Source organism: Agaricus bisporus (assembly GCF_000300575.1).
Source record: "Agaricus bisporus var. bisporus H97 unplaced genomic scaffold AGABI2scaffold_13, whole genome shotgun sequence".
NCBI lineage: Eukaryota > Fungi > Basidiomycota > Agaricomycetes > Agaricales > Agaricaceae > Agaricus > Agaricus bisporus.
Window position 1 is genome coordinate 82435 of NW_006267348.1, and position 107868 is coordinate 190302.

A 107868-nucleotide genomic window follows, 5' to 3' on the forward strand; every position below is an offset into this window, starting at 1 on the left:
AGGCACAAGGTAGAGGAGTATACTGATAAGCAAAGAATAAATAAAATCTGGCTTTCGCTTCTTCCGAGGAATGGGAAGCCAATCCCTCATCAGCTCAGGAAGACACATCGGCGTACATGGAAAAACATGAAGCTCATCATACATCAAACGAACTTCTTTGTGCTCGATTGTGCGCCTGTTGAAACTCATTGTTGATCCTGAGGTCACTCACGGCTCCATCAATCGTAGAGGGATTAAGCTGCATATGTGTAGCGGATAACCATGAAGCATCTCCTCCAGAACGCAATGCTGGAAGGAATCTATAGAGCCAAAACCCACGTTTCGGGGTCTCCTCGCTAGAATTGAGGAATCGAGTATGGCGTTGACGAGCCGCTTTGCGCAAGTTGAGGGTTATTCGAGACATCATTGCAACGGTGATTCTGGGGATTTAAAATTTTTATGAGCGGTCAACATGGTATGATTTATTGATCATGACGTTCACTAGTCCACTTACAATTGTTCTGTCCTGTAAAAGGCAGTGCGAAGAAGTTCAGGTGAGTGTCGGTCATGTAGGAGGTTGATGTCACTCACTGAGCCGCAATCTGCCTTATCCCTTCCGGAGATTTGATTAACATTGTCGTTAACACTAGGGTCACTGCGAGGATGACACTCGAGGAACCATCGATACGATAGAAAATTCATAGATAATCCAAGTACTAACGTGTAGTATAGCAAGCCATCTTCAAAGAGACGCCGGATGATAGTTGAAGTGTTGGTAGCGTTACGCAGTGGGGGTATTGTCCTGTACAAAGTGAGGGCGAATACGACGGTGTCATACATGAGAGGAATCCAAGCCGATGCTGGCCCAAGTACTGCAATCCCAGGCTTCTCGTTATCAAATACATTACTGCACGCTGTATGACCAGTTCAGGTAATGGCAAGCCAGAATCAAAACGCAGAACTCACAAGTCACTCCAGATTTCGGATTGTGGATCACCTCTATGATACGATGCGATGCATAAGGGGTAGCTCGAATTGGACAATGACTTACGATGCGCAAAAATTATGAGCCATAAATTGACGATAGTCTCAATGATGAGAATGAGGGACAAGATGATTGTTATATAGGTCTTAGTACGACCAGAGTAAATCGCACGTATGCGAAGCAACATCATGAGGCCGACGACTTCAACGGCCAGTGCCACGGTAACGGCCTCATACCTTATGAAGCGGCCACACCTAGTTGGTATAAGCGAAGTAAGTCAATACTGATATAAAGGAATAATTTCTCCTTACACCTAGATGAGTAGAAAAAGAAACAGTTAGGGATTCAGACTGGCTTCCAAGGCTGGATGTAGATGTCAAACGCACTTCAGCTGTCCACACGGGGGATATGAAGGCTATCAAGTGAGGTATCAGGCGTCGATTCTCTGGGATCAGGTTGGATTCTAAATACTCTGCGTACCATGGAGATTGATGATGAAGTTCAGAGGAGTGAAATATCGATTCTATCCGGAGTGTTAGAGGAAAGCCTGTTATCATTGAAACCACCGCACGAATAAGAAGAGGTAGATGACTGGTGGACGATTTCAGTAGTCCCCACACACAGGCTGGCATTCTATACTTACATATACCCTTTTTTCCCTTCCAGATGTACTCCACTTCTTCTACGAAGGTATCTATATGATCCCAAACGAGGGCTGTGAAACTCGCAACGCCGATATACTAGAGCGCTTGTGAACCGAAGTCCCCAAAGAAATAAAGTACACCGATAACGCACGTTAGTCAGTAATCTGAGCAACAGCGGGTTAGTGAGTGCAAGTTGGAAGAAACAAGATGCGCTTACGCTCCACTTGCATCATCGACGACTGAGGGGTACTGTGGCATATTTCAGAGCGAAAGTTAAACACGGAATGAAAGTATAATGTTTGGCCAATGACAAGCTCAGCAGATATCTTACATATATATATACTTCTTGGCTGGTGGAGAATCTGCCAAAGAAACGTTCCGATCATGATGCTATACCTTGAACAACCGCCGGCCGTAATGTCAACTCTTTCGTTGACGTCCTTTGAAGAGTCCAGTAATCTTAGCGATTTGAGTTTGATAACAAACCCAGACCGCTGTTGACTCGCATCGACATGACCACAAGTGGAATTTCATCGGCACCTCATTGCTAGCGTCTATTCTTCGTTCACATAACCATCGAGTTAGTGGGGCGTGACTGGATACATTGTTGATCTAAATGGAGCGTCGTAAATTTATCCAGCGCTGTAGGTGTTTAAGGGTCTCATTAGTGCTTCCCTACTCCCGTCGCCGATGTCGCCTCGGCATCCGTGATGTCTATTATAAGTACCAGCGGCGAACAGGTTTTAATATAGATGGTCTTATGCCCACCTCTTTCCGTGTGAGTGAAGTCGTGTCCGCCCTCAATCTCTAAAGCCCTCAAATTCTAATACCTTTTGTACTGGCTGATTATGTACAGCAAGTTGTTAAAAATCTGAAGCGACAGTGAGAGAAGAAATTCGAGAACTGGGAGAGGATATGAAGTTGAAGGGACGTACACACTATGTTTAATCTTCAGCGTTCCCTTTCATATATGGATTTTGGCCGATAGCCGATGATTCATGAAAGACCGAGCAAAAAAGAGCACGGTTCGATTCGGAGTTTTCTGAGTGATGATCGTGTGAAAGCGCAACTTCATCATGATCAGCAACAAACACGTCACAATTCCATTTGCATTCCAAACCACCTCTATCGTGCGATCCTTCTGGTCCGCTAGTCAACATCACACCTCTTTACCCAGCCTAATGGAATCTTGGCTAGCCAACGTACGGGATAGAAGTTTTATTGCCTTCCAACTTCGACTCGGATCGCACCGCTTACAGACGAGTCGGGCCCCTATAACCCTAGGTCCTCAAAAGCCTCAATCCCAACCTTGATTTAAAATCGGATTTTTTCTTATGGGCTGTCAATTGTGATCCTCAATATTCTAACCTCAATGTGGGACGCTCGAAGGTAAAGTGAGGACCTCATGAAAGCTTATCCCTTTGATCTCAGTGTACATGTCCTAGTCAAAATATCGCCGGTGTCTAATCCAATTTCCGTTGAAAAAAACCGGTGACTAGTAAGACGACGTTCGAACGGATCCCGATCATTTTATCGATGCTTTGGTGCTTATCATTACCGTTCTACAACTTTTCTCACTGAAGCTCCACTGCCTGTGAGCGAAATACTTCTCTAATCGGCATTTGTGCATAGTCATCAGCCCGGAGATCTCCTAGAGCGCCCCGAGAGGAGTGATATTCATCGCTGCCACCAGTTCGATTCCTGCACGAAATTAGATCAACATTGCTGTCTGCAATATTTATACAGCGACAAGGCGGCGGTCATCCTGAAGAAACCCGCTAAAGAAAATTGAGGTGTACGGTGGATTTTGCAGTGCTGGTATTTTCTTGAGCTCGCAGGTTTCGCGTGGAATGGGCATACAGTCGCCGCGGACACACTCGCAACGTGCGCTGCTAAACCACATAGTTGGACGAGTCGGAACAGCTGAAGACTCTCCCGAGAGCCGGTCTTATTTCTCCACGTACATGCGGTGAACACTTCGTAGTTCACAAGTTAATATTGTATATATAGTAACATCCGATATACTGGAAAATTCAAGAAACCCCATGGTTCAGTGACATCATCCGATTGGGGATATCGATGCTTAAAATTCATGGGAATGTCTGTACTGTACTCCCGAAATTCCAAGCACACGATGAGATATCAGAATCGCTGACCATTCGCTGACCCAATGTGGCGTTAACCTGAAGTCGTGGGATTGTCGACAAGAAGGTTTTATTACACTAAGAATAAGTAGCTAGTCATTCTATCCATTAGCTTATCATATACTTTGGGAAAAATCGAGATGAGTACCCGATGATTGCTACCCCTCGAATAGGGCAGTTGAAGGGTAGAAGAGAAGTATCCATCTACCATTCAAAGTCATTGCGACCATGATGCCCCCTGCCCTGCTCTAACTCCGGCACCTGTATCCTGATTTCGATCTTGTATTAAAGCGCAGATCCGAAGCTTGTACTGGAAGACCATAAGATCGACATTTCGTTTCAAGTGTGATATCTTGCACCTTATAATACCACCAAGTTCAAAGTGGGAGTAATATAGATTTACGCTTTCGAGGAGCCGGGTGAACACTTTTTTAATAGCCATGTCCTAGTCGCATCATAAGAGTAATCATCAGAATCATTCAATCAATGATCAAAAAAGATTTGGACATACTTGGATATCATGATGAATGTGGCACATCAAAAGAACCCCCTCTTACTCCAACGGCCGTTTGTGACAGAACCGCATTACGGCCAAACCTTATGTCGCTTATATTTCCATCGACTGTGATGGAATTAAGGTGCGCGTGTGTAGTGGACAACCAAGGGTCTTTTGTACGACGCAATCCCGGGAATAATCGATGAAACCAAAACCAAAACCCGTGTTCCGGAGTATCCTCACTAGAATCGGTGAACCGAAGGTGGCCTTTATGGGCGGCTTTGCGTAAGTTGAGAGTTATTCGAGACATCATGGCTACGGTGATCCTGAGGATTTAATGACTGATCAGTATGTCAACATGGAATGTTCACCACTCCACGTACAATTGTTCTGTCCTGAAAAAGATTAGAAGCAGATTAGGTGAGTGTCCGATTATGAAGGAGGTTGATGGCACTTACTGTGCCGCAATTTGCCTTATACCCTGAGGAGATTTGATTAACATTATCGTTAGCACCAGAGTCACTGCGAGGATGACACTTGAAGAATCATCAATACAATAGAAAATTCGCAGATAATCAGGAAGCTTACGAGTAGTACAGCAAGCCATCCCCAAAGAGACGCTCAATGATATTTGATGTGCTGGGATCATTGCGAAGGGGAGGTATTGTCCGGTACAAAGTAAGAGCAAATACGATGGTGTCGTACACGAGGGGAATCCACGCTGATGCCGGTCCCAGTATTTTTACTCCTGGCTTCTCGATATCGAACACAACGCTGCATGCTGTAATCCAAATTGCGTCTAGCTAACTCAAGGCAATAGGCAAGAGAAAAAAGACTCACAAGTCGCACCGGATTGGGGATTGTGGATAACCTCTATAATAACACGCGTGATATGGATAATCGGAAGGGAGGAAACACCGACTTACGATGTGAATATGATATGAGCCAGATATTGATAGCAGTCTCGATGATGAGAATTGTGGACAGCAGAATGGTGATATAGGTCTTAGTCCGACCAGAGTAGATGGCACGTATCCGAAGTAACATCATAACGCCAACGACCTCGACCGCCAGTGCCACTGTGAAACCCTCATACTTGATGAACCGAGCACAACTGAGGAGCGTAAGCGAAATGGGCCACCGCATAAATTGAGTTTCCCTTACACCTAGGCAGGTAATATACAAAGAAAGAAGTTAGAGGAGCCTGGCAAATGTTCTGAGCAAAATATTGAACGCACTTCAGATGACCATATGGGAGAAATAAATGCTATCATCTGAGATTTAGCCAACGATGATCGAGCCAATCTCGATTGAGCGCACCATGGAGGTTCACGATGAAACCGAGAGGAGTGAAATAACGGTTCTGTCACACATGTTAGATTAGGGTAACTCATCATCAGAGCTGAGCGCACGAAAAAGAAGAGGTAAATGACTGAAATAATATTTGAGTAGACGGCACATAGTCTGGTATTCCAGACTCACAAGCACCCTTTCGACCCTTCCAGATATACTCCACTTCGTCGGCGAATGTGTCTATGTGATCCCAGACGAGGGCTGTGAAACTCGCAACACCGATATACTAAGACACTGGTGAACCCGAGTCCGCGAAGCACGGTGGCACGCCCGACGTACGTTGGTAAGTAACCTGAGGCATGAGACCAGTTAGTGAGTGCTGGTTGGTAGGATAAATGGGCATACGCTTCCCGGGCATCATCAATGGCGGGGGGATACTCTGGCATACCGAGGGACACGTACGAAGGAAGGTGGAAAGAACAACACGGAAGTGAGTGTCATATTATATATAGATAGCGGGCTTGGTGGAGAAGAGGCTGCCAGGGTTTTTGAAGTTATTTTATTGGCAAACTTCTTTTAATGATACCAGGGCATGGACGGGTCGTATCCCCTTCGGCTCGAAATGTCCTATTGTTACGCTCGTGCTCAAAGCCCCTTCAACGGTTTGGGTTAAGCGTCAAACAGAAATGCGGCCGCTGTGGACTCAGTAAGTCAACTTGAACGCGTGTGGTGTCATTTGGGTGTGTAATATCCAGTGGAGTGTGATTGGATACTTCCCAGCTTCTTGTTGAACAAACATCGATGGATGCAGTTACTCACCTGTTTTTAGATCATGATCATTCCGCTCCCATCGTGCATTGACATGTCACATTACCTGATTATCTTGACAGTGACCTATCCGTCCCCATCAAAACTACTTCAGTTTGCCTTTATGAATTGGATGTAGCTTGGGCGTAGCTACCTAAGGATGAATCGATAGAGATCACTTGATTTTCCATGAACAGCAGAAAGCGCTTTAGCCGAATGAATTTGAACCGACGTCATGCCCAGTCAATTCAAGAAAGACGTCGTAAGCAGATTGTTTTGAATCTTGAAAGTGACTGTCTCTCTTACAGGTCAACCTAGAGTTTTGACTAGGCAATGGTTCTACCTTCAAGGTTCATGAAGAAATTTGTTTGACTGTCACCGCTTAAAAAGGCAATGAGATCATTGAGACGAGGGCTGTAGTAGATGGCATTGAGTGGCTGAGACCGCACCTGAAAACGTATTTTAGGGCTTGATCATGATTGTGATGTTGGCCGGACATCACAATATAAATCCTGAGTAGGTTTTCTCGAGTTGTTCAAATGGTTTGATGCAATGTTCATTGTTTACTATCACCGAACTGGTCCGGGAGGGGGCAAGTCTGGGGCAAGTGACGGCACTCCCGGGACGAACCGGCTTTTCCATATTTCCGTCCGGTACTAACAGGGGCTAGGGGCAAATGCCACGCAAATGCCACGGCATTGGCAGTACCACACGTGAAGTGATATAGATCTCATTTATAATAATAACGGGCGTTAATCGATTCTTCTACCCAAAACCATGCGAGCTTATTACTACGACAACCTACCTGGAGACCAACGTCTTCCACATGACTGCGTTCCTTCCAAACCCGTATCCAAAGAGACTCTCGATTCTATCAATGTCAAATACTGGACTATCCCAGTCGAGGGTTACGAAACCAAGATAGACGCTATCGCCAAAGAGCGAAACTACAAGAACAGGGATCAGATCAATGTTTCAAAGGCGGCAATGGGTGACGTGAATCCGTTTTTTTGTCTCGAAGTATACGCTTTACGCTTACCTAAATTGTGATCGACGTAGATTTATGAAGAAAAGCTAAAAGGTTTCTTTGCGGAGTGCGTACTTTCATGGACGATAATGGACCATTGATCGTGAGATAATATATCTGCTTTGCTTAGACACATGCACGAGGATGAAGAAATCAGATACATCCTCGAGGGAAATGGATTCTTCGATGTTCGTGGTGAGTCCCTTTTTGAACGTAGTCCTAGATTCGGTTCTGATTAGATCGTTGACAGAAACTCCTTCGGACGCTTGGATCCGTCTCGCTGTTGAGCCTGGAGATCTTCTAGTCGTCCCTGCTGGTATCTATCACCGATTCACCCTTGGTGAAAACAATTTCATCAGAGCGCTACGTTTGTTCCAGGTGCGCGATGGTTTTTTTCTTCCCCTTGCACATTTTCAACGTCGCTTTCCAGGACGAACCCAAGTGGGTTCCACATAATCGCAGTGAGACGACGGATATCAACCCTTCCCGGGTCAATTATCTCAAAACTATCGGCGTTGGAGCATGATGAACTCAAGTGGCATGGGAGGAAGAGATATCGAGAGAATCGAAACCCCTTCAAGCTATGTTATTATAAATATGACTGACTTGATTGAAACTTCGAGATGTGACTATCCTATGATTAGTGCTGGCATAGGTACATCGCACTCTAAGACGGACTGGTAATTTTTACCAGTGATTTAACAAAATCAACTACCAGCACATGGCATGTCTTTGCTCAGAATCACGCTCTTTGTCAAGTTGAATCGAGATTAATGGTTAGCCGATTAACCGAACCGCTATAAAAAATACGACCATCAGAACAAGTATAGCGATGTGTGGATGAGGTGGGGGGAGTGGGAGTGGTCAAGCATCTTACCGTTGATTTGTCCAAGGCTGGAATCACTCCACTGGCAATTTTAGATGAGAGAAATGGAGAATGATGATCATCGTCAACCTTAGATAGGATAATGGTCTAGGGATGGCGCCTGATGACGCTTCATCTCCAACATATCATTTATAGCAGTGTCCCATCTGGACAAACACTCTCAAGCGTTCACTTGGATATTTATATACGAAAGAGGTGCTGGGAGAAGAGAGTATTTACTAGTATTTCTTACCAACAGTTTGTTTTCCGTGACCGACCTTGTTCCCGAGTCTATTTGTTTCCACTCAAGCCTGGTGCATAAGCACGCTTCCGGCAGAAAATTTGACTCTGATTTTGAAAGATAAAAAGAAACATTTATTGGACAGGCAGGAACCCAGAAACAAGACAACAATGTGACCAAAGTCGCGTCCATGATAGACACTATTGAGCATAAAGTATAGACGACGTGGCAGCGACGCAAATTCGCATGCGCTGATTTTAATCACGGTCGCCCGAGATCCATGGAGCAGACAGAGTTATAACATATATACATGAGAAAAAACGGACCTCACCGATTATAATATTTAGAAACGGGGGTTGAAGGTGAAGTAAACTCACACGAAATTAAAGCATTGGGGTACATAAGTCGCGATGAATATCATTGAGGGAATTCAAAGGGTAAAAAATACGTACAACTTCCATTCCAATGGCAATGAACATCAACTGTCAGATAGGATGGTGATCGTGATTCAATGCAAGATGTGTGGCTGCTCTTATGATAGCGGGCTTATGATCGCAGAGGTAGAAGTTTATAATTAGGATATCGAGGCAAATGTGCGTAACATGTGACAGAATACTGATGAGTCTGCTGCAGTAGTTGTTAGGGAATGACACATGATGGCAATGAAAATGTAATCTTCACTAGCCGAAGTCTGAGTTCGTAGACCGTGGCATTGCTTGATGTAGGATGGGAGGCTGCCCGATGTTGGACCCACCGGAGTTTATAGACCTGGCGAGGTCCAGGTGACGATCGAACAGAATTTCGACCCTAGGATCAACGAAAAATGTCCATTGAATACAAAACAAAACCTAAAACCCGGGAAAACAAAGATATAACAATGGAATTGGGATACAAAAAAACAAACTGGGACTTGAAAAACAACGACAACAATATCGAGTAGAGAGAGGGATTTGATAAGTAGCTAATCTAATAAAAATATCCGTTTTAATCTAAACACAAGCAAGTCAATAATTTCGTGGCGATGATGCAGGCGGCCCATTATGAGATCCACGACCATGCTCATGGAAAAAATGTTCTGATTGCAGAGGCTGCGGATAAAGAGAAGAAGGATAATATGCAGAACCGCCGGCAAAATACGGACTCCGCGGCATGTATTGTTGGGAAATGCTAGATGAGGGCATGTAAATGAAGTCCTGATTGGGTGGGATTTGACCTGGTGAAGGATGTTGACTGGGATACAAAGTCGGGGTTTGCACGTTCATCTCAGAATAGTTCGTAGGACCAACAGAATATTGGTATGATTGCTCCATAGATGAGGGCCAGAACGCTTGAGGTGGGGACCGAGTAGAATAATACCTAGGAACAGTACTAGTTACACGTGAACGAGAAGCGGTAGATGTGCGAGACCGCGATGGAAGCGGGACTGATCGTAAAGGTCGAACTGGAGGAGGACTTTGGACCGAACGCCTTGAAGGAGACTCGGAGGTTGTGAACTCAGCGAATGGCTCTTGGAACGGCGAGGTCAAAAAAGCTTGAGATGGTGACGACCGCGAAGAATAATTGACATGGGCAAACGTATCAGCCTGTTGTGAACGACGCGGGAAGGGAAGCGGTTGAAGTAGACGGATTGAGGACCTTGAGGGTGTTGTCGAAGCTCTCGTGACATCATGCGGCGGTGCTTGTACAAAAGAATCCAAATATGACGATTCCGAGGTGTGGCTGTAGCTGTCGGTTGAGGAAACTAAATCGACAGGTGTACCACGATGCACGAATTGCGAGGAAGGCGGAGGGGGCGGGAGGGGGCGGGAACGAGGTCCCTGTGGTCGTGGTCGCCGGACACCAACATCTCTGCCAGGGTGGCGATTATGATGGGCTGGTGTATGGGACTGTGGAAGTGTGGGCGCTTCAGTGGGCCGGGATATCGTTGCCACATCGGGGTCGACCGGTAAAGATGCCTGAAAAAGATAATTGAATTTGACGAACGTCAGCACCGGGGGTGAAGGACGTACTACACGTGTTTGTAAGTCTGCTGGTGTTGTGAATCCGGGCATGGCACCCAACCTGCTTGTTAGAGGTGACAACATATCATGTCCGTCGCGAGACACGGGGGGTACGGCTGGAGACGAGGAACTTTCATGTTCATCTACAGATGTTGGTGGACTGGATCGGCGACTTTGACGAGAGGATAGGGAAGACGACTCGCTCGATGAAGGAGAGGGAGGACGAGTGCCTGTGTTTGTAGACCTGACGAGTTGATATCATGATGTATGGGCTGAATGTTAGAGACGTACGTGGTCTGGAGCTGCGAGAACTTCGCTTATGTCGATAATAGTCCCTGGTACGAGGATCAGCGCTGCTGCTGATCATAGTAACATGCTGCGCGTGGCCGTAATTTCCACCCGTAATCGAACACTGGTATGCTCCTTTGAAGTTGAGGGTAGCCATGAGAGGGATCGACAGACAAACGATCCACTAGCCATAGCCCGCCTTCGTATATAAACGAGCGCACAGCCAAGCCCAACGTAAAGCGACACCGACTCCCGTATTAATATTCTTGAATTACGTTATACTTCACAGCATTCTCATTGATGTGGGTCGAGAGTCTGTTGCGACTTTCTCCTGCCCTTTGCCCTACTGCAAGTGCTGCGGCCACGGCTAAGTAGAGGTGAGAGAAACAGTCATTTTCTGATTTGCACCGCGGCAGCGCTCATCTGTAAGTAGCTGCGTAACGGTTAAACGTTAAACAACCGCGATGGCTTGACGATTATCCGCAGCGTCTGGAAACATAGAAATAAAATCCAGATGGTAGTCCGGGTCTTTGCCAGAGAAGCCGTTAACTAAATCGGGCTGATACATCAGCGGACCTTCAAATCCGCTTCGTTCCAGATTGAAAGACTGCTACTAAACAAGCGGGGTTTGAATCAAAATAAGATTCAGAAGATAATCTGTAGTAAGTATTCGACAATAATCAACGCTGCGGATAATCGTCCACTAATCAAACTAATCAAAGTCCAGAGGGAGAAAGTTAATATCCGAGTTTAATTGAAACCCGAGCAAGATTCAATGAGATCGGCGAGTGCTAGTCCCGCACCGGAAATTTCTTCCTCCCGTTTCAAATTGAAGGTGCATTGTGTTCTCGGTGGCTTCCCACTGGCACCCTATTGAAACGAATTACTAGCCCACGGGAAAGGGAAGGTAGGCAATGTCTCATCCATTTTCACTGCTCGTTGCCATACACATTGAAAATTGAATACACTCAACAGCTTGTTGCGGTACATACCCGTGTTTATCCTTATTCTTGAATGAATGAAAAAGCTGAGCGCTGTTTGGTAAACTCACGTACATGATAAGAGAGATCTTCAATGGGAATCTGACCACCATATCCCTCCTATTAACGCTGAAACCGCAGCTTGATGACAGAAGATGACTCTACCTCACAAAGAAGGGAAAAAAACTTAGAAGGCCATCCGTAATACACGACCACCCCAAATTTGAAGAAGCGTGTTGTCATACTGCTTCCATTACTAGTAAGTAGAGAAAAAATAACTCGTAGTTGGTGACATAACCTCTGAAGCTATACAAACAAATATTGACGCGGTGCACAAGTACTTCATAGAAATTTTCGCTTTTCTTGTATTGGACAGCTTTTTCTTGACGTCACCTACTCTTATAAGAATGGAATATACACGTGGAGCCTGTCAAAAACACACCTCGTTTGTCGCAATCAGTCAATCGGGAACGATTTTATCAGGCACCGAGTTTGCGTTCTGCTCTCACGACAGGCTGGGAGGTACGAGGCACGTCACTGTTATCGCGGATAATGTTTTCGCTAGTATGTGGCATGGAGCCATGAAAGAAACGAAGAAAGGCCTAAAAGGCTGTGTCACAATGTCAGACTTAATGATGGACTTGACGATAAATCCACCACTGTACAACGAGGCTACCGCGGGTTTCCTTCTTAGTAGTAGATATTGAATAGCACAGCATTGAGGCTGTTGTGTACCATAAAAACGAGTTTGCCTTCTTTTGAGTCACCTTGAATGATTCGTTTGCGGTATCGGGATTGATTGGAAGAGATGTAGCAGTCGAATACTACCCTTAATTCATCTAACTTGGCATACACGTGAATGTAAAAAAAAACTCTTTTTCGAGTGATTTATTTCAGTGATTCCGAATACGAACGAAATCATGGTCCGTAGAATGATATAGAATACATATATGTGCCTAAGTTTTTGTGGTATTTGATAAAGAGACGAAGAATGCAACGAGAGCGAAAGCACGACAAGCGACAAAGCAATGCGAGGGTTACGTAGAAATAAGGAAAAAAGTGGTGCTGATGAGGAGGGGCTATGGATGGTATAGATAAAATAGAAATAGATGTATGGACTGCCTCATGACATTTAACCCATCAGAGGCATGGGGAAATTAGGTGCATTTCCATAGTTGTATGCCGAAGGATATGCTGGCTGTTGTTGAGTGTAGTGGGATCTATTCTGGTAGGTAGGGTAATGAGGGGGAGGGAATGGAGGTGGCGCATGCATAGTAGGAGCAAAGGTGGGCCATGACTGATTGTCCTGGTACTGGGGTTGTCGGTGTGGAGGGGCGTGGTATGTGTCAGCGTGAATCGGATATTGCTGCGAGTGTTGTGGGAACGAGAATGAGTTGATAGGAACTTGAGGCTGATGGGCGGGCGGGGAAGGCAGAGGACGGGAGACTCGTTGTTGCGGAACAGATTGGTAGTCATGCACGGGTCTTGTATCATAATCTCCTTCACGCACGTCGTTCGTCCAGTCAGAAATTACATTCGGCGTCCAATGTCTTGAAGATCGCGGCGTAGAAAATTCAGGAACTCGCTCAACATGAGGCAGCTCTGCTTGATGAGGTAAACTCGGCCTGGCAGATAAAGAAGGGGAGGGAGAATACTCCAGAACGTTGGAGTGAGGAAGACGATTAGCATAGCCTTTAGTGTCAGCTCGGAGTCGCTGAAAGATGACGGAGGGATCCTCCAAATCGGTCGGACCCTGAGGCATGACACCTGTCCTTGGACTCATGGGTGCTGATGAATAAAATGACGGGGGTGAGTTGCGGAGATAAGGAGGGATAGATGGACTGTGAATAGTCTGAGTTGCAGCACTGGATCCGGTGGGGCTAATCGACGATGCGCGATGCACAGAGAAATCCGTAGGAGAGGGAGGAAGTGTCGATGGGGGGGACTGATTCATGAGATGAGCGTTTTGGGGAAGCCGTGGGGTGAACGGTGGTGCGGGAGCCTGATGATAAGGTGGAGTCCTTCGTTCGGGTGGTGATGTAGGAAGCGGATTCATAGATTGAGGGGTGCCAGGAAACTGTAGCGGAACGTCAGACACAAGACTAAGATTAGAAGGGAATTCCGTGTACCTCTGCATCGACCTCTTGGGGTGTCTCGTAAGGTGTAAAGCGTCTCAATCCGAGAGCATCCGTAAGAGGCGTCAGCAGGTCCGAATGTTGTTGCGCGGGCGGTGGTCGGTAAGAAGACGCCCCGGGGTGACGATGTTCTCCCATACCGGTAGTAGGTGGAGTCGCTGGAGGCCTCAGCGAAGAAGAATCGCCGTCCGATCCTGAGCTAGTGCTGGCAGGAGATGAAGTACTGGTTGTTGACGATGGCGGCGAGAGATTCGCAGGATTCGTTGCTCCGGGGGTCGAAGGTACGCTGTGAATGCTTGCGCCAGCTCCAAGCCCACTTCCCTGGCTGGGAGGGGCAGGGAGAAGACCAGCAGCTATGGAACCCAGGCCCAAACCGGCAAAAGGGGTCTGAGAATTTGGTGTCATAGTGATGTTGTTTACACCACCATTGACAGTACCAAAGTTGCCGCCATTGATGGTGAAGTCGTGCGCTTTAGTGAAGTTCATGTCCATCGACGGGGGGATTGTGGTTTAGAATTGGCTCCGGTTGGATTTATAGATAAGGCCGACGAAAGGCGGTGTTACTATAACCGGGCACAAGTTAACAGCATGTCAAGAAAAAGCGAAATGACTTCAAAAATTGCATGGCTGTGTCTCTCTGTGTGAATGAAGCGGTGCAAATGCGCATGAGTTTCGCAGTACGGAAAGTCGACAACCTCCAGACACAGCCTCTTTTGGACAAGTACCGAACTGGGACGTCATACCGGAGCTAGGCCAGGGCTGCTATTGCAGAAAGAGGGTACGTTTGTTCTCGAAAGCTGTGTCGAACTAATTCCACGAGTGACATCGGATGTTCTCCTGCCGGATTTTTGACAGCTGGGTATTCAGAGGAGTGTACAGGTTACGAGAGAGGATGCGTGTATCGTGCAGGTGAGAGAAATGCCACAGCTGCAGGCCCGCATGTTGCCCGCATGCGTGTCTAGCTGAAGTCACTTATATCTATCTATTATTAGAACGTTAGAAAAAGGACACTCAATAATGGTTCTATGTTTGCAAAGCATCCAACAACTTATATGAACTAGGATGCTACGGGAATTTGAAAATTTGTCAGAGGTAGAAGATTGTTGAAGGGAAGGAAGTTTGATGCGTGAGAAAACAAAGTGGTGATACAGATCAAAATACTTTGGCGACAAATTCTGTGAGTTTGCCTACTTCATGTCCAATGTCAGTTCCTTGTACTTTATTAGATTACACTGATGGTTATTAAATTGCACTATTGTTTTTTGGGAGGATAAACTGTATGGGTTACGTCGTCAATCAGCTACGATAGGTCACGTGAAAGTCACGTTTGACAACTCACGACGACGACGAGCAAATCCTCGTCCTCATCGTCTCCAACGGCGACGAAACATCATCGCTCATCGTGTATAACAGCTCCAGAGCGCACTTCTCTACTACTGACACCATTACTCGTCTACAACCACACCACCTTTCTCCTTCACGACAGAGCTACGACTGCCACAGCGACCCTTTTTCAGATCTACTCATATACATCGTCGTCCCGCTTTCTCCCCTACGAATTTGGCCGCAACAATAGATGGAAATTACCGCGCATACGAACGGCATGAATGGCGATGCTATCCCTGCAGCACCTGCCGAGCCATCTGCATCGTTCAACCCAGAAATCTTCCGAAAATATCTATTGGCATTGCTACCGCCCGTCATTGGTTCAGATCCGGAAGACCTCCGTACCCTTTTTGATGAAGAATTCAACGATCGCGTGTCGCGGTTCGCCAATGAATCTGGAGGCGTCATATATGTTGTGAAGTCAAAAGAGGAGTCTGAAGGCTTGTCTTTTCTCTGTTTAATTTTCTTCATCTATAGCTTATCGTTCGGGAAAGTATAGATGAATCAATAGCGATGTATTCTTATCACCTTACGCCGCATCTGACGTACAACACTTCAAATGTCACGACTCTCGCACTGATCAAACGTAGTCCTACACTCGACCCGCTCACCCCTCTGGCTACACAGCTCCATTTTCTGAATCTGTTCGCGGGCGATGAGACCCCATACGAGAGTTTACACGCTGTTGTTAGCTGCGGTGTGAAACCATGGTTCGATGCCTTTGTCGGCTCACGCGGAGCGGGTAAAGATGGAGACTCGAAAATGGGTACGCGTAATCTGCTCGGCATTTGGCAGGATTAATGTATCCATCTAGGTATACCTATGACGAAGAAAAAATTTGCGGAACTTGAATTATCACTCTTGCACCTTCAGCAAAATGTGGAAATACCGGAAACGCATCTTATAATTCATCCTGTGATCCAGCGTGCAGTCGAACAGGTATCTCGTCTTTCTACTTTGCTACTGTTCACTCAACGAATCCTACTCTTCAGGCTGAAACGAGTGGTGTCCGCCCTAATATATCTCATATTCCTGCCAAACTCCTTAATGACTCCTCATTCCTCAACACACTTCACGCACACGTAAACTCGTGGATCAAATCCATCCAAGCAGTAACCAAGCTGACGCGAGACGTGTCTTCCGGTACCGCGTCGCAAGAAATTAATTTCTGGCTATCCCTCGAGCGTGCACTGGAAGGAATTGAAGCTCAATTACGCTCGGAAGAAGTCAATGTTGTCATGGATTGCCTTCGCAATGCCAAACGATTTCATGCCACTGTTAGCTTTATGGCTGATACAGGTCTCAAGGATGCCACCGATTTGGTGCACAAGTATAATCAGCTAATGAAAGATTTCCCTCTAAACGAACTCCTCTCTGCTACGGATTTAGAGAAAATCCAGGAGAGTTTACAGCTAATATTTGGACATATTAATCGGAAACTCAAACTGTCACCATATCCTATTCGCCGGGCGCTACCTCTCGTCGAAGCCATCTCTCGTGATTTCAACGATCAACTACTACGGATATTGACTTCTCATCGATTGGCGTATACACCATATGACACTTTTGAAAGGCTTCTCGGACAAACGATGAACATATTTCGGACTTGGGATGACCTCATGAAGGAGTTCACAAACGTTGCAAGAGAAGTAACCCGGAGGAGGGCAGAAAAGTTTATACCAATCAAAATTGCCCCTGCGCATGCAAAATTACAAGAACGATGTCGATATCTGAGGGATTGGAGAAAACAACACGAGCAGTTGGCTGTTATGACTGGCCCTACGAAAGGTTTAGGTGGAAATATCGCAATTGCGGGTGCGGGGGTCGCCATGGAGATGGGTGGTATGGACATGGAAGAGGAGGTGAAGGAGGCTTATGAAGTCGTGAAGAGGGTTGACGTTCTCGATGTGTCCGTTGGTACGCACCTACCTGAGCATTTATAGCTTATCAGTCGTTAACTAATCATTCATAGAGGGGCAAGAGATATGGGTGACAGCTGAGAACGCCTACAACGAGCGTGTTTCGCGCGTGGAGAATCAGATCATTGCGAAATTGAGGGACCGGCTTGGGACGGCGAGGAATGCGAACGAAATGTTTAGGGTGTTCTCAAAGTTTAATGCGCTGTTCGTCCGTCCGAAGGTGTGTTTCTATTCCCCGTCTATAATCAATATTGGTGCTAGCGTGAATTGTAGATTCGTGGTGCAATCCAAGAGTATCAAACGCAACTCATTGATTCCGTTAAAGAAGATATACAACGCCTCCACCATAAGGTTTTTCCTCTCTATGCCTACGGTTTCAACGACTTATCTTGTCCTTTTATAGTTCAAAACCCAATACCGAGCCTCTGAAGCCTACCACATGTCACAAATGCGCGACATGCCGCCAATAGCCGGAGCCATTATCTGGGCACGTCAAATCGACCGACAACTTCACACTTACATGAAACGCGTCGAAGATGTTTTAGGTAAAGGTTGGGAGCTGTATGCAGAAGGACAAAAACTCCAACAAGAGAGTCTCGCATTTCGTAAGAAGCTGGATACGAAATTGGTTTTTGAAGCCTGGATGCAGGATTTGAACCGACGGAATCTGGGTGTTGATGGCAGGTTATTTGAGATTCTGAGGATTAGGAATGCGAATGCTGGACCTGGCGGTAGTGGGAATGGTGGGAGTGGGATTGGCGTTGGGTTTGGTGGAGGTGTTGGAACGGGAGGATGGCAGTTACAATTGGCGGTCAATTTTGATCCTCAGGTCATCACCCTCTTTAAGGAGGTCCGTAACCTCTTGTGGTTAGGATTCTCTGTTCCACATGCGGTGACGAATATGGCCAAGGACGCGAAGAGAGTTTATCCTCATGCCGTTAGTCTGATGGAGACGGTTAGGACGTATGGGCAGACACTAGATTTGGTGGAGAGGAATCGGGGAATTGAATGGTTGGTTGCCGACTATAGGAACGAGGCTCAAAGAATGATAAGTAAAGGTATGATGAGTACGTCTTTATGACCGAGGAACTTTGATTGATGTGTTACATATAGGGATGAATATCCGATGGGATCACTTTGTCAACCAGTATGACACCTCAAGATACGTTGCCAGTGCCGATGCTAGGGATAATAGGCATATTCAATTCGTAAGAGAATTCGCAAGTGTGGTGTCGGTTCTACAGGTACATATTTCTACACTGTTGTACTTGACTGAACGGGTTAATGACAAGTAATCATAGGACAAGACGAATAATGTAATCGACTTGTATAAGGATATCCTGCGGAACGTGGAAGACCTTGGGACGTGTTCGTACACTACTGAAGCATTTTCTGAATTACTCGGAAAGATACAAGCTGCGGTACGACGTTCACTTATTCACTTTCTTGTTGACGTGCTAACGTATTTTCACAGATCGACAAGCTCAACTTAGAGGGCTATGCTAACTTAGAGAATTGGGTTATGGAACTTGATAAAAAGATCGAAGGTATCTTACTTCAACGACTTGTGGCGATCATTCAGGTTTGGTGCTCCGATTTTGATCGGACTGATGATGGAGACGCGAGAAGAGATATTGCTATTCCAGCGAGGGATGCTAGCGGGAAGAGGAGAAGTGGAAAAGGTGCCAAGGAAGAGAAGGTATATTTTTCTTTTGCTTGCAAAACGATTAATATAAATTATTCCTCAGTTCATGGAGGCTCACATGGTTGTGAAACCTATAGTGCACGAGATTAGGATACAAAACCAAGTTATCTTCCTTGACCCTCCTATTGAATATGCCAGAGCAACTTGGGTTAAGCAATTGCATGATTGGCTTGGTAGGGATGCTTTCTGTTTCATAACGATCCAATAAACTGACGTTTCATTCCACGCAGGTATTGTTTGTCGGCTTAGGAGGATACAGAGTTCACGATATGAAATCGGACTGCAGATGCAAAAGGCGTCGGCTGTTGAATTGTCATATGTCTCTCTTGTATGTGTTATGACATTGATCGTTGATTAACGTCCGACTGACCACAATTGATAGCTTACTCGTTTCACCGATGATACTCTCGAGAAACCTTTCCAGCTTATCGAAAATAAGGTTCAGCAACTTAAGGACTATGTTGCCAAGTGGCTTCAATTCCAATCTTTGTGGGATCTCGAAGCTGAATACGTGTTCAACCGACTAGGAGACTCACTCTCTCATTGGCAACAACTGCTTATCGAGATTAAAAAAGCTCGGTCGACGTTTGATACCAGTGAAACTTCAAAGTCGTTTGGAGTGTGTGTGATCGATTATGATCAGGTGCAGAGTCGGGTGAATGCGAAATATGATTCGTGGCAGAGGGATATATTGAGTAGGTTTGGAGTGAAGTTGGGGAATGCGATGAAGGAGATGCATGCGTCGATTTTGAAAGCGAGGAATGAGCTTGAGCATCAGAGTATTGAGGGGTTGGTTGGTGCGCCTAGGAGGTTTTGATACTACCTAATATTTTCATTTTTTCTGGTTCGCTTCTCGCGTTATGGTATATACCCCTTATCGTGGATCCGTCAGTCGTTCTTTGACATTTTATATGCTTAGCTTACACACTCTCTCTTTTATATACAATGATTGTCTCTGTTGTCGTGTTCCTATAAATGACGCAAATGTACTTTTGAAATCTCGGTTCCTTTAAGAGCCAGACTTCCTTCCCACTCTTAAGGTTATTCCTGTTGGTCATTTCTGGATAGATCTAACCGCTCATGCCGAATGTTATACGGACGATTGAATATTGAATATGGATCGTGATCAAGGAGGGTCTTGGCGTTTGATGCGAGAATTCCCCTGATATGCGGCATTGGGATTCGCGTCATGATGCCGCCCATGATATTCGTCTCTTTATAAACTGATACATTCATTAATGTACATGATAGGGGCGATTATTGCAGAGCGGAAGGGGTGAGCGGGGCCGAGTTGGTATTACCTTTAGCTCGACCTCCGTATGCCGGACCTTCTCTTGTTTTTTTTTTGTCGGGCGTTATTTGATGATTTTTTCTTGACTTGTTTGATGATTTTTCAGTTTGTCAATAGTGCCTGGTGTGAGCGACTAGGAGAGCCTATGGCGTTTGTTACGGAAGTGTTAAGATGGAGACCGGCGACTGCTGGATGGTATGTTGAGTTCCATCTCTCGGATTCACGTGAATGTGAACCGACCACACAGGCTTCCCTCATAAATCCACAAAATACATCATATAGGTAAGTTCGTACTCAATCGTTAAGGGTGGATTTTTCCCAACAACACTCGCGGTAGTGTCGGATTAAAAATCTGCGCTTGACTAAAAGGGCTGTCAAATCGTGATCCTCACTATTTCCCCGAGCCTAAAACATTAAACATTTAATCCTTAATAATCCGGCATCCCAGGTACTGAGATCGGAGAGGAGAACGCTGATGATTCAGCCCGAATACGTCCCTGATTCTTCTACCCCGCACTTATTCTTGATTTGGTTGTATCTGCATATGATCAAGGGGAAATGGCAGCTGAAAATGCCATCCTACAACGCGACTCGAACAGACAGCAGCAGAGAGCATGGTCTAACACGCACTGATAATGGTCAAGAATTTGCATTTGACTTAATATTTGTCTATTCATTAATGTTGTATTCAAGCCAATTAATCAACGAAGGCGGGATGTGCATATCGTGATGGCCGGCGGTCCAAGCAATGAGGCTTATGAGACATGCACAATACATAAGGCTGAAACATACCCTATCAGGTCCATCAGGATGGAGCTCGCAGCCGATCAGCAAGGAAAGACAAGTACAGGACAATGTTTGGATTTGCATGCCGAGAGGGATGAATGGACGTGAGAACGAGTGGGGAAAAGCGGAAAAACTCGAGTCCGCTTGGCTGCGTTCAGCTCGACTTCCTTCTGCCGGGCCTTCTTTTGTTGGGCGTTGTGCGCAGCGATAGGTGGGTTAATTTGGCAGCCACATTGACCCAGTAGGCGTGGTGAAAGCTAGTTGACTTTTGCTCCCAGTGGGTGCTCGGTATCATCGGATCTTCGTGTTCCGGATCTTGTGTTGGTTTTGTGTTCCCTTGCTCCATTGTTACGTACCCAAACAGCTTATAAGTGCGAGGTAACCCTTCTCGTTAAGCCACCGCCATGGCCAATTCTGTCGCCGACATCCTTTCTCAGCCCCAGTCCATCGCGATCGTTCTTCTCTCGGCGGCCGTCTTGGGCTTCATTCACAAACGACTAACCCGACTAAATAATCTACCCCTTCCTCCCGGTCCACCAGCAGAGTCGTGGATTCTCGGCAATACCATACCAAAAGTCTAGTATGTTCATTAATCGTTTGTCGCTTTTTCTACTGATCTTTTTGACTGTCTGTTCTAGCTCCTACCGCAAGTTCGAAGAATGGACAAAGGAATATGGACCGGTCTTCAAACTTAGGCAGGGATTCAACACTATATTTGTTGTTGGGCGTATTGAGGCTGCTGTGGATATCATGGAAAAGGAAGGCGCTAATACCATAGACCGTCCTCGGAGTATCGCTATTGGGGAGACGCTTTCGGGGGGTATGAGGCTTCTGCTGACACCAGCGGGGGAAAGATTTAAGAAGATGCGCCGGTAAGCAGCTACCTTCCTCTACTATTGTTGGCTATCGTACTCGCCATCGAGCACGGACCTTCCAAGCTCCGGAAAAACAAGCTTGTTTCACCCTGGGACCAGACTCATGGCTTCCAATACTGGCTTTCATGTCGCTTAAATTCCGCACCCGCCGCCCGGTGTTCTATCAACTTCGGGGCTGCGGCTACTTTTTATCTGGTTTTTCCCACATAATATTATATTGATGCGTCTCGAAATAGAGCTTTACATGCACATCTTCAACCCAAGACTATTCTTGCATACACACCTACACTCATGAAGGCTGCTGGTCAGCACATTATGGACATTCTGGATGATCCGAGTAGGCATCAAGATCATGCCAAGAGGTGACGTATCGCTGTTTTCTCCGTTGTCGAATGATCTCATGATAGCCGTCTCGTCTTCTATTATTGGCCATTTGGCAATTATCCTATCGTCAATCCGATCCAATCAATATCTTCCTATTATTCTATTTACCTGTCTACAGGTATGCAGCCGCTGTGGTGATGACATTAGCGTACGGCAAATATCCGAAGTCATACTATGACCCTATCGTACTCGATGTGAATCGATGCCTTACCCGACTCGGCAACAACATGAGAATTGCGTATTGGAAAGTCGATTCATGGCCGTTCCTTAGGTACGTAGCACTCTCATGTGGGTTCCTCGAGAAAATAGATCTGATTGTTGTTCTAGATATGTTCCAGGATATTTGAAAGAGTTGCAAGACGGACACAAAGAAGAATTAGATCTGTTCAAGGGGCAGTTGATCGAAGTCCGCGAAAAACTGGTTCGTATCCATCTTTATCCTTACCTAGAAGTAGTCTCAAGGGAAACCGGTTGTTCAGAACAGCGGAGAAGAAGTACCTCAATCATTCGGGAAATACCTTATCGAAAGACAAAATGAGCTCGAACTTTCCGACAGTGAAGCTTCGTATCTGGCGGGAAGTCTGTTTGGAGCTGGGTCGGATACGACCGCTTCAGTTATCAGTGTTGCTGTGATGGCGTCTGCATGTTATCCTGAGGCTGCGGAGAAAGTGAAGGAGGAGTTGGATGCGGTTATTGGAAAAGAAAGACGTACGTCGTTTGGTCATTCCCTCTTACTTTTTTTTTCCTGATTTTGTTTTTTTTTTGTTGATAGCGCCTGCGGCGAGTGATCAGGAGAGTTTGCCTCAGACTATGGCGTTTGTTACGGAAGTTTTAAGATGGCGACCGGTTACTGCTGGTGGTATGTTCCCATCTCTCGCATTTATGAGAATGTGAGCTGATTCTTTTGATGTGACTGCATAGGCTTCCCCCATAAATCTACAAAAGATATTATCTGGGTAAGTTCGGAAAAATTAAGCCATACTTCTTGCCAAACTTACTCAATCTTTCAGCGCGGTTATCTCATCCCTGCTGGCTCTACCGTCGTCGGGAACGTCTGGTATACACCTTTTCCTAATATCATCCTTTAAAATGTTGATTAAAATTGGTGTTTCGTTTACAGGGCTGTCAATCGTGATCCTCAATATTTCCCTGAGCCTGAATCATTTAATCCTCAGCGGTGGTTGACATCTGAAGGTAAATTAAGAGATGACATCAAAGCCTATCCTTTCGGTTTCGGAAGACGCATATGTCCTGGTCAACACATCGCCGTAGCGTAAGTCATTTCTATCGAATCAACGCACTGACTACTAGCTAACTGACTTGCACATGTAGTTCAATATTCCTGAACACGGCGTTGATTCAGTGGGCTTTCAATGTTCGAGCAGATCCTGACCATCCGATTGATACATTGGCGTTTACGGAATCTGCGAATGCGCATCCGCAGCCGTTTAATGTTATTTTTGAACCTAGAGCTGCGAAGAATTTTGAGGGGATTAGAGAGTTGATGGAAGATTATGGGGCGTAGTTGGGAGAGTTTAAAAATTTCAAAAGAAAAAAAACTGCTCCTTAATGGGAGTTTTTTTTGATTCTTGACGTTTCGGCGTTTTTTCGTTGTGGCATTTGTTTTTCTTGTTTGACTCTTTTAGAACTTTTTTGTATGTTTACAATGTAAAATCAAGTTTGAGCTAAATTGGAATAGATTAAGTTTGATGTAAGAGAAAGTTTGTTTTTGTGTCGTTTTTGGGTTGGGGTTATAAGGCGTGTGGTACTGCAGTAGCTCTTGCGTTCATTGGAGTGATTGGTTCTTATTTTAGAATCCCCAAGTCTACGAAATTTCTAGATAAACAAGAATGCTGCGAATGTCATTACCTTCACCGTTCTCCTCTCTTCTTGATGAATATGAACAGCGATCCTTCGCGCCAGGGTTCCCTGCATTTTTCCTCCACTCGGTTACTAGGGGCTCGTCCCCGCTGGTAAATACAATGGTATCACTCAATGATGAGCTTTGTCCCAATTGATGCATGTTTAGTACACATTGACTGAGATATAATCTTAGTCGCCATAAATATTCCGGTATTGTATAATACTTTCGATTCCCCGGGCCAACGAAAGTTTTTAAACAAGTAGGAGTTCTCTTCGGATGCCATTCGCATCTTTCCTCTTTTTCAATGGGCGCAAATCCTACTCCACTCCAGGGACCTCTACTACTTCCCTTGACCCAACTCGAACTTGTCAGTGCCACGACTGCAGCTGGGACACTCTATGGCATTGCCTTCTCACTTTACTGTTTATATCTCCATGCCTCGATTCCTCGGCTCCGGGACCATGACCGAAGAAGACAAACTCAGTTCATGATTACAAATTCCACCATCATCATGCTTTGCGGACTTTACTATCTCATATCGAACGCGTGGGTTATTCAAGACGCATATATCAAGCATGCCGACTTCCCAGGGGGTCCACTCGTATACGAGAACTCGACTTTTCTTACCCAGCCAGCGATAGCGGTGGGTCTTGTCTGCGTGGCTGTAGTTGATATATCAACAGGAGCAATTCAGGTACCGTCTTTTTTCAACCGTCTTTATTATTCGAGTTGATTTGAATTACTTTGCACAGATATGGCGCTTATGGGTCGTCTGGAGTGGCACCAGATTTGTCCGAATCATAGTACTACTTCCTGTGCTGTGCTTGTTAGCTTTCACAGGCAAGTCACTCTTGCTGACTCCCAGTGTTCAAACTAAATGTATAATGCAATTCTAGGATTGCGGATCAGAACAACAATTCTTAATCTTACGCTAACAGCAACAGACTATGAGAGTCAGGATTCAATAACAGGAACTGCGGAGTTAGCACTTCAGGCAGCACTCACAATCCTTCCCACCATCTTGATAGCTGGATATCTCGTTTTTGAGAGTCGGCGGCACAGAAAAATGATAGGTACGGAAGCATGTGAGCTTTAAATGTCCTGGCCTTGATTAGGAAATATTCATAGGGGAATCGAAGCTGTCGACTCCGTACATGACTATTGCTGCAATGCTTATCGAGTGTTATGCCGTGGAGTCTACCTGGGCAATTTTCTACATAATATCTGTCAATCTCAACCACCCAATTCAGACATTTTTTGGGAATACTCAAACCTACATTGAAGTAAGCAGTTACATCACCCTACCCGAATTTTCATTGCTAACTGTTATCAAGATCATAGCCAACCTCCTCGTACTGTATCGAGTTGCCAATGGAAGAGCATATGAATCTCAAAGGGCGCGCCAGTCACGAAGCCGAAGCGGGGATATTAGCTCGCTACATTGGAACCATACTACTACACAATCAGGCATCGCTAGTATGACCTCAGATACGAACATCCACCCCTCGGAAAATAAGCCAGAACCAGAGATCTTACTAGTACAGGGTTCACCGGCCTAATCGGTGAATTTGGTATATAAATTCTATCTTGCTTTTTAGTTGATAGACTATTGCGGTGTTTTCTCGTTAGCTAACTGTACTCTGTAATTCATTCTACGCACCTCGCGAGAGCGTTCATAATTTATCTCTCACATCCCACTCGGGACGTCTGATGAGGATCCTCCTAGAGCGATTCAGACGCCTTCCAGTCACTCATTGATCGTGCGTCACACGAGACTAAACAGGGCTAGGAGACCGACTTTCAAACGACATCTCATGAACCATCAACTTGGCGGAGGGAGAGGGGAAACGGGTATCTGGGTGATATTCTCCGCTTCATCCAATCTATCAGCAAGTTCTTTGGGTGGTATTTTCAGTCACTTCTACCAGGCAAACAGTCGACTGGCGGCCCCGTTTTCATGAAAGGTATTGTTTGTGGCCAGACATGGAATATGGATGGATGGAAAGTGCATATGTCAAACTGAGAGATCATTGGGGTTGGGGGTTGGGGGTTGGGAGATCGGAGACTCTAAAAGCCCAGGATCCTAGGTAGTAGGTAGTGATACCGGAGAGGAGAACGCGTGATTGGGGAATGGAAGCTCTAAGAGCCCTCGATCCCAGGCGGTGAGATGGTTCTCTTTGAATCATCTCGGTAAGGGAGGGTGGGACTTGAAAAAAGGTAAAGATTGAGAGTAGCACTGCGACACGCGACTCGAAATGCGCGTAGGTAGAGTAAGGATAAAAATGTCAAAGGGTATAAAGTTGATGGCTAAATTTCGAGTGATCCAAACTGACACACACACGTGGGACCGTCCGAGAACTCACACCGCGCGAGGAACGAACGCGGTGTTCCATTTTGTGTGTGTGTTGCTTTTGAGATTAAAATAGGATATGGACCGTATGGTACCGCGGTATCATTAGAGCGACTGGTTCTTACTTTAGAATCCCCTAGACAACGAGTCCTTACAAGTAAGTCTGCGAATGCCATTACCTTCAAGTTCTCTCCTCTCTTTGGATGAACACTGGTACTGAACCTCCGCTATAGGATGCCTTACTTTTCTTCACGATTTCCTCTGCTCGATTACGAGGGCCCAACTCCGCTGTTAAATACAATGGTATCACTCAATGATGAGGGCTTTGGAAATCTTCCAGGCTGTCACTCATCTCTGGAGTTGATCAACAAGACTCCGGTGGTAGCTCACCATAATTACTGAAAAGTGAAGATGAAGATAAAAATACGCAATATGGACCACAGGATGTCTCTCGCTTGTGTCCGGCTGTCCTAGCTGGAAGGTTGGGTATCCGCAGTGCTATTCTGTAATCTCAAAATGCCAGTGATCGATGATTGATATGATCATATACAGGGCACCTTGACTGAGATATAATCGTAGTTGCCATGAAAAATTTCTCGTAGGATATTTACTCTCGAGTCCCTGCGTCAACGAATGTTTATAAACAAGTAGAAATTTTCTTCGGATGCCATTCGCATCTTTCCTCTTTTTCGATGAGCGCAAATACTCCACTCGAGGGACGTGTACTTCTCTTCACCCAATTTGAACTCGTCAGCGCCATGACTGTAGCTGGGACACTCTACGGCATTGCCTTTTCCCTCTACTGTCTATATCTACATGCGTCGCTTCCCCAACTCCGGGACCATGACCGAAGAAGACAAACTCGATTCATGATCACATATTCCACCATCATCATGTTATGTGCACTGTACTATCTCATATTGAACGCTTGGGTTATTCAAGACGCATATATCAAGCATGCTAATGTCCCCGGGGGTCCACTCGTATATGAGTACTCAACTTTTCTTACCCAGCCTGCAATAGCGGTGATCCTTGTCTGCATGACTGCAGTTGATATATCAATAGGAGCAATGCAGGTACCGTCTTTTTTTCAACCTTCTTATTATTCGAGCTGCTTTGAATCAGTTTGCCCAGATTTGGCGCTTATGGGTCGTCTGGAGTGGCACCAGATTTGTCCGAATCATAGTACTACTTCCTGTGCTGTGTTTATTAGCTTTCACAGGCAAGTCACTCTTGCTGACTCCCAGTGTTCAAACTAAATGTATAATGCAATTCTAGGATTGCGGATCAGAACAACAATTCTTAATCTTACGCTAACAGCAACAGACTATGAGAGTCAGGATTCAATAACAGGAACTGCGGAGTTAGCACTTCAGGCAGCACTTACAATCCTTCCCACCATCTTGATAGCTGGATTTCTCGTTTTTGAGAGTCGGCGGCACAGAAAAATGATAGGTATGGAAGCATTTGAGCTTTAAATGTCCTGGCCTTGATTAGAAAATATTCATAGGGGAATCGAAACTGTCAACTCCGTACATGACTATTGCTGCAATGCTTATCGAGTGTTATGCCGTGGAGTCTACCTGGGCAATTTTCTACATAATATCTGTCAATCTCAACCACCCAATTCAGACATTTTTTGGGAATACTCAAACCTACATTGAGGTAAGCAGTTGCATCACCCTACCCGAATTTTCATTGCTAACTGTTATCAAGATCATAGCCAACCTCCTCGTACTGTATCGAGTAGCTAGCGGAAGAGCATATGGATCTCAAAGAGCGCGCGAGCCAGGAAGCCGAAGCGGTAATATCAGCTCGCTACATTGGAACCATACTACCACACACTCGGATGTCGCCAGTGGGACCGACGTAAACATCCACCACCTTGAACATAAACCAGAACCCGGAATCATATTAGTACAGGGCTCACCGGCCTAATCGGTGAATTTGGTATATACTTTCTATCTTGCTTTTTGATTAATAGACTATTGCGGTGTTTTCTCCTTAGCTAATTGTACTCTGTAATTCATTCTACGCACCTCGCGAGAGCGTTCATAATTTTCCTCTGACATCCCACTCGGGACGTCTGAGCAGTCGATGAAACCAGCTAAGTGACGAAACCATCTCATTTACTCGAAATCTGAGTCTCTTGGGCTTGAGTGATCGTATGAGACACTATCCTTCATACGGAAGACATGCATACACAGCTTGAGGGCGGTGATACAATGAATACTTCAGAAAAAGACATGCTTTTTGTATTAGAGAGACGCTTACAGTAAAGAGGTGTAGGACCACGGCTGATCCCATGGCGTAATCGAAACGTCGTCTCTTTAATCCAAGGCAGAGAATTCCACGCCCAGTGTGTCGGCGGACGATTGTAAACAGACTTCAGCTCAGGGGTACCAGAACCAGCGACAAAAAAAAGGACGTTCTATATTATACCCGGCACGAAGAGCACAATGTGCCAGTGGACTCTTCTAGAGCCGTCTCAGACGCCTTCCCAGCACTCGTTGACCTTGCGTCGCTCGAGACGAAAACAGGGCTAGGAGCCAAATTTCGAACGACATCTCATGAGTCATCGATTTGGCGGAGGGAGAGGGAAGCGGGTATCTGGGTAATATTCTCTGCTTCGTCCAATCTATGGGCAAGTTCATTGAATGGCATTTCCAGTCGCTTTGGCCAGGCAAGGAGTCAATTGGCGGCCCCGTTGTCATGAGAGAGGTATTGTTTGTGGCCAGATCTGCATAAATGAAGCTGAGAGAACGCTGAGGTGGGAGATCGGGGGTTGGACGTTGGAGCCCGGGATGCCAGGTGGTGAGACCAGAGAATAACGCAGTTGGTTCGGCCCGAGTATGTCCCTTGTCCTTCTACCTCATAGTTATCGTTGATCTGCAGGATAGGGGGGACGGCAGTTGAAAAAGATAAATTGGTTTAACAAGGGACTGCAAACAAGGATCAACAATTGGCATCGACTGAGGCCCCGGGAAGATGTTCCTGTCCCTCATGTATCTTTGTGCTCACGCGGCCCACGGTTCAGTCGCCTGTCCAGAAAAAGCATCAAAGGCATTCAGCAAGTGAGGCAAAAGGTACGCGCCGAAGCTTGTATGAGCGGTTCCATTTCGCCGTAGACATATTTACACTCTCACTCACTGGCAGACCGCGTGAATCCCTCCACTAGGTTACTGAGTTTGGTAATTACAATGATGAGCGCTGAGCGCTGAGCAATGATTCGGAAAATTTCCTTGCCACTTGGCACCTCACGTCCGAGTTAGTCACACGACTCAGGTGGCAACTCACCGAAAGTGAAGTTGAAGATAAAATACGTAACATCAATCACAGAATGCCCCTCACTTGGAAGCGACTATCATTTGGAAGTTCGAATATCTATAATGCTACTTTCTATATCTGTAAGTGAATGATTGACCATGTTCAGAACGCTTGACTGAGACATAGTCGTAGTTGCCATGAAAAATCTCTGGTAGGATATGTACTCTCGAGTCCCTGCGTCAACGAATGTTTATAAGCGAGTAGAAATTCTCTTCGGATGCCATTAACATCTTTCCTCTTTTTCGATGAGCGCAAATCCTACTCCACTCCAGGGATCTCTACTTCTCTCGACCCAATTTGAACTTGTCAGCGCCACGACTGCAGCTGGGACACTCTACGGCATTGCCTTTTCACTCTACTGTCTATATCTCCATGCGTCGCTTCCCCAGCTCCGGGGCCTTGACAGGAGAAGACGAACTCAATTCATGATCACATATTCCACCATCATCATGCTCTGCGGACTCTACTATCTCGTATCGAACGCATGGGTCGTTCAAGACGCATATATCAAACATGCCAATTTCCCCGGGGGTCCAGTGCTATATGTGTCCTCAACTTTTCTTACACAGCCAGTGATAGCGGTGGGCCTCGTCTGCGTGTCTGTAGTTGATATATCAACGGCAGCAATCCAGGTGCTTCCCCCTTTCCACCGCCTTGGCTATTTAAGCTGATTTATGTCACTTTCCCAGATATGGCGCTTATGGGTTGTCTGGAGTAGTACTAGACACGTCCGAATTATCGTCATACAAGTTCCCGTGCTGTGTTTGTTAGGTTTCACAGGCAAGTCATTCAACCATATCCATTGCTGACTCTCAGAGTCCAGACTCAATGCTATGCAATTCTAGCATTGCGTATCAGAAGAGTGTATCTTGATCTTACAATACTAAGATACTTAGACAGTGTGTTTCAGGAATTGAAGATAAAAACTGCGGAGTTAGCACTTCAGGCAATAAGCACAATCCTTCCTACCATATTAATAGCTGGATTTCTCATCTTTGAGAGTCGGCACCAAAGGGAACTTATTGGTATGAAAGGATAAGTGCTTTCAAGTACCCAAGTGATATTGATACATATGCATAGGAAAACCACAGCTGTCGACTCCGTATATGACTGTTGTTGCTATGCTCATTGAATCTTATGCTATCGAGTCTACCTGGGTAGTTGTCATGGTAGTATCTTATAATCTCGCTCTCCCGATGAACACATTCTTTGCGGAAACTCAGACTTACATTGAGGTAAGCAGTTACATCACCACACCTAAATTTCTATTGCTAACCGTTATCAAGATCATCGCTTATCTTCTCGTACTCTACCGAGTTGCTAACGGACGAGCGCATGAATCTCAAAGAGCGCGCGAGTCACGAAGCCGAATCGGCAACATTAGCTCGCTACATTGGAACCATACTACTACACAATCGGGCGTCGCCGAAGGGACCGACACAAACATCCACCCCGGTGAAAATAAACCAGAACCAGAGATCTTACTAGTAGAGGGTTCACCGGCCTAGTCGCTGAACTTGGTACAGACTTACTATCTTGCTGCTTTTTATCTGATAATTGGTTGACTTTGTTATGCGGTTTTGTCTGGCCATGAATCTAGTTTTTCCTTCACCTGTAAATACGATCCTTCTCTTGCTGTAACTAATTTATCACCGGTGGCGCTCGCCAGATATGTAACATGTGTATTAGTACCGTGAACATATGCGACGAAGCTTCGAGAACAAGTGGAAATTCAAGCTCGAGTTCAATCTCACCCTTCGTAGCTCGAACGAAACGTAACTTGCTCCAATGAGAAATCGCAACCATCCGGTATAATATCTTCAAACAATCGAGGGAAGAGAAACGAGGGATGCATGCAAAGTCACTTACAGTCTATATCCGACGGGTCGCGATCCTGAGCCTACGAACCGGCCGAGCAGCATAATTGTTCATCTTCGATTGGTCTATCACCTTTGGAACCTAATTCGATCAATACTTCAGTGATAAAGAACGATTCCTGGTGAATCGGAGACGCTCACAGTAAGTACATATGCCACGACTGATTCGTAGTGACCGAAAGTTTCTTCTTCACAAAAGAGCAATTGCCCGCCTCTACATCGGTAGGATTTGGAATCACACTCCAACTCGAGCGTACCAGAACAGCCTAGTGGTTAGGCGGTTCAGATTGACCCTTCATTCAATCGCTGGTCGGGCAATACACGCGGCGGAACTCGTGCAACGAGAACGATCTTTGAATTGTGTAGGACTCGCGCCCCAGCGGAGTCTAAAAACTACTTTTCTTTTCAGGAAGACTTCTTTACTCCGTCGAATTTGTGGGCAAATCGGTTGGACAGTGGTTGGTCAAACTAAGAACAGTCGAATGAGGGCCCTCGTGATCCTGGTGAGGTAAGGATGGATGTAGGCGCAGCCAAGAGACAGAAACGCCAGTAGTATCAACATCTTGTTTGGGGGCAAGCGAACATGTGAGAGAAGAATATGTTTTCGGGTTTAGGAAAGGGGGTTGAGGGCGCTGAAAGCCCGGGATCCCGGGCCTGAGCGGATCAAAGCAGTCGGGTCACCCCGAGTGCATCCTTTCTGCATCCTTTCTCCCCCAACCTCACAGTTGTCCCTTCGATTTCGCCTCTAGGGTTTGCTTTAACTGTGGTATGGTGAGTGAACCTCGTCTGAACGCACGCGCTCCAGTGATAGTGCTGACAGGTATCTGCAGATTAAGCCTAGGCCGTGGGTACTCGAGTACTCATTTTAGTCGAGAGGAAAGAACTTCTTGTTCCTTGATTTTCTGCACCCACGCGGACCGCGGACCAGCCGACTGTTAAGAAAAGTATATTCAGAATGGAACATGTCGAACAAGTGATGTAGATGGTATCTCGTCACCGCAACTCAATGGCAACTCACCAAAACTAAAGATAAAAGTAAGACCCATCGTGTTGCGCCCTCGGTTAAAAGTCGGAATACCGGTGTCGAGTGATGCTATGCTCTTCTCCATCTGCAGTCAAATTTTGATTGATCGTGTTCGCATTCAAAAATGGAGTATCAGTAACGTTAACGTCAATCAGAATTCATTGATTGGTGTTCAGAACATTGCAGTGACTGATGCATGATCGTAGCCATCATGAATTGGCTTATCGCGTGCGGTATTGCTTTCAATTTCCTGACTCGACGGACCTTTATATCAACCCTAGAAAATTTCCGCGGACGCCATTAACGCCTCTCCTTCCCTCTCGATGGAGGCAAATCCTTCACTTCAAGGGTCTCTACTTCTTGTCACACAAATCGAGCTTGTCAGCGGCACGACTGCAGCTGGAACACTCTACGGCATCGCCTTTTCGCTTTACTGTCTCTATCTCCATGCATCGATTCCTCAACTCCGTGATCACAACAGAAAAAGACAAACACGATTCATGATTACCTATTCCACTATCATAATGCTTTGTGGCCTGTACTATCTCTTATCGAACGCCTGGGTTATTCAAGACGCGTATATTATGCACGCTAACTTCCCTGGGGGTCCATATCTATATGAGAACCCGACCCAGCCTGTAATAGCTGCGGGCCTTGTCTTATTGTCCGTAATTGATATATTGACAGCCGCAATTCAGGTGCCTTCTGATTTATGCCTCCTTCGTTATCCAAGCTGATTTAGATTCGCTTTTCTCAGATTTGGCGTTTATGGGTCGTCTGGGGTGGCCGTAACGCTGGATATGCCCGATATGTTGTCATAGTTCCCTTACTATGTTTTCTGACTTTCACAGGCAAGTAGTTGATCAAGGTCACTTCGCCGACTTTCAGACTCAATTCTTTGCTACTCTAGCATTGCGGATCAGAGCTGTCGCTCTTAACATTCGACAAACAGGTCCAGATTCCCCCAGTCCGGGTGTGAAACCAGAAATTGCAGAGTTAGCACTCCAGGCAATAATCACGATCCTTCCTACCACCTTGATCGCTGGATTTCTTATCTTTGAGAGTCAGCGCCAAAGAAAACTAATCGGTATGAAAGGATCAGGGCGTTCAGATGTCCTAGTGATGCTGATGGGTATACATAGGGAAATCGCAGCAGCTGTCGACTCCGTATATGGGTGTTGTTGCGATGCTGATCGAATCCTACGCTGTGGAGTCTATCTGGGCAATTATCTTTGTCATACTTTTCGCTCGTCGTCACCCAATGTTGCAATTCTTTGGGAATACGCAGCCCTACATTGAGGTAGACGGTTAAAATCATCGTATCCCAAAGTTTGATCGCTAATCTTTATCTATCAAGATTATCGCTTATCTCCTTGTGCTGTATCGGGTTGCCAACGGAAGAGCATACGGATCGCAAAGAGCACGGGAGTCACAAAGTCGACGCGATCATATGAGTTCTTTACATTGGCACCATACTGCGGCACGATCGGATGTCACGAGTGGGAGCGACACGGATGTTCATACGTCGGGAATTCAACCAGAAGTAGACATGGTCTCACAAAAACAAGATTCATCAGCACCCGTGTAGCCGAATTTGATATACTCAAACTATGTTGTCGCTTTAAATTTGATGGACTGTTTTCATACGTGGTAATATCTGGACATGTATCAATGTGTGCATTGTAATTATGTTTCGTGTTTTGATATCCACTTTTGTCGACGGCAAACACGAAATATGACAGACGTGAATTGCCATGACCGGACACGACGAATGAAGTGTCCTCGTATCGACATCGGCGTTTGAAGTATGGAGAATGATCTCTAAATCTCAAAGTCAGATTTACGCCAGTAACATCCTCGCGGTAGGCATTGACCATCTCATCATAATCGACGAAAGGGTCACGGGTGGGGAAGGAGTAGAGGGCGCCGGACAGAGTAGCGAATAAAGGACTAAAGGATTTTGATCAGGATCAAGACGAGCGTTTCTAAAATGGTGACACCTACATGAAAATGAAAGCATAAAATACTGATAAGCTACTGGTTCCGAACAAAGTGTGCAGCTGGTCCATTCCGCCTTAGAATACCGATATTGGCTGACGGAAAAACAGTTCAAACCGTGAGTAGCGAGGATAAAGGGAAATGGATGTACCTGGCTTTCGTTCCCATCCCTTCCGGCGTAGTTTCTGACCTTTGAGGCCAAGAGCACGATCGAGGAATTTATTCGCTTTTGTAGAAGGATTAGATGTTGATGGAACGGATTGGAATTTTGAAGGTTGAAACGTTCGAACAGTCCGGGACCTTGATAGTGAATTTAGATGATTAATGGTTCAACGGATGTGTTAAGGGTTAAACAAACGTACCCGACAAGAATATCTTTGGCTTTCGAGGATGAGGAGGCTTTTTTACGCGATTTGTCAGTTTTCGTGACTACTTTTTTGTTGGACTCCGAGCCGTTCTTTGGCTTATTCGGTGGCTGAGAAAAGGCAGCCTGGAAAAGCTCATCTGGAAGGTAGTTATTTGGCTTTGAATTAGAGCGAGCGGGTCGTTCCGTGGAAATAAGATCTGCTTCGTCCGTAGACATTTCTTCGTCGTCATCGCCTGGGCCTTTGAATTCACTTTCGTCTTCATCCATACTGCTATCATCAAAACTTGACCCGTCGTCAAACGCCTCGAATTCTCGCTCGCCTTCACTTTCTTCGTCCTCGGCATCATTCATGGCGCGCAACATCCTAGTCTCTAGATCCTCTTCATCCTCATCCTCAACCCTCTCCTCTCCTCCCTTTCCCTTTCCCTTATCTAAACCGTCCACAAATTCCTTCTCATCGTTTCCTTTCCTAGACGCAGCGCGCTCCTTCAGCTTTCTATCCTTCTCCCGATTCTTCACCCTCGCCTTCTCTCTCACCGTCGCTTCAGCTTTTCGAATATCAGCGGTCTGTTTGCGACTTGATTTCTTGGATTGTGTGAGGGTCACTGTTTCGGGAGCATCGGATTCGGAATCGTCTGAGGGTGTGGGGGGACGTAGAGGAGGCATCTTTTTTTTTTTCGATGTCGAGTTCAGGTTTGAATTTCGATATAGGATTGTCACGTGTCACTAGTCTCTACGGATCAAAGTCTTCAATAGCTTTGTTGTTTTTCCCAACAAGACTGACGCCAGACAACATCCCATTTTGACTTGCAATAGTCCTATCGAACCAAATGCTTTGACGATTGCACGACCGGCGGATAGATGGGAAAGAGCCCGAATCACCCCAGGAAATTATACGCCGCCGTACGTTTTGGTTGGGATATAATAGAAAACGTCTGACCACAAGGGCGAACCTATCCAGGTCACTTGTTCTGGTACTCACACTGAAGCCTGGTTCCTAATCGCATGCCGATGGACAGGCGAGCAAGTCTCTTGCATTGAAGAAGCATCATTTCAATTAATTCGTGCGATCGGTCGGGACATATATCCTTACTGCGAGGGCTGCTTTATTCTTTTCATTTTCTGAAGTATTTATTGGATAGACCCAATCATCTCAAGATAGAGCTTTATATGGGCACCGTCGACCGACGATTCTTGCATATACGCCTACACTCATGAACGTATCTTCAACAGCCTGGACGATCCGCACAAGCACCAAGATGATGCTAAGAGGTAACGTACCGCCGTTTTCTCCGTTGTCGAAAGGTCTCATCATAGCCGTCTCTTCTTCTATTATTGGCCATTCGATGATCATACATTATACTTCCATCGACAATCGAATTCAATCAATGTCTTTCTGTCTTTCTGTTTTCCTATTCATAAGGTACGCGGCAGACATCCGGACCCATCGGTCTCTCTCTGAATCAATGTTTTAACCGACTCGGCGACGACGTGTAAGCTGGGTTTTTGAAAAACTCGATACATGACCGATCCTCAGGTACGCGGATACTTGAAAGGGTACCAGGACGAACGCGCAGAAAAATTCGACATGTTTCAGGGGCAGTCAAGCGTAAGTCTGCGAAAACTTGCTTTGTATCCATCTTCGATAACCTTACCGAAATGTCCAATAAGGAAAATGAGGATTCAACGCACCGAAGGAGGAGTTCCTCGATGATCTTGGATATATCTCATCGAGAGACAACCGACTTTCATCTCTCCGATTACGAAGCTTCGTATCGGGCTGTAAGTCTGCTTGGCGCTGAGTCGGACGTTACTGCTCTTGTGATGGCGGTGGCACGTTATCCTGATGGTGCCGAGAAATTTAGGAAAGAGTAGGAAGGGCTGGGAAAAGAAACAGTACGTCGTTTCGGGATTTCTTCAGTCTTTGGCCTAATTTATATCCTATTGACAGGCGTACAAAAGCTACCTCAGCATCAGAATCAAATTCATCGTTGACAATGACGTGGGGTATGTCATGTACTCATCTATTCACCTGTTTACGCACTAATGTCGATTTAAGATCAAGCTCAATAACTCTTCGCGCGTCTCGCGCATCAGATAACTGACCTATAGCTAGTATTCTCCATAAAGACACCACCATTTCAGTATCGTAATTCACTAGCGGCAACATAATTACTTTGCACCGAGACTAGATGATTACACTAAGGACACTGGCCCTTGTCTACGGTGATCATTTTGCATATTACTGCATGTTTCGTGCATGGCGACGTGGGCCATTGGTAGCAAATTAACAACAAACCAAGAAACGTAACTACGTTCGAAAGAACGCATACATCGCATATGAAAAACAACCAGTCTATCAAATTCAGTAACTAGGCTGATGAGCCCTGTACTAGTAAAATTTCGGGCTCTAATTTATCTTCAGCTGGGTGTATATTCGTGTCGGTCCCGTTGGCAGCACCCGATCGTGTAGTAATACGATTCCAATGTAGCGAGCTAATATTGCCGTTCCCGTTTCGTGACTCGCGCGGTTTGTGTGATCCATATGCTCTTCCACTAGCAACCCGATACTGTACAAGGAGATAAGCAATGATCTTGGTTAACGGTTAGCCAAACATTTGGGTATGGTGATATAACCGTTCACCTCAATGTAGGTTTGAGTGTTCCCAAAGAATTGCTGCACTGGGTGAGCGAAGATATAGAATATCAGAGAGACAATTGTCCAGGCAGACTCGAAAGCATATGACTCGATAAGCATTGCAGCAATATTCATGTACGGAGTTGATAGCTGCGATTCGCCTAAGAATATTCATGAAAATTAGGACATTGAAATCACAAATGCTTTCCTACCAATTAACTTTCTGTGCCGCCGACTCTGAGAGACAAGAAATCCAGCTATCAAGATGGTGGGAAGGATTATGATTATTGCCTGAAGTGCATACTCCGCAGTTGCTGTCTTCAAATCCTCACTCATAGAGTCTGCAGGTCTTAGTGTAAGACTAAGAAATATTGTTCTGATCTGCAATGCTAGAATCACATAGCATTTAGTGCGGACTCCGGGAGTCAGCAAGGGACATTGACGACTTGCCTATGAAACTTAACCAACACAATACTGGAAGTACGACAACGATTCGGACGTGTCTGGTGCCACTCCAGACAACCCATAAGCGCCATATCTGGGTAAAGTGACTTCATTTGGCTGAAATAACAAAGGAATTGGAAAAAGGGAAGCACCTGGATTGCTGTCGTTGAAGCATCAACTACAGCCACGCAGACAAGGCCCAGCGCTATCGCTGGCTGGGTAAGATATGTTGAGCTCTCGTATACAAGTGGTCCCCCGGGAAAGTTGGCATGCTTGATATATGCGTCTTGAATAACCCACGCGTTCGATATGAGGTAGTAAAGTCCACAAGACATGATGATGGTGGAAAATGTCATCATGAATTGAGTTTGTCTTCTTCGGTCATGGTCCCGGAGTTGAGGAAGTGACGCATGGAGATATAAACAGTAAAGGGAAAAAGCAATGCCATAGAGTGTCCCGCCAGCAGTTGTACCGCTGACAAGCTCGAGTTGTGTAGCGAGAAGTAGTGCTCCCTGGAGTGGAGGATTTGCACTCATCGAAGAAGAGGAAAATGGCATCCGAAAAGATTTTCTGTTTGTTTATAAACAATCGTTGGCGAGGGGGAATCAAAAGTGCTATAGGCGTATTACACGTAGTATGACTGCGACCTCTTGTCAATCACTGAAGTGTTCTGACCATGATCTACTTGATCGGTCGGGGTGAGTTTCCGCCTGAGTCGCGTTGACCGGTGACCACTGGTGCGGTGAGAGTGGATTGGATTATTCGGTCGTGGTGAGAGCGTCACTCTACGGGAAAATCAGACCGACATTACAAGACACTTCCTGGATGTGTTCGATACTTTTTCTCCACGGTCCGCGTTTAATGGCACGGAGATCAGTCAGAGTGGTTAGACCACATCTCTATGTCACCTGTTTTCAGCTTCTTGCCGATTCACCCGAACCGAGGAATACTGCGAGGTAGTCAGAATGACAAGGGACGTACAAAGGCCGAATTCTCTCACAACCTGAGATTTCGGGCTTTCGGAGCCCCAATCGCATCATGCATCAATCCCAACCTGAATGATCTCTCAGTTTACGTATGCACTTCTTGTTCCGTATTTGGCTACAACCGATACCTCTATCATGGCTGGGGTCACCGTTGGACTGTTTTCCTGGCCGAAGCGACGAGAAATATCATTCAATGAACTTGCCGATGGACTGGACGACGTAGAGAAGTTGTTCCGAACATAGATTTTGCCCACAGGCACTCGCCCTCTCGCCCTGCCTCCGCCGAGTCGATGGCTCATGAAATGTCGTTCGAAAATCAGTCTCCTAGCCCTATTTTCGTCTCGTGTGCTGTAAGACTGACAAGCGACTTTTACGCTCGTTTTTCGGTGCCATGGATGGGCGCTTCTGGTTTTATCGACTGCTCAGATGTCCCACTGGGTGTCAGTGGTAGACCCCCCGTATGTTCTTTATGGCTCTCTTCTCTCTTTTGATTCTATTTTTCACATCGGATGACTGGAGTACCCCATGTTTCTTTTTGTTCACGATACAAGTGGGGATGACGAACATGGACTCGAAATTTGACAAGCAAATCTCGACATGCATACTTGTGCTAGGTGCGTTACAAGTAGCACATATGATTTCTCCTAACTAAAAAAATTTCATTAGGAAATTAGTCATCAGAGGAGCGATAACCAATGCTTGCATATGGATGTTTTTCACGCTTTAGTTTGAACGCTTCGTTTTCGTCCTCATCAGCAACAAGAGGTATTTTCAGTGGTAAGCAGCTCTACCTACCATTTCTCGTCTAGTAGGGCCTCTGTTCAACCACGTCTTCAGTGTAAATGTTCAGAGCCGCAACGATTGCCAGTGCTAATTAACGGAGAATGAGAACCTTGAACGCACCGGTGACAGAGTCGAAGGGATCGTTCATGATGCATGATGGGTAATGCATTGATGAGTGGAGTACTCGTACCAGGTAAGTGAAGACGACGTTGAGTAATATATGGGGCATGACCGTGAAATGAACCACAGATTTTCCAGTGGTCGCGCATTGCGGCTTACTCTGTCTACCCCCCATATGGCTTTAGGCGAATAACGCTGAAGACTACTAAGGAAGTGTCGATGACTCGAGTTCTATCTTCCTCGACTCTTTCCTGGTCCGCTACTCCTCGCCTGTAGTTTTCATCGGCGCCTAACATCCTTTTCGGCTTTTTCGTTGTACCTGTAAGCAAATCCTCTCTCTCTGCCGTTCCGAGCCATCATATTGACCATATAGCCTGAATCTTCCAAGCTCCAGAAGCACGAGCTTTTTCGACCCCGGGGTCAGAGATCTTGTGATACCGAGCCCTCGCTCTTCTATCATTGGTCGTCTGACAATCCCGCGAATCTGCCCTCGTTTATTGAGAACGATTACATTGGATGACTGCGTACTTTTCCTTCAAGCTCGGAACTCCACTGGCTTCTCGAGTTGCGCGCTTGCACGGTGTACTTCAATGACATGTCCGAGTTTATCTAACGAACAAACGATATTGGCGACAAGCTGTCAGAGACCAAACCCGGTAATAAATTAACAGCAAAACAAGGAGCGTATTTATAGTTGAAGGAAGATCAGATAGGATGGCAGATGAAAAAGCATACAAAATAATGAGCCTATCAAAGCCAGATATTATATATCAGATACAGCGACTAGGCGGGTGAGCCTTGTACTAGTAAGATTTCGGGCTCTGGTTTATCTTCAGGTGGGTGTATATTCGTGTCGGTCCCGTTGGCAGCACCCGATCGTGTAGTAGTATGATTCCAATGTAGCGAACTAATATTGCCGCTTCCGTTTCGTGACTCGCGCGCTTTCTGTGATCCATATGCTCTTCCGCTCGCAACTCGATATTGTACAAGGAGATAAGCGATGATCTTGGTTAACGGTTAGCCAAAAAATTGGGTATGGTGATGTAACTGTTTACCTCAACGTAAGTCTGAGTGTCCGAAAAGAATTGCAGCAATGGGTGACCGAGATTGAAAAATGTCACAAAGAGAATTGTCCAGGCAGACTCGACAGCATATGACTCGATAAGCATTGCAGCAATATTCATGTATGGAGTTGGTAACTGTGATTCTCCTATAAACATTTATCAAGATCTTTAGGACATTGAAATTTCAAATGCTTTCATACCAATCAGTTTTCTGTGCCGCCGACTCTCAAAGATGAGAAATCCAGCTATCAAGATGGTGGGAAGGATTGTGATTATCGCCTGAAGTGCTAACTCCGCAGTTTGTGTTTTCAAATCCTGACTCACAAAGTCTTGATCCCTTACTGAAAGACTAAGAAATATTGTTCTGATCTGCAATGCTAGAAACGCGTAGCATTGAGTGTGGACTCCGGGAGTCAACAAAGGACGTTGACGACTTGCCTGTGAAACTTAACCAACACAATACTGGAAGCATGACAACGATTCGGACGTATCTGGTGCCACTCCAGACGACCCACAAGCGCCATATCTGGGTAAAGCGACTTAGATTGGTTGAAATGACGAAAGCAGTGGAAAAGAGAAGCACCTGGATTGCTGCCGTTGAAGCATCGACTACAGCCACGCAGACAAGGCCCACCGCTATCGCTGGCTGGGTGACAAAAGTTGAGTTCTCATATATGAATGGACCCCCTGGGAAATTGGCATGTTTGATATATGCGTCTTGAATAACCCACGCGTTCAATATGAGATAGCACAGTCCACAGACCATGATGATGGTAGAATTTGTAATCATGAATCGAGTTTGTCTTCGTCTGTCATGGTCCCGGAGTTGTGGAAGCGACGCATGAATATACAGACAGTAGAGTGAAAAGGCAATCCCATAGAGTGTCCCAGCTACAGTCGTGCCGCTGACAAGTTCGAGTTGGGAGAAGAGAAGTAGTGTTCCTTGTAGTGGAGGATTTGCATCCATCGAAGAGGAAAGGTGCTAATGGCGTTTGAAGAGATTTTTCACCTGTTTATAAACATTCGTTAACGCCGGGACTCGAAGGAATTGTAGACGTAATACGCTACCGGGAACATCCCCATCCAACAGCGACTGAGACCATGGGTCAGTCAATGTGTTCTGACCATGACCTACTATCTTAGTTTCGACAAATTGGGGTGAGTTGCCGCCTGAGTCGCATTGACCAACTGGTGAGATAAGAGCTCGGATACTGTCATACTGGGGGATTCCGAACTATTGAGTGATACCATTGTATTTACCAGCGCAGGCGAACCCAGTGGAGGATTCGCGCGGTCGAGGTGAGAGCGTCATCCGATACTACAAGGTGACTCTTCAAGCTTCAACGAATATCCAGTGCCTGACTTGCTGGATATGTTCGATACTTTTTCTCCACGGTCAATGATCATGCACATGACGGAGATCATTTGTTGATCCCTGTTTACACTGTCAGAGCCGGTTAGACCACATCTCTATGTCACCTTTTTTCAACTTCTTACCGAGGCAACCGAACCGAAGAAACCTGCGAGGTAGTCAGAAGGACGAGGGACGTACAATGGCCAAACCAACTGCGTTCTCCTCTCTGGTCTTACTACCTGGGATCCCGGGCTTTTGGAGCTCGATGTTCCGCATTTGGCTACAAACGATACCTCTATCATGATTGACGGGGCCGCTACTGGACTGTTTGCCTGAGTGAAGCGATTGGAAGCACTATTCAATGGACTTGGCGATGGACTAGACGACGCAGAACAGTTGCTCCGAACATTAATTTGCCCACAGGTACACATCCTCTGGCCCTGCCTCCGCCGAGTCGATGGTTTATGAGATGTCGTTCGAGCTAGGAGGCTGACTTTCGTCTCACGTGCTGCAAGACCGACGAGCGACTTTATACGCTCGTTCTACGGTGCCACGGATGGGCGCTTCTGGTATTTTATTGACGACTCGGATGTCCCACCGGGAGTCTAGTAGGGCCCCTGTTCAGGCACGTGTTCAGTGTGAATGTTCAGAGACGAACGATTGCCAGTGCTCATCTAACGGAGAAAGAGAACCTTGAACGCACCGACAAAAAGTTAAAAAATCTAATCTAAAAAATGGTGACCGAGTCGAGGGAATCAATCATGATGCATGATGGGTGATTGGTGATGGGTGGAGTACTCGTATCAGGTAAGTGAAGGCGACGTTGAGGCATGACAAAATGAACCGCAGATTTTCCAGTGGTCGCACATCTTGCGGTGTACTCTATCTACCCTAGCCCCATATGGATTATATCTTCGTCGATTCCTTCCTGGTCCGTTACTCCTTTCTCGTCCATGACCCTTTTGTCAAGTCGTATAGGCTTCGTCAGTGACCTAACATCCTTTTCGGGATACTTTTTTGTTGTACCCCTAAGTAAATCCTCTCCCTCTACCTTTCCGAGCCATCATACTGACCGTGTAGCCTGAATCTTCCAAGCTCCGAAAGATGAGCTTTTGGGACAGGGCAAGGCCATTGGCGTCCCAAGTTGGTTTTATGATGCTCAAATTCTGCACGCGCTATCCTGTGTTCTATCAACAGACCCTGTTCGTAGTCGTGGCTACTGTTTATTTATTTTTTCAGAATATTCAGATAGTACTGATCCTTTTCGAGATACAGATCTATATGCACATCTTCAAGCCAAGATTATTCTTTCATGCATGCCTACGCTCATGAAAACTGCTCCAAGCACGAAGATTATGCCCAGGTAACGTATTGCAGTTTTCACCGTTGTCGATTGATCTTATGATACCAAGCCGTCGCTCAGCTTCTATCATTGGTCATCCGACAATCCCGCGATTCTGCCCTTATTTATCGAAAAAGATTACATACGATGACTGCGTACTTTCCCTTCAAGCTTGGAGTCTCCCTGGCTATTCTCGAGATGCACAATTGCACGGTGTACTCAGGAGAGCTATAAGTGACATGTCCGAGTTCTTCTGACGAACAAATGCTATAGGCGACAAGCTGTCAGAGGATTAGTTATCAAACCCGGTAATATATTAACAGCAAGACAAGGAGCGTATTTACAGTTGAAGGAAGAACAGATAGGATGGCAGACGAAAAGCATACGAAATAAGGAGCCTATCAAAGCCAGATAGTATATATCAGATACAGCGACTAGGCGGGTGAGTCTTGTACTAGTAAGATTTCGGGCTCTGGTTTATTACCAGGGGGGTGAATATTTGTGTCGGTCCCGCTGGCGAGGTCCGATTGAGTAAGAGTATGATTCCAATGTAGCGAGCTAATATTGCCGCTTCGGTTTCGTGACTCGTGCACTTTCTGTGATCCATATGCTCTTCCGCTAGCAACCCGATACTGTACAAGGAGATAAGCAATGATCTTGGTTAACGGTTAGCCAAACATTTGGGTATGGCGATGTAATCGTTTACCTCAATGTATGTTTGAGTGTTCCCAAAGAACTGCTGCAGTGGGTGACCGAGGTTAAAAAGTGTCAGAGAGAGAATTGTCCAGGTAGACTCGACAGCATAAGACTCGATAAGCATTGCAACAATATTCATGTACGGAGTTGATAGCTGCGATTCCCCTACAAATATCGATCACGATCACTAGGTCACTGAAATCTCAAATGCTTTCATACCAACCAATTTTCTGTGCCACCGACTTTGAATAATGAGAAATCCGGCTATCAAGATGGTGGGAAGGATTGTAAGTGCTGCCTGAAGTGCTAACTCCGCAGTCTGTGTTTTGAAATCCTGACTCGCAAGGCCGGGACCTTTCACTACAAGATCAAGAACTGTTGTTCTGATCCGCAATCCTAGAATTGCATTATACATTTAGTCTGAACACTGGGAGTCAGCAAGAGTGACTTGCCTGTAAAAGCTAACAAACACAGCACAGGAAGTAGTACTATGATTCGGACATATCTGGTGCCACTCCAGACGACCCATAAGCGCCAAATCTGGGTAAAGTGAGTTAGATCAGCTCAAATGATAAAGAGGGTTCAAAAAGAGGGTTCAAAAAGAGGGTACCTGGACTGCTCCTGTTGATATATCAACCACAGCCACGCAGACAAGGCCCACCGCTATCGCTGGCTGGGTCATATAAGTTGAGTTCTCGTATATGAGTGGACCCCCTGGGAAGCTGGCATGTTTGATATATGCGTCTTGTATAACCCACGCGTTCGATATGAGGAAGTAGAGTCCGCAGAGCATGAGGATGGTGGAATTCGTAATCATGAATCGAGTTTGTCTTCTTCGGTCATGGTCCCGCAGTTGGGGAAGTGACGCATGAAGATATAGACAGTACAGCGAAAACGTAATGCCATAAAGTGTCCCGCCAGCAGTCGTAGCGCTGACAAGTTCGAGTTGGGTCAAGAGGAGTAGAGGTCCCTGAAGTGGAGTAGTATCTGCGCTCATCGAAAACGAGGAAAGGTACTGGTGGCTTCCGAAGAGATTTTCTACTTGTTTATAAACATTCGTTGACAAGGAGACTCGGCAGCATTATAGACGAAATACACTACCGGAAATTTGTTCATGGTGACTATGATGATATCTCAGTCAAGGTGTTCTTGCAGATATAGATTAAGAAAACAACATTACAGATACTCGAGCTTCCTGATGACAGCCGCACTCTGTGGCCGATATTGCGTATTTTTATCTTCATTTTCACTTTTGAGTGGTAACGGTGAGGTGCCACCTGAGTCGTGTTGATCAACTCGTGAGACAAGTGGCGCAGAGGATTTCCGAAGCACTGAGCGCTCATCATTGAGTGATACCATTGTATTTAACAGCGGAGGTGAGCCTAGTAACCCAGTGAAACTAGGATTCACGCGGTCAAGTGAGAGCGTGGATAAGTATTCTACGGCAAAATGAGACTGATCATACTAGAAGGTGACTCTTCAGCGAATACCATCTGCATCATCCGCTGAATGTGTTGGATGCCTTTTCTTAACAGCGAGTTGAGCCGCCGTCCGCGTGAACACAAAGATACAAGGGAGAGGAAAGTCCCCAGCCTCTCATACGCGAGCCAAACATAAGCAAAGCTTATGTAAATCTAACGATTGAGTCTCTCGAAGAGAGGCTGGCATGAGAAATATGTATCTCAATAGATGTACAAATATTTGAAAAAGTAATTCAATCTCTTTCCACCAAAGCACGTATGAATTTTAATTATCACTGGGTCAATACAATGCGGAGAGTCAAGGCAAATTAGAGCGTTACACCGTGAGACTCATCCGGTGATGGCCGAACGACCAGTGGTGCCAGCCTCTCTTCGAGAGACTCAATCGTTAGATTTACATAAGCTTTGCTTATGTTTGGCTCGCGTATGAGAGGCTGGGTAGGAGCCTGAGGAAAGTCTTCACTCGAACGAAAATTACAAATGCCCAGTTGTTGGTCCCTGTTTGTTTCCGTGTTGTCCCCCTAGACAACCGTCCCCCGCCCCCGCTGAGTAGATGGCTCATGAAATGTCATTCAAAAATTTCTTGCCCTGGTCTCATCTCATGTGACGCACGACCGATGACCGACAGGGAAGGAGTTTAAATTACTCCAGGAATGGTGCCGAGGATGAAGATAGCCAAGACGTTGGTGATAGAGAAGATGGAGGAGGATTTGAAGGACTCGGAAATGGGTCCAGTTTCGGTGATAACAGTAGGATTAAGACGAAATCCCCCCGATGATAGTGACGAAGGAATGTCTGGACGAAGGTGACCTTGTCATTACGGAACAACCTACTCGTTCAAGTCCAAAGCCGACTAGCTATCTACACCGAGGGATGTCCTTGTCGGGCGCGGGTAGGTCGCGTGCACCTTCGCTCATCCGTTCACCTAATACGTTCTCAAGGTCTAGGTCTGTTCGAACACTTCAACCATCAAAATTATAGCCCATTCCAATCATCGTCTAATCCTCTTTCGACAGCGAGCAAATTCCTTGAACATGTTCTTAGCCCCAAAGGCCGAATGTAACTCCGGAAGGGATGGGGACGATAGCCACGTGTGTGCATTTCCGTTTACTTTTACTTCACACGTTCTGCTTCGCTGTTATAGCCAATATCGGCATGTTAAGACAGAATCGCACAGCCGCACACTTCGTTCCGGTTTGATAGCTTGTCTATATTCGTGCGCTTTATTTCTCATGTAGGAGTCACAGCTTCGAAAACCCTCGACTTCGTCCTAATTAAAATCCCTCAATTCGTAAATCTTCTCAGCGTGAGTTTCCGAGAGGTGAAAGAGAGAGCCTAGGGGCAGGATGACGCCCAGCACGGCATACAATGATGAGGATCGTGATCATGGTGTTCATAATCGATGGGAGTTCCAAGATGCGCATCTTAGTCATGACCAATATTGCCTATATCCCATGAATTCGAAATTTTACGTTTTCGTTCCGCTAGCCAGCTCATTGCGCTTGGGGACGAAGACAGGTGTTGATATTTAGCATTCTTTCCAGGTTTTCTGAGGCCGCAGTGTAATAGGAAGAGGATCTGTCGTTCTCAGTTCCTTTTTCATCTCCAGCCTTCCTCGTCTTTCATTTCATCCTCACTCGCTAATCTTTTGTTGATCACCACTAGGATTCGGATCACTGTGAGGATCCTTTTTCGAGGCATCTGTTTACGACGTTTTGTATTCACCGCACGTTGCATATTTGACGTCCACCATTGGTAGTAAATTCAACAGAACAGGGAGCGTATTCACAGGAGAAGGAAGAATAGATACAACGTCAGACAAAAAGGCATACGAGAATCAATTAATCTATCAAAGCCAAAGCAGTAAGATACTAGTATATAACAGATATAGCGACTAGGCGGGTGAACCTTGTACTAGTAGGATTTCGGGCTCTGGTTTATTTCCAGGGGGCTGAATATTCGTGTCAGTCCCGCTGGCGATATCCGACTGCGTGGTTGTATGGTTCCAATGTAGCGAGCTAATATTGCCGTGTTGGCTCTGGGATTCGCGCGCTCTTTGCGATCCATATGCTCTTCCGCTAGCAACTCGATACTGTACAAGGAGATAAGCGATAATCTTGGTTAACGGTTAGCCAAAAAAATGGGTATGGTGATGTAACCGTTTACCTCAACGTAAGTCTGAGTGTCCGAAAAGAATTGCAGCAGTGGGTGACCGAGATTGGAAAATGTCACAAAGAGAATTGTCCAGGTAGATTCGACAGCATATGACTCGATGAGCATTGCAGCAATATTCATGTATGGAGTTGGTAACTGTGATACCCCTATGAATGTTTATCAAGATCACTAGGACATCAAAAGCTCGAATACTTGCGTACCAATCATTTTTCTGTGACGCCGACTCTTAAAAGCGAGAAATCCAACTATCAGGATAGTGGGAAGGATCGTGGTAATCGCCTGAAGTGCTAAGCCTGCAATTCCTGTCTTCGTATCCTGAATCACAAGGTCTTCATTCGCTAGTGTAATATCAAGAAATATTGTTCTGATCCGTAGTGCTAGAGTGGCAGAAATTGAGTATGGAAGTGGGAGTCAGCAAGAGACATTGAGTGACTTGCCTGTGAAAGCCAACAAACACAGCACAGGAAGTACGACAACGATTCGGACATATCTGGTGCCACTCCAGACAACCCATAAGCGCCATATCTAGGCAAAGTAATTCAAAACAGCTCTGATAATGAAGAAGGTTAAAACAAAATGGTACCTGGATTGCTCCTGTTGATATATCAACTACAGATTGGCAGACAAAGCCCACCGCTATCGCTGGCTGGGTAAGAACAGTTGAGCCCTCATATACGAATGGACCCCCTGGGAAGTCGGCATGCTTGACATATGCATCTTGAATTACCCATGCATTCAATACGAGATAGTACAGTCCGCAGAGCATGATGATGGTGGAAATAGTAATCATGAATTGGGTTTGTCTTCTTCGGTCATGGTCCTGGAGCTGGGGAAGCGACGCATGGAGATATAGACAGTAGAGTGAAAAGGCAATGCCGTAGAGTGTCCCAGCTGCAGTCGTGGCGCTGACAAGTTCTAGTTGTGTAATTAGAAGTAGGGGTCCCCGGAGCGGAGGATTGGCGCTCATCGAGAAAGAGGAAAGATGTTAATGCATCCGAAGACAAATTCTACTTGTTTATAACCGTTCGTTGATGCAAGGAATCGAAAGTACTATATAAAGCGTGATACGCTACTGGAAAAATGGTGGTGACTACGAATGTATCTCAGTCAAAGTGTTTTCTGAACAAGATCAATCAATCGTTTGCAGATATCGATTTTCGTCGCGAGCCGGATAGTCACCAGTCAACCAACATTATGAGTTGGGATTGAGGGTCTTAGGCTATAGGGCCCGAGATCCCCAGGCGGTGAGATCGAAGCTGGAACGCAGTCGGGTCACCCCAAAAGCGTGGGCTTCGATCACCTATGTTGGCTGACCGGGCTTCCAGTAATAAGGGTTCGGGTGGGTGGGAAATAAAAATAAAAGATGTAGAGGTGCGGAACGTATAGGACCGCACCGATAGAGTAGTAATAGTAGAAGAGATAAAAAGCGACGTGTCACTCCAATCACAATTGATCATATGGTTCACACACACGGTCTTCGCTCCGAAAATCAGACCGCGCTCGTTCCTCGCGCGTTCTTCCACATATATAGATAGGTAAAGAAAACAGCTTATGGATACCCGAATTTCCAGCTGACAGCCGGACTCGAGTGGGAGACATTCTGTGATCGAATTCCGTATATTTAGCCTTGGGCCCTTGCGCAGGGCCAGGCCTTGGACATAGACAGGCCTGAGCCGGCAGCTCACCAGAAATAAATTATCTTCATCATCAATTTTGCGTGGTCACTGTGAGGTGCCGACTGAGTCGTGTTGATAATCTTGTGAGGTGAATGGCGCGGAGGGATTCCGAAGAGCTAAGTGCTCAGGTGCTCGTGGTCATCAGAGAAGTGATACTACTTAGTAGTAACTTAGTACAAGTCAAATGCCATTTGTTGATCCCAGTTTGCATTGTCAGCGCACGTGTAGTGATGATGCTGAATATCTATTGTCGTCACCCAATCCTGCCAACGCAACTGAATAATTCGTGACTGCATTTCTTCGGTCTCATTCCCTGGCATCCCATGATTCTATAGGCCTCAATCTCCCATTGACTCCCAACCTCCGACAACTCCAGCGTTCTCTCAGCCTTGCGTATACACTTTCAATCCATATCTGGCCACCAACAATACCTCCCTCATATTTACGGGACCGCAGTTGGACTGTTCACCTGGCCGAAGGGTTTGGAAATACCATTCGATGGACTTACCGATGGATTGGACAACGCAGAGAAGTCGTTCGGATCACGGAATTCACCCCCAGATACCTCCGCCGAGTCTATGGCTCGTGAGACGTCACCCGGAAGACTAGTCTCCTTGCCTTGTCTTCGTTTCATGTGCGCACCACTAAAGAGTGACTGGGGAAGAGTCTGGATCTTTCCAGGAGAATCCACATCATACGCTGAGTGAAGATTCCTAGTCACTTATTCTGGCACCCCCGAGCTGAAGTTTGTGTTCAGTCGTCCACGGATGCACTGGTGTTCATTTCTCTGCCTTGGATTGAAGAAGAAACGTCAGCTACGCCGTAGGATCGGTCGTGTCATACATTCATCCATACTGTAAGCGTCTTTTCACAAGGAACACTTCTTTTCTTTCTAAAGTATTCATTTTATCATCGCCTACAGGCTGTTGTCCTCGAATGAATGTAGTGTTTATACATTTCTTCTAGATGTATAATCAACCTAGTGCTGTCACTATGACAACCACCGAACCACTCGTATTTTGGGTGCAAGGGCTGAGCGGTTTAAGCGCTTAGCTGGTTTCATTGAGTGCTCAGACATCCCGAATGGGAGGTCAGCGGTAGACCCTGGGTATATGGCGAATCTCTTCTCTCTTTCGATTCGCATATGACGTCGGATGGCTGATACCCCTTGTTAACAAGAATGTGAATATCCTACCCAGTTCCTTTCTGTTCAAGCTACGAGTCGAGACTTCGGAATCCAACTCAATGTTCCACTAGTTATTTTCGAGATATATGCTTGCGCGAGGTGCGTAGATTGAGTTACTGGTGGTAGATATGGTTGTCTCTAACGAAAAAAGAATTGATAGAGGAGAAGTCATCAGAAACGTGATAATCAACGCTCAAGTATAGATCTGAGGAAGATGACGGCGAATATGTATCACCAGCTGGAAATACTTAAACTCGTGCTTCCCGTCGTCCATGAACTCGAAAAGAGGGTTTTCGATCTATTCACTGAAGTCATTACACATCAGGTAAAGACAGCTTGATTGATTCGTCACCTCCAATGCTGAACTTCAATTCTGTTTCCAGGTCGGCCGTAACCCACAGGTCAATCCAAAATGACGTTTGTTCCATCTTCAACCCAACGTTATTCTTGCATACACACCTACACTCGCGGCTTGTCAGCACATGTTGGACGTCCTCAAAGATCCTAAAAAGCACCAGGGACCGCGTAAGCGAGGATAAGCGTCCATTGCAACAGCCGTTAATCACGATTTGTGACTGATAATCGTGATATCATGATTACTCTTGTACTTATATATTATTATTGTGTTAGAACCACGACTGATAATCGTAGTAATCATGATAATATTAATCATGATTACTATTTTGATCATGAGCAATAAATCTAGCCATAGATCTAATCTACAAATAACTTATGTTTAATAAACATAGCCTTAATTGACCAATGAATGCAGCTTACTTAATCAATTCCATTGGAGATGGCTTCAGCGGGGCTCGAACCAAAGCGTTCGCGACAGAACAATAGCTCTACGAAATTTTACCATTACACCATATGGATCATTTATTGTTTAATAGTTATCAATTTATAAGGGAGTAACACTGCTTTTGTGATGCCGTATATTGCATAAGTGTTTTGTATCTTTGCTTGGACGCCTGGCGTAACGGCACGACGGGTGCATTGTTCTGAGTCCCAGTCCAGAAGGCTTCAGTTCAATTCCCGGTGGTGCCGACCGCCAAATTTCCAGTGTGCACTGACATCTATATTCTATCTTCAATCTAAGTAGTTCAGAGTTAGTAGTGTATTTCCCATGGTAGTTAATTATATACGTAGTAGAAATGATTGTTAGATTATAATCACGATTATGATTATCGCACAGTAGATAAGATTAAAAATATAATCATGATTATAATTGAAGATAAGATTACAAGATTATAATCATGATTAAAAAATCGCGATTATAATCGTGATTAAACATTCTTTTCTACGCCTGACAAAATCACCAGTCCCAGATGTGCGGGTTCCGGATAATAAATATAATCATGATTATATATGTATACTAATTGGGGTTAAAAATTATCATAATGACGATTAGCAGTCGTAAATCGTGATTTACGACTGTTGCCATCGGGGGATAATCCTGGCTTACGCGACCAATGAAAGCACCGAGATCTTGTCAAGAGGTGAAGTACTGCTACTGTTGTTTCTTCTTCCGTTGTCTAATTATCTCATCATCTCGCCCTTTCGATAACCACATGCATAGGGACCCTGTTTAAGTACGTCTTCAGTGTAAAGGACAGAGCCGCAACGATTGCCAGTGCTCACCTAGCGGAGAAGAAGAACCTTAAACGCAAGCGACGTTGAACACTATAATGGGGCATGGCAATTGAACAACAGATTTACCAGTGGTCGAGCATCTTACGATTTATTCTATCCACCCTACCCCCTGACATATGGCTTTCGGCAAAGAACCCTAAAGATTACCAAGGATTTGTCGATTGGTTCTATCGTCCTCGACTCTTTTCTGGTCCGCTACTCCATCCTGTCCGTCAATTCGCATAGTTTTCGTCGGCGCCTTACATCCTTTTCGAAATACTTTTCCGCTGTACCTGTAAGCAAATCCTCTCCCTCCGCCATTTTGAGCCATCATATTCACCTAGCCAAGCTTGGGGTAAGATCATTGGCGTCCCATGTTGGTCTTACCCGTTTTCGGATACCTGGCATCCTTTTCTTTATTGGAAAACACTTTGGTACAGGTGGGCGTTATTTTCATTGGTTTTTTCACGATGTCCCGAGATTGATCTGCCCGCAGATTACAAAAGGTGTTATCCTGGCCACTGCGTGTATCCATTTGCTTCAAGACTCGTTTGGAGCCCTCCAAAAAGGCCCGGCCAAAGAGCATTTTGGTAATATCGGAGACTATACAGGCCTCATCATGTACGTGCGGTATCCTGTCTGCACGCGGCCTATACGACCCTGACGATGTTTTAATTTAGTCTTGTATCTCTCCTCAGCATTTTCCTTATTGAATGTCCGTATCTCAAATCTTTTCGAACTATTATTTGTTGAATCGTTATCTTAGATTTTTGCGATTCTTATGTTGAACATCTACACTCCGAACTGCCCCAACCGCCTTCACCCGAAAAATCTCAAGAATCTTCCATAGAACGTTCACCGCATCCCGCTTTCTCGCCCTCGACAGCAGTAACATAATAACATTGCAGGTTCCTTCCTTGTCCACTTCGAAATCGCAGCGAGGTAGATTGGAGACTAGTGAGAGTACCCCACTTTTACATCATCACCCTCGTATCGCACCACACTCCACTCATCCCCAGCACAACCATGCTCACCACGTCCATTTACCTACTCTCGTGACCCAAGATGGAGCAAGCGTGGTTCCATCAAGAGATTTCTAACTGATCTTATCTCAGCTTCGCTCACGGTTGCTGTGGTGTTTCACCAATTATTCGAAGGCTTATCGCTTGGGATCCATTTGCCGCACTTCCCTCACCGCCTTCTACCAATGTTGAACTCTCCGCTCTTGGAATGAAGTCACAGTGGGGTTTCAGGGATGCAGAGATGGGCGCAAATGACCTGACTGATGGAGAAGACGATGGTGACGATGGTGATAATCATCATCTACGGCAAGTTGGCGGTATTGAGTCTCTTGGCTGGAGTCGGAGGAATGGTTTTGATTGGATTGGGAGAGTAATTTGCTCTTATCCGCCCCACACTCCTTGTCTCGTCGCCTTCGATTTTCACTTTGGAAAAACCCTTACAGCACGTGCTTTCTACATTTATTATAATCTGCTCGTCTCTGTTCTGCTATTGACGACATTTCTTTGTTTTGTTTTTTTTTTGTTTTGGCTTTTTTATGCTACAGGATTGGCTTGTATTTCGTGTTTTCTTATATGCGACTGCTGTCATTAGTGTATAGTATTTATGACTTAAAGATGTTCTTTAAATATGACGATGTAATCCACGACGCGTAGGGGATAAGACAAAGACATCTCTTACGGCTAATTAAGTATCAAGAATAGAGTTCTGAATCAGTTGCTTTGCCTCTTCAGACCGAGGTACAATTCTACACTCAAATGCTTCAGGGTACCTGCTGGACATTAGCAGGCCTCAAAAAGCAACGAACCTTTGCTAACTCACACAATCAAGCCGTCGGTCATCTCCGGTCTGATTTCTTCCTCTTTTCCATTCTCATCCAGGCTAGGTTTAATATCATAAACCATCAAAACGTGGGTTACCGTCAAAAAAAAAGATGCATCAGCGAAAAATCGCCCAGGACAAATTCTTCTACCAAAGCCAAATGATGCGACGCTCGGATCCCGTACCGATGGATCAAGCTCGCCGTTCTTGAGGAAGCGGTCCGGGTTGAAATTGAGAGGCTCTTTGTAAAATTCAGGGTCATGAAGAAGTGACCTGAAGTTCGATCAGAAACATGGCATAAGAGTCTGATGAATGGTTTGCTATTTACCATGCATTCCCCAGTACATAAGTACCCTTCGGGATATAATATCCATCGTATTCATCCGCATTGGAACTCATATGGGCAATTCCTGAAGACGATGAAGTTTGAATGGTCTGACTCTCTGACAACGGAGGAATAATCACGCGTACCAAGGGGACCGATAGGTTGCCACCGTTCAGACTCTTTTAATAATGCACTGATGTATGGAAGACTTGATCTATCGTTGAATTCAGGTAGGCGATTACCAAGAACCCGATCGAGCTCAGCCTGGGCTTTCTTCTGTACATCGGGATAGATTGCCATGGTCATGAAAAATGATGTCACTAACGAGACCGTCTAACAGAGTCGTTTAGAAAACCTCCCAAGGTCAGCTCTTCGTGATTCTCACCGTATCTGCGCCAGCTGTAGATAGCAGTAAGCATTAGCAAAAACTCAAGCCCATGAAACTTACCAACAAACCCACTGGCACATGTACTACGTCTCACCTTTTCTTCCTCTTTGCCTTCCGGGCTATCATCATCAAGTAGGTCTTCCAACATGGCCGTAGCAATACAAGGCTTAGCTGTTCCCGCTTCCTGTGCACACCGTTAATGTTATATATGGTAGTAGAAGGTGGACCATTGGCACCATTTGTTCTTTCACACGGTTCCAGGGGCTGTTGGCGACGATTGAGTTGATGTCGCGCCATACTTTTGCTTTCCTCTTCCATTCAGCTCCTGGAAACCATTCTGGGATTATTTTCATTACAGGAAACATGTCCACCAGGAAGGAGCCCGGATGGCCGGCCTCAGCTAGTCCTGCAAGTGTGGTCTCTGCATGACCGATATACGATTCGTTTTCCCGTACGTCCATGCCGTATAAAGTCTTTAGAATACTGTCCGCAAAGGCACTATTCGAGCACTATGAATTCTTGACTCTCATACAAATGGAAAGACCCACTATCGGATGTGATACCTAAATTTCTCAGGAGATTCCAGTAGATTGCGGACAAACGCACGGGTAGAACCGATTTGTATAGCGTGATACTTATTGACGGCATTAGGATGGAAATGGTCATGAAAGTGGCGGCGATGTCGTCTCCACCATGTTCCGTATGGTTGAAATCCAAAAGCATAATCCCATCCCATCCTGAGAGGATGCAAATCAGTATACGCGCAGTACGTCGTACGACGTAGATTTCACAAACATTTCGTTCAACATCACCAACCGAGGACGGTCAGAATAGTTAGAGGACCGCCGTTCAAAAATGTCGTATACTCGTTCGAGGCTTCCGAGGATGAGAAAACCCTTCCCAAATACTTTGAAGTAGATTATGTCACCTTATCTCGAGTTATTGAACAACAGCAACATAAATCGAGGATGAAAGGCTTCACCATATATCTTGAACCATTTGTCATACTCCAACCAGGCTTTGAATGTGGGAAACGAGAAGAGACTACCGATAATGGGGTAGCCTTTCGGACCTGGTGGAAGTGGAAGGTTGTTTGGGTTCTCTCGACGTTCTTTTATGTATCCGTGAACAAACCAGGTGCCAAGGGCAATACCAGTGACAATGAGTAAGTCTCCATTTGAAAGGAATGGCATGGTTGAATGATCCAATCGAATATGCTGGCAGGCTTTATAGCTGGGGTACCTATGGTTCCCACAGCTGCCTTCTTATTAGAAAGTGCGGAAGCACCAAGTCCTTTAAAATCGCAGGAGTATTGCAGAACGGATCGGTATAGATCTCGTTATAGTTAGAGGTGGTAGGTCTATTCTTATTAATAAGACGACAGGTGTGGGTCAGAGCCAAGTCATTTCCCATGTGGTAAAATGGTACCGAACTTCGAAGGTATCTGCCAGTGAGGGACCTCAGTGAAGCCTTAGGCCTTAATGTTCATATACATGAGAATCCAGCCTGGCGGTACAGATGTTGAATCCGCTACTTCGACGGTAGCCGATGAATTATCAACATCTCGCAGACGCGTCATACCAAATTCTAAACATGGCCATCGGTGCCGTTATACATGCCGGCCGCCACTCAATGACACTGTTAACAAAATTTCAAGGCAACTCTCGGAGCATGCCGCCACCTGAGGCCTGAAGCTTGAAGTTTGAACTGCCCTGAGGGAGACGATTGCGCATTCGGGCTACGAAAATATAAAGTTTGTCTTCGTCTGTCACTGTGCCGGAGTTGGTGAACGGATGCATGGAGGTATAGACAGTAAAGTGAAAGCAATAGATCTTTCACTTCTGGCTCGTCTGAGCGAGTGGCCACCCAGGTTGCGTTGATGAAATGAGCAGTGAGACTCGGCAATTGCAAAATTTGGCTCAGGACTCATCGATTTATAGCCAGTTATACATTGTACTGGTAATAGTGATTGGCACAAAGTCTGTTGAATTTTTATGCAGTCTCTAAGTGAAAAGCCCTTCCCCGAACGAGCAGAACGCGAACATCCGAGAAAAGTTTGTTGATCCCTGTTTGCATTGTTCGGACCGGCACCCGTCTGCGCCCGTGTTCAAACGGCCCGGCCTTTGTGTATCGGGTACAACTACCACCCTCACAGTAACCCTACAGACGGAATTTAAACAAGAACAGTTGCAAGGTAGAATGCTGGCGATCCCAGGCTTTGAGCGCTCCCCAATTTCCTAGTACTTCGAAACCCTCGACGCTATTTGATCACACACTTCCACTGCGTACTAGTATCCCGGCACAGATGAGATGTTGCTTCAGGCGTTCAGTCTCGTTGTCCATTTCTACCTCTGTCCTTGCATTGCCAGGACCTCGGGCCCGCTATTCCACTGTTTTATGAACCCAAACCGCTGTAGAACATTTTCAATGGACTTGCTTATGAATTGGCGGGAGGAGTTTCGGAGGACTCTCTGAGTTTCTCCGAACAGAAAAACCGCTCGCAGACTTCTCTGTCTATGCCCAGTGCATCCCTCTAGTTGCCCACTTTCTTCTCTCATATGACCGGGAAAGATTCTGAATCGCTCTAGGGAAATCTACGTGGTACGCTTTGGATGCGCTAATAATATGATCACTTGGGTGAATACTTTTTCTCCAGGTGACTCGTTCCAGCGCTCTGGGCTGAAGTTTAATCTCCGATCTTTCACTGATGCATAAACGAGGAATAAGACGAAACAACTCATTATTAGATGGGATCGGTCGTTGCGTATATCTTTACTGTGAGCGCGTCCCTTTACTCCAAATACTTCTTTCTCATTTTAAAGTATCTACCAAATTAGGGGTATAGATTCTCCATGTATGCGTGACGTCTGTACAGCAAATGAACATGATGCCCCGCGAATGGATATGGTTAATCTAGATTCTAAGGGACTCCTTCCTCCTGAACTCAAAGGGCTTGTCCTTTCATACTCATCAATGCCATAACATTCTCAAACGTCTTCGTGTTAGTCCGAATTATCAACCACGTGTTTGATGTGAATCTTTAGAGCGGCAACAAGGGTCAATACTCATTCAACGGAGAAGAAAACTTGGAGCGCAGCGGTGGCTGAGTTGGGAGTCTCGATCATGATGGCAGGTGAAGGTGGAGTGACACGAAAGAATCAACCCCAACGGTCGCGCATTCTACTCTGGCTACTCTGCACATGGCTCTCGGCGAAGATCCCCAAAGGCTACCAAAGATCTGTCAACGAGTGTTGGGGCCTCCACTTCTTTGTCATCCATCCGCTCTCTTTCATCGCCTTTTACTCCTTCCTTGCCCGCGACTCGACTTTTGTGTCGAGTGTTTTAACAATCTCCGCCTATACCTTAGAAAATGGTTATTGTTAAGCACCTCGGAGCGGAAGTTGCTGAAACGTTGGAGATGATTTCATTGAGAGGCAAAATGAGCTCGAACTTTCCGGAAGCTTCGTATTTGGCTGGAAGTCCGTTCGACGCTGGGTCGGATACAACTGGTTCAACTATAAGTGCTGGTGTGATGGAGGCGGCATGTTATTCCGAGGCTGCGGAGCAAGTCGGCGAGGAATTGGATGAGGTTATTATCATATAAAGACGTACGTCGTTCAATCGTCATCTTCTTATCTTTTCTCCTGACTTTTCATTGGCGGTCAGCACCTACGGGCGGGTGACTAAGGTATTCACCTGAAATCACGGCGTTTGTAATGGAAGTGTTAAGATGGAGGCCTGTTACTGCGGGTACCTACGTACCCCTTTTTATGAATATAGTTCAACCCCGAATTCATCGTCGAAAGAAATTGCCTCCGATAAGTGCACCCATCGTAGTGTTTCGTACACATATCTAGAAACGTCTGCCATTGGAAATATATTAACAACGAAATAGTAAGAAACGTAGCTACAAACAAAGGAAAAGTACATATATATACATGACAGTATTATGTACGCATGAAAGCAATCAGTCTATCAAAGTCTAAGCAACGAGAAAATATATAGCAAATTTAGCTAGGCCGGTGGACTCTGGACGAGTAAGATATCTGGTTCAATTTTATTTTCGGCAGGTGGACGAATATTCGTGTCGACCCCACCGGCGGCAACCGATTGCGCGGTGGTATGGTTCCAGTGTAGGGAAGTAATACAATCGCGTCGGCTTTGTGATCTATATGCTCTTCCGTTGGCGACACGATATAGCACAAGGAGGTAAGCAATAATCTTGATCATTAAAGGTTCACAATCAAAATCAGGTAGTAAGATGATTGCGATGTAACCATTCACCTTGACATAGGTCAGAATATCCCCAAAGAATGGTGTCATTGGGGCCTTAAGATTAATAATTATTGCGGTGAGAATTGTCCAGGTAGATTCCATCGCATAAGATTCGATAAGCATAGCGACAACATTTATATATGGAGTTGATAACTGGAATCTTCCTATGGATGAATATCTATCAGCATCACTAGGGAACATGAAAAATGATCTAATGACTTCGTACCCATTAGTTTTCGTTGGCGCCGACTATGAATGATGAGAAATCCGGCTATCAGGATAGTAGGAAGGACGGTGAGTATTGCATGAAGTGCATACTCCGCATTTTGTGACTTCCAAGCCTGTTTGATTAAGTCCCTATAGACCGTTACTGTAACGTGAAAGAATAATTTTCTGATACGTAATGCTGGAGATAATGGCGTAGATTTGAGTCTGGGAGCCGACAAGAGACATTGAGTGACTTGCCTATGAAACCCAAAAAACACAGGACTGGGATTGTTATAACCAATAGAACATATCTGGTACCACACCAGACAACCCATAAGCGCCATATCTGGTAAATTAATTTAGATCAGCTGGATTAAGTAGGTAAGAAAAAGATCGCACCTGGATTGAAGCTGTTAATATATCAATCACAGACTCACAGACAAGGCCGACGGCTATCGCTGGCTGAGTAACGTATGTTGACTCCTCGTAGGCATATGGACCCTTTGGAAAATTGGCATGCTTGATATACGCATCTTGAATAACCCACGCGTTTAATATGAGAAAGTAGAGTCCACAAAGCATTATAATGGAGGAATAGATAATCATGAATTGTGTTGTTCTTCGTCTATCATGATCCCGGAGTTGAGGAAGCGATGCATGCAGGTATAAACAGTAAAGGGAAAAAGCAATGCCATAGAGTGTTCCGGCTGCAGTGGTGGTGCTGACAAGCTCGAGTTGTGTAGTGAGAAGTAGTGCTCCCTGGAGTGGAGGATTTGCACTCATCGAAGAAGAGGAAAATGGCATCCAAAGAGATCTTCTACTTGTTTATAAACAGTCATTGACGTGGGGGATCGAAAGTGCTATAGGCGTATTACACGTAGTATGACTGCGACCTTCAAGTGTCAGTCCAACGTGTTCTGACCATGATCTGCTTGATCGGTCGGGGTGAGTTTCCGCCTGAGTCGCGTTGACCGGTGACCACTGGTGCAGTGAGAGTGGATTGGATTGCTCGGTCGTGGTGAGAGCGTCTACGGGAAAATATGACCGACATTACAAGACACTTACTGGATGTTTTCGATACTTCATCTCCACGGTCCGTGTTCAATGGCACGGAGACCAGTCAGAGTGGTTAGACCACATCTCTATGTCACCCGTTTTCAGCTTCTTGCCGATTCACCCGAACCGAGGAATACTGCGAGGTAGTCAGAATGACAAGGGACGTACATGAGGCTGAATTCTCTCACTACCTGGGATTTCGGGCTTTCGGAGCCCCAATCGCATCATGCATCAATCCCAACCTGAATGATCTCTTAGTTTACGTATGCACTTCTTGTTCCGTATTTGGCTACAACCGATACCTCTATCATGACTGGGGCCACCGTTGGACTGTTTTCCTGGCCGAAGCGACGAGAAATATCATTCACTGGACTTGCCGATGGACTGGACGACCAAGAGAAGTTGTTCCGAGCATGGATTCTGCCCACAGGCACTCGTCCTCTCGCCCTGCCTCCGCCGAGTCGATGGCTCATGAAATGTCGTTCGAAAATCAGTCTCCTAGCCCTATTTTCGTCTCGTGTGCTGTAAGACTGACAAGCGACTTTTACCCTCGTTTTTCGGTGCCATGCATGGGTGCTTCTGGTGTTATCGACTGCTCAGATGTCCCACCGGGAGTCAGTGGTAGACTCTCAGTATATTCTTTATGACTCTCTTCTCTCTTTTGACTCGAATTTTCACGTCGGATGACTATGGTATCCCATGTTTCTTTTTGTTCACGCTACAAGTGGAGATGACGAACATGAACTCGAAGTTTGACTAACAAGTCTCGACATGGGTGCTTGTGTGAGGTATGTGGAGGGAGTTACGAGTGGCACATATGATTTCGGGGCCAGACCATTGGCGTCCCACGTTGGTTTCACAATGCTCAAATCCCGCACGCGCTATCCTGTGCTCTATCAACAGACCTTGTTCGTAGCCTATGCTCATGAAATCTGCTCTGACATCCTGAATAAGCAAGCACGAAGATTATGCCGAGGTAACGTAATGCAGTTTTCTCCGATGTCGAACGATCTTATGATACCAAACCATTGCTCTTCTATCATTGGTCATCTGACAATTCCGTGAAAGGCGGCATGTTATCCCGAGGCTGCGGGAAAAGTCGGCGAGGAGTTGGGTGAAGTTATCATCATATAAAGATGTACGTTGTTCAATCGTCTCTTATTATCTTTTCCGCTGACTTTTCCTTTGCGGGCAGTACCTGCGGTGGGTGATCAAGGTATTCGTCTCAAATCATGGTGTTTGTTATGGAAGTATTAAGATGGAGACCTGTTACTGCTGGTACCTACGCACCCTTTTTTTTCAACCCCGAATTCACCATCGAAAAAAATTTCCCCCGATAAGTGCACCCACATCCTAGAACAATGGTACAGCAACGGTGACCCTCACAAAGTCTCAGAAATCAGTTCCTGAAAATTGAAAGGTTGAAAGAGTTATGTCATTCAATCCTTTTCGAAAGAAAAGAAAATGCTCGATCGTCCTCCTCGGCTCAAATGTTGGTAACAACTCAGAAAGTGATGGGAAGGAAACCGTGGTACGTTCATCTTGATCTACGAAATCAGCCCCTAATATTCAATATTCTGCATTCTTTCTCATGTATGCTCATCGATTTAGTAACGCAAATCACCGTCGTGAGCATATTTATAGTGTCTGTCATCCGAAATATATTAACAACGAAATAATAAGCGTAGCTGCAAACCAATGAAAAGGTACGCATATATACATGACAGTATTATGTATGTATGAAGCAATCAGTAAAGTCTAAGCAACGAGATAATATATAGCAAATCAAGCTAGGCCGGTGGACTTTGGTCGAGTAAGGTATCTCGTTCAATTTTAATTCCGGCAGGTGGATGAATATTTGTGTCGATCCCACCAGCGGCAACCGATTGTGCGGTGGTATGGTTCCAGTGTAGGGAAGTAACACAATCACGTCGGCTTTGTGATCCATATGCTCTTCCGTTGGCGACACGATATAGCACAAGGAGGTAAGCAATAATCTTAATCATTAAAAGTTCACAATCAAAACCAAGTAAGATGATGGCGATGTAACTATTCACCTTGATATAGACCTGAGTATCCCCAAAGAATAGTGTCATTGGGTGCTTGATATTGACAAATATCACAGAGAGAATTATCCAGGTAGATTCCATCGCATAGGATTCGATAAGCATAGCGACAACGTTTATATATGGAGTCGACGACTGGAATTTTCCTATAAATGGACATCTATCAGCATCACTAGGGAACATGTCAATGCTGAAATGACTTCGTACCCATTAGTTTTCGTTGGCGCCGACTATGAATGATGAGAAATCCGGCTATCAGGATAGTAGGGAGGATAGTGAGTATTGCATGAAGTGCATACTCCGCATTTTGTGGCTTCCAAACTTGATTGATCAAGTCCAAACCCGTTAATGTAACCTGAAAGAATATCTTTCGGATACGTAATGCTGGAGATGATGGTATTTAATTGATTCTGGGAGCCGGCAAGAGACATGGAGTGACTTGCCTATGAAACCCAAAAAACACAGGACGGGGATTGTTATAACCAATCGAACATATCTGGTGCCACACCAGACAACCCATAAGCGCCATATCTGGCAGATTGATTTAGATCAGCTGGAATAACTAAGTGAGAAAAAGATCGCACCTGGATTGAAGCTGTTAATATATCAATCACAAACTCACAGACAAGGCCGACGGCTATCGCTGGCTGGGTAACGTATGTTGACTCCTCGTAGCCATATGGACCCTCTGGAAAATCGGCATGCTTGATATACGCATCTTGAATAACCCACGCGTTCAATAAGAGAAAGTATAATCCACAAAGCATTATAATGGAGGAGTAGGTAATCATGAATTGTGTTTTTCTTCGTCTATCATTATCGCGGAGTTGGGGAAGCAGTGCATGGAGATATAAACAATAAAGGAAAAAAGCAATGCCATAGAGCGTTCCGGCTGCAGTGGTGGTGCTGGTGAGTTCTATTTGCGTGACCAGAAGTAATTGTCCTGTGAGAGATCGATTTGCGTCCATGAGAAAGGCGGGGAGGTGTTGTTGGTAATTGGTTGACTCGGGAATTCGATAGTACTCTCAGATGCAATATGCTAGTGGGAAAAACCCATGGCGACGTCAATCATGTATCAGTCAAATGGTTTTCGACGGCATCAATCAAAAATCGATTGCAGATGTAGAATGAAAGATCATGATTGATATTCCCGCTTTTCGACATGTTGAACGTGATGAATCGACATTTGTTTTTGGATATAAAGGGACCAGCGTTGCTGACATTCGAAATTTCAGCGGCCAGCTGCAGTTGAGAGTGGAAGACACGCCTGTGATGCGCCTTCGTATTCTTGCTTTCACCTTTATACCGACTGACCGGAGTGATTGGCCACCTGTCTCGCACCCAAGTTACGATAATGTTGAACTCGGGAAGTATTTAGGGGAACATGCAGCTCCCTCCGGACGAGTACAGGCGCAAGTTGAAGAATCTGTTGGTCCCTGTTTGCATATCAGAGCGCGTATTGAAAATCACTAACACAAGTGACCGGTGATCAGGCTTACACGTACGATCAGATGAGATTCACTCATCCACAGCCTTCACAGCTAGACCGCGCTCTCGATTACCGACGGTTCGATTCCTAGTTAGAGCATTCTTCAAATGCCGCCCTCCTAAGCGTACAGACAGACCTGGGAGCCGAGCAACAATATAGACAGGGGACACGATGATTCAGGGCGGCCCAACATTCTCTGATCTGATCTCACACGGAGATCCTCATCCCGGGCTTTCAGAGTAACCCGAACATTTTTCATTCAATATTCGATTACAAAGGAGACGTTGCTACAGGCATTCTATCTATTCCTGCCCCCGTCCTTACAATGACCACGGAGCCGCCACATTTGCCGATGGATCGGATGGAGTAGCGGAATTGCTCCGAACGGAGAAAACAGTCGCAGACTTCTCTGTCTCTGCCGAGTGGATAGCTAGCAAGATGCCATTCAAAACTCCGTCTCGTTGCCCGTTCGTTCGCTTTGTATGACTGAGGAGGGTTCTGAGGCGCTCCTGGAAAATCTACGTGGTACGCACCGTACGCTTTGGATTCGCTATTGAAATGATCACTTATGTGAATAATCTTTTTTTTTCCAGGTCGCTTATCACGCCGGTACTCTCAGCTGAATTTTGACCTTCAATCGTCCATCGATGCCCTCCCTCCTTACCTTGAAGACGAAACATTTCATTACAACGCGAGAACAGTCGCGGCATGTATCCTTACTGGGAACGCGTGCCTTTACTAATATTTCTTTCCTTTCTGAAAAGTACTCGCCAGGGTCGGACTGGGCTATTGTCCATGGAATAGATCCTCTGTATGCACGCCTTCTGTTCGGCAAATCAACCTGGCGCTGTTTCTCGAGAGAATTGGAGATTATTCAGGCCAAGGGGCCCGCGTTTCGTGTGGATGAGACGGGCATTTTCGTCGCTCGGCTGGTTTCACCGTCGACGGTGCCGAGCTGGATATTGAACGTAAACTGTGAGTGACATTTTGCCGATTCCTTGTTTCTTTTCACTCGTTTACTGGAAGATCGTTGAGGACACCACTGAAACCGTCAGAATAGGGATGAGAACCACAAAGAGCAACAGTACATGGACTTGTAGTCGAGTTTTATCATCAGAATCGGTTGCTCCAGCCTTCCTCGCCTTCATCGTCCACGACGTGGCGTCCAATGGTAGTTTTCGCGTCGCTCAAATCTCACACCCACCGCTACATATCTTCAACTCAAGGCTATTCTTGCATACACGCATAGGCCCCTAAAGGCCGCTCGTCAACATACCTTCAACATCCTTCAAGTCAAGTATGCTTCCAATCATGCCAGCACGACATCGCATATGAAAGCAATTAGTCTATCAAAGATGACGCACGAGGATAATATATGTCTAGTCCGTCTAAGCCGCCGAACCCTCCTCCCTTCGTAAGATACCTAGTTCTGGTTGTTTTCCACCCGGATAAATATTCATGTCGGCCTCACTACTGACATCCGATTGTGTAGTAATATGGTTCCAATGTAGGGAACTGACGTTGTCCTGTCGGCTTTGCGACCCATGCGCTCTTTGTAATTCGTATGCCCTTCCATTGGCAACTCGATAGAGCACAAGGTGATAAGAAATAATCTGAATAACGTCTAGCAATTTGTTTTGAAGTTTGGGATATAACAATATAACTTTACCTCGATGTAGAGCCGAGTATCAGCAAAAAATTGTAATGCTGGGTGGCGGAGGTCAAGAAAAATTACGTGGAGAATTGTCCAGGTAGACTCGACGGCATAAGATTCAATAAGCATCGCAACAACGTTCATATACGGAGTTGATAACTGTGATTTCCCTATGAATATCGATCTATCAACATCGCTTGGGCACATGAATCCGAGTCATATGTTACCTTACCAATTAGTTTTCTCTGGCGTCGATTCTGAAATATGAGAAATCCAGCTATCAAGATGGTGGGGAGGATCGTGATTATTGCTTGAAGTGCTAGCTCCGCCGTTCTTGGCTTCAGATTTTGACTGAATACCTCTGCACCGGTAAGTACCACGTCAAGAAATGTTGATCTGATCCGAAATGCTAGAATGCCGTGTTATTGGGAGTCGGCAAGAGAACTTGGATGACTTGCCTGTGAAACCTAAAAAACACAGGAAAGGTAGTATGACCACGAGCCAGGCATATCTCGTTGCACTCCAGACAACCCATAAACGACAGATCTGGGAAAAATGATTTATATTAACCACACTAACCAAGGGGGTAGAAAAGGGAATGTACCTGAATTGCTGCTGTCGATATATCAACTACGAGGTAACAGACAAGGCCCACAGCGGTTGCTGGCTGGGTATTGTAAGTTGAGTCTTCATACAAAAAAGGACCGCCAGGAAAGTCGCTGTGCTTGATATAGGCATCTTGAATAATGACTGCGCTCAATACGAGATAGTATAGTCCACAGAGCATTAATATAGTCGAAAGTGTGATCATGAACTGTGTTTGTCTTCTTCTGTCTTGGTTTCGAAGGCGAGGAAGCGACGCGTGTAGATATAGATAGTAAAGGGGAAAAGATATGCCATATAGTGTTCCCGCTGCGGTTGTACTGCTGACGAGTTTCAGTTTTGTGATCAGAGGTAGGGCACCCTGTAGCGGCGAATTTGTGTCCATGAAGAAAGAGGGAAGGTACTACTGGCTTCAGTAGATATTTTTCAATGATTCGCTTGCTCGGGAACTCAACGGTGAGCATAAACAGGATATCGGACCGAGTGAATCACATGGCGACTAGTAACTTTTATCTCTGATTCTGATGATGAGTCGAACTTGAATCGACGCAATCAACTGATGCTCGAAACTTTAACTGCCTGCGGCGCCTGAGCGAAACCCGACACTCCGTGATGGACGCTGTGATAATTTTACTTTAACTTTTTGACTCCTGCTCAACATTCAGTATTCGATAATATTCAGCGCCCAACGTAGATGAAATCAGCCGCACTGAACCATAAGCTCGGTTGAGGTCCTCATGTGATCTAAGTCAGAGCGTCAATACGTTGACTCATGATAGAGGATGAATTGATGACTTGTGAAACACTGCACGAGAAACAAGCAGTGCGGTGTATTTTCTCCGATGTTGAAGATGAAGAAATTTTGAAACGTTATCTTATTCCCCTTGATACCAACGATTTAAATCTACGCGTAAAACCTGGAATTCTTCCATCGAATGAGCACTGAAATGCCTCGGCGGGACTAAATAACCGATCCCTGTTTGCGCCGTATTTTGCTTACTACCAGTCTTACCGCGGCAGAGATTGGGCAGAGAAGTCGCTCCGCCCTCGCCAGGTCGATGACATGCAAGTTGCCATCCAATAATTGGTCCCCTTGCCCGTGTTTTCACCTCAATAATTCAGCAATCACTGATTTGATTCCGCCCCGTGTTGTTGTACTGGCCAAGATGTATTAAAGAGCTTATTTGTTGATCCCTGTTTGCTTGCATCGCGTTGCCACGTGACACGCGTTCTTGTTCTCGCTTTCTATTTCCTACCTCTGTTCTTACCTAACCCATTAGACTGCTGGCTAACTTAAACTGTTGGAAAGATTGGTCAATTGATTTGTCGGCGAGGATGCAGATAAATAGCTCAGAACAGTTTTTCCGCTGATGGTACGCAAGATGCGGCTCCTCATTGCGATGACTGACGATTTCGACGGTCGCCACAGCCAATCATGATCAGTGGCCCAACGCTATCGTCAGCTTCGTCAGCAGCGGTGAACCCTCGGCACTCCTAAACATATTCGGGTCAATATTAAAGTAAACGGCATCAATCAAAATCTATCATCTCGTTCCAATTGCCAAGATTCTTGCGCGATACGGGTGTTGGTGAGGTTCTGGAGTCCCTTAATTTCCTGGAATTGAAATTGATTGCATAATGCGCAGGTCTTCGAACTATTTGGAGGCTAACTAATAGGAGATTGGACCATATTGCAAGTCAAAACACCGACTGAGACCATCCAGTCCACCCCGCAACGCGACCCTGATTCATGTCTTTCTTCCTTTTCCTTTCAAACTCCTTCTCTTCGTCACAGAAATGCTTGAGCAATCCGTAGCTCAATGGAACGACCCTCCATCACCTTTTCTTACCAACGTATCTTCACCTACTCCGGCCGTTGAGAATTCCGGGTCACGATTCAGTCCTAATCCCGATTTCCCGAATCCTCATCCTGTTAGACGTCCTCTACGAGATTCTGGTTCGAGTTCTTCAACTTCTGAAGGCTTGCCGGTAATATCCCGATCTACGACGATAGCCGGTTCGTTACTGATACCAACGCCGCCCCCACCGACGACATCACCGGAGCGTACTAGCAAGTATAACCGGACAGCCGCTGATTTCGTTCGGTCGGATTTTTGGTTCCGCGATGGGAATGTCGTCATCATCGCTGGTCAAGCCGCTTTCAAAGTCCATCGTGGACAACTCGAACGACACTCGGAAGTTTTCTCGGGTTTATTTGCGTTGCCTCAACCATCTCTACAAGATCAGGATCTCGTGGATAACTGCCCTTGCGTCGTATTTCATGATTCCCCTTCGGATGTGTTTTATTTCTTGAGTGCGTTGTACGACGGTCTGTGAGTGAATTTCTCATTTTTCGATTTTGTAGCGTAATTAATGGATGAAGGTATCAAAGGTATTTCAAATTTCCGAGAGCGAACGATTTTCCGGCTATCGCTGCGGTTTTAAGGCTTTCGACAAAATATATGGTCGAAACGCTTCGCGTCAGATGTTTACATCGATTACACTTGGATTGGCCGACGACGTTATTGGGTTGGGATCAACGTGAAGCCGCTGCTACAGATGATAGTGGCCGATATTTACCGCGAGAAACTTGTCCTCACCCGATATTGGTTATTGAATTGGCTTTGGAGATGGGGATTTCGACGGTACTTCCGGCTGCGTTGTACGATCTTTCGAGATATGGTCCTAGTAAGATTTTGGTGGGGACGAAGAGACCGGTTGTGGCTTATGATGTTATCACTGCATCTAAAACCTCCACCGCATTACAGGCTGCATCTCCTACGTCTATGCGAGGAACTGAGAACAACAACGGCAACACACTTCCTAATCCATCTTCCTTCTCTCCGCCTTCCTCTCCTTCTACATCCAAAACTTCACTAAGAGTCGTACAACTCGTCCATCCACTCCTGATCAAAACTCTTCGAGGACGCGAATCATCTCAACGTTATATCGCTACGTTTCTTACCAAAGAGTTATGTGGTCGAGCTCCAGCACTCGATTGTTTGAATAAGCACGACCCGCTGTTACAACGACATTGTTTGGAATCGTTTTATTATATCATGTTGAATGTGTTGAGGTCTGTTGGTGGGATTGCTTGTGGGAGAGACGCGGATCCGTTGTTTACGCTTGTGCAGGCTTTGGAGATGTTGTCGAGGACGGATTTTACTACGGCGGATAGTGGAGGGATATCATCGGCTTCTGGTACTGGTGGACTTGGCGGACACGAGAATGGGGATGGGAACGGGAACGGTAATGGTAATGGTGGAGAGGGAGGAGGGAATGTGCGAGTGAAGAAATGTGGATTGAAGATGTGCACGATGTGTAAGGTGGATTTTGCTGGAGCGGTTGCGAAGGCGAGGGAAGAAGTTTGGAATTTACTGCCGAGTTGGTTTGGGCTTGTGTGATTATGGTACTCTCGAGAAGAAGATCGTATAACTTCTTCTCAACCTCAACCACCGTCTATCTTGATACACGATATATTGTTCATGTGATTTTTATATGGAATTTGTCTCGACAAAGTTCGAGGATCATGGTCTTGGCTTACCTTCATTGATCCGACGGATTCTTGCCCACGCCTTCGGGCTGAGAGTCGAGATAAGAGCTTGGATGAGAAGGACGCCACTCACTTGCAATTACCTAAAATTCGTTGTTGCTTGGCTTGGCGACTTCATGCTTATCTATCCCGACAGGTTGGTCGAGGATAATAAAGGGGCGTTTGGTAGAAGTTAAGCATGCGCTTCTGGCCAAGCCATTTTAAACTTCATTGCAGAGTATAATTGGCTACAGAATCGCCTCCGAGTCCACGACCAAATTGAAGTGACCGGTCCCGGTGGGGACGCTTAGAGCTGTTGAGATGGAATTCGAATTCCCGAAATTCAGCAATTTAGATTAAAGAAATTAGATACTTCTAAGATATATCGGATAATTCGGCGGGGGGATCAGGAAAACTTTAAGGGAATTTCATTCCTATTGCTTTTTGCTTCATAGTTTGACAGGGAAGGAGAACTCGAATAAATGTGTTCTCGGGAAGCATGAAGTATCTACCCTGGTGAGAACCATCCAAAGCGTCTTGGCCACTTCGTGAACAACCTTTTTTTTTTTTTGAGCCAATTATGCGAGAATTATTTTCGCTATGCTACCGGTTTATCTACCCCATGAGCAGGCTATTGTGGGCCTTGACCACCCGTGGATGGATTTTCAGAGCCAATAATGCTATCCAATGGTGGGTGACAGTGCGGCAAAGAGAAGGTCAACCATTTTTCCTGTAGGCGAATCATCAACCCGGGTGAGAGGCAAAGTTCGACTGGGTTTTCTGAGCCAATAATGCCATCCGCTGTTTATTCATCGTGGTACCAGTGTGGCTGCGAGAAGCCAAAAGTCGCATATTAGTCGACCCCTAAACAATTCAACAACTGACCCCGTCGCGGAAGCATGAGTCGGGCTTGGCAGGATGGGAAGATGTGACATGATGACGAAGTGTGACATGTGTGTGACTATATATGACCCTTTGCCGAGGACCTTGTTTGCCTGGGCCAAATGAGACTGCGGTCACCGACGCTTTTGTTCCTCTTGCGCACTACCCTTGCCATGCCTTTTAGTGCCCTAAACTCAGCTTCAAAGGTCCCAAATGTCCCCGGTGGCCCCGCAAGATCAGCAGAAGAGTTTTGGGCAGCTTTGTTAGTCAGTGCCGGGTTGGTTCTTGCAGGAGGGGTGTTTGCCGGGTGCGCATTTTCTTTTTCATAAAAATTCAGTGGAATTTACTCGGATTCAGGTTGACGCTTGGGCTGATGGGGCTGGACGAACTTCACCTCCGCGTCTTGGCTACATCATCAGATGACCCGAAGGAGAAAAAGAATGCACAAAAGGGTAAGCGGATTAAGATGACGTGTCCCTAATCACCATTTCTGACATGAACTCAAGTTCTCAAGATGATGCGAAAGGGCCGTCACTGGATTCTGGTCGTACGTCTCTCATACTTCCTGCCATCTTGCTCGTTTGTTGATGCTTAGACTAGGTTCTCCTTCTGGGAAATGTCGTACGTCTAATTGAACCGCACACCTCTGTAGTCACCTATTCATGTCTTCCTCCCCTAGATCGTAAACGAAAGTTTACCTATATTCCTTGACAGTGCTGTCCGTTTGACTCAATCAACGATCCCGTTTTTGTGTCTGTTACTCACTCCGACATCATAGCTTGGTGGTGGTGTTGCCGCCATTGTGATTTCAACTGCTGCTATTGGTTCGTGATCACAATTCTTCGCGAAACTCTGGTCATGAACTAATTATCTACCTAGTCATCTTTGGGTCAGTGGCACATGTTAGCCCCTTTAACGTTATCTAAGATGTTTCACCCCTTTTTTCGTAATTTACAGAGAGTGAGTGCTTCTCTCTCATCAAGCTGTTGGGTCATCTAATGAATAAATCAATAGAGTCATTCCCCAAGCGGTTAGCGTTCGCTACGGCCTGGCCATTGGCGCAACGTGTTCACCTCTCGTCCTTGGGATGATGTATCTGTTTGGTAATTTCAACTTTTTACTTCCATTTTCGCTTTCTCTGAAGGATACACTACTAGCTCCCATTGCATGGCCGATTGCCAAGTTGCTCGATTTCATCTTGGGCGCCAACGAGCAGCATACCTATAAAAAAGCTGAACTCAAGTCTTTCCTCCAATTCCACAGAACGGGAGAGGAGCCTTTACGGGACGATGAAATCAAAATATTGAATGGAGTATTAGAGCTCAACTCGAAGAATGTTGAGACCATCATGACCCCACTTAAAGTATGTCTGCCGGTTATCTACGAAAGTGTTTAGTGTTGATTAGAGACCGTGTCCCTAGGATACTGTTGTCCTTAGTGCTGATGCCGTCCTCGATCACAAAGCTGTCGAAGCCATGTGCGTGTCTATGAATCCCTTCTTGATATCATTGATTGACTTCCGTATCTTAGACTCTTGAGTGGTTATTCCCGCATACCCGTTCATGAACCTGGTAACCCGCTGGCTTTCATTGGATTACTTCTCGTTAAGAAGGTAAGCAATCCCTTTCGAAACGCGTATCATCGCCCCTCAAGATTTTTTGTTTTATTATACGTCATGTTTTAGCTTTTGAATCATGATCCCAGCAAACGTTTGCCTGTTTCCGCGCTCTCTTTATCGATTCTTCCCGAAGCGTACCCTTCGATTAATTGTTTCCAGGCTTTGGATTATTTGTAAGTCTTATTACGTTTCTCCTATATTCTTCGCTGAAGGAATTGTCCGTATATCAGCCAAACTGGTCGCGCCCATCTTTTGCTGATCAGTCTTACACCTGGAAAAGCTGGTGGTGCTATTGGCGTGATTACTCTTGAAGATATCATTGAAGTAAGTGGTTTTTGATGCGTTGTACAAGGCACTCACCTTATTCTATTCTATCGGAAAGGAAATTCTGTCTGAGGAAATTGTTGACGAGACTGATCGGTATGAGGACAATCAGCACAAAAGACGTGCAAAGCGAGCGACTACGGCCGCTATCATGCGAGGGTGAGTTCTTTTTTCTGCGTTCTCGTATCAATCCCTTACTAATTTCAATGTGATAGCATTGTTGAACGCAGGAAGGCATCTGTTCACGATGGCGAGCGTTCGCCCTTGATACCCACTCGAGATCGTGCGACGAGTAGAACAAGTCTTGAGTATGGCACTACGAGATTGAGTGAATCTCCTACCGCGACTACGAGCTAAAAACTATGTTGTGTTGGATCAATATGTGTTGGGATATGTATGAGATATGCTTGTTCTTTTTGCTTTTGTTGCTGTAGAGCTGATCATGTTCCAATAATCTATAAGGAATCGATAGGATGATGGGATTCCGTGTTGGGTTGTGTGATAGCGACGACTCTTGCCTTTTTCTTTGTGGATAATTTCAGGTAAAATCGATTGAATAACCTGATCATTCCTTGAGTCGTCTGGCCTCTGGCTCAAGTTAGGGGATGACAACAGTTTTCAACCAACCAGTGCCTGTTGATATAGAATCGCAAATGATGAACGAGTCGAAAATATTCGAGTTCATGAGTTCGAGCTCAAGCGCTCAGGGGTCACGTTGAGTGGAGAAGGCGGGCCAAGAGATGTTGAGCATAAATGTAAGTCGCTACTAGAATCGCCCCTTGAGCAAATGTAGTCGCCTCGCTGGTATATCGCAGGACACTTTTGAATGCGTTTCGAGGGGCTTTCGGGAGGTTTGGGCAACGAAAATGGAGTATGAACATATCAGTGGACGAAGGGAGACAACGATGTTTCAATATGGAGACAAAAGTTGGCGAGATGTTCTCAGTGCGATGTCCCTACAACGCACGGTTTGGTAATACAGTATGGAGTGCATTGATCCTCCTTGGGAGGAGACATTAGCCTCACGAATTCGCGAACAGCCGCTTATCAACACCTGCTCAGGTCAAAAAAACATAGATTTTCGTCCACAGCAGTCTTTTCAATAAGGTATACAGTTTTAACACATATAACTTTAATGAATCCTTCCAGAGCGTCAATCACAAATTGAGTATATAACACTGTCCCGACTCACCTCAATTCTTGCTACTTTGCACCTAGCATTACCATCCTTTCGCAGCGAATATTTCCAACGTATCACGGATAGTCTCTGCCTTCGTCTTGTATCTGATTCCTAAAAGTTTATCCGCTTTCGCCGCGTTGTATTGAATAACATAGGGTGCTGTAATTCCTGGCATGCCTTTCGCGGGAGGATGATTCGGGAGTGGGTACGGTTGGATCGTATTCGCAGCGTCGACTGGTAGAGCAAATCCAAAAAAGAAAAAAAGAACGTCAGTTCTAATCGCATCAATACTTCGGGCTAGAGGCTAATTGACATACACCATTCTTGCCAAAGATACGCCCCTGGGATTCATAAGACATAAGTTAGATTATCATAATTTGACATAATCATCTATACATACCACCACATACGATAATCCTCTCACCGGCAGCAGCTTCTTTTTGAATAGCCAGTATATGGCTTAATGCAGTATCTCGGACGTCTACCCACGAATTAGACGTAGACAAGAGTTTTTCCGTTTTCGGCCCATCGCCTACGAGAGCGTCATAGAAAGGTTTGAGAGATGTATTAAGGCTTTCCGGTCCGCCGGTTATTTCTTGAATTGGAGGCTACGGTATGCGTCAGGCCTATCCGGTGTTAAAAGATACTGGCAAGTAAACTTACTCCAAATACCTAGAAAGCGAGTCACGTTCAGAAAACTTGACACAGATTAATGTAACGTACAAATGGAGGGTTGATAACCACTAGTTCCCATCCAATACTGCCTTTATGCTTTTCGTAAAACTCCCATGCGGCTGTGATTTTGTCAGAAGATAACTCATGACTGGGGCTGAGAATACCGCCGCACCCTTTTCTGCAAGAGTCTTGGATACGCGATACTTGGATAGAGGGTCAGCGTTGACGCCATTCTTGTCAATGTCCACTTGGGAACTGGTATTCCAATCTGTTTCCGAGAATATCGTCGGCTGAGGTGGAGGAGCCATAACAGCACCACATGAAGAGGTGATCACGATACGCTTCACGTTTGGACTAATTGGCAGTTATCAGCATATATGATCTTCAAAGATAGAGCTCCAGGAGATGCGCACGCATGCTTGATTGCGCTCTGAAGGACACCAACTGTTCCTCGGACGGCGGGATCGACGAAATCTAAGCAAGACTGTAAACATAGAGAATAGGATAGATAGGGATAGGGAAAGTACCAGATAGATTAACAAGGCTGGTTATAAACGGAGAGGCCGTGTGTTCAATAGCATCAACGCCTTGCACAGCTTGATCGAATGCGCCTTCCTGTTACCGTACGAATTGAGTTGAACAGAGATAACGTTGGCAAGATATATCACCTTTGTGATATCCTCGACTACCACTATTTCAAGCTTATCGCCAAAACCTAGCTTGCCGAAGTATTCGGACAAGTACTTCCCTTTCCCCGCGGACCGGACCGTTCCTCTGACTGAATAACCTTGTTCAAGCAGTAGCCGAACGACCCAAATGGCGATATAGCCATTTGCACCGGTGACTAAGACTTTAGCAGGCGGAGGAACAATAGTCATCGTAAGAGGGAAGATAATGATATGGTACGGGTTATGGGTCAAAAAACAGTACTGCTGGGAATATTGAATTGTCAGCGCTCCAACCCGGACCGGCCCCCTCCAGATTGGTCGGTATCTTCAGCACCGGATTTTCCCAGATTCCAGGGACTGAGGTGCTTCTAATCTAATTAACGCGAGCCATAACATTACCGTGCAGAAAAACAGACCTCCGAAGGAGAGGTAGTCTGATTTCAAGTTGATGTAGAGGCTTTAGTGAGTTTACAAGAGTGGTAATTTTACTAGTGAGCACTAAAATCAGCATGCTTTTTTCACACGATGCCGGAATTCAATTGCTTGTGATGTCACTACCGTTGAATCGAGTATGAGCGAGAACTGATAAATTCACCCTCTGTATGTAGCTTCGGCTGAGATGGTCACATAAATCCACAGTTTTGCTGATATCAGCCACTGAGCGCTCAATTTGAATAACAATTATAGCGCCGCTATACGAATCGCTCTTTGACTTATATCGGTGGTCCTAGTCCGAAGCGAGTTTCTTGGAAATAAATTCCGTTAGACGGCAAGCGCATTGCGTATGCACAGGTGTCGTCTGCCCCGGTCCACTATATTATCATTGTTTAGTACGGGGCGATGTGCATTTACACTTTGATTGGGCCTGATTCCGAGGGAGATACGAGCGACGGAGTCCACGCCCACTTTCTCCTTGCCCTCACTTCGCGCAGAGGCTCAGTACCTCCTTTACCCACCCACCACTCCCTATGTTGGTTGCCTCGTGCCTGCGCAGTCCCGTGGCTCTCAAGGGAACAGAGACGTTTGCCCCGGGCGGTCCCACCCACCCGTTGTCGCTCCTTTTTGTCTACCATGCGGCCAAATGGGAGAGCTGAATTTTGGCTCTCACTCAGTTCAGCTCATTTCTCGTGCAACGTTCATTCGATCGCTCGAATATATTCTGTATTTAACTTGACACTAGACAAAGATGGTCCAAGTGATTCCGCATAAGGAATTTATTGCCTCAGGCTTCTGACGCGCGCATCACTCAAAATGACCAAATAAGGAACGTGCGAAAAACCGCCGGCAGCGGTTGACTCTGTTTGTTATCGCGTCACGACCGTTTGATGGCCAACGTCCGCGTCAACACTTGTCTGTTCTTATCTTGTAGCGCCCTCGATAATTGCTAGATAAGAAGTCTCCATCTGGACTGAGAGACCCTCTACAGCCACCTGTTCCATCGGAACAAGGTCCATTTCGTCTCGGTGTCCCTCCCAGCCCGGAGGGTCCTTGCCATGCTTACGACTCAATGTCGTTTCATCTTCAAGTTCATTCCTTCTCACACTTTGTGCTTCGCTCCTAAATCGTTCCTCTCTCTATCACCGTCGAATCAAGCGTTGCGTATCTGCTTTCTCAGCCCTGGACGCGTATCCTATAATTTAATTGGATCTGGTTAAGCCATCTTCGCGACGTAGTGGTGTATCTCTCAAGAAAATGCCCTCAAACCCCCTGTAACACATCAAAATAATTTTTCATGGTGTTGAGCGGTAAATGCGGACATCGCGGCAACAACCTTTCCCTAACTGACAAATATCAATTCGGTCCAGGACTCCATTAATCACTTACTTGATTGTTTTCTGATGGTACCTGCGATAGCGGCCTGCTACCGATCCTGCGCTCCTGGTGTGCCTAAACATACCAATCCTCATATTGCCATGGGCATACTGGATTCAGTGCGGACATGATAAACGTTTAAAAGCTTAGATTTCTGAACAGCTCAACCCAATCCATCCGGTTTCGAGCTTTTTTCCCTTCAAATATGGCTTTTGAAATTCTCTTAAGCTTGATTTTGGCTTCGAATGCTGTTTACTTTGCTGCCGGTGCGCATTAACCATTATCTATGCGGTATGTGTTGACATACCCAATGAATAGCTGTTCCTGCCGCAAAGCACACGTGTCCCGATGGCAAGAACAAGGTTTCCCATGAGGCTTGTTGCGCTTTGTTCCCCGTTCTCGAAGATATACAAACCAACCATTTTGAAAACGTATGCGGCGAAGAAGTAGGTTTCTTAGTTCTTGCTGTAAAGAAGCGATCTCATGATATGATACTTAAGGTCCATGAAGTCTTGCGCATAGCATTTCACGATGCTATCGGATGGTCACCTTCGGGCGGGTACGTTTGGTCGTCGCCCGTGGTGGTTAGCGTCACTGATGTCTTCACTTCTAGCGGTGGAGGTGCTGATGGTTCCATTGTCACCTTTTCTGATATAGAGACCAAATATCCCGCGAACGAGGGAATAGATGACATTGCCGACGCCTTGAAATTTTTCATAGATAGACACAACCTTACGGCTGGCGATTTGTGCGTACACTTGGTTCGGATTTCGTGTTGCATCCTGTTAACATCTTCCTTAGCATTCAATTTGCTGCTACTGTTGGAGTGACAAATTGTCCGGGAGCACCTCGCATGCCATTCTTCTTGGGTCGCCCAGCCGCTATAGCTCCTGCTGATGATGGTCTCATCCCAGAGCCCCCCGGTTAGTCCATCGACAAAACTTGAGTAGATCTCGCATCTTAAAATATCGGATCAACAGATTCGGTCACTAAAATGCTTGCTCGCTTCAAAGATGCCGGTTTCAACCCCAAAGAAGTTGTAGCATTGCTTGCATCGTGAGTCCCGAGAGCAAACCGGGGGAGCATACCTTCTTATACCCCACAGTCATTCTATCGCTGCTTCGGATACGATTGAGCCTGGTGTAAGTTAAGCTTTCATTAGAATGCATTCATCTCATCAATCTCACCCTCCAGCTCCGAGGGTAAGAACTCTTCTGACCCACAATAAACGATCAATATTCAACACGACCCTCTAGTCTTCCCTTTGACTCAACTCCCGGCGAATTTGATTCCCAGTTCTACATTGAGACTATGCTCAAAGGCACTGTGTTCCCAGGGTGAGCACTGTGCTCTCATGGCAGTTTATTGATCCTAATCTTGCTCAAGTGTTGGGGGGAACCCAGGCGAGGTTAAAGCTCCCATACCAGGCGAAATTCGTATCTCTTCAGATGAAAGAGTACGTGTAGGACTTCTTTGCCATCCGTGTCTACGGCTATTAACGTGATCTTCCGATGCTTAGTTAGCTCGAGGTCAGAATCATTGTCGAAAGCCGTTTGGTAATATTGCCCTGCTGACGTCGTTCTAGACGACCGCACCGCTTGTGATTGGCAACATTTCGCTAGTAAGCATAATCATCCATTTTGAAGAATCTGAAACCCACTTGAGTTATCACATTTAGCCGATCAGAAGAAAATGGCTCGAGAGTTTAGCAAAGCCATGGTAAAAATATCACTACTCGGTCAAGATAAGAGCAAGATGGTTGATTGCTCCGACGTCATTCCACAAGCGACGCCTTTGAGATCCAAGTCGTATTTCCCTGCAGATTTGACTGTTCAGGATCTCGAAAAGACTGTAAGTTCATTTGAAACGCTCTACAAAGTTTATTAATAAATTGAGCCTGCACGACTTTGATACAGTGCAAGAAACCTTTCCCTAGGCTCCCTTCCAACCCCAAAGTCTCTTCCGTCGCACCTGTGTAAGGTTTCTTGTCAGTTCCAAGCATCCGCTAACGCTAAACAATTGTCTAGTCCTACACAATGAAGGAAATGAAATAGCTTAAATTATGGGGAATGATCTGAATGCTAGCCACCATATCTATTCACTCTTTCCGCTTTTGTTTCCCCTCATCACGAGCAAGGAGCGTTAATATCTAGATGTATTGTGTATTTGAGTATCTTGAAATATTTTCTATTGGATCGTATGGACGCCAGCTCCTGCTTGTAATCCGCTAGTCTGAGTCAATTCAGGACTTCAAGTGATACAAAAGGCAATTCTGGTAATCCCTCGGAGATGGTAATACAGAGATTCGGGTTTGTCGTTGGCAGGTGTTAGGTAGTCAAGCTGGATGTTCGCATGGGCGCAGGGTACGAGTTGTACGACCTCTTGAAGCAGTCGGCTTGCGTGCCAAATTTGAGAAAAAGGAAATGGAGAATGTCATTTCGTTACCTACTCTGTACTTCTCAGGTAGATTGATAAGATCATTACTTTCGCTGGACGTTGGACGAAAGATAATTCGTAGAGTTAAGAACCACCCGCTCAAGATTAAACCACCAAGACGCATGGGACTCAACTGTTCATGAAGAGAAGACGCAAGCAGGATTAAACTTTTTCTGTTCCTCTTTACTGTGGCCAGGTTCGCTTTTCCTTATCAGAGTCGAGACGCCAAGACATCATGATACCGAGTTCTTACACTGTTCTTACGTTTCAAATCTAGCGGGATTTGTGCCAAGGTAACGGCCAAGAAGGCGGAGAGGACGGAAACGCATGCCAAGGACAGTGGCGCTGTCGGATCGCGAATAGATAGCTTCTATTGCCCTTGGGGCTGCTATACTTCCTCTCGAGCTCATGCCTTTGCAGTGTAGCCTTCAAGTAGCGTCTACCAACGGGAGTACGTCAAACCGTTTCGATGATGTTCAATGTGTACACGTCGGAGCGTTCCTCCCATTCACTTACTTATGTATTTCTTGCTGTATGGACACCCACACGAAGTTATTTATCAAATGTGGGGCAAATTTGTTAAATTTGTTAAATCACGGATATCTATATATCGAAACATAACCAGGGCACAATTCATTTCTTCCAGGCACAACTTTTATCTCTTCCTATAACCAAGCCCCTCGGCGTCGTGAGCTGTTCGATTGAGGTAGGTGCTCAGAGCGAATTGACGCGTCGGCTTATGAATGTTGAAGAGTCAATGCGTGTTCTTTGCGCCTGTGCTTGTTTTCTGGTTCACGCATATGATTTTCTCTGAGTACGTAATACTTGCGGATAAGAGCAACTTGAAGCAGCCGATTGAAGGCACACTCCGGATATGCAATGATCCGTCAAACACGTGCGCCATTCAATTAACCTTGAGGCTTGTTGATCTTGGCCCTAGTACCACTATACGTGTATCCTCCACGAATTGGGGCTCCGGCTTCTTCTGATACCCACTTTGGACTTCTCTTATCTTGTTGTCAAACCCGATGCGCCGCCTACTGTCTGTAGGATTACTGGTAGCGGTGTAATTATGTCGACTAGGACGCTAGAATAATACAGGACAATATCACCACTCACTCCCATTTCTCCTCCAATCATAGTGTGTCATAGGAATCAAAACCAAATGTTTACCGACGTCAATAGCTGTGTCGCTCATCTCCACAGAAATATTCTTAGAAAGAAGGTCCCAGGATCCTTCTTCTAATGATAAATATGGAGTTGCTACTGCCTACATTTATTATTAAACATATCAGAAGCAGGAGGAAAAAGGATTAGATATGCGCTCATCATGACCGATTTTGGTCGGCCGAATAGATATAACGATATGCCGCACCTTTGACCGGATTCTAAAACACCACCATATGGTCCGTTGCTTAGCGGGTCGATTGTGAGAAGCTTTCTTGGAAGGTGTATCGACCATGATGGCCTAGGCCTTACTAGGGGACCACAATTACTACTACTTTCGAGTTGAATCCATGTGTGTACTTGCATTTATTTATTTTCCGGGTATCTTGCCGTTTTAAAAATAGAATAAAGAGGAAAATGTATTTTTCGATTTTCACCTGGATGATACGCTGGATTAAACATTTCCAGTTCTCTTCAAACGGCGGGATAATTTGTTGCCAGACCTCCCATTAATTAATCACCTCGAAGCGACCTTCGAGTCATATTTGGGTCAGCCGAATATACATTGGAGACAGCGGGAAGCAAGGGCTCTATCACTCCTTCGCGCTGTTCTCCCGACACAATATAATATGTGTTTATAAAGTTCTTACCCGCTATCTGGTCAACTTCCTACACAAGGTAATAGATTCTAGACTATCCTTTTTAGAAACCGGCAGGTTTATTAATGTTATCCGGAGTCAGTTCAATACATTGTAACTCCAGGTCAATTCAACATATAAGATCTACTGTATTGAAATTTACTCGCTTAGCGCCATCAAAACGTGACACTTTCTGCATGAAACTGACTTCTTGTCAGGTGTAATGAGTACTTGATTTACCCAGCGCATTCATCATGTCGACATCAGATGCGGGAGCCAAATGTGCGTGTTTGCTTAGCATACTTGGTTGAAAATTCTTATTCATATTCAACCCTTTGGACTGCAGCTGGATTGCGCATGAGGCTTAAAGAAAGCAGAAAGATAGTGATATTGTAGATTAAGTATTAGGATCAGGTACTGAGGTATCTCTCACTCACGCTGGTTGTTCCCTCGAAAAGATTAAGCGAATGAGAGAAACCTGTTCGCCGGCCAAACATTGATATTTACTATATGGAGGAGGATTGAATCCGGGCACTAGGCCAAGATGTTGGCTTTGAGTTCCGGGACATCCCTTCTTGCCCTTTCCGGGAATATCCGGGGGCCCTACTTGTTTGCGTCATAAGGGATTATAACACGTGGCGGAATAAGCTATACACGCGGTCATGCCGCAGGTCAACACGAGAAAATATCAGCTTTATGGTTCTTCCGCTGCATAGTCAACACATTGAAATATGGTTTTCTGAGCTGTGTGATCAGCGGCGGGCCTAAGTAGTAGTGTGTCCTAGTGTGTCAAACAATTGACAGGAGTGGAGCACCGTCACTGCCACTGACACAATTGAAACTCTATTTTTAGTTTCCTGCCCTAAGTAATTATAATTAGTATTGTGTTGTACAGGAGTTGATCCGGAAACTAAAGCTGTATATAAACGAGGGAGCGTTTATACCTGGCTTATACAACGTGCTCTCGATCCAAACTACGCAGTCGCGCTGTTCTACCATGAGTCTCACCATGAATTTTCCGATTGCTCCCTCATCCACATCTTTGCTACTTTCCACTGCTCAACAACCATTATCCCGCGCAGACTTGAGAGCAGAGCGTCAGCCTCGCGACGCGAAGCAGGAGCGCACTCGTGCACTCGAGGCTTTGATGCTCACTCTTCCTCACCCGATACCAAATTCCTACTGGGCTACCCCGCTCCTCCTTGCTTGTGAATACCCTTGGACGCCGGCGAACCCAAACAAACCGAAGCTTGATGCACTATTGCGGGCGGGCGTTCGAACCTTCATCGACCTGACGGAGTGTGGTGAACTACGACCCTACTGTGATGGTGTTCTCACCTCTCGTGCAGAGCTTCTCGGGATCGACAAACAAACAATTGAATATCACCGGTTCCCCATCCATGATCGCTCCTTACCCCAATCAATTGAATTCATGTATTCGCTCATGGAGGTTTTGAGGGACAACGAAAGACGTGGGCGTATCACCGCCGTGCATTGCCGAGGTGGTATTGGAAGGACTGGGATGGTAATTGGATGTTGGTTGGTCGAAAGTGGCAGAGCACGGAATGGAGGAGAAGCCTTGGCAATCATTGCACGGAAATGGAAAACGGTCGAGAAATGCACCAGATACCCTCACAGCCCAGAGACAGGTGCGCAAGCCGAATTCGTGCTGCATTTCAAGGCTGCACGTAGCTACATCCGCACTATGGTTTCTGTCACCGGGTGATGATACACTCGCACCCGAGGTGTGGCACCCGAAATGTGCCGTCGTCAGGGGTACCACTTACCCTTATTCTTCCTTCTGTTCCAGCATCACCGCATTTACAACCTCTCGATTTCGCATCCAACGGAATCATCCCAATCGATTTTGGATTCTAGTTCCTCATCGTGACTCATTCATCCGCACGAATGAGCACTTCCATCATGAACTTTGCTTTCGGTCACCACACTGTATTATTAGCATTTTTTCGTCTTTCTTTTCTTATCCTTGCACAGACTTATATCTTTGGCATCATACCAGTGTAGCTATAGCTTAGATTCGTTTCCAAGTGCCCTTGTTTATTTGTCATACGTATTCCTCCTCATGTATTGTAGTAACATATCTTCTATTTGCAGAAAAAAAAAAAGAAAAAAAAAAAGTTACAACGACAGCAACGACAACAACAATAATAGCATCACCGTCACCAACACAAACGCAGCGAAACAAAAAGGACTGCAGAGAATGGGGTACCTAGCATGGTTTAGGTATATTGTCTAAGCCTTTCGCTTGTCGATCAACACCATCGTGGTGACTGTCTCTACTTGGAAATGACCTCCGTTGCCCATTGTGCCACAACGAGGTCGCGGGCTCATTGTTTTGAATTGCTTTATATAATATATCCACCCCGAGTTCAATAATAGTCTGTTCAATGTGCCAATTTATCTACCCGAAAGAATATGGTGGAAAGAACTTATCATATATACCATCTATCTTTTCCCATTCAAACGGTGATGGCAAACCGGGAGCACTCGATGGCATCCACACATCCCGTCTGGGTGGCATGAGGTATGGTATATGGCATTTATCTGTCATGGATCTCGATATTGGCGGCGGCCTTACCCTTACGGTGAGCGCTTATTTCATTGTACTTGCTGAATACCGATCCGTGGCGGACGGTGATTTCCAGTACGTTCAAATATCGGAGCTAGATATATGGTACATTACGCATTGTCGGGATATGGGACACAATAAGATCCATGATAATTATACTTAACAAAGATTGGGCTCTTCAAGTTCCCAACATGAAGTGAGGCCGCTTCGAAATCGTTTTCTTGAATGTATTTGTATATGAAAACTGCAATGCGACTCCCTGGAGGCCCGTAGATTAAGACTTGAAGTTCAAGGTTGTTTTGTTGGATATACTTGAGGCCGGATATGTATTCATCAAAACTTTTGGGTGAGAAGGGCTAGAAGATGTAAGTTAGGAAACCGACACATAAAAGTAGGTTCTAACTCCTCACCTTTACTATCTGCCCATATCGTTCAAAGTCAAAACATGATGATTTTCGGAAAAAATGCACTGGTTTAAAATCATCTTGGAACGTCTGGAATTTGAAACATGCTGTGTTTTAGCGGATTTCTAATTAGTGAAATATCCCCGGCATATCATGGCGAGCAAGCCGACCTTGAGATGGTTAGCGCTGAACAACAAAATTTGGTTGGATACTCATCGTTCTATCCGTTTCAGGAACTAAACTGTACATGATCATGAGTGGATTTAGCTAAAGGAAGCTCAGGTACAACTGACCCGAGCGAGCTGACCACAAGACTCCTTTCTTTGAACAAACAGCCTCGAAACGACCCTATATCCTTTGAACTGTAGCTTCATTCTGTCATCTGCAGCATTAGGGATGAACGAGTGGTTAGGGAGGTGGAGCAAAAGGGGAGGAATGAGAGAAGAAATTCTAATGATCAAATGTGTGAGTTGCTTCAACGTTTCAACGCTCTCACACACATGCGTGCTTTTGCCATGGATCATGAGCTATTGCTATCGTGGTCATGCAAAAGATAAAAAGCGCCTCCACAAGGATTGGTCGGTCATGTTTGTTGTCGAGACTAGATGATTAATAAACCAGATTTCGTTTCTAGTATGTAGTGGCGGAGAAGACCAAGCGACGCTCTCGTGATGCCAAAGATTCGTGAGTAGAGGAGCATCCGCGCTTAGATTTAGTAGACGTTTCGTTGGAGAGAAGAATGAGCTAGTAAGTAGTCTTCATCGCCGTCGAAGTCCAACTTGAAAGGGCTCACAACCGGCCCGGAGGTGAGAAAACCGGTCCGTCCCCTCCGAATCTTATCTATGTATACCCAACCACTCCACGGATATTTCTTCTCCCTCAAACCATGAGCGTAACATCAGACATCATAAACCAACTCACCTCAAACGGCATAATTCCCGACGTCCTCCCTCCAGATTCCTTCACCCCCTCTGTATTCTTCACCATCGTCTACCCCAACACCGATGTTCAAACTAATCTCGGAAATGAGGTTCAAAGATCCAACGTCCTTGACGAACCTGAGATTAGTATTGCACCATTGAATGTACCTGAAGTGGGAGACGGAGAGGTTAGATATACGCTCGTTATGACAGATCCCGATGCGCCGAAGAGATTCGAGCCCAAGTTTAGAGAGTGGAGGCATTGGGTGGTATGCTTTTCGTTATAGATCAAGGAGTTATCTTGAACGATTGACGAGGGATGGGTCGTATAGATTACCGGATTACAAGTCACAAACACTCAGCCTGGAAAAGCGGATGTGGTTTATGCGGCAAAAACCAAACCCGCGACTACACCGTACTGGCCACCTGGTCCGCCACCCGAAAGCGGATTACACCGTTACAGTGAGTGTTTCATGAGCATCTTGTAATCAATTACTGATTATGTTCTGCAGCTTTCTTGTTGTTCGAAGAGCCAAAAGGAGGGGTGACAATTCCCCAAGGTGCAGTTGAATACGGAACGGCATTGGAACAACGAAGAAGTTGGAACGCGATGAAGTTTGCAGGGCAATACAACCTCAAGCTTGTAGGAGCAAATTTCTTTTTGTGTCAAGGATAAACGAGTAACACATTAGAGAACGGATCGAATTTTACTTTTTTTGCTCTGCTGGTTCATTATCCTTCCTCTTTTTAGCGGCCTCATCCATCATTTCGTCAGTAATTCCGTATCCCGCCTTCTTTAATGTTTGGCCAAGATCAAGAATGACGCCTTGAGCCTTTGGCCAGAAATCATTCCATTTACCATTCTCGACTATATCTCCAGTCCGTGGAGGCTTGTTAGGTTCCAGTTCATCCAGGTAAGTGTCGCATAGAGACTCAAGGTCACCCGCTAAGGCAAAAGCTCTCGAGTTTTGGACACGAAGAGGAGAAGACTGGGGTATACTCGCAAGATCCTGTGTCATTTGTTTGGTGATTATGGCGATTGCATAACGGGAACGACCAATTTCAGAATCAGCGCTTACTGGCGCAGTCGTGAATAACTAGAATAACACAACCCAAATTTTAAGTCCCAGTTAGCAAAACGAAAACAAACACACATACTAGAAGAAAATTTCTGACTGCCGCTTTATCTTCCTCTGGATCTTTACTCATGGGGCGAGTAAGATACAAGAACATATGGAATACGAGGAAATAAGAGCGTTTGAGTATGTCTTCTTGGTTCCTGGGCGTCAGAGGGAGCCATGGCGCGCGTGATACTGTTTCAAGATAATTGAGCCAGGCAATGTCCTTTGGATCTTCTGGTACATTCGACGATTGCCCGGGTGCTTTTGTTGCATATTTGCGAGTAGAGTAATGACCTCCCGATGATCTGGACGCGCCACTCTTCGACGCGGTCCTCAGTGTGGATAATGTCGGATTGCGAGGTCCATGTTGAGATGCCTGTAGTTGACGAATTGAGATTTTTTGTGATACTAAAGAGAAGAGGGCGTACACCAGACCTCGAAATCGCAGCAAGGGGCCTTGTTCCACGGCTCACTTTCTCAATGGCCCTCAACATAGAGTAGAGGAGAGACTGCAACAGACGTGGAAAACCTCAACCCCAAAAAGTCACGTGCATTTCTTAGCCTCGCGACTGACCCTGACCAGGGTCCAGCGAAGGACGGGACGTTCAAGTTTCCTCGACCGTGTCAGCATGTAATCGTCTTGTGAGTGCCGACCGTGTATGACTAAATTACATTGTAAAAGACGGGGGAGACTGTTTCGGTAGTACTCCCAAGCTACATTCGAAACGAAAAGAGATACTTCGAACAATCTGACTCAATTGTGGGTGCCAGTGTAACGTAAGTCAGTTTCCATACCTGTAAATCCCAACTTTGCCGTCGCTGCCTAAGGCCGAATCATATTACAGGGTAGTTGCTACGGACCGGCGGTATGATCCTGTGTGGTGGCTGGATATGTCGAGTATTAGTCACAAAGGAAGACATTTAGGCCGTGTATCACCGAAAGTGTTGTACAAATGTTGTAAAGTGTTCACTGCCGAGCCATATTCTGCCCAACTTTGCATCCTCACAGTATCATGATCAAGTGCTTCGGCTTTTGTATATGTCTCTATATCCCTGGGCCATTGACATGGAAACTAGGACACCTGACCTTCGCACTGTATTGCGCCAATCTCACTCCGTGTAGGCTCGACATTTGCTTGACCGTGTGGATGTTGCTCAGGTGCCGCTCCACTAGCAGGGTGACTTCGGAGAAAATTCTATAAATAGCGGCTATCATATGCGACCGATCATGAGTTGTGTTTCTTTCTTCCACTCGCTAACCGGCACGTCATGATTTGAAGCCGCCTTCGATGTTACTGTCCAATAACCACATGAAAACTATTGCTGTGATAATCAGCGACTCTCGTCCCATGTGGAGTCGAATTCGTATAATACTCAGGTGAACAGACCCAGGGCAATGTACTCCTGAAACCAGTATTCCTTGGCCATGAAGCTAACCTTCCTTTGAAAGCTGAACATGAGGATCACATGGATGCCTCTCTTGACGTGAGAGGGCATAGAGATTTGGCTCCAACAAATTTCAAACTACTAGCACGAGGCCCTCTCCTGAAAAAACATGCAATGTCTTCCTACTTATACACACGCGGGATCGGTTTGTCTGATTTCTCTATCTCCTCCAGTCTTTCAATACCTGCTATCGCGTTCGCAAGATGTTGAAATGGTCTATATTGTTTCTTTCCCTCTTTCAAACAATTCAAGCCGCTCCATTTGCGTTTAATGCGACGCTTGATAAACGCGCCCCTAGCGGAAATAAAAATGTGATCATACAATTGTTCGAATGGAACTGGGATTCTGTAGCTGCTGAATGTCGAAACTTTATCGGACCTCATGGCTATGGTTTTGTTCAAGGTTAGTCTCAATATTCTTAAATCTATCGATAAATCTTCCTTCTAATATGAATCAGTGAGCCCGCCGCAGGAGCACATAACTGGCTCTCAGTGGTGGACCGATTATCAACCCGTTTCGTACACGCTCACGTCGAAACGCGGAAACCGCTCCCAGTTCCAGAAGTTAGTCATGTACCATTTCCAGCACCATTGCATCCATGTGAAACCCTGTTTTTCAGCATGATAAACGCTTGTCATTCTGCTGGAGTAGGCGTCATAGTTGGTATGTTACGTTAACTTCTCTTTACTGATTATCATTGTTCGCTTGATCTGATTATATTTTTGGCTAGACACGATTTTCAATCACATGGCTGGTATCGACTCGGGCTCAGGCGTCGGAGGAAGTTCTTTCAGTCATTACAACTATCCCGGTATCTACCAGGTTCAAGACTTCCATCATTGCGGTTTCCACCCCAGTGATGATATCGAAAATTTCAGCAATCGACAGGAAGTTCAGACCTGTGAACTAGTCAATCTCGCTGAGTAAAGTCATCCCTAAGTGGATAAAAAGGTAATTTGTACTAATAGATTAAATTTGTAGCCTTGCGACAGACACCGAGTATGTTAGGGGACGACTCGCACAATATGGAAATGACTTGTTATCGCTCGGAGTCGACGGAATGAGGTTGGATGCTGCTAAGCGTAAACTTCCTTCCACGTCTCTCTTGCCTGTTTTCGCTCACTGTTGATTCATATAGATATTTCTGCTGGAGATCTCTCGAATATCCTTGGTAGATTATCCCGAAGGCCATATATCTCGCAGGAAGTCATTTTCGGTGGAGGGGAGCCTATACAACCTTCGGAGTACACTGGAAACGGCGACGTACAAGAGTAAGACTTTTGAATGTGTTTCTGGGTGATGATGATTTCTAATGAAACGATTCACCAGATTCAGATACACTACAACAATAAGGGACGCCTTTTCAGGGGGAGGCATTTCAAGTCTTCAGAACCTGGATAATCGAGGTTGGGTCGCTGGCAACCGAGCGAATGTCTTTGTCGCGAATCATGACACCGAACGCGTAAGCTGGCTTCTTTCTGCTTATTCCTATTGAAGTGAACGCTGAGTCCTTTTAGAATGGAGGCTCCCTAAGATATGATTCTTCTTCCAATACATATATCACGGCAACGATCTTTTCTCTTGCACATCCATATGGAACTCCCACCATCATTTCGAGTTATAATATTCCCAACAATGACGCCGGCGCACCCAATGGCGGTAAATCAAATTTTCTGACATGTTAATTCTTCCTTGTTCCCATTCAAAAATCATAGGCTCCGGATCTTGTAGCACAACTGGAGGAGCAAACGGCTGGCTTTGTCAACATCGTTTCGTTGCCATCACTGGAATGGTAGGATTCCGCAACAATGTAGGCTCAGCTACGTTAAATAACTGGGTGTCGCCACAATCTCAACAAATCGCCTTTGGCCGTGGTTCACTTGGTTATGTGGCGATAAATAATGGAAATTCACAATGGAGCTCCACTTTTACTACGTCATTGCCAGACGGAACGTATTGTGATGTGATCAGGGGAACGGTCAGTAATGGAAGATGCTCAGGGCCTTCGTGAGTTTTTTCTGTTTGTTCCAAGAGCGTTAGAACACAGTTAATTGGTCTCCAAAAGTTATACTGTTTCCGGAGGAAGGTTCACGGCAACGGTGCTTGCGAGGGATGCTATTGCCATCCATACTGGAGCAAGAGGATAAATACAATTAGGTGTAGATAGGTTAAATGTTCGTAAAACACGATCAAGGGCCTACCAGTCATTTTTCAAGTTAAATGATAAGCTCCAATTTGTAACTTGGGCATTTGTTTAGCTTAATGGGACAGGAAGTACTGAATCTCCTGAACGGATAAAAAAATTCGGATACGGGGAATCGAACCCCGGGCTATCGCGTGAGAGGCGATAATGTTAGCCACTACACCATATCCGATTCCTATGTTTATAAAGATCAGAGTTATAGTATGACTTAGGCAGTAGGCTATTGATGGGTACTTCAGTTGCCATTCCATATAATCGCCGGATAATGGCATACATGCGTTCAACCGCCATACTCTTTTGTCAATCCTTCAAATCTAACTTGACTCTAAGCCTGTACGATTCATTCCCATTCATGTCTGGAAGCGTCGCATCAAAGGTGTAAAGCCGGTAGAGTGTTATTCTCACATTGATCACTGAGAGTGAACCAGAGGGAAATGGTGCTCGAGTGCATATGGTGCTACCTATCGGATTGGGTGTTGTCTGTGTGCTGTCCAACGATGGTCAGGTACCAAAAGGGTCATTTTGCCTCGTATTTCGCAGGATTCCAAAATAGCCGACAAATGTCCTGCGCCAGATACTGAATATGAGCAGGTGTTCAGGTACATTTCACTCGTACCATCTATACAGTCTTTTTATAGATCCTCTCGAATTATAAGAATCTCATGTCATGATAAGAACACTGATTCAACGGGCTAATAATAGTTCATTGAAGCTCAGTGCAGCTCGCGCAAACACCAGAAGTTGAGGTAAATTATGTCCAATGGTACTTAAAAAGCTGAAGAAAGGATATCTTACTGCTACAAAATTCATATCCTTGAATGCTGGAAGCAACGGAGAATTATCAACCGCTAAAAGAGCTCTCGAAGCCCAAGCCTTCCCTTGGCATCAAAGATGCCTACGTCTTGACAGTATGTCTCTGAAGCACATTGTTAATCATGAGCAGACCTAAGGCCGATTTAGCTACGGTGAGTCGTGACCAACGTCCAGTGGCAAAGCGCTGGTTTTAGCATTAAATCACAAACTGAACCACAGTACAACGCCTGCAAGACACGCGCGTGATGTTCAATACAAACGTTGAACATCTATGCGCCTGTAACGGGGAGAGAAATCTCGTGGAACTGCCCTGGATGATAAATTTCATCAGCTTCGAATGTCAGTGACATTGAATGTTATTAAATACCCAGCAGAGAGTGGCTCGTCCTCAATGTGAGCGCGTAAACTCCTGAAAAATTTTCGTGGATTGTGGTCTCAGGCATATCGCTGGTGGTTTCTCCTTGTTGATAAAAATACGTATCTTCAGGCTATAAAGATGGGGGCAGAGGACCGTGGATTGACTCTCCAGCGGTAGGATCAACAATGAGGCTGTCCAACGCTTTTGTATTGGTTGCCGCATGCATTTCGAGCGTACTCGCCGATACCAAAACATTCGACTTCGACCTAGTCAATACCAGGCTCGCGCCTGACGGGTTTGAAAGGGAGTGAGTATATTTCTATACAGATTCATCGTTAGAGTTTACTGACCTTGATTCAAACTAGCACCGTGGTCATCAATGGAGAATTCCCTGGAACACTGATCCAAGTCAACAAGGGCGACAGTGTCCGCATCCCTCTCCATAACAAACTGACTAGCCCGACCATGAGGCGAAGTGTATCCATTGTGAGTTACTTTTTGAGACCAAATTGACTTGACTATCTAACACAAATTAGCATTGGCATGGATTCTTCCAAGCGAGGACTTCTGGTCAGGACGGGCCTTCCTTCGTGAATCAGTGCCCTCAGCCACCCAACACAACCTTCACCTATGAATTCAGCGTCGCGGAGCAATCTGGAACGTTCGTCCTGATCCACAAAATCATTTTCAGCATAAATTGACATTTCTTCAAGTTATTGGTACCATTCACACTTGTCCACCCAATACTGTGATGGTCTTCGCGGTGCATTCATCGTTTACGGTAATTCTTTCCTCTTACATGCGAAGATATTTTTGCCGACTTTGTTTAGACCCACGTGATCCACTCAGACATCTCTATGATGTTGATGACGAAAGTACCGTCATCACTCTAGCTGAATGGTATCACATCCTCGCACCCGATGCCACTAACGAGTTTTTCAGCTCTGGCATTATACCGTAAGCTTCTTAAAGGAATATTTATTCATTTCATAATCCATTTCCTGCAGCGTACAAGATTCTGGCTTGATCAACGGGAAAGGTAGATTCAATGGAGGACCCCTCAGTAAGTCGATCAAAACAGAAAAGGTGACGATGAAAATTTGACTTTACTTGCTTAGCACCATTCGCCGTCGTCAATGTTCGACGAGGCAAACGTTACAGGCTCCGTGTCATAGCTATTTCTTGCAGGCCGTTCTTCACCTTCTCCGTCGATAACCATAGCTTGGTCTTCATGGAAGCCGATGGTGTTGAACATGACCCTGTCGAAGTCCAAAACGTCGACATCTACGCGGCCCAGCGTGTCTCGGTTATTCTGCATGCCAATCAACCCATCGATAACTACTGGATCAGAGCTCCTATGACTGGCGGCAACCCAGACAGGAACCCCAATCGTAAGCGTCATTTTGCCACCTGCTAGCAGCTGTAATGAAACGTGTTTCCAAAGTAAACATCAGCCTCACTCTCGCCATCCTGCGCTACCATGGTGCACGTCACGTCGAACCGACTACGGTCAACGTTCCCGGACACAAACTCCTTGATCAAGAAATGCATGTAAGAATAACTTGCGCAAAGGCATTCCGAAATGCTTACTAACGCACACCGATCTAGCCGATCCGCCAGGAAGGACCAGGCAAAGTGTGTATATATTTACATGAACATAATCATCAACTCAACGTTCTCTAGCTCGGTGACGGTCCCCCCGATAAGCACATCACCCTCAACATTGCTCAAGTAAGCGTCTCATTATTCAAATCAAACTCGACTTCTGACATGAGCACAGCCCAACGCTCCCTTCTTCGATATCAACGGAATCTCTTACATTTCCCCGACTGTCCCTGTTCTTCTCCAAATCCTCAGCGGTGCCAAGAGGCCCGAAGATGTTCTTCCATCCGAGCAAATCTTCTTTGTCCCCAAGAACTCGTTGATTGAAGTCAACATTCCAGGAGAAGGAGCTCATCCATTCCATTGTATGGTAACCTCATTTTCTCCTCAATTCCTCTACTTACGTCCCTGTTTCAGTGCACGGTCATAACTTTGATGTCGTTCTGGCTTCTAACGACGACACTTTCAACTTCAAGAAGTGAGTTAATTGAAAAAGGAAGTTACCTGCTGAACACTAATCTCAAATGAAAGCCCGCCTCGTCGTGACGTATACCCCATCAATGGTGGCAACACCACTTTCCGCTTCTGTAAGATTCCACGTTGCTTTCTGAAGAATAACTCTTTCTGAACGACCCCTCAGTCACCGATAACCCAGGCGCATGGTTCTTGCATTGGTGAGGAACATTTCTATCCATTTCTCTCGAGGCGAATACTGATTGAATCTTGTGACATAGCCATATCGATTGGCATCTTGAAGCTGGTCTCGCTATTGTGTTTGCTGAGGCTCCGGAGGATAACGTTTCAGGTCCCCAGTCTCAGATCACTCCTCAAGATTGGTTGGATCTCTGTCCAGAATACAACGCAATCGAGCCTGAATTCCAGTAGTTTATTCAAATATTTATATTCCTCTCACAAGGAAATCTATCTCTGTGTACAAGTAGGAATTTTAAACAATGTTTACCCTAAAACAAAATGATCGTAAGTATTAAGTGGCGGCAATAACGAGGCAGGTAGTAATGATAACAAACCCAGGCACTTGATGCGCTTTGAATTGAAGTCTTAAGGGCCCATGTGTAACAAGAATGCATTCACTGACACGACCATGAGACTCCGAACGGTCTATATGGCACTGTCACAAGGTGATGAGTGAAGATAGAACAAGTTTACCCAGATCTGCTGAAGTTGCTGATCCTGGCAGACTGTCGATTCTCACGGAGCCTTAAATTCTTCCCATGCTCATTGGCATCAGTTCCCACTGTCACTCGCACGATTCACACATGCGAGATGACATTGTTGAGCGTATGAAAGTACTTCCAGGAAGTAATATAAATCATATTAGCGAGATAATATTGACAATGTTTGGGAAATTTTCTCATAGTGAGTTTCACATCCGGCTCTAACTGAAGATAGGCAGGTACTCCAATGAGATGCCTCCAAATTACCTTCAATCATCCAGTCCAAATTGCACTGCAAAGTATTTTGCGCTTCCACGGCACGTCCCTCAACAATATACTAAATAAATGATTCCTTAATGATTCGGCGGTATGGCCGCCTTATTGAAGGTCGGCGGCGCATTGGAATCTTCAATTTTGGCAATCTATATGGTCCACGCCTCTCCGTGCTTACTGCTTAGTGAAGCGGCGAAGGAAGCCCACAGTCTAAAATAGCATCAGTTTTAGACGCAATTCTTGTTATTCTGTAGTGCCTGGGCCATATTGTCTCTTATTGAATATATATTACGTATAGTCATGGCGCCGGCACGCGGACTTACATCAAACTCTTCAGAAACTCTTGCTTGACGACAGGACAGATGTATGTCAGAATTCTCATGAGGACAGGCTGTTTATCGGATTGCTCGGGCGCCTACCCTCGTACCACTGCCAACTCACCGAACTAGCATACCTTACAAGATTGCCAGAATACCCGACGCGCGAATTCGGTCAAGTTGGCTGGGCAGGGGCCTTCAAAGTACTCACAGTATGAGCAAACCCCTGAAATCAATATATTGGTCAACCGCTCATATTAACGATGGCTACGGCATGATTGGATAGGTGGAGGCCGTGGGAAACTTGACAAATATCCAGTCGCAAAGCACTGATTTCCAGCATTAGTGTTAAACTACAGCAGACCACCCCGCAAAAATAAGGCGTGGGATGTCCGACAGGTACGTTGTTCATTCATAGGCCCGTATTGGCCAACAAGTCTCGCACAATTACCTCGGACGGTAAACGCCATCAGCTTCCAAAATCAATGTTGTCAACTCCCTTGCGAAGAGTGGCTCGTCCTCTATGTGAACCCGCGAACTCCTGAAAAAATTTCGGGCCATACATGAATCGTGGTCCCAAGCATAGCGTCGGCGGTTTCTCATAGCGGATAAAAATAAATAACTTCGCGTTATAAAAGCTCTAGACATTTTGTTTGCTCTCCAGCCAACCAGCAAGTGTTACAATGAGGCTTTCCAACGCTTTTGTACTGGTCGCCGCCTGCATTTCGAGCGTACTCGCCGATACCAAAACCTTCAACTTCGACCTAGTCAATACTAGGCTTGCACCTGATGGGTTTGAAAGGGAGTGAGTACATCTTTATACAGAATCATCGTTAGAGTTTATTGACCTTGATCCAAATCAGCACCGTGGTTATCAATGGAGAATTCCCTGGAACACTGGTCCAAGTCAACAAGGGCGATAGTGTCCGTATCCCGGTCAACAACAAACTGACCAGCTCAACCATGAGGCGAAGTGTATCCATTGTGAGTTGTCTTTCGAGACCCAATTCAATCTACTAAAACCAAACTAGCACTGGCATGGATTCTTCCAAGCGAGGACTTCTGGTCAGGACGGGCCTGCATTCGTGAATCAGTGCCCCCAACCACCCAACACAACCTTCACCTATGAATTCAGCGTGGCGGAGCAGTCTGGAACGTTAGTCCTGATCCATGAAATACATATTCAGCGTAAACTTATGTTCTCTCTTCAAGTTTCTGGTACCATTCACACTTGTCCACCCAATATTGTGATGGCCTTCGTGGTGCCTTCGTCGTTTATGGTAATTCTTTACTCTTGCATGCGAAGATATTTTTGCTGATCTCCGCCTAGACCCTGAGGATCCACTCGGGCATCTTTACGATGTTGATGATGAAACTACTGTCATCACCCTAGCTGAATGGTATCACGTCCTCGCACCCGATATCAACAACGAATTCTTCAGCTCTGGCATTATACCGTGAGTTTCCCAAGGAATACTTATTCATTTTCATAACCCAATTCCTGCAGCGTGCAAGATTCTGGTTTGATCAACGGTAAAGGTAGATTCAATGGAGGACCCGAGAGTAAGTAGACCAAAACAGAAAAGGTGATGGAAATTTGACTTTACTTGCTTAGCGCCATTCGCCGTCGTCAACGTCGAGCAAGGAAAACGCTATAGGTTCCGTGTCATCGCCATCTCCTGCAGGCCATTCTTCACCTTCTCCGTCGATAACCACAACTTGACCTTCATGGAAGCCGATAGTGTTGAACACGATCCCGTCGAAATCCAGAACGTCGACATTTATGCAGCCCAGCGTGTCTCGGTTATCCTGAATGCCAATCAACCCGTCGATAACTACTGGATGAGAGCTCCTATGACTGGCGGCAACCCAGCTAGGAACCCCAATCGTAAGCGCCATTTTGTCGCCTGCTAGCAACTGTAATGTAACGTGTTCCCAAAGTCAACATCAGTCTCACTCTCGCCATCCTGCGCTACAAGGGTGCACCTGAAGTCGAGCCAACCACTGTCAACGTCCCCGGACACAAGCTCCTTGATCAAGAGATGCATGTAAGATTAACCCGCGCAAAAATGTCCCGAAACGCTCACTAACGCACACCAATCTAGCCGATTGCCCAGGAAGGACCAGGCAAAGTGTGTATATATTTACATGAACATAATCATCAACTCAACGTTCTCTAGCTCGGTGACGGTCCCCCCGATAAGCACATCACCCTCAACATTGCTCAAGTAAGCGTCTCATTATTCAAATCAAACTTGACTTCTGACATGAGCACAGCCCAACGCTCCCTTCTTCGATATCAACGGAATCTCTTACATCTCCCCGACTGTCCCTGTTCTTCTCCAAATTCTCAGCGGAGCCAAGAGGCCCGAAGATGTTCTTCCATCCGAGCAAATCTTCTTTGTCCCCAAGAATTCATTGATTGAAGTCAACATTCCAGGAGAAGGAGCTCATCCATTCCATTGTATGATCATCCCATTTTCTCCTCATTTCCTCTACTTACATCCCCGTTTCAGTGCACGGTCACAACTTTGATGTCGTTCTCGCCTCTAACGATGACACCTTCAACTTCGTGAAGTGAGTCACCTGAAAGAAAAATATCTAGCTGAATACTAATACCACATGAAAGCCCTCCTCGTCGTGATGTATACCCCATCAACGGTGGCAACACCACTTTCCGCTTCTGTGAGATTTATATTTACTTTTCGGAAATGTTTGTTTCTCAACGATACCTCAGTCACCGATAACCCAGGAGCATGGTTCTTGCATTGGTGAGGACTTTTTTATCCATTCCTCTCGAAGCGTATACTGATTTAACATTGTTACATAGTCACATTGACTGGCATCTTGAAGCTGGTCTCGCTATCGTGTTCGCTGAGGCTCCGGAGGACAACGTCTCAGGTCCCCAGTCTCAGATCACTCCTCAAGATTGGTTGGATCTCTGCCCAGAATACAACGCAATCGAGCCTGAATTCCAGTAGTTCAGTTAAATATTTATCTTCCTCTCATAAGGAATCTATCTTTCTGTATACCAAGTAGGAATTACAAACAATTTTTGCTATGCCCTAAACGACATGTTCCTGAGCACTAAGTTAATGACTGCAGAAACGGCCGGTAGTATTAATATAACCAACCTCTAGGAGCCCTTCCTATCGAAGTCCCAAGCACTCGTGAATGTGCGAATCATTAAAGATTCGTAAAGAGCGCCATTTCGAAACATCTCGTCATGAATAGAGTTTTAAAATATATCTGCATAGATTTAGAGAGATGTGACTATCTGCTAATAGGAATTATCTTGGCGAGCCCAACATCTTTTACGGTATTTTGGAGTTATTGATCATATTGACGGGTATTCAAAAAAGACTTTTACTGAGGCATGCATCTTCTCCCGCGGATTTTCAGACTTTCTGACACATAGTCTGACCCTGATTTTAACGTCAACATCTGACATGACCGGGCTCAAGCGGGATATCTGTCTTAGATGTGGCGAACAAAAGTCACTGGAAGTGTAGTACGGTATAGCTGGCTCTTGGCGACCTTCGCTGGACTGCTGTTACAATTCGATCTCACCAGACATCTAGCTGCATTAACTGGTGGGCCTGAGGACTTAAGATTTCGTGGACAAGATCGCTTCGTTAGAGCGGTCGATCATTGTCGCGAGACAGACACTGCGGCGCGTTAGTAACAGTATGTTTCTGCCCTATCTCCATAGTTTCGTCCAGGGTTGCCTTCAACTCTCCTACATCCAAACCTGTTACTACCAGCGCATCAGAAGCTCAACACAGAACTTGATATCGGGTCCGGCCGGATTTCGGCCAATCTAGTCGACGTCGCTTGTAGCACAGACTGTCAATGTTGGCGTTACGGTGGCGGTTCTGAGCTTCTGAGCTACTTGTGTTATACAGGGCGATGAGAGATACGGAGACATTTCAAAAGGAAAAGTACGTACGTGGCCGCCGTAGAGTTCACAATATATATATTGAATTTTGGATCGCGCAAGTTCAGCGGGGCAAGTTGACGTCTTGTTTTTTCAATAGCCGCATATCATGCCACCACACGAATGATTCTTGAACAACTGCCCGGCCTTCCGGAGATCGAACAATCTTTAAACTATTGAAGGGTCGTCTTTTTCTACGTTGTTGGCACAGAAATCTAGGAAACCTCCGACACGGTGGTTAAGCGAGTGCGGCGACTCCCTGTGCACCGTGCTTCACACACATCCAACTCGTGATATGGCAGTGCCTTGACTGCCGTACTGTTATCGTGGATCTGAAATCCAAAGGGCATGCCGTTCCGTTTCCGAGTCGGTATAATCCAGGTGACTAAAAGAGAGAAAACCATCTGTGCCCGAAGGGTTAGTAAATACATTCGGTCTAAATAAGTGCAATTCGTCTTCTCCCACGTATACGACGGACTTCATTGGCTAGCTGGTTCACGAAAACGTATATTAGCAGTGCTCGATTTCAATTTTGTTGGTCAAACCGCAGTAAAAGTTCAAGTCGCTTTCCAAGGTCAGGTCAGAAAAGATGTTGTGATTGTGAAAGCGTGATTTAGAAACAATTGGCATATGTAAGGAAATATACCCAGTGATATACCCATAAGAACCTTCTAATACAGGCATGATCAAGAACAAAGACGCTATATACAAGCAAGAAATTTTATGGACAGAGGCGCAGCAAGAAAGCAAGACACAAAGCATCAGCTGAAATATAGCAACAAAGAACGTCGTCAAGAGAGACGGTCATTGCGGAGAACACATGAAACAATCGTCAAATGTCGTCAGTCATAGAGGGAAGCCTGTGTCTTGATAGCAGGCGGGGCCGTCAAAAAGGAAAGCATAAAGTCATAGCATAAAAACCTCCGTTAAGCATCGGATTCAAATCATAGTTTGCGTTGAGTATTTGGGAGAAGAGGATTGGATCATATTTGAACCGACCGCAGGGCCCTCATCGTAGCAGAAGCAAGTGTAGGACGTCCCTTGGGCCTGGGTCTATTAATCCTCAGTGTGTCTCCGCCACTGTAACACTACGTTAGCACCAATGAGACTGGAAATGAATGCATAACCTACGTGATAATGCTCCCCATGCCAACGTTTTCCTTTTGTTCCGTCGAAGCAGTGGGAGCTCCTGTGTTCAGCTTCCTACCACCGAAGTTACTAGACTCAGTAGAATCCTTGGATTTCGTGTCACTTTTCTTGGTCACATTAAATGCTGATCTCCTCGTCGTTGAGCGTGCACGGGCTCTGATAGTCCCATTCAGACTTCTCAGAACGCTTGATTTATCATCGCTCACGTCCAAAACAGAAGGAGACAAGGATTTTATGTTATCTGTAACGGGTGGAATGCCAACCAATGGAGATGAGGTAGGAGGAAGTTCGTGAAATATCGGAACGGGATGTGTAGCTTCAGGTGAAGTGACCGTTTTGGATGGTCGGGTATGAGGATATGGAGATGGGCGAGAGTTTTTGCGAGAGCGGCAGCTGCGAACTCGGAGCTCGGAAGGAAGTGGTCCATAAGTTTGAATGGAGTGCTCGAGCAATGCCTTCATTCCTTCTGGATTGTGTAGTGGTTGAAAGGCTGGTACATCGGAGAATAAGAACGCATTAAAGTCATGAAGTTCAATACTTACATTGTAGAGCAAAAATCGAAAACGGTGTGTCCGTCCAAGCTTGCTTACTCTCCGAAACAGTACTTCGAGCTTCATCCTGCAGTGCGTAATAGCTTCTAAGTGCAGTGATACCCTTTTCATCGTCCCAAATAGATACCGTGTTATCAGGACTGGAGTGATCGAGGCCCATATCCCCCTTTACAATAAATACCGGCTGAGTCTTCGTAGGACTGTTGATTTTGTCAACATCCATGGAATGTACTGGTGAAGTAGAAGCACTTGATAGCTCTTCTTCGATTGTCTCATAAACGGAGTACACTTTGGATGAGCGAACATGGGAATAGCGACGGCGGTGACCATGGCCGCGCGCGCGGGCACGAGCCCTAGCGTGCGATAAAGTTGAGGTCGGAAGGCTAGGGTTAGTGAGCATTGCATCGATATCGGAGAGGTCGATGCTGGACATTGAGCTACCAGATATGGAAGAACAGTCAGATATAAGTAGAGGTGGGGTGTCACCGCCGGAGCTTGACGTTACAGTGCTCGAGCGAGACCGCGAAGCCTGCGGCGGACGAGTGAAGACGGGTAGACGGCGAACTGATCCGAAGTCAGTTATGAGGAATGACAAAAAAAGAGACAACCTACAAGAGGCTGATGGGTCTTCACCACTACCAACGCAACAACCTTCCCCCAGGCTTGATCTCTCTAGCTGTCCTCCCGACTGAGACGTCTCTTCAACCTGAAAGTGAAAAGGAGAACCAAAAGATGGTTGCTCGATGATTCGGGCCTTACTTGGGGGCTCGTGCTCGTGATGGAAGGATTGAGCCTCCTGTTGCAAAGCGGCCTGCTTGCGTTTCTCGACCCGTGCACAAGGTGATCCCTCCATAACAGATCCCAAGGAGCGCCGACGGACATGACCTCCATCAAGCATCTGCCAGCAGGTAAAATTAGTAGCTCAATCGTAACGAAAATATTTTTAGCCTTACAGTGATCATAGTATCATCATCACGTGGCAGGCTATGGACACTGGAGGCGGCGCTCATGATTGACATCGGACGGAACTGGCGAGGAGGAAGTCCTTGCATAAATCGAGAGTCATCGTCCTGGCTGAAAATTGAGTCCCCCGACGAAGTAGAAGTTGCCTGCCCAGAATGCTCAAAAAGTGAGTCCAGTGCGTTGATTGAAATCCTTCTATCTTCATCCATTATTGAGTCGCAAGTTGACTGAGGCCGCGAAAAGGAGAACATGTCGGTAGCACTTGCAGGCGATGCAGCAATTGGTGCCAGAGGCATAGCTTGATCACTTGTATCGAACATTTTATCCCCAAGACCAGGACGTCCTAGTTGCATGGAAGCCAAATCACTGATAATCGAATCGGTGGAATCATTGAACCTCTGACTTGCCCTCCAACTTTTTCTCCAGGCTGAACCCGACGTCACGCTCGTTCCAGAGTCGCTACGATGGTGGGTGGCGAAATTCCGATTATAACGACTGATAGGAGGTGCCAGGGATGAGATAGATTTGCCGGAATCATTGCGCTGGAGATCGAGAGGTGCTTGTGTTTGGAAGTAAAAACTAGAAGCATCACTATCAACCCTTTTCCTCCTCGGTGCATGTTTAAGGAAGGCGAACGTGTCATCGATTGTAAAAGACATGGTCGACAGATTTTCGGACGAGGGTCGCTCCACCAGCCTCGGCAGACCAAAATCAAATGGATCGGGAGCACCCGGGTTGATAACGCGACCATAAGAGGAAACTGAGGCGATACTTAGGAAGGAATCGCGGATGTTGTGATTTACACGACGGTTGTTGGCCGCCGCTGGAGGGGGGTAGAAGCTAGGTCGCTGAGAATTGAACTCGAATCCTCGACGAACCTCCTCGAAAGCGTCAAATCCGGTAAAACTGACGACAGAGGAAGCTTGGGAGGTCCTGTATATGGAATTCCTCACTTGAAGGAATCGATTACTATCGTTGGTGATAGGGCGCGGATGAGGCTGGGGCGCATCGTCATCGTCTGGGGCGAATATGGATTTGAAGAGCGATTCATCTTCTAGGGACGCAGACGATGATGAAAGAGGCCTGATGCGAGACGGGGGCGGAATGATATCTGAGAGTGTCAGGCGTTCCTCCGTTTTCTTTGCAGAGTCGGGTGATCCAAACCCAGGCAGACCTCCAAACTTGAAAGACGCGTTGAGCTCCCCATGAGACCGGCGAGACGCGTTGAAATTTGAAGTGTCCATGACTTCAGTTGCATTGGCACTGACAAGGATACGGTTGGGACGATCATCAGAATCAACACTTGAGTTTCCTTCAGTACTGGAGCGCCTAGAAACGTCGACATAGAAAGGTGAAGACGGAACTTTGTCGCTTGTTGAGTTCGTCACGCCCTGTTGTGACCGTACTCTGTGAAGACAGGGCGCTCCAACGTCAGCTAATTGCGAGGCTTCATGGTTATCGAAAGCCCCGGGCTCACTCTCCTGCCAGGCACTTTCGCTCAATTCTCTACTATCGTCACTTTCGCCGAACTTTGAGAAATCCAGAGAAACCCTACTCGGAAAGCCCTTCACCCTCATGTCGAGATCTAGAGGGAGGCGCGGAACGGGAGGGACCTCCACACTCATCATACTATCTGATCCATATCGTAGATCGACTGTGGCCGGCGTCTTGAAAGCTCTTTCGAGTTGTTCTACAAAGCTGTGACGATCTGAGGCGCTTGACTCATTCAATCTCCGTAATTCTCCCGTGAAATCAAAAGACTTCTTCGTGTCAGCTTCCGGATCAGACTCGGCGTCGACATTCTCTCCCTCATCGATCTCTTCTGTTATACCATCTTCATTGGTAAGAGAGGCACGGAATACAGATCTGGCCATGAAACTGGAGGGAATTGCTCGTGCATCAAGAGGGAACGAAGATCGGGGATACTCTATTTCATCGACGTCTTCGTGGGTAAACCTTCCATTGAGCTCGAAAGTATCATCATCCGATTCACGGACCGAGGTGGCGTTGAGTTCGAAACGTAATTCATCAGGAATGTCTGAATCAGGGTCAGACGCGTCGAGTTCAGGGACCGCGTAACAAGAGGTATCAGATGCCCCAAGGGTGGATGGCAACCCTCTCTTCTTGCCAATCGGGGGTAAGAATTGAGGTGGTGATGAATCAGCAGCAAGTCCAGCACAAGCGAAGCTGGCGTCAGCTCCAGAGACATCCGCTACGACAGGAAGGAGAGAGCAGTGTTTCCTGAGGAAAGCACTCGCTCGTCGACCCAGGGATGATGATGGGGAGGTAGGACCCTTCACGATGTTGGCTAAATTCGACGCAACAGAAGAAGAACCAAAAAAGGAGCCAGATGATCGCAAGGTAGCCTTTCCATCGTCAGGTTCTGAAATCTTTGGGGTACGACTTTTGGGAGGGCAAAGGGGTTCGAAAACGAATCCAGGCTCAGGTTCTGGAACTGGTGTAACTGAACGTTTATGTCCCTTCTTCCAAGTACCAAACTTCAGAGGTGATTCCTTTGTGACGGCGGTCTCGTTGTCGCTATCGACTCTAGCCCGCTGCTCCTTGACGGGTGACAATTGCTGTATGAGGACTGGCCAAGGTGTAATTTGCTGGCCAATACTTATTTCGCTGGTCTTCTTTCTAATGGTAGCCTCATGGTCATCCGAAAACACTGGGGTGGCTTGGGACTTAGTGGCTTTGCCCCTCGACTGCGCATAAGGTCGAAGGGAGGTAATGGAAGCGGTATTAGAGCGAGAAGCGAGACCTTTAGAGCCTCCCGGCGAAGTCTTCTTCTTGAGCGGGCTATCGTTGGTGACGTGACCCTTCTTCAACAGGTCAAGATTGAAGTCGACGTTGGACTGGATAGAATCAAGGATACCGGCCGGGAAGGGGGGAGGACGAATGGGAGTGGGATCCGCACTTGCTGGTGTCGCCTCGAGATCCAGGTTATTGATCAGCTGGGCTAGATCACTTGTGGCAGCATCTAAAACGGATATAACGCCTAGTGAAATAACGGTTAGAACCGAAATACTCCCAGGAGCCCGAAATAATGTTACCTTCGTCGTCCTCATAGACTGCACGAGGACGTGGCTTTCCGAGCAACTGTTCCGACATCGGCCTCATGCGATGCCTCTTGACCGGGGTATCCTCTTCCTCAATCTTCTCAATCTTCTGGATAATCTCGCCATTGAATACGGGATCACGAGTCCTGCTAGTCTCCTTATTGTCATTCATAGGAGCTTCTTCAATCGTTGCAATCGGAAAAGCGCTGCTGTACCGCTTCTGAATTTCCTCCTGAACATCGCGCTCCTGGTCCGAGGCGACCTCGGGGAATATATCGGTGATTGCGACCCTCCTTTTGCTCTCATTCGATTTCTTACTTTCCTTCCCTTCCTCCTTCCTCTTCTTCCTCTTCTCCTTCTTATCCCTTTGAATTTCCTTTTTCCTATTTTCGAGACATACTTCATCCCATCTGACACTACCCCGACTTTCGCGGGTATGAGCGGATCCACCTGAGCTTGAAGCCGTTGAATGGGGTCTCATCGACGAAGCAGTACTAATCGTCGAACCCATACGTTTCTTGGCTTCGTTGCCTAGAGATCCAACAGACAGATGAGTCGGCTGAGCCAGTATCGATGACGCGGAGGAACCGCTGCGCAAACGCAAGGACGAAGGTAGATTGAGTCCCATTCCAAGGATAGAACGTTTTTTCTGACCAAGTGTTTGTACGCCGCTCTTATGATCTAGGCCAGTAAGTGTACCAGCCTCGATGGTCGAAGTGCAATGCCGAAGAGTCGAAATGTTTTCCTTATCTTCCCTCCTCTCCTTCTTCTCTTTCCGTTCCTTCTTCTTCTCTTTCCTTTCTTTCCTATCCCGAAGAGTCCCCTCGCCAGTTTCTTTCTTCTCTTTCCTTTCCTTCTTCTCCTTCTTCACCTTTTTCTGCTTCTTCTCCCTCACCACACCGTCCTGGGTATCATTCTCATTGGCACCCATTTGTGCCCGACTACCCATACGAGCTAATGATTTCACTGAACGTATAGCTCGGAGAGCTATAGAACCTTGCTCTTTGGAAGAATCAAGAAAAGCATTCGAAGTTACAGAACGAGGAGGGTCAGGTGAAGGCGATCGACAAGCCTCTTTCAAAGAATCCGGGGTAGACGAACGCTCAACGTGATGGGTAAGACGTGAAAGCTGCTCGGGGTCAGAAGCCGTAGAGGCCTTGGCCAGTGAAGCACCCGCACGGGTGGATTTACGAAGGAGGACACCAGAATCCAATGAGTTAAAACGTATGCGGGTATCTTGATTGACCTTGAATGGTTCGGGAGCTAAAGAACGATTTATTAATCTATCGACCGCTAACTTCCGAAAGACTCACTTTTAGACCGTACAACTTCGGGGGCTGTGGATTAAACAGTTAGAACTCGGGAAAAGATCACTTTCAGAAAACGCTTACATTTAGAACGCTTGACGCACTCAGTATTTTCCTTATCTTTTGAATCTTTCCGGCCTCTTCTAATGCTCCACCACTTTTTATCTTCTTCTTTGAACTTGAGCGCGCGACTGGGGACAGAGCCATTTCCGGGAACGTTTGATACGTTCGTAACTTCACCCAAAGCTCCCCATTTCACTCCATTTAGGGCACCACGGGACTTCTGTTTCTTGACGACGAGAACATCACTAAATTCTGGATCATTCGTGGGATCCACAAAAATTTCGAAACCCTCTCGGGCAGAGGGATTATCGGCTCCTTTTTGATCAGAGCTGACGGGGGGATCCTTCCCCTTGGGACCGAGTAGTCCTAATTTCGATTTCTTGGGAACGAGGCGTTTACGAGGCGGTGCGTCGGACTTTGGGGCAATAAGTGACGGTGGAACAGATGTCATAGAGTCCTCGGAAGAATTTGAGACGGATTGGTTGGCATCGGAAGAATTACCAATAGCAAATGGAGTAGCAGAGACGAGTCGGATAGATGGAGTAAGGGAGTTGGGCTCCTTTGGTTCAGTAGCAAGTGCAAATTGTCTAGATGACGTTGTGAGATTTCGCATGAATGATGTGATATGTGGCAGTCTTCAGTTGCGTTAATGCTATGCGAATTATTGACTTGATAAATCTTGCGGCGAAATCTTGCGAGTAGCGAGAGAAAACTGATTGTCGATAATAAAACGAAACGGTCAAAATCTTGATGAGCGTAAACTGCGTAACGGCGTTAATTGTTTGGATTTCTCTTTCTGAGTAGATGATTTCTGCAACAAGTTGATCTAAGTCGAAGTTACTCAGGAAAGATGATTGACAAACCGAAGACGGTGCACTCCCGGAGCAAATGGCTTCAAACAAACAGAAGCCTCGATGTCGGTGAGTTCACCAACTGTCGAGCTCTGAATTCTTGGAACGAAATACAGGGACGTGGTAGAAGAGAATAACAACGAACTCGACGCCAGACGCGCTCACTTCAACATTGATCACGTGACCGGTCAGTCGCCAAGCTCGAACAAACAATGACAGGTCAGTGATGCGCCTAATTATAACGATTTTTCCCTGCAACAAACTTGCACATCACCTACACCGTGTAGTAACTTTTCTGTCCGCACCTTTGATCATATTCTATCACCGTCTTCAGGTGCATCACGCAAAAAGAAACACCCAAGGCCCTTATCATGATATCGCGCCATAACTTGATGAACCCTGGTGTCCATTTTCATCTTCGGCCCTTGTCAACCAGAGGAGCCAGAGGATACCTCGACTACGACCGTGATTCCGAGATAACCACAATTCTCCACCAACAACAGTAATGATTCCATTAGATGACTCCGTAGAATAACAAAAGGATTGAGATTGGGTTTATTGTAACCCGTTGGAAAGGGCGTCAAGCCAGAGACTGGGATAGCACAGAACTGTTGCTACCGCTTATCCTCGTCGGCCTTACTATCTACTTCTGTTGCGATGCCTTTGTCTCCTCTCCCCTTCCATTGACATCGGCTGGCTGACTCAAATCATTTGTCACAGATCCTCCAGTAAACTGGTACGCCCCTCTTTCGCCCTTGATAGAAGTTAAATTTGAATATGGATGGGAGATGTCTAAGGGTTTGAGGGTTGACAGCCGTTGACGTCCCCAAAACCCTCTGCATTTTCTCAAATTGCGGCGGATCGAAAATTTAAGCGGAGCAAAGCAGTTGCATGACGAACAAAACCCTCTTCGAAGACCAGAATCCCTTGCTCAACAAGGGCCTTGCCTTCTTCGTCGGCCCCGACGTTATCTGAGGTTCGCTTGAAATTATTTTTTCAAACGGAAGCCTCGCTTACTGTAAAAAGATGCGAGATAGTCATGATGTTACGATGGAGATATGAGCATCGTACGTTGAGCGGCCAAACATAACTCTTCATCAGTACAGACTCGGGAGTCGAGATGTCGCCGAAGCTACTAGTATCCAATGACGCCATATACGCGCCCCTACGTTCAGCATCCACTCTAAAGTTTCGATGAATGATCGCCACTCAAAGACATCCTCCTAGGTTTCGAGGGGGATCAATGCACCGCTCGAATACCGATGATTATTATCCTCTATCTAATTTACTACTAAAATACTGCGAAGACATC

The 107868-nt window shown here is 45.8% G+C and overlaps 30 protein-coding genes and 1 non-coding gene across 31 annotated transcripts; 17 read left to right on the forward strand and 14 right to left on the reverse strand.

Moving 5' to 3' along the window:
• Positions 1-1347: 1347 nt before the first annotated feature.
• Positions 1348-5827, reverse strand: AGABI2DRAFT_56468 (hypothetical protein; the record flags this gene model as incomplete). The annotated part of the gene is made up of 4 exons (XM_006456288.1): positions 1348-1379; positions 5569-5611; positions 5661-5680; positions 5731-5827. Coding segments are annotated over 4 exons (192 nt in total), but the record flags the coding sequence as incomplete, so codon positions are not given.
• A 1290-nt stretch (positions 5828-7117) lies between these two features.
• On the forward strand, positions 7118-8055 carry AGABI2DRAFT_195510 (hypothetical protein). The gene is made up of 5 exons (XM_006456289.1): positions 7118-7344; positions 7408-7442; positions 7506-7570; positions 7626-7753; positions 7806-8055. Exons 1-5 carry the CDS (start codon positions 7126-7128, stop codon positions 7899-7901), a joined length of 543 nt encoding a protein of 180 aa, XP_006456352.1. The 5' UTR covers positions 7118-7125; the 3' UTR covers positions 7902-8055.
• A 1430-nt stretch (positions 8056-9485) lies between these two features.
• AGABI2DRAFT_122258 (hypothetical protein) lies at positions 9486-10926 on the reverse strand (the record flags this gene model as incomplete). Its single annotated transcript, XM_006456290.1, has 3 exons — positions 9486-10436; positions 10491-10711; positions 10773-10926. 3 exons carry the CDS (start codon positions 10924-10926, stop codon positions 9486-9488), a joined length of 1326 nt encoding a protein of 441 aa, XP_006456353.1.
• Positions 10927-12810: 1884 nt separating this feature from the next.
• Positions 12811-14381, reverse strand: AGABI2DRAFT_195511 (hypothetical protein). The gene is made up of 2 exons (XM_006456291.1): positions 13879-14381; positions 12811-13826 (listed from the first exon to the last, which is right to left on the reverse strand). Exons 1-2 carry the CDS (start codon positions 14374-14376, stop codon positions 12882-12884), a joined length of 1443 nt encoding a protein of 480 aa, XP_006456354.1. The 5' UTR covers positions 14377-14381; the 3' UTR covers positions 12811-12881.
• An 880-nt stretch (positions 14382-15261) lies between these two features.
• Positions 15262-19711, forward strand: AGABI2DRAFT_188324 (dynein heavy chain protein 2; the record flags this gene model as incomplete). Its single annotated transcript, XM_006456292.1, has 13 exons — positions 15262-15714; positions 15765-16036; positions 16085-16209; positions 16263-17187; positions 17243-17409; positions 17463-17540; positions 17593-18247; positions 18303-18433; positions 18491-18610; positions 18664-18888; positions 18938-19067; positions 19125-19222; positions 19277-19711. The coding sequence occupies exons 1-13, from the start codon at positions 15461-15463 to the stop codon at positions 19709-19711; spliced, it is 3615 nt and encodes a 1204-aa protein (XP_006456355.1). The 5' UTR covers positions 15262-15460.
• Positions 19712-21375: 1664 nt separating this feature from the next.
• AGABI2DRAFT_211275 (hypothetical protein) lies at positions 21376-23781 on the forward strand (the record flags this gene model as incomplete). The annotated part of the gene is made up of 11 exons (XM_006456293.1): positions 21376-21551; positions 21610-21843; positions 22083-22208; positions 22349-22501; positions 22558-22651; positions 22710-22938; positions 23003-23089; positions 23152-23186; positions 23241-23287; positions 23351-23503; positions 23563-23781. The coding sequence occupies 11 exons, from the start codon at positions 21376-21378 to the stop codon at positions 23753-23755; spliced, it is 1527 nt and encodes a 508-aa protein (XP_006456356.1). The 3' UTR covers positions 23756-23781.
• Positions 23782-24398: 617 nt separating this feature from the next.
• On the forward strand, positions 24399-25653 carry AGABI2DRAFT_122262 (hypothetical protein; the record flags this gene model as incomplete). The annotated part of the gene is made up of 5 exons (XM_006456294.1): positions 24399-24788; positions 24847-24973; positions 25033-25167; positions 25223-25377; positions 25429-25653. 5 exons carry the CDS (start codon positions 24399-24401, stop codon positions 25651-25653), a joined length of 1032 nt encoding a protein of 343 aa, XP_006456357.1.
• Positions 25654-27980: 2327 nt separating this feature from the next.
• Positions 27981-28382, forward strand: AGABI2DRAFT_122263 (hypothetical protein; the record flags this gene model as incomplete). The annotated part of the gene is made up of 2 exons (XM_006456295.1): positions 27981-28109; positions 28161-28382. The coding sequence occupies 2 exons, from the start codon at positions 27981-27983 to the stop codon at positions 28380-28382; spliced, it is 351 nt and encodes a 116-aa protein (XP_006456358.1).
• Positions 28383-30016: 1634 nt separating this feature from the next.
• AGABI2DRAFT_122264 (hypothetical protein) lies at positions 30017-31279 on the forward strand (the record flags this gene model as incomplete). The annotated part of the gene is made up of 6 exons (XM_006456296.1): positions 30017-30403; positions 30461-30533; positions 30595-30622; positions 30672-30796; positions 30852-31006; positions 31058-31279. 6 exons carry the CDS (start codon positions 30017-30019, stop codon positions 31277-31279), a joined length of 990 nt encoding a protein of 329 aa, XP_006456359.1.
• Positions 31280-32995: 1716 nt separating this feature from the next.
• On the forward strand, positions 32996-34260 carry AGABI2DRAFT_122265 (hypothetical protein; the record flags this gene model as incomplete). The annotated part of the gene is made up of 5 exons (XM_006456297.1): positions 32996-33310; positions 33360-33460; positions 33524-33759; positions 33815-33972; positions 34030-34260. 5 exons carry the CDS (start codon positions 32996-32998, stop codon positions 34258-34260), a joined length of 1041 nt encoding a protein of 346 aa, XP_006456360.1.
• Positions 34261-34539: 279 nt separating this feature from the next.
• Positions 34540-35819, reverse strand: AGABI2DRAFT_228284 (hypothetical protein). Its single transcript, XM_006456298.1, has 4 exons — positions 35033-35819; positions 34822-34970; positions 34677-34765; positions 34540-34622 (listed from the first exon to the last, which is right to left on the reverse strand). Exons 1-3 carry the CDS (start codon positions 35701-35703, stop codon positions 34707-34709), a joined length of 879 nt encoding a protein of 292 aa, XP_006456361.1. The 5' UTR covers positions 35704-35819; the 3' UTR covers positions 34540-34622; positions 34677-34706.
• Positions 35820-37636: 1817 nt separating this feature from the next.
• Positions 37637-38655, reverse strand: AGABI2DRAFT_122267 (hypothetical protein; the record flags this gene model as incomplete). The annotated part of the gene is made up of 3 exons (XM_006456299.1): positions 37637-37836; positions 37888-38056; positions 38272-38655. 3 exons carry the CDS (start codon positions 38653-38655, stop codon positions 37637-37639), a joined length of 753 nt encoding a protein of 250 aa, XP_006456362.1.
• A 2746-nt stretch (positions 38656-41401) lies between these two features.
• AGABI2DRAFT_195514 (hypothetical protein) lies at positions 41402-41902 on the forward strand. Its single transcript, XM_006456300.1, has 2 exons — positions 41402-41602; positions 41660-41902. Exons 1-2 carry the CDS (start codon positions 41447-41449, stop codon positions 41792-41794), a joined length of 291 nt encoding a protein of 96 aa, XP_006456363.1. The 5' UTR covers positions 41402-41446; the 3' UTR covers positions 41795-41902.
• Positions 41903-47839: 5937 nt separating this feature from the next.
• On the reverse strand, positions 47840-49087 carry AGABI2DRAFT_122268 (hypothetical protein; the record flags this gene model as incomplete). The annotated part of the gene is made up of 5 exons (XM_006456301.1): positions 47840-48061; positions 48112-48266; positions 48321-48497; positions 48576-48645; positions 48704-49087. The coding sequence occupies 5 exons, from the start codon at positions 49085-49087 to the stop codon at positions 47840-47842; spliced, it is 1008 nt and encodes a 335-aa protein (XP_006456364.1).
• A 3901-nt stretch (positions 49088-52988) lies between these two features.
• AGABI2DRAFT_122269 (hypothetical protein) lies at positions 52989-53511 on the forward strand (the record flags this gene model as incomplete). The annotated part of the gene is made up of 4 exons (XM_006456302.1): positions 52989-53054; positions 53111-53235; positions 53295-53329; positions 53381-53511. The coding sequence occupies 4 exons, from the start codon at positions 52989-52991 to the stop codon at positions 53509-53511; spliced, it is 357 nt and encodes a 118-aa protein (XP_006456365.1).
• Positions 53512-54180: 669 nt separating this feature from the next.
• AGABI2DRAFT_211278 (hypothetical protein) lies at positions 54181-56362 on the reverse strand (the record flags this gene model as incomplete). Its single annotated transcript, XM_006456303.1, has 11 exons — positions 54181-54218; positions 54282-54406; positions 54457-54729; positions 54785-54866; positions 54928-55114; positions 55167-55180; positions 55230-55353; positions 55406-55667; positions 55718-55906; positions 55965-56097; positions 56152-56362. The coding sequence occupies 10 exons, from the start codon at positions 56360-56362 to the stop codon at positions 54322-54324; spliced, it is 1560 nt and encodes a 519-aa protein (XP_006456366.1). The 3' UTR covers positions 54181-54218; positions 54282-54321.
• A 2821-nt stretch (positions 56363-59183) lies between these two features.
• Positions 59184-60434, reverse strand: AGABI2DRAFT_122271 (hypothetical protein; the record flags this gene model as incomplete). The annotated part of the gene is made up of 3 exons (XM_006456304.1): positions 59184-59608; positions 59671-59997; positions 60089-60434. 3 exons carry the CDS (start codon positions 60432-60434, stop codon positions 59184-59186), a joined length of 1098 nt encoding a protein of 365 aa, XP_006456367.1.
• Positions 60435-60546: 112 nt separating this feature from the next.
• On the reverse strand, positions 60547-60702 carry AGABI2DRAFT_153982 (hypothetical protein; the record flags this gene model as incomplete). The annotated part of the gene is made up of 1 exon (XM_006456305.1): positions 60547-60702. The coding sequence occupies one exon, from the start codon at positions 60700-60702 to the stop codon at positions 60547-60549; it is 156 nt and encodes a 51-aa protein (XP_006456368.1).
• Positions 60703-62497: 1795 nt separating this feature from the next.
• On the reverse strand, positions 62498-63741 carry AGABI2DRAFT_122272 (hypothetical protein; the record flags this gene model as incomplete). The annotated part of the gene is made up of 4 exons (XM_006456306.1): positions 62498-62704; positions 62765-62919; positions 62981-63157; positions 63396-63741. 4 exons carry the CDS (start codon positions 63739-63741, stop codon positions 62498-62500), a joined length of 885 nt encoding a protein of 294 aa, XP_006456369.1.
• A 4575-nt stretch (positions 63742-68316) lies between these two features.
• AGABI2DRAFT_211283 (hypothetical protein) lies at positions 68317-70006 on the forward strand (the record flags this gene model as incomplete). Its single annotated transcript, XM_006456307.1, has 4 exons — positions 68317-68852; positions 68912-69301; positions 69401-69696; positions 69808-70006. 4 exons carry the CDS (start codon positions 68317-68319, stop codon positions 69921-69923), a joined length of 1338 nt encoding a protein of 445 aa, XP_006456370.1. The 3' UTR covers positions 69924-70006.
• A 1100-nt stretch (positions 70007-71106) lies between these two features.
• AGABI2DRAFT_153984 (hypothetical protein) lies at positions 71107-73038 on the forward strand (the record flags this gene model as incomplete). The annotated part of the gene is made up of 13 exons (XM_006456308.1): positions 71107-71240; positions 71291-71385; positions 71440-71480; positions 71534-71554; positions 71613-71651; positions 71712-71761; positions 71948-72036; positions 72091-72296; positions 72355-72410; positions 72464-72545; positions 72618-72724; positions 72782-72875; positions 72934-73038. The coding sequence occupies 13 exons, from the start codon at positions 71107-71109 to the stop codon at positions 73036-73038; spliced, it is 1119 nt and encodes a 372-aa protein (XP_006456371.1).
• A 1048-nt stretch (positions 73039-74086) lies between these two features.
• On the reverse strand, positions 74087-75626 carry AGABI2DRAFT_228294 (hypothetical protein). Its single transcript, XM_006456309.1, has 9 exons — positions 75399-75626; positions 75258-75345; positions 75144-75204; positions 74903-75084; positions 74779-74849; positions 74719-74727; positions 74456-74663; positions 74373-74396; positions 74087-74289 (listed from the first exon to the last, which is right to left on the reverse strand). The coding sequence occupies exons 1-9, from the start codon at positions 75606-75608 to the stop codon at positions 74096-74098; spliced, it is 1047 nt and encodes a 348-aa protein (XP_006456372.1). The 5' UTR covers positions 75609-75626; the 3' UTR covers positions 74087-74095.
• A 1645-nt stretch (positions 75627-77271) lies between these two features.
• AGABI2DRAFT_188334 (hypothetical protein) lies at positions 77272-79405 on the forward strand. The gene is made up of 15 exons (XM_006456310.1): positions 77272-77476; positions 77529-77656; positions 77711-77769; positions 77824-77958; positions 78012-78133; positions 78191-78266; positions 78316-78352; positions 78405-78412; positions 78467-78547; positions 78597-78666; positions 78730-78739; positions 78796-78831; positions 78889-79061; positions 79127-79185; positions 79238-79405. The coding sequence occupies exons 1-15, from the start codon at positions 77416-77418 to the stop codon at positions 79248-79250; spliced, it is 1068 nt and encodes a 355-aa protein (XP_006456373.1). The 5' UTR covers positions 77272-77415; the 3' UTR covers positions 79251-79405.
• Positions 79406-80550: 1145 nt separating this feature from the next.
• AGABI2DRAFT_146223 (hypothetical protein) lies at positions 80551-81108 on the reverse strand (the record flags this gene model as incomplete). The annotated part of the gene is made up of 3 exons (XM_006456311.1): positions 80551-80690; positions 80766-80916; positions 81022-81108. The coding sequence occupies 3 exons, from the start codon at positions 81106-81108 to the stop codon at positions 80551-80553; spliced, it is 378 nt and encodes a 125-aa protein (XP_006456374.1).
• A 1490-nt stretch (positions 81109-82598) lies between these two features.
• Positions 82599-83573, forward strand: AGABI2DRAFT_188335 (hypothetical protein; the record flags this gene model as incomplete). The annotated part of the gene is made up of 1 exon (XM_006456312.1): positions 82599-83573. One exon carries the CDS (start codon positions 82599-82601, stop codon positions 83175-83177), a length of 579 nt encoding a protein of 192 aa, XP_006456375.1. The 3' UTR covers positions 83178-83573.
• Positions 83574-85331: 1758 nt separating this feature from the next.
• Positions 85332-86374, forward strand: AGABI2DRAFT_211293 (hypothetical protein; the record flags this gene model as incomplete). The annotated part of the gene is made up of 3 exons (XM_006456313.1): positions 85332-85634; positions 85698-85827; positions 85878-86374. 3 exons carry the CDS (start codon positions 85332-85334, stop codon positions 86039-86041), a joined length of 597 nt encoding a protein of 198 aa, XP_006456376.1. The 3' UTR covers positions 86042-86374.
• A 1761-nt stretch (positions 86375-88135) lies between these two features.
• On the forward strand, positions 88136-90079 carry AGABI2DRAFT_211295 (hypothetical protein; the record flags this gene model as incomplete). Its single annotated transcript, XM_006456314.1, has 10 exons — positions 88136-88334; positions 88390-88495; positions 88552-88595; positions 88663-88855; positions 88914-89014; positions 89071-89203; positions 89262-89394; positions 89450-89591; positions 89648-89939; positions 89998-90079. The coding sequence occupies 10 exons, from the start codon at positions 88136-88138 to the stop codon at positions 90077-90079; spliced, it is 1425 nt and encodes a 474-aa protein (XP_006456377.1).
• A 156-nt stretch (positions 90080-90235) lies between these two features.
• AGABI2DRAFT_t149 lies at positions 90236-90307 on the reverse strand. Its single transcript has one exon. It is a non-coding gene; the product is annotated as a tRNA-Glu (tRNA).
• Positions 90308-91491: 1184 nt separating this feature from the next.
• Positions 91492-93793, forward strand: lcc1 (laccase-1; the record flags this gene model as incomplete). Its single annotated transcript, XM_006456315.1, has 15 exons — positions 91492-91613; positions 91672-91792; positions 91843-91967; positions 92020-92087; positions 92137-92263; positions 92314-92369; positions 92425-92697; positions 92751-92857; positions 92915-92941; positions 92990-93037; positions 93087-93273; positions 93326-93386; positions 93440-93495; positions 93549-93582; positions 93643-93793. 15 exons carry the CDS (start codon positions 91492-91494, stop codon positions 93791-93793), a joined length of 1563 nt encoding a protein of 520 aa, XP_006456378.1.
• Positions 93794-95335: 1542 nt separating this feature from the next.
• lcc2 (laccase-2) lies at positions 95336-97739 on the forward strand. Its single transcript, XM_006456316.1, has 15 exons — positions 95336-95478; positions 95537-95657; positions 95705-95829; positions 95886-95953; positions 96004-96130; positions 96181-96236; positions 96289-96561; positions 96615-96721; positions 96779-96805; positions 96854-96901; positions 96951-97137; positions 97190-97250; positions 97303-97358; positions 97411-97444; positions 97504-97739. Exons 1-15 carry the CDS (start codon positions 95357-95359, stop codon positions 97652-97654), a joined length of 1563 nt encoding a protein of 520 aa, XP_006456379.1. The 5' UTR covers positions 95336-95356; the 3' UTR covers positions 97655-97739.
• A 1854-nt stretch (positions 97740-99593) lies between these two features.
• On the reverse strand, positions 99594-106318 carry AGABI2DRAFT_122283 (hypothetical protein; the record flags this gene model as incomplete). Its single annotated transcript, XM_006456317.1, has 8 exons — positions 99594-99690; positions 99742-100249; positions 100302-100874; positions 100923-101208; positions 101264-104274; positions 104330-105598; positions 105649-105672; positions 105727-106318. The coding sequence occupies 8 exons, from the start codon at positions 106316-106318 to the stop codon at positions 99594-99596; spliced, it is 6360 nt and encodes a 2119-aa protein (XP_006456380.1).
• Between the last annotated feature and the right edge of the window lie 1550 nt (positions 106319-107868).

Coding starts and splice junctions, on each gene's coding strand:
- AGABI2DRAFT_195510 (XM_006456289.1), top strand. CDS start 7,126: ATGCGAGCTTATTACTACGACAACCTACCTGGAGACCAACGTCTTCCA. Junction 7,345..7,407: donor CAAAGGCGGCAATGGGTGAC/GTGAATCCGTTT, acceptor TGATCGACGTAG/ATTTATGAAGAAAAGCTAAA. Junction 7,443..7,505: donor CTAAAAGGTTTCTTTGCGGA/GTGCGTACTTTC, acceptor TGCTTTGCTTAG/ACACATGCACGAGGATGAAG.
- AGABI2DRAFT_195511 (XM_006456291.1), bottom strand. CDS start 14,376: ATGGACATGAACTTCACTAAAGCGCACGACTTCACCATCAATGGCGGC. Junction 13,827..13,878: donor CCCAAGAGGTCGATGCAGAG/GTACACGGAATT, acceptor GTTCCGCTACAG/TTTCCTGGCACCCCTCAATC.
- AGABI2DRAFT_228284 (XM_006456298.1), bottom strand. CDS start 35,703: ATGCCTCCTCTACGTCCCCCCACACCCTCAGACGATTCCGAATCCGAT. Junction 34,971..35,032: donor GCCAAAGATATTCTTGTCGG/GTACGTTTGTTT, acceptor TTCACTATCAAG/GTCCCGGACTGTTCGAACGT. Junction 34,766..34,821: donor GGGATGGGAACGAAAGCCAG/GTACATCCATTT, acceptor TTTTTCCGTCAG/CCAATATCGGTATTCTAAGG.
- AGABI2DRAFT_195514 (XM_006456300.1), top strand. CDS start 41,447: ATGCTAGAAACGCGTAGCATTGAGTGTGGACTCCGGGAGTCAACAAAG. Junction 41,603..41,659: donor CCCACAAGCGCCATATCTGG/GTAAAGCGACTT, acceptor AGAAGCACCTGG/ATTGCTGCCGTTGAAGCATC.
- AGABI2DRAFT_228294 (XM_006456309.1), bottom strand. CDS start 75,608: ATGACTATTGTTCCTCCGCCTGCTAAAGTCTTAGTCACCGGTGCAAAT. Junction 75,205..75,257: donor CAGCCTTGTTAATCTATCTG/GTACTTTCCCTA, acceptor AGTCTTGCTTAG/ATTTCGTCGATCCCGCCGTC. Junction 75,085..75,143: donor CAGAGCGCAATCAAGCATGC/GTGCGCATCTCC, acceptor ACTGCCAATTAG/TCCAAACGTGAAGCGTATCG.
- AGABI2DRAFT_188334 (XM_006456310.1), top strand. CDS start 77,416: ATGGCTTTTGAAATTCTCTTAAGCTTGATTTTGGCTTCGAATGCTGTT. Junction 77,657..77,710: donor AAAACGTATGCGGCGAAGAA/GTAGGTTTCTTA, acceptor ATGATACTTAAG/GTCCATGAAGTCTTGCGCAT. Junction 78,832..78,888: donor TGATTGGCAACATTTCGCTA/GTAAGCATAATC, acceptor TATCACATTTAG/CCGATCAGAAGAAAATGGCT.
- lcc2 (XM_006456316.1), top strand. CDS start 95,357: ATGAGGCTTTCCAACGCTTTTGTACTGGTCGCCGCCTGCATTTCGAGC. Junction 95,954..96,003: donor TGGTGCCTTCGTCGTTTATG/GTAATTCTTTAC, acceptor ATCTCCGCCTAG/ACCCTGAGGATCCACTCGGG. Junction 97,251..97,302: donor GACACCTTCAACTTCGTGAA/GTGAGTCACCTG, acceptor ACCACATGAAAG/CCCTCCTCGTCGTGATGTAT.